We start from the raw sequence: 144,179 nt of genomic DNA on the forward strand, positions 1-144,179 counted from the left end.
CACTACGGATGTTGGTCCTCTTTTTAAAATTATTAAATGAGCCATGGCAGGCCTTAAAACTTCAGCCCCCTCATCACTTGGTTTTGGTTTGTTTTTCAAAAGATCAGCATTGAACACTTTTGCTTTTTCATATACCATGCCTTCTGGTGCATTTTCACCCACTAACAGCTTCTCCTTCACCTAAATTGATAACAGCTTTTCTACTTCCTGGAGCATTTGGGAAGGGCACTTTCTTACTGCTTTATCTCCTTTCACAACATCAGCCTTTTTTATTGCTTCTTTATTCTTAATGACAGTGGAGACCATTGTACTGGGCATATGGTATTCCCAGCAAGATAGTACTGCAAGCACCCCTGTTATATTTACCTATTTCTTTTTTTTTTCCTCAATGATGATGCCAAGCAATTTTCTTTTCTGCTCAAAACTATCACTGTTCATTTCCTTAAGACCCATGATGAGGAGGAAAAAGCAGAAATATACAAACGACCACAGAAGCTAAGATAAGAATTCAATGGGACGTGTATAGGGCAAGAGCTACCGTGTGACTAAGGCGGGACCCTTTGTGTCAGCTTGAAAGAGTAGAAAGTCTCAAGGCAACTGACACCCTCAAGTAGAATACCAAACAAACAACGAGAACCAGAACATAATTTTTGTGTTAAAATGCATTGAGTATACCAGAGTCAATGAGTTTCAAAGCAATCGAGTACCAAGGTGTGATGTACTTTACTAAAGGTCTTCTAGGGCAGATGGTCTTGAAGGTTCCATCTAGTTTGACATTATTTTTAAAATGTAGTTTAAAAATACAAGGACAAACAACACACACACAAGCATAAAGATGAAAATAAAATGTCCCCTCATCCAGGTAGCCAGTGATAATGTGTCTCCTCCGCAACCCCGCACTGCCCTGAGGCCTCTGCCAGGCTCCGCAGGAGTCTGAGAACCCGGGAAAGCAGCCCCGATGTGCCGCCTGCTCTCTCTGCTTTACGCAGCAGAACCTCTTCCCATTCCCAAGTAACTTTCTCTTTCAGGACCCAACAGTGATTTGTGGGGAACTTCCTTGAATTCCAGGATTAACTCTCTTCCTCTTTGAAGCCTATTAGGCCATTGCACTTGCTGCTCCATGGTCTCTAACCCCCAATGTTCCTGGGGACAGATGGAGGAGCTGCATGTGTGCAGACTCAGGTGCCTGCGGGGCCCGTCAGCCAGTGGGGCTGGGCTGGAGGTGCCTGTGACCTTCAGCTTGTCCACTCAAGTTCCAACCCAGCCAGCGTCCATGATCTCAATGACTATTTTCTTTTATTGCTCCCAAGGAAAAGCCTAGCATATCTAAATACATAATTATAAATAAAACTTTTTAATCATCTACCCTGAATGTTGCCCAGACACACAGGGTCCTGGGAGTGGCCTGCAACTGAGCACAGGCACGGGAGCAAGCACAGGCAGAAGCCACCGAGCCCAGATCTGCGGAGTCCCACAGACTCATGAGCTAAATACATATTTGCTGTTGTCTGCCACTGTGGCTTTGAGGTTGTGAAGCAGCATTACCATGACAGCAGTTAACTGGTGAGCAGGCTTGCCCTTGCATGACTTCCTTTGATCTAATACTTCTGGGAAGGAATATTGGACAGGAGTTATTCCTCCATTTTGTGGAGGAGAATGCTGTGACGAGTCTATTCACACAGCTGTTTCTCTGCCCACACTTAAGTCAAGCAGCCTCTCTGAAATACTTAGCCCGCAGCCTTAACCTAGAGGCTGAATATATTCTTCCCTTCAGATCAACGTGGCACTTTTATAGGTTGAACGCACAGAGAGAAAGCAGGTATTTCAGAAGTTCTTGGGCCCTCCAGGCAGAAGCTTTACTAACATTTGGCTTTGCAGGCTCCCTTCCACAGCTTTCATCCTGGAATTCCTCGTGCCTGCCCCAAGTTCCACTCTGCTTTGAAGAGACAGGAAATCCAGTCCGTGTCAGATGTGGGTTTCCATTGCCATCTCTGTAGCTGATTTTGCTCACAGGCATTCTTCAAATGCTTCATGGAAACTCTCCCTGCTAGGAAAACTACTGGGAAACTGATGAAAAATATTTTTCTGACCTTGCAACAACTCATCTTAAAAATTGATCCCAGCTCCCAGTTTTGCCCAAATTAAAGCGAAAACTTATTGACAGATCATTTACCATCTGTATGAACTGAACATTTCTCCTGCTATATCATCATGATCACCACTACCACCACCACCACCACCACCACCACCACCACCACCACCACCACCACCACCACCACCACCATCACTCCTGTCCTGCACTTTCTCTATTTCTGAGTCAGAAATAATGCCCTGCTCTTTCTGGAGCATGCCATGCTCTATTGAACTTTGTCTCTGCTCATACTATTCCCATCCATTCAGAAACTTCTCTTCCCTTTTCTTCACCTAGTAAATGCCTCTTCTTTCCTGTATGATCATATTCCTTTCTTTAAAAACATTATAAAGTCCTATTTACTAGGTTTGTTTATGACTCTGTTTCACCTGCTTGAGGCTTGGAAGTGTCCAAAGGTCCTATGCCAAAACCCTACAGAGTCCACAGAAATACCAGGAAACTGTAGCCTATTTTTGGCTGTGCCCATGTTAAGGAAAACATAGTGGTCTCCAGGGACTTAGGCTTTACTGTTGTAGCATTTGAGAGAGGTTCAATTATTTGCGTATAGAGAGGCCAGGACTCAGGAATGATTTTGAGAAGGAAAAATGGTTTATTGACGGGCCGGCGGGATTTGGGAGCTTCCTATTGCAAACCGCAGCGGGACTAGACTTTTGGAGTTTCTTTTCTACAGAGAGTAAAGGTTAAATGGTCCTTTTGTTTCAGTTCTCAATAGGCTTGAATTAGCATATATATCTTCCACATCTTAGGTAAACTTTTAGGGTGGACTTCAGGCATTATCTAGATAAGCTTTTAGCATATTTTGTTTGCATTTCCCCTGAATACTTAAAGTTTATAGACCTTGCATTGTTAAACTGTTTCCTGGGACTGGGGCCTTGCCTTGGTCACTAAGGGCAGGACTGCAGCCTCTTATCATCCCACACGCACAAGTCACAGATAGTTTAGGTTATCTCTTAAGAGACAAAGAGCCTCCCACCCATAGCTCACATCAGTTGCACCATTTTGCAATCCCACCAGCAATGCATGAAAATCCCACTTTTCCCACATTACCAGTGCTTGTTCATTACATTTAAAATATAATAGTGATCCTAGTGAGTGTATCTTGTTGTGGTTTTCACTGGCATTTCCATAATGATTAATGGTGTTGACATTATTTTCATATGCTTTTTGTCCATTTATAGCTCTTCTTTGTAAAAATGTCTATTTAAATCTTGTGCCCACATTTAAATAGAACTATTTCTACGGAGGTGAGGTGGTGCAAGAGATTGAGTACCTCTCTCTCACCCTGGAAGGTCCCTGGATTGGTTCCCGGTGCTGCCTAAAGAGAGGACAAGCAGACAGAGAAGAACACACAGCGAATGGACACAGAGAGCAGACAGTGAGCGCAAAAACAACGGAGGAGGGGGCATAAATAAAAAAAATAGATCTTGGAGGTGGACTTGGCCCAATGGATAGGGCATCTGCCTACCACATGGGAGGTCCGCGGTTCAAACCCCGGGCCTCCTTGACCCATGTGGAGCTGGCCCATGCGCAGTGCTGATGCGCGCAAGGAGTGCCGTGCCACGCAGGGGTGTCCCCGTGTAGGGGAGCCCCATGCGCAAGAAGTGCGCCCCGTAAGGAGAGCCGCCCAGCATGAAAGAAAGTGCAGCCTGCCCAAGAATGGTGCCACACACACAGAGAGCTGACAAGATGACGCAACAAAAAAAGAAACACAGATTCCCGGTGCCACTGATAAGGATAGAAGTAGTCACAGAAGAACACACAGTGAATGGACACAGAGAGCAGACAATTGGGCGGGGCAGGGGGAGGGAGAGAAATAAATAAAAAATAAATTTTTAAATAAAAAAAAGAATTGTTTCTACTTTTGAAGTTGACTTGTAGAGTGTCTGAATATAATCTTATCAGATATGTGGTTTCCAAATATTTTCACCATTCTATAGGTTGTCTTTGTACTTTCGTGATGAAATCCTGTGATGCACAAAAGTTTTTAATTTTGATGAAGTTCCATTTATCTATTTTTTCATTTGATGCTCAGGCTATTTGTGTAAAGTCTAATAAACCATTCCTAAAACAAAGGTCCAAATGATGTTTCCCCATGTTTTTCTGGAGGAGTTTTACTGTATGGGATCCTATATTTATGTCTCTGAGCCATTTTGAGCAAATTTTTGTATATCGTGAGTAGGGCTGTACTTTCATTCTTCTGCATATGCATATCCCATTTTCTAGCACCGTTGGATGCTATTTTTTTCCCATTGGGTTAACTTGTCAACCTTGCCAAAATTAGCTAGCCATAGTTGTATGTTTGTTTCTGCACTCACAATTCAATCCTATTGTTCTGTGTGTCTCTCCTTATACCTATACCACACTTTTGGGTCACTGTAACTTTGTAGTAACTTTTGATTTTGGAGAGTGTGTGTCCTCCAACTTTTTTTTTTTCCTACACTTAAAATTTTGAAGCAACTAGTGAACTGAATTTCACCATGTCTCCAACAAAGGCTGAGATACAGCTCAATTACAAATTAGATGGATTCAGTACCCATACTCATACAGATTATCTGAAAGAAGAAAGGGTGTACATGATTGACTTAACATTACCTTGTTCTCCTCACAATGTCCAGCAAACAAAAAATATTAAGAGATAAGGAAGAAGAAAATGCCACCCAAAAATGAAAGAAAAATAATAAATACAAGAAGACATAAATGTTTCAAATGTTGGAATTATCAAATAAAACTTTAACTGTGAAAATTGTGCTAAAGGATCTACAGAAAGAAAATGAACAATTGAGGAGTTCAGAAAAGAAACTGAAAGCACAAAAAAGAAACCAGGAGGCGGGGTAAGATGGCATCTGAGTGAGTTCACATCACAGTCTCTCTTGCAAAGCAGCCGAGTAGGGTTGGAGTTTTGCCAGAGTGGGTTGTTTCAGGGGCTTGTAAGGCAGGAAGGGTATGGATCTCGATTTAGAGAGACTGTGACAGAAGCAGTGCTTGGTAAAGGTAGAATTGTGGGTTACAAGCACAGAGGTCAGAAGCTGTGGGGATGTGGGACCCTTCCCCCTAGGGCTGGTGGCCACAGTGTTCCCTGAGAACTGTCGGTTGTGCGGTGGTATTCCAGGGCCCCGTGATTCCCAGATGCATGGTCCCCAGGTCCGTGACCCCTAAGCCCCTGTAGCTTGTGTTCCACAGACCTACATACCCTGAGTCTGCAGTGTCCCGGACTTCCCTTTCCTGAATCCAGTGCTCCCAGAGGTCTGGGATTGCCTCCGGTTTTGGACTGTCTCTGTGAGTGGGGGGGATTTCGTGGGAGGTGCAGCAGAGGGACTGGGTGAGTGCGGGTTCAATTTCTTGGTCCCCTCCCCCCCCCCCCTTTTTGTTTTGCACTTAGAGGAGCATACCAGCTGGCTTGGGGAGAGCCTGAGAAGAAGGGAGTGGCAAATCTGTGGAGAAAGTCCAGTTTACCTAAATACCCTGGGATAGGAAACTTGGTCTGGGAGAAAGTGGAGTCAGAAAATCAACTAGCCCTCCAGGAGCACACCTAAAGGAGAGGGACTGTAGGAGGTGCTTTCCAAGCTTCCGATAGCATACTTGGGGTTCCTGGTGAGGTGTGGGTGCTCTCTCTCTGGAAATTAAGGGTCATTGTTTTCTGTGTGGAGCTGGTTCAACAAGGAACCACTTAAATCTACTACTGGACCTCTCAGGCAGCTTTCCTGCTGTCCTGGGAGAGAGAGAAGTGAGGAAGGGAGAAAGGGGGAATGTCAGATTCCTAAACATTTTACTTAACTGCAAAGAGGATTCCTTGCTTGAAACTTTGTCTGGTATTTTTTTGGTTTGTCTTCTTGTTTTTCCTTCTACTTTATCTCCCCAAGGCCCTATTTTTTCTTCATCTTTTTCTTTTTCTTTTTGCTTGCTTCCCCCTCCCTTCTCTTTCTTTCTTTCTTTCTTTCTTTCTTTCTTTCTTTCTTTCTTTCTTTCTTTCTTTCTTTCTTTCTTTCTTTCTTTCTTTCTTTCTTTCTTTCTTTCTTTCTTTCTTTCTTTCTCTCTTCTTTTTTATTTTTTTATATAAGGTGCTGCAGGGAGCACTTCACATTTGCTGTATTTCCTCATTTTCCATTTCCTCTTTTCTGTGTGTATTGATCTTGGCCACCAACGCTATCCCCTTTCCTCTACATCTTTCTAGCTCCCATCATTTATTGTTTCCCTTACATTACACCTTCTTTGTTTGCCACCTTAGTTTTCTGACTTTTTATTCCTAATACCTTTGGTCTGTTCTGTTTTATATTCACTCTTTATATTATTGTCCTTTCTTTTCACTTTCCCTCTCTCCTGAACACAATGGCCTTTTAATTCACACTATATTCCTCCTCATATTCAGTTTACTGTCTCATTATATATACTCTACTTTTCTTACTGTTATAACACTACATACCTTACATGAGTCTAATAGCCGTTCTCCTAGATCTCACATGGTTCCTCTGTTAATATTTACTATCAATAGTACTATTATTCATTTTCTTTTCTTACTGCTTTTGCTTTCTCTGGCCCTAATATTTTCTTTCAAGTGAACTTAGCCAACAACAGGGAAATAGAATAAAAAGAACAAAGTGACAACAAGAAGACTTAACATGCATGAAAAAACAACAACTAATTAAACCCCAAACTAGACAAAGAAACTAAGTAACTGATTAAATATGTCAAGATAAAATGATGGCCAGACAGTAACTAAAAACTACAAACCAAACCAATAATCAGGAATATATGCCCCAATCCAATGAACAAATTAAAAACCAGGAAGAGGAGCAGAACATCGAACAAGTAGTTAAAGCTCTCAAAACATATATTAGGGACGAATTTGATGAAGTGAAGGAAGAGATTGAGAATATGAAGAAAACACTTGGAGAGAATACAGAAGAAATTGCAATCATACCCAAAAAGATAATGGATATAATGGTGATACACAGCACAATTCAAAAAATCAAAAATACACTCTCTGCAAACAACAGCAGACTCAAAGAGGCAGAGGAAAGAATTAGTGATGTGGAAGACAGTATATCTGAAATCAAACCGATAGTAGAATTAATTGGTAAAAAGATAGAAAAAATCCAGCAGGGACTTAGGAACCTGAATTACAGTGCAAAATGCTCAAACATATGCATTATAGGCATTCCCAGAAGGAGAAGAGAAGCCAAAGGGGACAGAAGGAGTGTTGAGGAAATAATGGCTGAAAACTTCCCAAACCTATTGAGGGAGATGGATGTACATGTCCAGGAAGCACAATGCACCCCAAACACCATAAATCCCAACAGGCCCACCCCAAGACATATACTTGTCAAATTATCCTATGCTAAAGACAAGGAGAAAATTCTAAAAGCAGCAAGAGAAAAGAGAACCATCACATACAAGGGATGCTCCATAAGATTAAATGCTGATTTTTCATCTGAAACCATGGAGGCAAGAAGGCCATGGTATGACATAGTCAAGGTACTAAAAGAAAAAATTTCCAACCAAGAATACTCTATCCAGCAAAGTTAGCATTCAAAAATGATGAGAGCTCAAAAAATTCACAAACAAACAGAAACTAAGAGAGTATACCAACAAGAATCTGCCCTTCACGAAACACTAAAGGGAGTTCTGCAGGAAGAAAGAAAAAAACAAGAGAGACAGAGCAGGAGGAGAGTGTAAGAGCTGCTAAAAAGACAAAAACAGAAAAAAAATCAAACAAAATATGACAAACACAAATCCAAAGAAAATATGGCTAATGTAAGTAATTCCTTGAAAGTAATAACACTGAATGTCAATGGATTAAACTCACCTGTCAAGAAACTCAGACTGGAAGATTGGATAAGAAAATATGACCATCTATATGCTATCTACAAGAAACACATATTAGACCCAGGGATTCAAGGAGGTTGAAAGTGAATGGCTGGAAAACAATCTTACAAGCAAACAATAACCAAAAGAAAAAAGGGCAGGAATAGCTATATTAATATCAGACAAAATAGACTTTAAATGCAAAACAATCATGAGAAACAAAGATGGACCCTGCATATTAGTGAAAGGGATAATCTTTCAAGAAGAAAGAACAATCATGAATATTTATGCTCCTAACAAGGGTGCCTCCAAATACATGAAACAAACACTGGAAAAACTAAGTGAAGGAACAGATGCCTCCACAATTATAGTGACGGACTTCATTACACCACTATCAACTTTGGACAGAACATCTCAAAAGAAAATGAATAAAGAAACAAAGACTTTGAACAATATATTAGAGAAGCTGGACTTAATAGACATATACAGAACATTACACCCAAATACAGCAGGATATACATTCTTCCAAAGTGCACATGGATCATTCTCCAAGATAGACCACATGCAAGGCCACAGAAAAAGTCTCAATGAATTCACAAAGATTGAAATCATACAAAATAATTTCTCTGATCACAGTAGAATGAAGCTGGAAATCTGCAAGGGCCAGAGGGCCAGATTTCACATCAAGATATGGAAATTAAACAGCACACTCTTAGAAAAACAGTGGGTGAAGGAGGAAATCTCAGAAGAAATGAATAACTACCTTGAAACTAATGAAAATGAAAACATAATATATCCAGACTTATAGGATGCAGCAAAAGCAGTACTGAGAGGGAAATTTATAGCCATAAATTCATACATCAAAAAAGAAGAGCTAAAATTGAAGAACTAACTGCACAGTTGGAGGAATTAGTAAAAAAAAAAAAAGAACTAACTAAACCCAAAGGAAGAAGAAAGAAAGAAATAACAAAGATAAGAGCAGAACTAAATGAAATAGAAAATAAGAAAGCACTTGAAAAAATAAACAAAACCAAGAGCCAGTTCTTTGAGAGGAGCAGTAAAATCAACAAACCCTCAGCTAGGCTAACAAAGAAAAAAAGAGAGAAGATGCAAATACACAAAATAAGAATTGAGAACGGAGATATCACCACTGACCCCACAGAAATAAAGACTAAGAGGATTCTTTGAAAAACTATATTCCAACAAGAAGGATAATTTAGGACAAATTCCTAGAAACACATAAGCAGCCTACATTAACAAGGAAGAAATTGAGAATCTCGACAAACAAATCACAAGTAAAGAAATAGAATCAGTCATTAAAAACCTCCCAAATAAGAAGCGCCCTGGGCAAGGCAGCTTCAGAAGTGAATTCTACCAAACATCCCAGAAAGAACTAACACCAATTTTGCTTAAACTCTTCATAAAAATCAAAACAGAAGGAACATTGCCCAACTCATTCTATAATGCCAACATTACTCTAGTACCAAAGCCAAACAAAGACACCACAAGAAAGGAAAATTACAGGCCAATCTCTCTAATGAAACTAGATGCAAAAATTCTCAAAGAAATACTGGCTAATCATATTCAACAGCACATTAAATGAATTATACACCATGACCAAGTGGGATTCATTCCTGGTATGCAAGGATGTTCCAACATAAGAAAATCAATTAATGTAATACACCATGTAAACAGATTGAAGGAAAAAAAATCACATGATCATATCTATAGATGTGGAAAAAGCATTTGACAAAATACAGCACACTTTCTTGATAAAAACAAACACTGCAAAAGATTGAAATACAAGGAAACTTTCTTAACATGATAAAAGTATATATGAAAAACCCACAGCTAACATCATTTATAATGGTGAAATCCTAAAATTTTTCCCTCTAAGATCAGGAACAAGACGCGGATGTTCACTATCACTCCTTCTATTTAACATAGACTTAAAAGTACTTGCTTGAGCACTGAGGCAAGAACCAGACATAAAATGCATCCAAATTGGAAAGGAAGAAGTCAAAATTTCACTCTTTGCAGGTGATATTATCCTATATGTAGAAAATCCCGAGAAGCCTACAACAAAGATTCTAGAACATATAAATGAGTTCAGTAAAGTCTCAGGTTACAAGATCAATTCCCAAAAATCAGTAGCATTTCTGTACACCAATAATGAGCAATCTGGGGAGAAAATCAAGAAACAAATACCATTTACAGTAGTAAATAAAAAAATCAAAAGCCTAGGAATAAATTTACCTAAAGATGCAAAATACTTATACATAGAAAGCTACACAACGCTGTTCAAGGAAATCAAAGATCTAAATAAATGGTAGAATATTCCCATTCATGGATAGGAAGACTAAATATTATTAAGATATCTATCCTATCAAAACTGATCTACAGATTCAATGCAATCCCAATAAAAATCAACCACAGAGTTCTTTAATGAACTAGAGAAACTAACTATGAAATTTATTCGAAAAGGAAAGAGGCCCCAAATAGCCAAAGACATATTGAAAAAGAAAAATGAAACTGGAGGAATCACACTACCTGACTTCAAAACATACTACAAAGCTACAGTAGTGAAAATGGCATGGTATTGGCACAAGGATAGAAACACTGCCCAATGGAACTGAATTGAGAGTTCTGATATAGATCCTCATATATACAGTCATATGATATTTGACAAGGCCACCAAACTCTCTCAACTGGGAGAGAACAGCCTCTTCAACAAATGGTGCCTGGAGAAGTGGGTATCCATATATATAAGAATGAAAGAGAATTACCAACTCACTCCTTATACAAAAATCAACTCAAGATGAATCAAAGAATTAAATATAAGAGCCAAGACCATAAAGACCTTGGAAAGCAATGTAAGGAAACATCTACAGAAACTTGCAATAGGAAATGGCTTCATGAACTACACACCAAAAGCACAAGCAGCAAAAGAATAGGTAAATGGGACTTCCTCGAAAGTTATTCCTTCTGCACCTCAAAGGAGTTTGTCAAGAAAGTGAAAAGAGAGCCTACATGGTGGGAGAAAAAATTTCATAACCATATATCTGATAGGAGACTTATATCCTGCATATATAAAGAACTCGTATATCTTGAAAATAAAAAGACAAACAGCCCATTTAAAAAATGGGAAAAGAATTTGAACAGATACTTCTCCAAAGAAGATACACAAATGGCTAAAAACACATAAAAAATGCTCAAAATCACTAGCTGTTAGGGAAATGCAAATCAAAACAACAATGAGATACCATCTTACTCTGGTAAGAGTGGCAGCTATCAAAGAATCAGAAGACTACAAGTGCTAGAGAGGATGTAGAAGAATGAGAACACTCATCCACTGCTTGTGGGAATGCAGAAGGATCCATCCATTCTGGAGGACAGTTTAGTGGTTTCTCCAAAAACTAGCTGGAGTTTTGCCATATGATGCAGCAATTCCACTGCTGGGTATATACCCAGTAGAACTGAAAACAAGGACACAAACAGATATATGCACACCAATGTTCATAACAGCACTATTCACTTTTGCCAAAAGTTGGAATCAACCCAAATGCTCATCAACAGATGAATGGTTAAATAAAATGTGGTATATACATACAATGGAATACTACTCAGCTATAAGAACAAATACAGTACAAACTCATGTGATAACATGAATGAATCTTGAGAACCTTATGTTGAGTGAAGCAACCCAGGCATTGAAGGACAAATACTACACCACTTCTCTGATATGAAATAACTAAACCAAACTATCTCAGAGAACTAGAGCCTGGATGATAGGCTTAAAGGAAGTTGGGGGATAGAGGAAGTTTGCGAGCTGACACCTACATAGGTGAAATCTATGATAAGCTGGAGGTAAATATTTGTACAGGGAAGGGATAAAATGGGGGCATACAGATACCTTTGGGTGGGGTTTTGTGCAGTTGAGGGGGGTTAGGGATGGGAGGATGGGTCAGATGGCCCAAGAAATTGGGGGGAGGGCGGTAGGAACATTTGAACATAGGAGATTGTCAGGTATGTGGTTGAAATTATAATGTAGAGAAAACTCTTTAGAAAATATAATAAGGAAGGTTACCTGTTTAAGATTTTTAAGGGGGGGTGGCATCTGACACAGGGCAAGCTTCTAGGGAGTGTGTCAGTGCTCATTTTGTCATAGTGGGTTATATCATTGAGTGGAGACCCGTACAATGAAAGTGAAGGTATGCCCACATCCTGGGGAGGACTGATGTTCTCAAACAGAGGGAAGTGTATCTCTCAAGAGAATTGGTGACTCCCCATGGGTTAGGGCAGCCAAGTATGTCAAGCCCTCAACATTGTTGTAAGTATCTCTGAATATGGTCCTTCAAGTAATGAAGCTTAATTGTCATGGTGTGCCTGAAAGGAGGGGGAAAGAGGTATTGAATAGATGGAATCAGTGTGACTGTGGGGCAATGGAAGTGTTCCACAAGATCATGCAATGATGGATATATGACATGTTAAATTACACCAAAAATGTATAAAAGTCTATAGGCTAAAATGTAAAGCATAAGATAACTAAAAATTTAGAAAATTGTATAGCCTAAAATATAAACCATAATGTAAACCCAAATGGAACCATGTTTGAAAGCTACTTTTTCAATATCTGTACATCAGCTGCAGCAAATATAATATGAGTATGTAAAAAGATCATTGTTTGGAAAGGGACAAAGGGTTTGATGTTGGATATGTGGGAGTACTGTATATTGTATATGTGAATTACTGTGATCTAAAACTTATGTGAAAACAAACTTAATAATTAGAAAGAAAGAAAGAAAGAAAGAAAGGATGTAGACACTGAGGAAGAAATGGAAGAAATTGCCTTGCCACTGTACATACAGGGCACCACCTATAGCAGTGATGAAAGGCAAAACGTCAAAAACAAAGCTTTTTCATTTTTTCATTTTTTTGATTACCAATTTATTTTTCCTGCATTTAATTTTTCTAGATTAGGATGTATTCTATATCATACCTTTAAACCCACCACTATATTCCATTTTACTATTAATGGAACCTGGCAATATATTAGGCTTCATTTTTAAAGAAGTTTTGGACTACAGAGAGGTGCAACTATGGCAGGGGAGGAACACTGGTGTGGGGTGCTATTGATAGGGAGCACATGGTTGGGAGGGAGTTCTCCAGGGCAATAGGGTACATAAAAATGTTTGGATATTTTCATAGTGGTTTCAGTTAAAAATGACAACTGAGGGAGTGCTGAGTTCCTAGCCAGGGGAGCTCTATCTCATTCCCCAATGGAACAGCAACAATCCCCCAAGTGTAATGGCAAAGACAAATAAAGACGGATGGTCCAACAATGAGCCCTTGATACCAATGGCTACGATTATGAGCCTGTGTGCCTGAAATATGAACTAGGCCTAGAGCTGCAGGGTGCCTAAGAGTTACCTCCCGAGAGCCTCCTTGTTGCTCAAATGTGGCCACTCTCTAAGCCAAACTCAGCATGTAAATGCATTACCTTCCCCCCAGTGTGGGACATGACACCCGGGGATGAGCCTCCCTGGCACTGAGGGATTACTACAAAGCACCAGCTGATAATGTAACTAGAAATAGGCCTTGAATAAAAGGGTCAACTCAGACCAGCAGAATATCTCAGCCTACGTGTAATATCCAGTGTTAAAAACTGCTTTTTGACTTTGAATAAAAGGGAGAAATGGAAAGGACAAATGAGTTTATATGCCTATGAGTCTCCAAAAAAGAGTCAGGAGGTTATAAGAGGGGTAATGCTTATGCATACCTCAGGAGGGTACCAGAGACAGCCAAAAGTAGGTAGAAACCCAGGTATTGGTTCTTCTCAGGGCTACAGAGACCCACAGGTTCTATGGTCATGGCAGATGACTCTGGAGTTCAGTGCCATGTTAAACTTTGCATTTTGTGATCCTGAGTGTGATGGAGTTGGAGTCAGATATGACCTTTCTACACATCTCTTCTGTTACTGTTACCAGAATTGTGAATGGTGTTGGGGTTGGTATATACTCAGGAGCCCTGAGTCTCTGGACAGTTCATGTGACAGCCAGGCCCTGAGCCTCAGCAGACTTGCAACTCCTACCCTCTGGTTTATTGGACTTACCCTGGCCAGTTAATAGGGAGGTGAAGAAGGTCAACCTCCACATTAGGGAGGCAAGAGTGCCTACAACTGCAAATAGGAGAATTGTATCCATCATCCATTTGGAATCTAAGCCCCCTCTTGATGTAGAGGGGGACTGGACATAACCATCCCAGGGTCCACAGTATGGAGGAATAGAATATGGATTAGAGTGGACTTACTGGTGTTCTGCTGTGGAACTATTGTGATTAGTGATGGAAGAAATTGTAGCATTGATGTGGAGAAAGTGGCCATGGTAACTGCTGAGGATAGGGAGAGGAAAGAAGAGACATTGTGTGGGAGCATTTTCAGGATTTGGAGTTGACCTGGGTTGTGCTGCAGGGATAGAGGCTGGACATTGTGTGTCCTGCCATGGCCTACTGGGTGGACTGGGGGAGAGTGTGGACTACAATGTAGACCACTATCCATATGGTACAGCAGGGCTCCAAACTGTATTCACTAGGTGCAGTGAATGTGCCACAATGATGGAAGAGGTTGTTGATGTGGGAGGAGTGGGCTGAGGGGGTGGGGGTTTATGGGGACCTGATATTTTTTGAATGTAACATTTGAAAGAAAATAAAGAAGGAAAAACAGAGAAATAAAGTTAAAAGAGTTAAAAAAAAATAGTACGTACATGAACTGTACATGTCGAAGTCAGCTTTTTACATATTCACAAACAGCCAGCCATTTAAGGGAGATCTGGAGCGAGGGACATGTGGCTAGCATTAGCCTTACAGGGGACATTAGCCATGAATTAACCTTTTATATTTTCTGTGACTTACACTTTTACATTTGGTCAAAGGCAAACATACCTTAAATGAAGCTTCTCTCTGTAATAAACAGTTATTTCAAATTTCCACTTCATAGAGAAAAAGAAAATTCATTAACTAAGCAAAATTACTTCTGTTAAATGTTAGGTCTTAAGATGATTAAAAATATCATTTATTTAGTACATTAATGTAAGGAAAAAATTTCTTAGTAAATAGGTTATTAAATTATCTTCCAACAATAACAACAAAAAAGAAACCAGTGGAAATATTAGAAATGAAATAAGAAATATGAGGAAATAATATGAGATCAAAGGGCTTGCCAGCATACTGAACACAGCTGAAGACTAGATTAGGAACTCCAAGAAAGGTAAATTTAAATTTCCAAACAGAATCCAAAAGAGAAAAAAAATAATGGAAAACTAAAAGCAAAAACAATGCATCGAAGAACTGTGGATAAAGTCACACTCTAAAATACATGTAATTGATGAGATAGAAGAGAGAATCAGGCAGAAGAAATATCTGAAGAGACAATGACTGATGAAATTCACAAATTGGTGAAATATATGCATCTACATATTCAAAAAGATCAGTCTACTGACAGATACAAATTCAGGTGTAGACACATAATGGTCAAACTGCTGAAAACCAAAGATAAAGAGAAAATCTCAGAAGCAGCCAATGAGTAAAGACATAATACATACAGGGGAAGAATGGTGTTTAAAAACACTTAAACTATGGTTACAAATCAGGTAGAGAATGTTATAATTATTGGAACAAAATAAATGTAATGTAGTACAAAATTAACTGTAATAAGTTGATGGAGAAATTCCCAGAGCATAGGACAACAAACAGGAGGTGAGGGTAGGTTTGTTGAGGCAAAGAGAAAGGCTTCAAGGATGAGGAGGAAGAGGAGAGAGGAAAGGAATAAAATGGATTCATTTCCTCATTTTGCATATGGGAGTATAATATAAGTAAAGCAACCTGCTTTTTATTGAGGTTGAAATGTTGAGGAATACTGGCATGTATGTGTTCAGGTGAATTACAGATTTTAAGGTTAATGCCAATACAATTGAAACAGGTATATACACCTCCCACCCACATACACACAAAGGAAAAAGATCAAAGAAAATATTACTTTATAGAAAATATACAGAAAATAAGCACAAAAGGAAAAGCAAAAAATCAAGGATGATAATTGTATCACTTAGCATTATATACTGTACTCAAAATCCTGACTCAGTTTCCACAATGAGGATATTTATGTTATTTCATAGCAGGAAGTCCTGGGTTGGGACTACTCCAGGACTGACTGATTTAGCTCAAGGACATGGAATTAATCAGAGAAAATAAATGTGATAGACAAGCCAGAGCATTGATGAAAAAAAATACTAATAAGTGGAAACTTGATCTCCCAGGTGTTAGGCAACAGTATTTAAAATAACATGTTATTCTTACTAAGGAAGCTAATGCTCATAAAGCCCTCTACATTGTTACTTAATATTGATGATTTTGTATTTAACTAATTTTTGCATAATTATATTCTAAATGCCTATATCTGCATTTCACTGCATGCTCCAAAGAAGAAAGAGATTTATGTCTCCACCACTGTAGCCCAGTGCCCAACACATAGCTATCACTGAGTATAAATTGAAAATAAATGAATGAGAGCTTGATTGATGGGGCAGAATAATTTCCACAGCAAGACACAAGCAAGTCAAAGAATTTGATGTATGATGAAAACTGGCATTTCAAATCAACAAGGGATGGATTAGTACCTTAGAGTTAACTAAACCTTTTGTGTGTATATGTATGTATTTGTGGGGAGAAGGAAGGGTTAATCATCACTTTAAAACTGTAACAAATTACATGAAAGATGGCTTCAAGAATTAAATATAAAACATGAAGAGTATTCGAAAGTACACCGGATCCATACTGGTAGTTACTTCTGGGAAAGAGACTGAGACTGAAGGGCTATCAATAGAAGTTTTAATTTTAGCCTTCTTGCTTGAAATTTTACAGAGAAAATGGGTAAATCCTTTTTCTAGTTTTGTGTTAAAGAGGGACTTTTCAAACCTGGCACATGAAGCAAAAATCTGATTTACTTTCAAAAAATTAAAAATATGCATATAACTTAAGACATTACATAAAGTTAAAGATTTACTTCATGTCTGTCAGATGTGAAAAGAGATTAAAGGGACTATAACTTCGTGGTTTTGGGCAGAGCTTGGAGAAAGGGTCGTGCTAATATAATCTTGACCAGAATGTAAATTAATTAAATTCTGAGGGCAAATTGCATCTCTGTCAAAAGATTTAAAATGTCTGTACTTTTGACCCAGATATTCTACAGCTATGAATTTACCTTGAGAAATCATCAGGCCACTGAAGAGATATTTATGCATAAATATGTTCATGACAGTCTTCTTAAAAACAGTGAAAAATTGGAAACACTAAACTAGCCATCAAAAGGGGATTAGTCAAATAAATTACGGTATAGTTATACAACGGAACACTAGGAAGCCATTTAAAATGATCATGTGTCCTTATAGTTACTGAGATGAAAGGATATGTATTATAAAAAATAGAGAAAAAAACATTTACCTACATGCACAGTATAAACCCATTTTTTATGTTTTTAAATCTGAAAGCACACATACAAAATGTTAACAGTGCTTATGGGAAAGTTGTGGAATTACAGATGAACTTGCCTTCATAGCTTTCTTTAATTTAAAATTTACAACAAGAATGCTTTACTTTCCTAATCAGAGAAAAATAACAAAGCTGTTTCAATTTTTAAAGTTTTGAAAGAAAAGAAAAATACCTGACTTGCCTACTTCACCAGTATGTTGCAAATGTCAAATAAAATTAAACAAAAGGAAATGCTTTATAAAATAACTGTTCTCTCATATTTTTAACAGAATAGGCTCAAACAGAAAGGGGCTAATCATAAAAGCTCATGACTTTAGACCCACTTCCTTTGTACCCAAATCTCCAAACCTGTTTGGTCCAGACCAGCTAACTTACTTCCCCCCATCCACAGGCTCCTGCTCCTTTCTGGAAGGCCCTCCCTTATCTTGCCTGCTTAACCACTCCTCTCTTCTACTGAAATTACTGCCTCGGTGCTTAGTTTCCTCAGGGAAGCTTCCCTGACTCAGCCAGATTGACACAACTCACTTAACACTTTCTATACCAGTTAGCGTTTAAATATACTTACAAATTGAGAGATGCCATTATAAACAGAGGGAAATGTATTTCAAATGAAATTCACAATACATTTCACAAATAAGTCTGATTCTGTATTCCTGAAATATAAACCTCCTTCAAACTACTGTTCTCTAAAGCAGAGTTCTCATTAATAGAATCTCCATTTAAGCCATTCCATACGTGGACAACTCCAAACAACTTTCATCGACACAAAAGAAATAATATAAACTTTAGAATGGAACAGCTCTGCACATTTACCAGTCGTGTATCTTACTAACAGCATGTTATTCCCCATAGGACTCAATTAGAACAAAACAAAACAAAACAAAAACCCACATATTTTAAAACAAGTTTTGGGCAAGAGCAGCCTATGGAAATAATGGGCTGAACCAAAATAGAATTACATCTCCACTAAGTAAACAAGCATTTTGTAAGAAATGAGTGTACCTGCTTTTAAGATTATGTTGTTTTGAGTTCTAAAGTCAAGGGTATCACTTTCGATAATGAATTTCTTAAGAACAGAGGTTCATTACTTCCTTAAATACTTTATAAGGCTTTGTAACTTGTAAAAGAGAACCCTGTGTTTATTAACTAGGTGAAGGAGGAGGGGAGGACAAAGGGAGGGAGTGGTAAAAAGAAGGTCTTGATTACAGCTTTTGATAACTTATCGTGACTGCTAAGTGCCCTGGGCAAGGAGAGCTCTGCCCAGGGTCTTGAATTCCTGAGAGACTGAAGTTAGAATGTCCTGTGTCCTGGCATCCAGGGGGTTTAAACTGGGCTTCTTCATTCCCCTCACATTTCTCTGAGGAGCTTGGGGGACTATGTGACTCATGGAGGAAAGCAGGGGAAAATCTTAATCGGATACCCAAAGAAATAAAACAGATTTAAAAATTCAACCAGAGCAGCACACTTTTTAAAATTACTTTAAAAAATCTATTTAGACTTCTAATTAAGATCTGTGCACAGTCCTCTGATTTAAAAGGAGGAATGCTGTACTTAACTCTCACCGCTACTCCGTTCCCCATTTAGGGTGAAGGCCAGCCTTTGGGCTCTGCACCCATGGGCCCCTTCATGAAGAAAAACCCTTGAGTCCACATTGTTTTTCAAGTATTATGGCTAATTTTTTTCATACAATAGCACTATGGCATTTTGCCTGCTAAATGCTTAGCAGTGTGTCAACTGATTAGAATGTCTGATCACTTGCCTGGGTACGAAGGAATCTGGGGGTAAAGGCAATTGCTAAAGCAGACATTCCTGCTGCTCTGAGAACCTCAGCTGCAGCGTGCAGGCTAAAGCAGGAAAGGAGAGAAAGCACTCAAGACCCGAATCCCTGGTGTCCTAGATTGACCCTGGCCAAATCACATCTCTGCCAGCAGGTGTCCCGAAAGGTCACTTCTTACTAATTCAAAGAATTCAAGTGCTGAACTGAAGGGTTTTGAGAAAACCCCCAAATGAAAAGAAGGAAAGGAGCGATATTTCTTGCATTTGATCTTTCCCCTCCCTTCCTGCCATCCCCTCACACACTGGGTCTCGCAGGTCACTGGGTGGAGCTGGTTCAGCTTGACGCCTTAGTTAATGACACTTGGAAGCTTAGATTCAAGTCTCTGCGTGACATTGGTCTTCAAATTCAAGAACAAGCTATGGAAGAAAGGCCAAACCTGTTTTCATTTTGTCTGTGGCCCTTCACCCTGTCCCAGGGGCGGCCCCTTTTGTGGAGTTAGAGCAGCTGCTTGACAGACCTGCTCTGCCCAGGTTGGACCAAACCAAAGACAGCATTTGTTCCTCAGCCCTTGAGTATAAGCTGAGTTTCCAAAAATGCAGCAAATGATCTAGTTGGTCTCTGAATCTTCCTTTCTCACTTGTTAATAACCATGAGGTAACGGGTTAGCCTAGATTGTTGGAATTCATAGATTTGTCTCCTCCAAAAGGTCTGACATGGTAGATCCTTCCCCTGACAATCTCTCCACTGGCCTGAGGTTGACAGGATGTTGGTCTGGACTCAGACAAGTCAGATGGAGTCTCATCATCAACCTCCCATTACAACACTTCTCCCAGATGCAAAGATTTCTGCCAGGTCACCATTTAAGGTGATTTTAAGATTATCTTCCAGCTCTAAAAACTCCCAGACTTAAAATCTCTCTTCATACTGCAGTGAAGAAATTGGAAAATAAGAATCTAGGAAGTACAGGACCAAACATGGGGCAGCATTTCCCTCTGGAGATGGATGAGGAAATGGCATAAATTGCTTAAAAGTAGAGAAAATGGCTTAATCCTGCTCCTGGATATTCTTTGTGCTTAGAGAGGAGAAGAAAGTACCCAAGTGGGAAAGGGCCAACTCAGGGCAGAGCTAGTGTCCACCTCCACCCCAGTGCTCCAGATACTGCCCACACTATTATGTTTACTCCTCACAGCCACCATACGAATCTCTGAATCATCAGCTCGATTTTATAGTAGAATTAACTGAGACTTAGGTTTTGTACATGACTTGCCTAAAATAATAGTTTCAGTAAGGGTCCAAATTTCTATCCAAATAAAAAAGTTTTTATACCAAACAAATTTTCTTCTCAAGGACTTTAAGAAGCATACCTTCTCCAGGTAACTAATTAGATATTCATTTTTGTTGTGAACATTTTCTGAGAAAAGAAAGACCCCAGGATATGGTTGTGCAGTGGACAAGGTGGTGTACCAACAGAAGATCCCCATCGAACACTGAAGTCCTCAGTTCCCCACCTGCAGGATGGGTCCATAACTGATGGCTCTCAGCTGGGTTCCTCTGCAGGAATTGCCCTTCCTCCTTGACTGGAGAAAGCCACCTTATCCAAAGTCATGCTCTCTCTCCAGAGGCAGCCTAGATCCAATTACCATTCTTATTGGAGATATGAGGAAAGTTTAAAGTGGGACAATTCCGAAGGGCCTGCCCAAGCCTGGAGCTGTCCATGGTGACAAAACAATGCTCTACTTCTCCCTCAACCAAGTACTTCTTCCTTCATTCCCTCACAGGCATTAATCCCAGGCTTATTCCCCAATAAACCTTCTCCTCTAAAGTTCATGTCAGCGTTTATTACTTAGACAACTTGACCTAAAACCATCAGACCTTTAGAATGGAAGGAAATAGAGAAGTGATGTCTTCCCTACAGGACTCAGAGAATTTGTTATACTCCTCTAGTATTAATAGAACTGAGGGACGAGACAAGGGCAGCCCTGACACACTCCAGGAGGAGCAGAGTGGGATGGGGTAGCAGAGTTGGTGCCTTTAGGCAGTCAGAGGGTGTGCTTCAGCACTGAGATCTTGGAAGTGCCTACAGGAGACTTAGCATGACGTAGCCGATGCATCTAGTAGACCTGACCTTTTCCTAATCACAGGTGGTGAAGAGAGCACTAGAGAGCACCCCCCGCTCTATGAAATGGAGACAAGAGAGAAGGGTTCCAGGAGGCAGGAGGCAAGTAAGGTATTAAACTGGCATTTTCAAGCCTGTTGCACATGACAATCCTCTGGAGTTACTATAAAATAGATTATTGCCAAGAGTAACCTCACTCCACCTTGGGTTCTGATTTGACTGCTCTGGAGTTGGGTTCATGCATAAACATTTTAAACATATCACCAGGTGATTCTAATAGGCCAAGGATGCAGAGGGCCCATGTGCATGTGATAAGACGGGTATTGTGTGCTGAGACCAGCTCAGTAATAGGTCTCCAGGAAGGAAGGCGATGCAAAACTGAAGAAACAAAAGGACAGAAAGAAAGACACAAGAGAGGAAACAAAGATGGGACCAGGAGACTTCACAGCTTCTGAAACTGAGAGCCTCAACCCTAGTTTCCACATTGTATTTATTCAGAAATGAACAATCAGCTGTTTGCTATCAAAACTGCAACATCATCTACAATAACAGTAAGCAACTGCAACATCTACAATAAGGCAGCATTTACAATAAGAGGAAGGAACAAATATGGAACAGGTAAGCCAGTTTCCTTCAACATTGTGTTTAAAAAGTCATGAAACAGTGGCAGCCAGGGCTAGTAAAGGACGAGCCAAAGCACCATTCCCTGGGCTGCTTGTTGAAACTGTTGCTTCTCTGGCCCCCTCCTAGAGTTAATAAATCAGAATTTCTGGGGGATGGCCCAGGAAGTCCCATGCTAAAACAAGCTCCCCAACTGAATCTTTTGCACCAAATTTGAGAACCACTGCTGAGTGCTCACTGCCAGTTGGCTTTCTCTTAGACACCAGTTTGTTTATGTGAAAGCCTGGCTCCTATGAAATAAAGGAAACCTTGTCTAGGCCTACATTTTCTAAAGCACACTAGAGCAGGAATGGTTGCACTTCTGGGTTGACCAGATGAGCATACCATGAGAGGCCTTCAGCAAATACTTCCTAATTAGTCTTCTCCTCCTAGTAGGTATGGTAGACATCACTCATGAATTGTTTCAAACATTTTTTTATTTTGCATTATGCAATTGAATGAGCAGTTTTGCATAATAAAAGATAATACTATGAGCCCAGAAAGAAGTGAATAATGCTTGATTGTTCAGGCAAAGGATTTGCAACATTCCACTTGTGTTTACCTTCAAACCTGGTCCATTGTCCATCTCTCAAGATGTATTATGGCTCTAAAATAGATATAAGTAGCCTGGTGTATAGCACTCCAGAAGTGTCTTCTTTTCAAGAAAGCACAGATATTTATTTGAAAATATATTTTGCTTTTCATAATCATTACTGGAATATCTGGTCTTCTTTGGAGTCTGATCTTTATGAGACATTACTGTGTATTCCTCACACTTGCTAATGTTTGGCAGTTATAATTTCCTCATTGTGACAGTTTGATATTATTGCTGAATTTCAAAAGGAAATATGATTATATAAACTGGTCTGTTCTTCTGGGCATGATACCCTTTGATTGTATTAAATTCAGAGGTTTCACTTTCATTTGATTAAAAGAAGACTAGGACTTTGACTCTTCCATGATAGTAGGACTTTGAGTTCCTGCCACTTCGGTGGGTCAACATTCACACGGAAAACAACAAGGCAGAAGAGAGAGCTGACTTTTTATTATTATTATTATTATTTATTTATTTTAATTTTTTAAATTAATAGATCACAAGGAATGTTAGACTAAAAAACATAAAAAAACAAAATACATAAGGAGTTCCCATATAACCCACTCCCCACAACATCATTTTTGTAAATTGTATTTTTTTGAAGATATATACATCACACAAAAAAATGTTACACTGGAAAATATAAGAGGTTCCTGTGTACCCCCCACCCCTCCATCCCACTCCTCCCACACCAAAAACCTCCCTCATCATTGCGGCACCCTCTTTGCACTCAGTGAACACATTTTGGGGCACTGCTGCACTACAGAGATAATAGTTTACCCTGTAGTTCACACTCTCCCCCAGTACATTCAGTGGGTTATGGCAGGATATATTAAGTCCAGCATCTGACCCTGCAATATCATTAAGGCAACTCAAAATCCCAAAAATGCCCCCACATCACATCTTTTCTACCCTCTCCCTGTCCTCAGCAACTACTGTGGTCACTTTCTCCACCTCGATGCTAAAATTTCTTCTATTACTAGTCACAATAGTTTTATAGTAGAATATCAGTAAGTCCACTCTAGTCCATATTTTATTCCTCCATTCTGTGGATCCTGGGATAGTGATGTCCCCTCCACCTCTAGATCAAGAGGGGGCTTACATTCCACATGGATGATAGATTTTGCAATCCCTTTGCTTACAGTAGTAGGTCCTCCTGATTCCCTGGTGTGGTGATTGACCATCTTCACCTCCCTGTTAGCTGACCCGGGTAACACCAACGAACCAGAGAGTAGGAGTTGCCACTCTGCTGAGGCTCAGGGCCTAGCTGGCACATGGGTAGTCCAGAGATTCAAGTCCTCTGAGTATGGACCATCCCTAGCACCAACCACGGGTTCAGTAAAAGTGACAGAAGAGGCATGTGTAGAAAAGTCACATCTGAGTCCAGCTCTGTCACACTCAGGAGCACAAATTCCAAAGTAGGGCCCTCTGACATGGCACAGAGCTCCAAATCCATCTGTCATGACTATATACCCTGTGGATCTCCATAGCCTTCAGGAAAACCAGTACCTAGGGTTGTATCTATTTTGGCTTTTCCTGGGGTTCTGCTGAGGTGTGCATAAGCGTGACCCCTCTGATGACCTCCCAACTCTTTTTGGAAGACTTTTAGCCATATCAACTCATTTGTGTTTGCCATTTCTCCTTTTTATTCAAGGCCAAAGAGCAGTTTTTAACACTTGATCCAACATGTAGGCTGAGATATTCTGCTGGTCTGAGTTGACCCTTTTATTGTAGGTCTCTTTCTAGTTGCTTCTCCAGTTAGTGATTGGTAGTAATCCCTTGATGCTAGGGAAGCTCATCCCCAGGAGGCATGTCCCACGTTGGGGTGAAGGTAATGCATTTACATACTAAGTTTGGCTTAGAGAGTGGCCACATTTGAGCAACATGGAGGCTCTCAGCAGGTAACTCTTAGGCACCCTACAGGAGAGCTGACTTTTGATGCTGGAGCCACAGGGAGAGAGCCAAGGTATTCACCTGATATTTTACAGGAAGCCATTTGGAGAGAGCACACAGCTAAGCCCAGATAAAGATGAGTCCCTGGGAAGAGAGATGAGCCTTATGCCAGCCTACAGCTGAGATTGGAAGAAGCTAGGGCCATGGAGCCTTAAGAGGAATAAGAAGGCTAAACCCTCACAGAGACTGGCAGCTTTCTTGCATGAATCTGTGGCAACAGACTTTGTTGAGCAAAGTAACTTTCTCTTTATGGCTTTGGGACTGTAAGCCTCTACTCCAAATTAATACCTTTTATTAAGGCCAACAGATTTCTGGTACTTTGTATTAGCACCCCCTTGACTGACTAATGTACTCATCTAATTACTGTGTGAAGACGCCAGCACCCATATTAATGAAATTATGTTGACTATCTTTCATAGATAACATGTTAGTGGGCAGTTAGCAGTCCTGGTAAGGAACCTGCATGGAAGTTCTGCTGGTTCCTGTCCCAAGGTCTCCCCTTCCTCCTTCTGTAGCCCCGCTTCTCTCTCTTTTTCTGGGGAATCACTTATCTACTGTGCAGTAGTTCCTTTTGATGCCCCCAAGACTGGCTATAGATGCAGAAAGTCTCCTTAGAACATCTTTCTTTCTGTCCCCCCAAATGACAGGCTTCATTTAAAAATATGTATCTTGCTCATTACCTGGAGAATACATGGAGCTCCCAGGCACCCCAGCCGAAGCTGCACTATCTAACTAGCTCTCAAGATCCTTTGTTTAGATAGTGCTGGGAGCTCTCTGATTGGGACAGAGAGTCTCATCAGGCAACTGATCTAAAACTAAGCTGTCCTACCATAGTCCTGGATGGACTTAGGTTGGTGCTGTCAGCAGGTCTGTTGGATTCCTAGTCCCTACCAGAACCTGCTTCCCAACCCTTGCCAATCCTGGGCACCTGCCTCTACTTCCCCAGGGTCTGCTCACTCCTAAGGTTGGCCACTTTGACTTTTCTGGGCATGAGAAATATTTCCCCACCTGTTTACCAAAAGTCCTTCTGCTGTCTTCAAGCCATTTTATATCAACTTTGAAGAATGCTTATTTGTGCCTTTTGCTAGCCCACCCCATTTTCACCTTTCAGGAGGAAGGAAGGAGCTAGAGAATAAGAGCAGAGAGTACAGCTTGCTCTAGACTCTAACCCACCCATAAGTGTTCCCTGGACTAAGCCCTCTTCACCCACACTCCTGAGTACTTGCTTACTGGATACACAGTCAAAGAAGGAAGTGCAGTAACAGTCCCATGTCCTGCTCAGACCCCTTCTGTTCCTGGAGCCAGGACAGGAGAGTCTTTGGTCTGGGCATCCTCCCCAGGATGGGTGTGGCAGGCAAAGGGTGCAATCTTGGCCCTGAACTCTGCCTTCTTGGATCTGGGTGACCACACAAGGTATTCTATCTGAGGCATGCTGAAGCCCTGAAATTGGCAGAGAGAATACTAAATGCTTCCTCCTTGACATAGACACGTGCATCTCAAGCTGCTGGCCCCCTGTTCCTGCTTTCAGCACAAGGAGGACTTGTGATTCTCCAGCCACCTCCACCATGGCCTCTACTGTAGAAGGTGGGAAGGGGACTATCTCCTCTCAGTCTGCCCATGACTAAGGTTTCTCCATCAGAAGCAGAGTTCATCTCTCCTTCACCAGCTTCTGTCTTTCCCAGTAGAGCAACATGTGACAACACCAGAAACAAACACAATTTCCAGACTCTTGGTTTCTTGAGACAATACTTATAGGATATGGATGTACTTCTTTTTGAAACAGATCTTTAACCAACAAATAAAAATTACTCCCTTTTCCCTCTCTTGGCTTTCTCTTGGTCAGTTTCAGGCCCTCATTCTTTGACCTGGGATGTCACCTTCATCCTTCTCATAAGTGCCCTTGGTTTCTGTGTTGGAAGCTCCAACTGCTCTCTTCACATAGTTCTCCTAAACTTCCACCAGACAGGTACTCAGTCTGACTTTTCTAAATAATAGCAACCATTTATTGATTACTTATTATGTACCAGGTTCAGTATTGAGCAATTTGTCTGCCTTCACTCTTTTCATTCTAATAACCAGGTGATGAGTTCGATGCTATTATTATCACCATTTTGGCCTTGAGAAAACAGGATTAGAGCTGAGTAACTTGTCCACAATCACACAGTGAATATGGGGATGGGGAGAGAAGAGTTTCATTAGTAAACTTGAGGTTCCATATGGCTCCTTTCAAAGATGATGGTACGTTAATCACCTGAGTGACTGAGTCTAAAGAAATGACTGGTCTTTGCTTCCCAGAGATGACGAGAACCAACACAATGTTTCTCCCACATTGCCTGCCAGGCATCCCCTCAATTCCATAGCAAGGAATAGTCTAGCTCTTCATCACCCAGGTAGTCCAGTTGATTGACCAACTGTACTGGAATCCCACCCAGATTTATAAAGACTACTATGGGCCATGAATGTCCTAGAAGTATCTTCTAGGAGTATCTGCTAGGATTTGGGAATATGGGGGTTGCAGAGTCCATAGCTGTTAAGTGGCTCATAAGTCAGGTGGTGAAATTACCAAATACATGGGTCTAAGTGAAAGGTTGAGAGAGTGTAGGTAAGAGAGAGAGAGGGCAGGGAAGCTATAGGATTAGGGAAATCTCCATGGAGGTAAGGAGCACAGGCTTCCAAGTCAAATAGTGCTGCATTCAAATCTTGATCAACTACAGCTATACAATTTTGGTGATTTATTTTTAAGCCAGGGTCCTTCAATTGTAAAAAGGAGACAATGACACCTCCCTCAAGATCATAAGGGTTAAATTAAACTGTGAATGTTATTAAAAATGTTTATCCAGGGCTTAGACATAAAGCACCATTAAAAAGCAATTAGAGACAATCAGCAGGATGGTGGTGGAGTTAGGAGCCCCTAGAGTCAGCTCCTGCTACAGGGTAGTTTTTAAATACCCAGAGATATCTGGAGCTAGCTGAAGCACCTGTTTGGGGGCTCCAGGAGACCAGAAGAGCATCCTGCAACATTCTTGAAGGAGTGGAAGGCGGAGACTGCCCATCTGCAGAGGAGATTCATAAGTAGAGCCCTCCATTACATAGAGGCTGGTGCCCATCCTCCAGTGGAGGCACAAGCCGCCTTGGGAGTTTTCTGCAATTGGAACTGAAAGCTCAACTTCCCCAAAAAAGGGGAGAAAGAGATGGTTGGGCACCAACTTCAGCTATTGATGAGTAAATTCAGTGGGCTAAAACATAATCCTAAGAATAGCTAAAGTTTGAAACTGTCTAAGTCAGGAGGAGGCTTGTAGTCACCATTTTAACTCCACAACTGGCATGAAAGAAAACAGGGTGGACTAAAAATCCCAGTGCTGGTGGGGACTGGCTTCTTTCCATCTAGATCAGATTGCAGCTCTAGCCTAGGCCCCAGCCCCATCTCTGGCACGGAAAAAGCTGGGGGGACCTGCACCAGGCTGTTTGGAAAATTATTGGTCAAGCTATGGAGGCTGGTGATTATCCTACTTTGGCAGTGCAGGCCACCTCAGGAGATATTCTGTGGCTGGAATTTGAAGCTCCATTTTTCAAAAACAGGGAAGGAGGAGATGGTTGGCCACCAATTTCAGCTACTGTTTAGTAGATTCGGCTGGCTAAGGTATAACCCCCTAGGGTGTGAATCTGTCAAAGTCAGAAGGAGGCCAGTAGCCACCATTTTGACTCTGCCCCCAGCATGAGGGGAAGCTAGGCCACAAACCACAAAACCACAGCGATGGTAGGAACTGGTTTCTTTCACCCAGATTGGCCTGTAGTCATAGATTTGGCTTCAGCCAAACCTCTGGCAGGGAGGAGGTTGGCAGACCCTGCACTAGCCTATCCAGGAAAATACAGGTACTTTAGGCTGGCACAGACTGAATAATTGGAAGTCTACCAGGGCAACTGTGGTCATCATGGACCCGTACTGCATAGATTGCTGCCCATACCCCATACCTGCAGCTCCATCCATGCCCCAGGCAGGGGAGAAAGGGGTATGAAGCTTCATCAGTCTCTCTGGGCAACTATAGTCTAGACCTGCACATGGATTATTTCATATAGCTGTGACTCTGTCCCTACCCTTGGCAAAGGAGAAAGCTGGGAGAAGTTTCATTGGTCCCTGAAGCAATGAGGGCAGCTTGAGCCTCCACAGCTTATAGCACCAACTGCATCCTTGACTTCTATTGCACAACCAGCAAGGGAGAAAGGGTAGGCAGCCCTAAACTAAAGAGAAAAATTGCACCCAGAATATATACTCTAGTAAGCCAGATGCCAAGACACCAACCAAAAATTACAATCCACACCAAGAAACAGGAAGATATGGTCCAGTTAAAGGAACAAGTTAATCCTCCAGATGACAGAAAGGAATTGAGACAACTAATTATAGATATTCAAACAAATCTCCTTAATAAATTCAATGAGATGGCTAAAGAGATTAAGGATATTAAGGAGACATTGGATGAGCACAAAGAAGAATCTCAAAGCATACACAGAAATACAGCAGATCTTATGGGAATGAAAGGCACAATAAATGAAATTTAAAAAAACATCAGAATCATACAATAGCAGATTTGAGGAGGCAGAAGAAAGGATAGGTGGGTTTGTAGAAATGGCCTCTGAAAATGAACATACAAAAAAAAACAGATAAAGAAAAGAATGGAAAAAATTGAACAAGGTCTCAGAGAACTAAATGAGAGCAAAAGACATGCAAATATACATGTCATGGGTGTCCCAGAAGGAGAAGAGAAGGGAAAAGGGGCGGAAGGAATATCTGAGGAAATAATGATAGAAAATTTCCCAATCCTATTGAAAAACATAGATATCCATGTCAAAGAAGCACAATGTAATCCCCCCTCTGAAAAAATTCCAAATAGACAAACTCTGAGACATATAATAATTGGAATGTCAAATGCGGTGCTGGACTTGGCCCAGTGGTTAGGGCGTCCATCTACCACATGGGAGGTCCGCGGTTCAAACCCAGGGCCTCCTTGACCTGTGTGCAGCTGGCCCATGCACAGTGTTGATGTGTGCAAGGAGTGCCCTGCCATGCAGGGGTGTCCCCCACGTAGGGGAGCCCCAAGCATAAGGAATGTGCCCCGTAAGGAGAGCCGCCCAGCACGAAAGAAAGTGCAGCCTGCCCAGGCATGGCACCTCCCACACGGAGAGCTGACACAAGATGAAGCAACAAGAAGTAACACAGATTCCCATGCCGCTGACAACAACAGAAGCAGACAAAGAAGACGCAGCAAATAGACACAAAGAAGAGACATCCGGGGTGGGGGGGCAAGGGGAGAGAAATAAATAAAATAAATAAATCTTTTTAAAAAAAAAAAGAATGTCAAATGCCAAAGACAAAGAGAGAATTCTGAGAACATCAAGAGAAAAGTAATGCATAACATATAAGGGATACCCAACAAGATTAAGTGCTGATTTCTCACCAGAAACAATGGAGGTAAGAAGACACTGGTCTGATCTATTTAAGATACTACAAGAGAAAAATTTCGAGCCAAGAATCTTACATTCAGCAAGACTGTCTTTCAAAAATAAGGGGCAGATTAGAATATTCACAGATAAACAGAAACTGAGAGAATTTCTAAGCAAGAAACCATATCTTCAGGAAATACTAAAGGGTATACTAGAGCCTGAAAAGAAAAGACAGGTGAGAGAGGCCTGAAAGAGAGTATAGAAATGAAGATTATCTCAATAACAGTAAATAAAAGTGTCAAAAGAGTGGTAAGAATACATTCAAGGGACTTATCAGCAGACTGAAGACTGCAGAAGATTAGATTAGGAATTTGAAGACAGGCAAAAATAAATTATCCAAACTGAAACAAAAAGAGGAAAAATATTTGGAAATTAAAAGCAAAAACAATGTATCCAAGATCTTTGAGATAAAGTCACATTCTAACATACATGTAATTAATGAGATGGAAGAGAGAGAATGAGGTAGAAGAAATATTTAAAGAGACAATGACTGAGGAAATTCCCAAATTGGTGAAAGATTTGTGCCCACATATTCAAAAAACTCAGTCTCCTGATACAAAAAAATCCACGTGCAGACACATAATGACCAAACTGTTGAAAACGAAAGATAAAGAGAAACTCTCAGAAGCAGCTAATGAGTAAAGATACAATACACACAGTGGAATAATGGTGTTTAAAAACACTTAAAATATGGTTAAATGTGTGGAGCTGGCCCACGCGCAGTGCTGATGTGCGCAAGGAGTGCCGTGCCACGCAGGGGTGTCCCTCGCATAGGGGAGCCCCACGCGCAAGGAACGCGCCCTGTAAGGAGAGCCAACCAGCGCAAAAGAAAGTGCAGCCTGCCCAGGAATGGTGCCACACACAGAGAGAGCTGACACAACAAGATGACACAACGAAAAGAAACACAGATTCCCATGCCACTAACAACAACAGAAGCGGACAAATAAGAACACGCAGCAAATGGACACACGGACACAGAGAACAAACAACTGGGTGGGGGGGCAGTGGGAAGGGGAGAGAAATAAATAATTCTTTAAAAAATATATGGTTACAAACCAGGTAGAAAATGTTATAACTAGTGGGACAAAACAAATGTAATGCAGTTCAAAATTAACTGTAATAGCTCGGTGCAGAAATTCCCAGAGCATAGGACAATGAACAGGAGGTGTGGGTGCGTTTGTTGAGGCAAAGAGAAACAGAAAGGGCTAATCATAAAAGCTCATGACTTTAGACCCACTTCCTTTGTACCCAAATCTCCAAACCTGTTTGGTCCAGACCAGCTAACTTACTTCCCCCATCCAAAGGCTCTTGCTCCTTTCTGGAAGGCCCTCCCTTATCTTGCCTGCTCAGTCATACCTCTCTTCTGAAATCACTGCCTCTATGCTTGGTTTCTGCAGGGAAGCTTCCCTGACTGAGCCAGATTGACACAACTCACTTAACATTTTCTAAACAAGTTAGCATTTAAATATACTTACAAAAGGAGAGATACCATTGTAAACAGAGGGAAATATATTTCAAACAAAATTCAAAATACATTTCACAAATAAGCCTGATTCTGTATTCCTGAAATACAAACCTCCTTCAAACTACTGTTCTCTAAAGCAGAGTTCTCATTAATAGAATCTTCATTTAAGGCATTGTACATGTAGACAACCCCCATACACCTTCCATCACCACAAAAGATATGATACAAAATTTTAGAACTGGACAGCTCTGCACATTAACCTGTAGTGTTTCTTACCATCAGCATATTTTTCTCCATAGGACTCAATTAGTTTAACACAAACACATGCAAAAACACACACACATTTTAAAATAATTCTCACGTCAAGAGGAGATGACTTTTCAGAAATGGAAAATTGCCCATTAGGATATCTGCATGTTATATTTCTCCCATAATGGGCAGGTTTCTGAGCTGCATCCATATTAAGTTTAGCAAAATTTTCAAATAACATAACATAATATAATATAAGTTTCCTTCAAAAAGGTTTGCATGAATAAGTTACAGCTCTTTGGGTTATCAAGCTTAGACTTATTTCTCTTTAAAAAAAAATCCTACATGTCACATCATCTAGAAACTCTATGCTTACACAGACATTTGAAACCAAGAGAAAGAGCCTTCTCCATCCCTTAGCCCACACACAACTTTATCTCAGGAACAAGCAACAATTAATTTATGCCTCTTCCTGGAGGGTAAAGATGAAACTTGTCTGCAAATCCCTCTGCAATAATGTGAATCTCAGGTGGGAGCCTATTCAAAAGACAGGCTGAACTAAAAGAGAATTACATCTCCACTAACTAAACAGGTATTTAACAGGAACAGAGTATAGGTGCTTGTAAGATTATGTTGTTTGAGTTCAAAAGTCAAGAATGTCACTTTTGATAATGAATATCTAAGAATATGGGTTCGTTATTTCTTTTAATTCTTTATAAGGCTTAATAATTTTCGAAAAGATTATACTGTATTTGTTGATTAGTGAAGCGGGAGGGGAGGACAAAAGGACAGAGTTAAAAAAAGAAGGTCTTGGTTATAGCTTTTGATAACAGTATCCAAGATGGTTAAGTGCCCTGGGCCAGGAGAGCTCTGCTAAGGGTCTTCAGTTCCTGAGAGACCAAAGTTAGAATGAACTTCTGTATTGTGGAGTCCAGGTGTTTCTAAACTGGACTTGCTTGTATCTTCAGATTCTTTGGAGATGCTGGTGGGGCTATGTGACTGGTAGAGCAGAAGAAGGGAAAAATCTTAATCAGAAGTCCAAAAAATATAAAACATTAAAAAATTCAACCAGGGCAGCTCACTTTTTAAAATTATTTTTAAAAATCTATTTAGACTTCTAATTAAGTTTTGCACACAGTCCACTGATTCAAAAAGGAGGAATGCCATAGTTATATTCCACCAGTACTCCATCCCCCATTTTGCAGGTTAGGGCCAGCCTTTCACCTCTGTACCCAGGTACCCCTTCATGGAAAAACCCTTGAGTTCACTTTACTTTTCATTCATGAGAGTTCAATTTTTCCCACTGGACAGTGATATGGCATTTTGCCAGCTAAATACTTAGCAGTGTATCAACAGATTAGAATGTCAGACCACTTGGCTGGGTACAAAGGTATCTGGGGGTAAAGGCAATTGCTAATGAGGAGGTTCTTACAGCTTTGTGAACCGCAGCTGCAGCGTGCAAGCTAAAGCAGGAAAGGAGAGAAAGTGCACGCGACGCTAATCCCTGGTGTCCAAGATTGGCGCTGGCCAGATAGCATCTCTGCCAGCAGGTGTCCCAAAAGGTCACTTCTTACTAATTCAAAGAACTCAAGTGCTGAACTGAAGGGTTTTGAGGAAAACCCCAACCGAAAAAAGGGAAAGGAACGGTATTTCTTTCATTTGATCCTTCCCCTCCCTTCCTGCCATCCCCTCACGCACTGGGTCTACCAGGTCACTGGGTGGAACCTGTTCAGCTTGACGTCTTAGCTAATGACACTTGGAAACTTAGATTCAGGTCTCTGAGTGACACTGGTCTTGAAATTCAAGAAGAAGCTATGAAAGAAAGGCCAGTCCTTTTTCCATTTCCATGCCTTTCGTCTGAGCTCTTCACCCTCTTCCAGGGGTGGCCCCTTTTGTGAAGTTAGAGCAGCAGCTTGACAGACCTGCTCTGGAGTTATTTGGAAAAAAGAAGCATTTGGCTCCTCAGGTCCTTGAGTATAATCTGAGTTTCCAAAAATGCTGCAAATGATCTAGTTGATCTATGAGCCTTCCATTCTCATTTGTTAATAATCATGAGGTCACGGTTTGATCTAGATTGTTGGAATTCATAGATTTGTCTCCTCCAATAGTGCTGTCATGGTAAATCCTTCCCCTGACAATCCCTCTACCAGCCTGAGGTTGACAGGACTTCGGTCTCTATTCAGACAGGGCACATGGAGGCTCATCACTAACCTCACTGGTACTCAAGCTACCCACCCCATCATTCCCTACCCTGTAACATAAGGACAAGGTTTAAACATTTCTCTTCCTCTTCATCAGACTGTATCAGGTAGATATCCATCTTCTATGGGCCTGACTCTCTACTGAAAAATTTCAATATTAGGCTAAATTTCAGAAAAACACTTGAAACCAGTGAAATGTCACCTGTTCCCTGAAGGTTCCAAGGCAAGTCTTCTAGGAATTGAAGGGCAGTGGTCCATCGCTGGTGGAGTAGCAAAAAGCTTTTTGGTTTAGCATGCTGGAAGCGGGGGCCTAGGCCTTCAGACAGTAAGACTGTATACAAGTCTTTCCTAGATAACTGCATTTACAATCCTGATTTACAAGTTCCATATTTAGGTAGGTCCTCAAATGGGGCAAAAAGTACCAGAAATCTGTTGGCTTTTGTATTTATTTGGAGCAGAAGCTTACAGTCAGAAGACCATAAACAGTAAGTTACTTCCCTCACCAAAGTCTGTTGTCACATGTTAGAGCAAGATGCTGACAGTGTCTGTGAGAATTCAGGCTTCTCCTTCCTCTAAGGCTCCATGTTTCCAGCTTCTTCTGATCTCAGCTGTAGGCTGGCATAAGGCTCATCTCTCTTCCTAGGGACTCATCTCTTTCTGGGCTTAGGTGCTGAGCTCTCTCCACAAGACCAGCCATAAATTACCAGGTAAATGACTCAGTTCACTCCCCAGGGCTTCGGCATCAAAGCTTAGTGCTCTCCTCTGCTGTGTTGTTTTCTGTGTGAGTATCTGCCCAACAAGGTGCAGGGAACCAATGCGTTACTAATGTGGCCGAATCAAAGCCCAAATCTTAATTTAATCAAGTAAAGGTGAAACCTTTGAATTTAATAAAATCCAAGGATATCATGCCCAGAGGAATAGACCAGTTTACAAACATAATCAATATATCTTTTTGGAGTTCATCAATAACATCAAACTGCCACAATAAGTAAATTATAACTGCCAGATATTATCATGTATCTGGAATGCACAGAAATACCTCAAAATAATCAGACTCAAAACATGCTCAGATATTCCAGTTATGATTTTAAAAAGTCAAATGAGTGGTCAAATACTGATGGTTGATGAAGGTGGAACCAAGAACAAAGATATTGAGCAACCTGTGGAAATAGTGGGTCCCCAAGAGACAACCAACATCTTGAGAATGACTCTCAGACTTTCAAATCTAATGAAATATCTCCTACAGGTTTATAGAACTGTAGGGAACAAAAGACTCATCTTTCCCTCCTGATTTCTCCTTATGGTAATGCAAGTGTTTATCCTTTGTCTGTCCCTTTGTATATTGGAAGCAGATAAATTGTTTTGTAAGTTTTCAGAGGTCTACAGCCAGAAGGGAGTTTGCCCCAAGACAAACCATATTTCTATAAACTCATTGTGATGTGATTTTGTAATTAGCATTGCTACTGAAATAAAGTTTTTTGAATACTCTATACTTTTTTTGGAATTCAGACGGTGGAGTGTGGCAGTTTGATATTATGGATGAATTCCAAAAAGAAATGTTGATTGTATTGATGAAGTGGTCTCTTCCTTGGGGCGTGATGCCCTTTGATTGTTTTAAATTTGGAGGTTTCACTTTTACTTGATTAAATGAGAATTTAGGCTTTGATTCTGCCATGTCAGTAAGACATTGAGTCCCTGCCCCCTTGGTGGGTAGACACTGATACAGAAAATGACATGGAAGTGGAGAGAACTGAATTTTGATGCTGGAGCCCCGGGGACAGAGTTGACCATTTTTCTGATACATTACAGTGAGCTTTGTGGAGAGAGCACAGGAGCTAAGCCCAGAAAGAGACAAGTCCCCAGGAATAGTCATGCCTTATGGCAGCCTACAGCTGAAAATGGAAGAAGCTGAGACCATGGAGCTATAAGAAGAGGAAGGCTGAAACCTCTGAGGGATCAGCAGCTATCTTGCTCCAACTTGTGGCAACAGACTTTGGTGAGGAAAATAACTTACTCTTTACGGCCTTGTGACTATAAGCTGCAACCCTAAATAAATATACTTTATTAAAGCCAAAATATTTCTGGTACTTTACATCAGCACCCTTTTTGCTGACAAATACACTCATATAATTAGTATGTGCAGATGCCAGCACCCATATTAATGAAATTATTTTGATTATCTGTTATAGATAACATATCTGTGGTCAGTTAGCAGTCCTGCTAAGGGCCCTGAGTAGAAACTCTTCTGGTTCCTGTCTCAGGCTTTCCACTTCCTCCTTCTCTTGCCCTGCCTGCTCTCTTCTTTTCTGAGGAATTGTTTATCTACTCTTAGGTAGTTTCTTGTGATAAACCCAAGAATGGCTATAGATGGAGATAGTCTTATCAGAACATTCCTTTCTTTCCATCCCCACAGAGGCGCACAGGCATCCTTTTAACATCTTTTCCTTGTTCATTACCTGATGAACAGATCGGGGCTCCCAGGCACCCTTGAAGAAGTGGTACTACCCAGCTAACTCTCAAGATGCCTTGCTTAGATGGTGCTTGGGAGCTCCATGGGGACGGAGAGCCTCTCTCCAGGCAACTGATCCAAAACTAAACTGTCCTACCATACCCCCAGATGGATTTAGGTTGGTGCTGCCAGCAGGTCTAGTTGAATCCCAGTCCCTGCCAGAATCTGCTTACCAACCCTTTCCAATGCTGGGCACCTGCCTCTTCTTTCTCACAGTCTACTCACTCCCAAAGCTGGCCACTTTGACTTTTCTGGGCAAGAGAAATATTTCCCCACTTGCTTTTGAAATGTCCTTTTGCTGTCTTCAAGCCATTTTATATCAACTTTGAAGACTCTGTATCTGTGCCTTCCTCTACCCAACCCATTTGAAACAAAGCCATTTTCCAGACTCTTGGTTTCTTGAGGCAATAGCTATGGTATAGGGATGTGTTTGTTTTTGAAACAGGTCTTTATCCAACCAAAAAAATGACTCCATTATCCCTCTCTTGGTTTTCTCTTGGTCAGATTCAGGCCCTCTTTCCTTGGCCCGGGATATCTCCTTCCCATAAGTGCCCTTGGTTTCTGCCTTAGAAGTTCCAACCTCTCTCTTCACATAGTTCTCCTAAACTTCCACCAGACAGGTATTCGTCTGATTTTACTAAATAATAGCAACCATTTACTGAATACTTCCTATGTACCAGTCCCAGTATTGAGCAATTTACCTGCCTTCACTTCATTCTCATAACAAGTTATGAATTAGATGCTATTATTGTCACTGTTTTGGGCTTGAGAAAACAGGGTTATAGGGCTTGTAACTTGTTCACAAGCCCATAGTGGATATTGTGGTGGGGCCAGAAGAGTTTGATCAGTAAACTTGAACTTTCATACTGCTTCTTTTGAAGCATGTCACAACAGTGTGTCACAGATGTCCAGCAGGTGAGCTCCAGGAAAGCATGTGACAGATCTGAGGGTATACCACACTTCCTTCAGATGGGAGGAACTCACGCTAGAAAAATATTATTCAGTGTTCTCTGGTTTATAGACTTAGACTAAAGGGTTCTGAAAAACACTTTAAAAACCCAAGATTTGGCTTCCAGAGAGCACATAGGAATGGGAAGGAGTGCTTCAAAGAGCCAGTGATGCTGTAGGGAAACCAGCCCCTTGGATTTGTGAGAGGATCTTCCTTACAGGGACCCTCACTTGGGCTATTCCTCTGGCACAACTATCACCTGAAGCTACTTGTCTCCTGGCACCAAGAACATTCTCTTGCGAGTTCCTTTTCTAACTGAATACTCCAAAGACTGCTCTGGGGACTGCAGCTCCTGTTCTTAGAGGAAAACATGTATCTTATGAGGTGGGAGAAGACAAAACCATCATCAGCAAGCAGAAAAGCTAGTTGTTTTCCTTTAAGCACTCTTTCAAGATATGATGCTTAGGCAGGCTGCGCTATGTAAAGCATTTCCACACCATTTTTTTTTTCCGAAACTGTAACCTTCAAACGTTATTGATTGGATACCTTATGAGTAAATTTAGCTTGAGCATGTGCCACAAATACATGCATACTTACTTATTTGCACTTCCCTGGATAGAGAAGGAGAGAAGAGGGGGCTTCATCCCTGAATCTTTTCTCGGCTCTACCTCTGTGCACTTGGAAAGGTTTTGTAGAAACATCAGGGCCCCAAAGCAGGGTAATGATGAAAAAAGTGAAATTTCTGGAAACAATGAAAACTGCAATCAGGGCATACACCCTGGGACTTTAGGTGGGATCAGATGGAGATGGGCTTGGGATAGAGTGACCGGAAGATGCTACTTTTAAAATATAGATACCCTCTTTCCATGAGGTTCCAGGGCCCGTTGCTGGAGTCACTGTTTAACTAGGGTGGAGCAGTACCAAGTGTGCCCATATAAGGAGCCTGGGTGGGGGGAAGCAAACAACAGCCAGCACTGCCAGCCTGGCTGTTCCTCCAAGGAGACGGCCGTCCTCCTCCCTCGGGTGAAACATCCCTTCTGCCAGCAAAGGAGCCTGCAGAACAGCTGAGCTACCCCGTGCTACCTTGGCTACCTGCTGGGTACTGCCATGATTCTCAAGCAGGTGCACCTGCCAAGGAAACAGGTAGGGTGTCTGGTGAACTCCCAGGGCTTTGGACCAAGGTCATCATTCCAAATTCACGAGCTTGTAAATTTCCCTGGGCAGCTTATTAATCAGAAAGATTCTGAGTCCCCACTCCCAGGGACGTGTATTCAGTGGCTCTGAAAAACAGACATTTCTGATGCAAAGGGTCAGAGGATAAGTTTTAAGAAAAACTAGGACAAAGGATTAGTTGGCTCTTTAAGAATAGATAGCCTGAACTTTGCACAGCTCATACAGTGAGAGGATCATTGCACACATTTGCTTCTTGCTCGTTCAAGATAGCAGCTTAGAGAGGTATGTTGACCTTCTGGGATCCCGAGAGCAGGAATCATGGCAGGAATTGTGTCTTCTTTGTTTACCTATGTACAATTTTCTGACACATAGTAGATGTTTAATAAGTTTTTGCTGAATGGAAGAATGAGGTTCAGATCTTTTGCTTTCTAATGATCTACCTTCACAACTATATGAATGAAGCTGAAAAATCTGGATGAATCACAAAAGATGGATCTCTACCACTTCAGTTTCAGATGGTTCCTCTCCCCGTCCAGCTGCTTCCTAGTCACAAAGTGCATGGCTATGCCACTGCTAAAGGTGTTTCATCGGTGAGACAGAGTTCCAGCTAAATAGCTTGGGTTGATTTAGAACAAATGCAGGTATTTTCCCTATGCAGTGCTACATGGGTCATGACCCACAAGTGCCCCATGTGTCCTGGGTTCAAAACAGAACTTTTTTTTATCCCCAGGTGGCATCAATGGTATCTTCAGATAGTGTATCCTCTCAGATTGTTCTGCCTTGACCCAGCTTGACCTAACCATTGTTTTTGCAGATAATAGCTACGGGCAGGTTTACTTACTGACCCATTGGTTGATGAAATATAATAATCTATTAATTGTGTAATAGGAAAGAATTATGTGGTGCATGATCTCATTATTCCCAATTTGTGGATGGGAAGAGTGAGGAACCTGGTGAGCAACTTGCTGCTAAGATGCCAGATGCCAATGACAGAATATGAGTTCTGCCTTGCCTTGTTTCCTAGTTACTTGGTCATATTCAGTGACCTCCCAGAAAGAGCTCCTTAGAAGAAAGATGCTATTGAGAAATGCACAATCCACAATTCATCTGCAGGCACGGAGTGCTCACTCTGTGTCTAATACTGTGCTTGAAGGTCCCACATGTGCTGTGTGATTTCTTGCACATTACTTAACCTCCCTGGCTCCAGTTTCCTCATCACTAAAAGTTGGTAAAAAGACTATCTGCCTCATAAGATTTCTGTGTGGTTTCAATGAGATCATATTTGTAAAGTGTTTAGCAATGTCTGGCAGATAGTTCTTAAACATTATAGTTATTGTTCTTGCTCTCATCTGTGTTCTCTACAAAGCTAAGGGTGAGGTAAAGCTTGAGGGTTAATGCTTTATTCAGTGGTGCAATCCCGGGGCAGGGAGAGTGAGGGAAACGGGAAGTGGGACATAAGTGGGAAGGGATGAGAAGCAAGGTGGGCTGATGTGCTCCCCACTTGACTTATCTGCACGAGAAGAAATAGTTTGCCAAGTGTCCAGGGTGGGACATCTCTGGACTAGCTTTCCAGAAACACTAGGGGGTGGGTGGAGAGGAAATTCATATGCTGGCTGCCTTCTGGCCCAATCTTTCATTGTTCAAAGTTTAACCCATGACGAGTAAACTCTCCTGTACTTCTGGGTTGTGTATCTGGCCACTTGGGCAGCCAATGGAAAATCCAGATCCTATTCCTTGAGACTTGGCACCTCATCTTTGTCCAAAAGTGCTCAGATGAGCCACTTCCCTGACTGGAGCAGAAAAGGGGGCCAAGAGTCCCCGAGACAGGTGAGGCCAAGAGAACCCAACGCAGCACTTAAGATGAAGTCCAATACAGGGCAAACCCCCCTGGCTGAGAACTGCTGGACCTGTGCAATGCACAGGAGCTCCCTGCTCTCAGGAAGTCATGACTTTCTGCCATGCAAAAGCCACAAAGGGACCCTCAGAGCAGCTGGCCCATCCCACCTCTCCTCAATGTTTGGAAGGGGTCAGACTTGGGGCTTCCTTAACTCTCTAAAACTTTATATGGCAGCGTATGAGATTGCTAGAGAGTAAGAGGCCCAAGGGCATGCAAAGACCTCAGCAGAATCAGGATTTTCTCCACCCCTGGGATTCAGTCCTTTGAACAAATATTTCTTGATGCACAGCATACAGAACATTAATTTTGGGGGGGCTTCCTGGGAGCTCCTTGATCAAAAGTTTCCATGATGTGAAAGTTGCCTCCTACTCTCCCCTCACTGGGGAGTCTTGATTCTGATTTGCATATTATGTAAGAGAAGACCAAAGATGCGGTGGACGCAGCGTGCCAGTGCTTCCCTCACGGGACCTCCTTGGCCATCCCTGCCCTAGAACTTGGACCCGGAATTCTCAGGGGACTCCCCTGCCATGCGCTCCTGGTCTCTTTACACAGTGTCCTTTCTCTTCAAAACTTTTAAATAAAAACTTAGAAATACAAGGCAGGGGAGGGGGAAGCATTTGGAGTCCTCAAGCCTTCAGCTTCTCATTTTAATAATTTAGGTAGTTGAAGAAGCCCATCCCTAAAGCGTCTGCCAGCCCTATATTTCCATAGCCTGTGGCGTGCATGGTGAAAGGCCGCTGTTGGACATCTTGCCTCGCTCTGTTTTGCCTGGAGGCTATTTTGAAGAGCAATAGTGGGAGGCAGTGGTGAAGGCTGGCTCCTCTGCAGTCCCTGCTGGAGGTGGAAGATGAGGGAGTGGCTGGAAGCTGGGAGCTCTCAGTACTTGGATTTGGCACAGCACGGTGGCTCTGGGGCTAACATCCTTACTCTGCAAAATAGCTCCAGGGGCCTCTAAAACCAAGAGTGGTCAGGACCTCTGCCGGGTTTCTCTCTGATGGGCTCTGCCCCTGGGCGCCGTCTGGGGCAGCGCTAAGAATCTGCCCCCGTGGCTGTGGCTCAGGCCAGACAGGCCTCTCCTGGGCTCTGAGAGTTGAGCCATTGCCCTGAGGGGCCTGGTCTCCCTCATAACTGCCCAGAGCCAAGGAACTGCTACCAGGGACCAGGCCTGGCCCAGTGGGTTCTCAATGACCTGAGGCAGGAGTGGTTAGAGGATCAGAGTTCAGAGGAACCTTCTCCCCAGTTCTCTAGGGCAAACATTCTGCCTTCTCCCCAGTCTAATCCTTTACCGGAAGCAGCTGCAAACCAGCTGAACCGCCTCATTAGGCTCCAGCTCCAGAAATCCCCTGCCTTCCTCCAGGGACTAAAGTTAAGAAACTTTCAGGTGGCACTGCCTGGGGAGAAGTTCAGGCCGAGGCCTGCACAGTGGGCAGCTCCCGGGACTCGGGCCAGCAGGCCCCTCAGGCACGCTCCGTCCATTCAGAGGCTGTCCTCAGCCAGGGGCACCCCCACCCCGCACCCTCAACCAGGGCACCTTCCCCAAACGGCCGCAGGGCTGGCCCATGGCTCCCTGCATGCCTCACCGGTCTGGAAGGTACCCCAGGTGGGAGGCACAGGTTTCCTGCGGCAGCTTCTCCATCCCTTCTCAGGCAGGGGCCACCAGGGCCTCAGTGCCCCTGTCCCTCCCTGGCCTGTTCTTGTCTTCCTGACTCCACCCAAAGAGGCTTTTTGGCCATTTCTCCTCCTCTCTCCCTCTGCTTTCAAGTTCCATGGCCGTGGGGTGTTGCTGGGGAGGCCTGGGAAGGTGGGAAGGAAGGCACGTCAGAACTCAGAGGCTTAAGCTCCCCACCCCCGCTGCCTTTTCCTGCTCCACTCACCCACTCATGCACACGTGCGCACACTCACCTGTTCTACAAAGGTCATTCTCTCTCAGCTCATCTTTGACAGGTTTTAATATGGAACATTTTCCTGCTCTTGCTTTCAAAAGCTTCTCCCCTCCATTCTGCACCCACCTGACCCCTCCTTCCAGGCACCGCTGCAGGGCGGGATGGCAGCTTGCTGTCGCAGGAAGGTTGCCCTGATCTTCTCGAGAGCCATCAGGTGTTTCTGAGCTCCTGGCCAGAAAAGGGGGTGACTCACTAAGCCAGTGAACACGGGGACAGCTTCCACTAGTTCCCCTCCAGGACCTGCAACCCCCCTGGGTGGAGAAGGGGCACTGGCAGAGCCCGGACAGCCTTCAGGGAGGACCTGCCTGCTCCCTCTGCTGCCAGGAGGCACCAGGAGCGGCCAGGCATGGGACAGCCTGGGGGGCAAGGGGTGTCCTTGCCCTGGAAACCCAGCTGCTGGTGTCTGGCTCATTTTCTCTGCCCCCACCCCAACCCCCACCCCAGGAGGCCCAGAATCTGGCTCGAGCTCCTGTCACAGCACTTGCATGTCAAGGCCTTGCTTGAGCTTTACAGGTGAGGGAGAAGTGAATCCTATTCACTACACTCAGTACTGTTTGCTATGCTGCACTACACTGGACGACTGTCCTACACAACCCTACAACATACAATCTACGCAGTTTATTCTGGTTTCACCATCTTGTACACAAGGGAATAAAGGGAGATTTTACCAAATAATTTTTAAGAATCAAGATAAGTTATACCTAGCCTTCTCCATTTCCTCCAAACTAGAAGCTATTTCAGGAGGGAAAAAATAGAAAAGGAGGTAAAATGAAATACTTGGCTTTAGTAAGGCTCCTAGACATAGCATTATTGCCTAGGGCCCAAGGTTCTCTTTCAAGTCATTTCACAATTTTACTATGAGTATCAACTTCTTCAAACATTATCATGGAGCCATAATTTAAAAAACAAAACAAAACATTGTGGTTGGGGAATGACTGTATTAATTACAAAGAATTTCCATTTCACGAAGCAAATCAGTCACAAAGTTTCTTACACTGAATTCCTATAAGAATTAACATTTGAATCAATTTACAAGAATTTAACATAAGCAAATGATCATATTATCCTTATATTTGTATGTGAAGAGCATCTGTGTTCAACAAAAGGAAGAATAAAGGAAGTAAGAAAATAAGCCACAAACTGTGAGAAGATAGTTGTAACACAAATGACCAAGTAAGGATCATAACCAGAGAATGTAAAGAATATCTACAATAGAAATGGCACATATTCCAATAGACAAATGGGCAGAAGATAGGAACGGGCATTTCATAGGAGAGGAAAACTTAATGGTGAATAAACACGCTGAAATATGTTCATCCTTATTAGTAACCAGGGAAATATAAATTAAGAGCACAAGGAGTTTTCATTTTATTCCCACTAAACGGTTAAAAATAAGAAGCCTACCAATATCAAGTGTTAGAAAGGTGATGTAGCAATGGGAACTCTTTATGTTGCCAGTGAGATTGAGGATGTGCATTCTCTAAACCCAGAAATTCCACTCCTAGGAATATAATCTGTAAAACCCCATTCACATGTTTATCAGGATGTGGCACGGAATGTTTGTAGCATACTGTTCATAAAACAAGGAGGGGAGAACCTTTCATATTCATTGACTGTAGGTGCATAAATATATTATGGAATAGTCACACAATAGAATATTATGCAGCAGTGAAAATGAATGAAATCCAGCCACTTTTTTTTTTTTTTAAAAGAAAGTTGTTGAAGACTGTAGTGGCCATATACAGTATTTAATTTTTAGACAAATTTAAAGATGCATAATTGACATTCAAAAACTACACATATTTAAAGTATAAAAATTGATGAGTTTTGGCACGTGTATGTATAATTATATTAAATCATCACTATACACAAAATAAAAATATTTCCATGACTTCCCTAAATTTTCTCATAATCTTTGCAATCCATTCTTCCATTCACCATTCAGCACTTTTCCTGAACAACTACTGATCTGTTTTCTGTCACTCTACATTAATTTGCATTTCTAAAATTTTGTACAATTGGAGTCATACAGTATATATTCTGTTTTTTCTGGCTTCTTTCATTCAGCATAATTAATATTATATCAATAACTAATTCTTTTCATTGCTGAAGTATTCCATTTTATGAATATGCCACCATTTGTTTATCCATTCACTTTGTAATGGATTAAAGAAACTTCCTTTAGCATTTTTTATGGTGCATTTGTTTTGGTGGTAAATGTTCATAGTTTTCCCTCATCTGAAAATGTGTTTATTTCACCTTTATTCATAAAAGATATTTTCACTGGATATAGAATTCTGTTTTGATATTTTCATGGTTTCATCACTTTAAAGTTGTTCCACTATCTTCTGGCTTACACAGTCTCTGGTGACTAATTTTCAGTCATTTGAATCATCATTCCCTTCTATGTACTGTGTCATTTTTCTCTAGCTTCTCTCAAGATTTTCTCATTATCTTTAGTTTTCAACAGTTTATGATGTATCTTTTAATGGTAATCTTAAATCCATAAATTTATGTCTGTAACCAAATTTTGGGACTTTTGGCCATTATTTCCTCAAATATGTTTCTTCCCCAATATCTTTATCCTGTTTCTGGGACTTGAATTACATACAAGTCAGAACTTTTGATATTGTCCCACATGTCTCTGATGTTTTAGTCTTCTTTTCTCCTTTTCGATCTTTCAATCTTTTTCTCAGTCTACTCTTGAGATTGAATACTATCTATTGATCTATCATCAAATTCCTGTACTCTTTCTTCTGTCATCTCCATTCTGCTCTTAAGCCTATCCAGTGAATTTATTTCAGATCTTATAATTTTCAATTCTAAAATTTCCAGTTTGTTCTTTTCTGGAGCTTACATTTCTCTGCTGTTATTGCATCTTATTTTTAACTCATTTCAAGTGTGTCTTTCTTGATCTCATAGAACATGGCTATAACCACAGCATTATCATCTTTGACAGTTTCTACATCTAGATCATTTCATAGTTGGCTCATGTCGATTATGTTTTCCTTTGAGAATGGGTCATATTTTCTTAGTTCTTTGTATTTTGACTAGTTAGGGATCCTATCTTGGACAATGTGAATGTTATATTGAGTCCACTGGATTCTGTTTTAATACACTGAGAATACTGATTTTTTTTTTAAAGTAGACTCAACCCCATTCAAAATGAAGTTCAGACACTTCATTGTATCTCACCTTCTGTAGGAGTGATTCAAATCTAAATTTATTTCCTTAAGCTTTTGCTCTTTTGTTTTGTATCCTTTCTGAACATTCAATGTGAAGATGGGAAGGAAACCTCTGTGCAAGATGATACACAGAATCAGGGTGTGCTATTCTATGGCTCTCTCCTTTCCCAGAGTCTTCCTCCTTTCAATTTTTGGGAGCTCCTTTGCTTGATTCCCCTGGCCATAAAGATAGCAAAGTTTCATAAAAGTTTTAAACAACATCTGTACTAAGTCACATCTTGACTAGGGTCCACCCTTGTGGCAAAGGTATAAGAAAGAAGAATCAGAAATCTGGTAATTCACTCTCATACTAGCTTCTCCTTGTTTTGACTCCCGTATAATCTTCATGCCTTTGTTTACCTTTCAGAGTCCTCAGATAGCTGTTTAATTTTTTTAAGAGGTTATATTTAAAAACCATAGGAGGATGGGCTATACAGGGAAATTGCATAGAAATTCCTACATAAGTTTCACAGCTAAATACAAGCAAACCAACAGAATGCAACATGGAAATACATTAACATATGGTCAAATTATTTTTGATAAGTATAAGAGAATGATAAACACATCCCTCAGGCTGGTGGTTGCTTCAGGGGAGGTAAGGGAATGACATCAGTGATGCTAGCACAGGTGGCTTTGTCAGTATTGGTAAGTTCATAAGCTGGGTGGTAGTTTCATAGGTGTTCTTATGCTTATAATAGTGCATAAACTATATAACTTATGTAGTCTTCTACTTGTATCAAATTACCCAATTTAACAGTTACATAATTGTAATAGGTAATACAGTTTAAAGACGTTCTTCCTATTGCCAAACATTCCCAAGAACGTTCATACCAACTGACAGATCCATTGAAAAATAATTTCTGCTCTCCTTTAAAATATTTAGATCTCACTTGTCTCCAAAGAATGATTGAGACCCATTCAATAAAAGAGTCTCAGGAAAATTCATAGAGAAATTTTTAATACCTACAAAAGTTGTTTTTAAGAGCCAACTGTATACATTCTATCATTGGTTTTCTCCATTCCCAAAGATAACCCAGTCTGCAAATTTCCTGCATAAGTCCAACACATGTTGCTGGAGGGAGAAACTGGGAAAATAAACACCCTTATCCTGTGTCCAAGATGTAGTGGAGAGAATCCACCTAGGTTCTCTTACAACTTGATTTCTGAGGGAGGAAAAACTAAGGAGTAGTTAGAAGTTTTAGGAAAGGCCAAGATTAGGGTCAGAGAAAGAAATAACATAATATCTTTGTATAATACCTTTGTATAATGCTTCATGATTTAATCATCTTCCTATATGTTTTTTCATTTGATTTTTTTCAACAATGTTATCATTTTTCCTGTTTGACTGAAGAGGGAATTGAAGTGCTAAGAACTTAGAAAACACCCTCAGGATCATACGGCTAATAAGGGACAAAATGAGGACTTGAGTCAGGACTTTCTCAAGTCATTTAATTTCTGTGCTATTTTTGTCTCTAACATCTTATACATGAGATGTTAGGAGTTCTGCAGTGAAAGGACTTCCTGGGATATATTTGTGAAACACTCGTTCATTACTGGAGGATTTGGGGCCTTTTATGAATCTTTATAAAGACTAGTAAAGGTGAAATATTTTCCAAAATAACTTGACTACATAATTTATTATTTTTGGTGCATTCATGAGGCTCCTGCTCCACCAAACATACTTGAGAAAGTTCAATCTGTGACAATCAATAAACTTCCACAGGAATTTTCTTGAATACCTACCACACACCAGGAGTAGCTCTAGGTACTGACAAGTCAAAGATGCTAGTAAGACACAATTTTTGCCATCAAGGAACCCTCATCATTTTTCCATTAACCCAAATAATGCTTAGATGCTCAGTCTTGCTAGATGCATCTCTGCCATTTTGCCCCCGTGTTCTTTAGCATCCTTCTCATATACCCAAGGTCCGTATTTGCATGACCCCAATTTCTCTTTCATCTGTACCCTCCCTGAAATACGCATCCAGGGCCAGTGGAATTGTTGGGATCTCGGTAGAGGGCACCAGGAAGGCCTGAGTCAAATTCCTTTTCTAGAGGAGAAAACATGGATGGGGAGCAGCATAAGATGTTCCACGGTCCCCAGCTGCACCCCTCACCCGCTTCCCATTCTACTCCCAAAATGTGAATCTTTAGCACACATTGTTTCCCACATTAAGAACTTAAACCTACTCATTTGGCCATTTTTCTAGCTCCTCCTGTGCCATTTTTGTTGTTATACCAAAGAACCATTCTAGCAGCAAAGTAGATTTCAACCTGAATATCAAGGGGGCCTTCCAGCTCTCTCTTTCTCTTTTTTTAATTAAGGCAGATGAGGTGTCTTCTGACTGTGTATCTTGCAGAGTGAGGCAAGGAGGAGAGAGAAAAGAGATAAGAAGCAAAAAAGCCATTCCCAAAGTGACAAACGGGAAAAAAAAATTGATTGGACTTTGCTACTGTACATAAAAGTGAAAGCTTGAGGTGCTCTAGAGGCTGCCCGAGCTGCTGGGTCTACTGACTGCCAGGAGCCAGGAGAGCAGGAGCATGAAACTGGTAGGGGTCTACCTTCTTCCCGTCTCCTTCCTTCTCCTCCCCAGTGAGCTTCTCTCCTTCAAGGAGTCCCCTCCTCCAGCAGCAGGCATGCTGGGCCTGCCTCCTGTCCTCCAGAGCCCTCTCTGTACCTTCTGGGTCTGGGCAGCTCATTTTGTGGATGCATAGCAGTAACAGAGCTGAGGGCCTGGATCAGCACTTCCTCTCCTGCCCTTTCCCCTCACTGCCCTGCTGAGCCTAGCCTGTCAATCAGCAATACCAAGTTCTTGCCTTAGAGGATGGCAGGCTTCTTTTTGCACAGATTTTTCACGCTCAAAATAAGGCAAATAATGAGAACAACTATCATTTATTGACCACTTCCTAGTTACCAATCACTGAGCTAACTAATCTACACCCATTGTTTCATCTGAGGTTCATAACTGCTTTATGACATACTGAATAGTATTTTCTCCAATGTACTGAGGAAACAGTGATCCCTGAAGTCTGGCCAGTCCACTACCCAAGAGCTGCTAGAGAGGGGTCTCCATATAGCCTGGGACTGATTCCAAATGTAAGGGTTTTGATTCTTATGTAGAAAATAAGCAAAATTCTTTAGATGTGCATTTTTACAACCAATTAAGGGCTGATCACCAGTGTTCCCTAACTGAATTATTAAGGATACCCACAATTTTGTCTTCATATAGTAAAATTAGCTGATTATTGGAGTTTATTGAGCACTATATTCAACTTTCCACTGAAAAGGAGGGAACTTGTACAGATTCTACTGTCCCTGAGTATGTGTGGTGAATTGGAAGACACAATTTTCAACTCTTCTTAGTTGTTGCATGTCATTTACCTTTGTCTTGAGTCAATAAACAATTACTTTTCTTTTCTTTTTTCTATCTGGTTGCATCATCAACTTTTTTTTATTTTTTATTTTTTTTTTGGTGCATCGCTTCACCACGCAGGGGCCTTACCTCACCAGGCTGGCAGGTCTGGGATGGCTTTTTTCTTTTTCTTTTTTGCCAGGAGCTCCCAGGGGTTGAAACTGGGTCTTGCATATGGTAAAGGGGAGCTCAATTACTTGAACCACTGCCGCTCCCTGGTAATCAATTACTATTACCGTTTTCTTTCTCTTTAATGTATTTTGTTATTCAACTTTGGCACCATTGTTCTAATTTGTTGTGTGCTCTTTGGTTAACCACTAGCCTGGCTTGTGGTATACTGGCATAAAATAGCCTGTTATTCTCCAAAAACTAGACTGAAGAAATGTGTATAACATATGAAATTAAACCAAATGAAACTATCTATACTGAACTCTATATTTTACCATAGGTAAAACTATATGAAACTGACTTGACCTACAAAAATCGCAATTTCCAGTTCGATTTAATAGTTAAATATAAATTACTCATACCTTGTTTGCTAGACAATTGTTTTGTAATTTCCTCCAAATACACTTTTACAGTGATACTACTTTGGTAATAATCTGCCTTTGAATATGTACAATCTAATTAATTATCAACATACTGTCATAAGGTAACTATAAAAAAATAACAGAGTTATTTTAAGGTTACACATTTTTCTGATTCCAAATCTTGATTGTAAACTTATCTTCTTCCCTTACCTTACAAGTTGTTCATTTATATTCCTCTATTAGTTTTTATCACATGATTTCTTTTCCACTGTGAAGTGAGGATGGGGGAATATGTAGCTTTTATGCCATCTAAACAGGTGGTGGTTGAAGGAGCTTGGAAAGTACCACTTTAAAGGTCAAGGAGGTTTTTCAATGCCAGAGCTAGGCATTCAGATCCTGACTCACCTGTGGATGACCGGAGGGCAGGTTTTGGAAACCATCCTTATGGTAGCCTGAACAAGAAACTTCAGGATTCGTTTGAAGGAAATTGGGATGCTAGCACTTATTGAATGCCTAATTAATGCCAGCCACTCTGCTCAGTCCATTAGGTCAATGCTCATTTAGTACCTACCACAAAACTCAATGAGGTTGGTGTCATCATGCCGTATGGTTGGAGAAACAGATTCACACAGGCTGAATATTAGCTCACTATGGCAGAGCTGGTAGGTAGGTAGTGAAAGCAGAAGGTAAACACCAAAACCCGTTTGACTACCTTTTCTTCTTCTGCCCCTGCTCCCCCTCCATTTATTCAATTCCTCATCTAGTTCTGTTGACTCTCCCAATAAAACGTCTCTAGAATCTGTCTCCCCTCCTCCATGTTCTCCACCAGGACTCTCCCACCATCTCTCACGTGGACAAATGAAGCAGCTTCCTGGCTGCCCCTGCCCCCACGGCTCCCCATCTACTGTACCATCCCATACACACACCTAACCATGCCCCACCTCTTCGGTGGTCTAGAAGTGGTTGTAGGGTGTAAAACATTCCAGAATCCGGCTCTCCTGCCTACCTTTCTGACCATCTCTGCCAATACTCATCCTCAGGCCCCACCCTGACCCTAACCCCTCCAGCGGCCTCTTCTTCCTTCCAGAATTTACCACATTTCCAATCCAACTCCCAGGCCTTGTGCACTTGTAGCTCAGGGCACCTAGGGGGTTGGAGTTACGTTTTTGTTTTCGTACTTGGAGGAAATTTTTTTAAGCCTTCCACTGACACCCCACCTACCAAGTTCCTCTTCTTCATGGTTGAATACAAATGTCAATGTCTCCGGGAGAAGCATCCCAAACTCTCCTTGGGAGTTCCTAGCCGCTCCTTTAACAACCTTGGACGTTGATACATTTCCCATTGAAGGGATTCTATTGAATAATAGTCAGTTGTTGAAATGTCCTATCTATCTTTCCCACTTGGTTATGAGCCTGTGGGGAATAAAAATCCTGGTATATTTATCTTTGGATTGCTGGCATTCAGAAGAGTGCCTAGCACAGGGTCAGTACTCAATAAATGCTTGTTAAATGTGCAAATACACTGTGTTCTCTTGTGCACATGAGAGTATACTGAGCAACTGTACAGTGCAGAGGGCTGAAAGCTGAACTGGGCTTGCAATGCCAGAATTCTGGTCTAGGTTGGCTGCCAACTGGCTGTCACATCTGATGATGATAAGGACTTGATGGCTCATTCCTAAAATATCCCTTTTTCCTGCCAGGAGGAAAAGACTTCAGACATCTTCCAAGGGGGACATGGCTCGTTACCAAAAGCATCCAGCAGAAACCCCCATCATAAAATTCAAGGACCAGGACTTTTACTCCTTGCGGGATCAGTGCCTGAGCAAGGGCCAACTATTTGAGGATGAGACCTTCCCTGCCATGGCGTCCTCCATAGGCCCGAAGCTGCTCAATGAAATAGACCTCCTCCACCTGCAGTGGAAGCGGCCAAAGGTGAGCAAAACCCCCGGGAATACTCTCAGCTCTCAGGGCCTCTGAGCTGCCTGCCATAGCACCTCCCAATGACAGGAAGACGGGTACAATACCTGTCTCATGGATCCCCCAACACCCACTGGAAAGAGAATGAAGTCCTTCTGGTCCCTGTGCTACAGTGCTGTAAGCTCTCAGTGGATGGAAACACCCTGTATCTGAGCCTGGAGCCCTGGGTTCTCTGCCCAGTTCTAACTCTGAGTGAATCAGTAGGCTGTAAAGGCTACAGTTTTCTCACCTGAGAAAAAGGGAACCATGGGAATAAAGATTGTAGTAGTTAGACTCTAAGGTCTTTTTTCACCTCTATAACTGAGCCAATATATCAGTTCTCCTTGCCGTTCATCTCTTCAAGTGTCACTGTCTTACCATATTTCTTAGCTCCTTCCCAGTTAGAATTTACTCAAAACTAAAATATCATGTCAGTAATTTATACCATGGGATGGATTGAAATAATTGTCTCACCTCTCTCATTTAGTTTTTTAGTGTGTGCTGATTTTTTTTTATCCCCCCCGCCCCGTTACCCCCGTTGTCTGCTCTCTGTGTGCATTTGCTGTGCGTTCTTCTGTTTCTCTTGTATTCTCATTAGATGGCTCTGGGAACCCATCCTGGGACCTTCTGGATTGGGAGAGAGGCAATCACTCTCTTGCATCACCTCAGCTCCCTAGTTCATTGCATCTCATATTGTCTCTTTTCGGTGTCTCTTTTTGTTGTATCACCTTGCCGATCAGTTCTCCATGTAGACAATACCACTCCTGGGGAACTTGACTCCTGCATGGGGCAGCACTCCTTTGCATAGGGGGCACTCCTAGCACGGGGGCACCTCTGTGCATGGCAGCACTCTCTGCCCATGGCAGCACTCCGTTGGGTCAGCCCCCACACAGGCCAGGAGGCCCAGGTATTGAAGCCTGAACCTCCTATATGGTAGGTGGATGCTCTAGCCATAGAGCCATATTCACTTCCCTCTCTCATTTATTTTTACATTCTCAGTCTTGTAATGGTTTATTTATCTATGAAAGAATTTCAGACCGCAACTGTAAAATTAGTGAGATATCACAAGGGAACATTGAATCGCACTGACTCCTCCATCCGAGCAGAAGGCCACTAAATTTACCTGCCATGATGAGCTCAGCAAGGCTCTGATTTTTCTAGAACAATCTCAATTTTATGGCATGAAGCTCCAAGGGAAATTCCTCAACAGACACAACCTTCTCATAATCTCATCGGAGTTACTGGGTGATGCAGGCACCCAGGTAAGGTGCCCACACTTCCTCATCATGCTCCCCCAAACCACCTGCAGTACCTAGAACAATAGAAAGCAATTTAATGCCTAGTAAGCTAATGATAATAGCACCAGCAACTGTTACTGAGCACCAGTCAAATACCAAGCACTTTCAATAAAGTTATGTTAGTGAGAGAGAAAAGGAATTTTCTGGTGAGGCCTGTTAAGAGGTTAGGAGACTCCTTTTAAGAAGCACCTGCCTGGTCTGGGGATATCTAACTCCGTTCCACTGTGGGAAGGAGTACCCAGACATCATGCTCTGGAGATGACAGTTCTTGCCCTAACTAGCGACAGATTTGTAGCTTTGGGGAAGAGAAGGGTACGTGAGAACAGATGGGGATTGGGATGCAGCTGAAAGAGAGATGGGGTGTTGTGGCCTTGCGGGCACGATCTTATCAGTCAGAGGCCATGAGTCCCTGGCAGTGGCTCTTTTCTTCTGTCTGTCACTTCCTAAGGAGAGCTGAGACAGAGCTCTATTTAAAGAAGTTCCAAAGGGTCAAATGTTTTCTTTGTTATTTTCAGAAACTATGATTCTTTTAGAAAGTTCTGTTTTTTTCTCACAAGGTGCTGTGCAATAGATGTGAGACCGTATTTATGGTGTTGATTTTATAATATTTCCACATAGAAATGGTTGAGTTTTTATTATCTAATCCCAGGAATGACTCAACTTGTGATGTCTTTTGGGGACAAGGAGAAACTTGAGGCAAACAGAAGTGAAATGACTCAGAATTATGACAAATCCCAAAATAAATCAGCAGTCAGGGGCCAGATTTGTTGTACTCTCATTTTTCTCATCATCCAAAAGCTTACCTGTACTCTATCAGGGGATCATTTTCCATTCCAGCATTTCTTTAAAAATGTGTACTCGGACATGTCATTTTTCTTGGTGTCCCTTATCACAACGGGCATTGCTTATATCTTTAATACTTTTTGGAATTTACAAAGTGACTTCTCTCACTTTATCTGCTCTGTCCTCACCAATTTTACAGGAAAATAAACTGAGGGCATGATGAGGTAACACAGTTGATGAGGGAAGGATTTGGGATTTAGGCTAAGCTGCCTGACTTTTTCTCACATGGGCTCCTATACCTTAGGGACTTGGTGACGATTGGGATGCCTGAATGAATGAGTCAATGGGTGAATGAATGATTATTTGCAGGTGCCTGGGCTGGGTTTCAAACTCCTTGTGTGCAATGGAGAATCCTTGGGTTGACTGTTTTCTGAGGAGGAGGGGAGAGGAGAGAGCCAACGGACTCACCCCTTCGACATGGTGAAGGCCCCGACAAGGCTGTGACTGCCGCAGGTCCCAATTGGGACCTCAGAGAGCCTTGGAGGAGACGCCTCAGGCAGCCTGGCTCAACCTAAGAGGAATGGCCAGCACTCCCGGTATGTTACAGTTTTAGGCCTGGCTTTAGGAAATCCGACTCATTAAATCCCCCCAATGCCTCTCTCAGGAGGTTCTATTATTATCCACATTTTAAGGATGAGAAGCAGAAACAGAGGGGGAAACAATGGGCCCAAACTCACACAGCTCAATGGTGGCAGACCTGGGTCCAAACCCTGGCAGTCTGGCCCCAAGGACTGTGCTCTGAACACCAGGCTCTGCTGCCTTGCCCAAGGTCTCCTCAGAAACCAGTGTTGTGTTCTAGGCCACTGTTCGTTCTGGGCAATACTTTAAGAACAATAGGCTCACTCCCTCATCTGGGTTACCAAGGATGCGCCTCTCTCTAAAGAGGGCCTCTCTGTGATGCTGAAGCCTTCTTTCTTTTTTTTAGGTGGAAAAAAATGGGGATAAAAATGGTACCTTGAGCTCATGAGATTATTTTAATAAATAAATGGGTGCAGTACTTAGAGCAGTGTCTTGCCCATTGTCAGCAGGTACTGAATGCTAGCAGTTACCCTGATGACTCATTTGGGAGGAATATTAAGGGTGGAAGGTCCGGGCTCTGTGCCTTGGGAATCTCAGGCTTCCGCAGCCCAGTCCCCTCAGTGTCAGCTCTAGCCAATTTCAGCTAAAACTTTCAGGGAAAACATGTTGGTCAGAGGAAACTACCTGTGGGGCAGAGCAATGCTGTAAGAACTATGAAAGTGCCTTTCTTTCAGGTTCTGATTTCTATCACTACTTCCAGAAAGATGCATCCTAATCTGGAGCTTGCTAGGTGCCTGTCCAGAGGTGTGATCAGAGATTCTGAAATTGTTTATTGGCTCAGGCAGCACCTGTGGGTGCGTAGGCCATCACCACTTCCTGGACTTTTATAGACAGCTCCATACTACTTGCAATTGCTAGACCCCATCACGGACATTATTCTCTCTTCAGTTTACATCCAGGCTTGCTGGGTTCAATAGCAACCCCAGGATACTGGACTTATCACTCAAAGTGTGGTGTCGACATGTTTCATGAGCCACAGTGTTCTCTCATGTGCTTCTTCTCTCTCTCTCCCCCTATTCCTTCCCTCCTCTTGTCCTCCCTCCCTCAGCAATTAACCCAATCCACCAAACTTTGGGCAGAGTAGACGCCCCTTCAGTTCCCTTTTTTCTTTTTTTTTCCCCTCCCACCTTGCGGCTTCCTTGCTCTCTTCTCTCTGTGTCCATTCGCTGCATGCTCTTCTGTGTTTTTGCTTGTCTCCCTTTCTTGTTCTTGTTGTGTCACCTTGCTGAGTCAGCTCTCCGCAGCATGCGGGCTAGCTTGCCTTCACAAGGAGGTCCCGGGACGTGAACCCAGGGCCTCCCATATGATAGATGGGAGCCCAAATGATTGAGCCAGAACCACTTCCCTTCAGTTCCTTTTTAGGGAATACTCACCCCCACCCCACTGGGTTCCTCAACAACCTGTGACTAGGCCCTGAGTCAATGCCCCTGAGAGACCCCAGCTCCTTGTCAGCCTTCACGCTGGCTGCACCCCCACTATCTGCAGGAGGCAACACTGAGCCATCCCCTTCCTGAGGAGCGACTCTGTGATAGTTTCCTGAACTATATTTGTACTGAGGGTGGCTTCCTTTCAGGAGGCTTTTTACTTCATGGATGATAATAAATCCCATTTATCAAGTGTGTACATGTGCTAAATCCTGAGGCTGCCTCTGGCTGACCTTCTAATTCAAAGTAGTGGGAGGTGGGACCCAGCAGTTTCCAGGTCTGCAAAGCCCACAGGTGATCCTGAGTCACAACTGGGTGAAGACTCTGCCTGATTTAGATGCTCAGCCTCAATCTGACCTTGAGTCTTATCACAACAACTCCACCACTGCCTCTCATGGCCAACTGCCCGGGTAACTGGTGGCCTGTCCAGAGCCAGAACATTTCTTTCCATCTTCCCTGCCCTCGTTAGTTATTTTCTTTGTGGGCCTTGTCTCAGAAGTGCATCTGGCAGACTGAAACGCTGCTGAGTATAATTTCCCTCTCTTTCTACTTTTACCCTTTTGGGATTGTCCAGCGCCCCTCTAAAAGCCCAGAGTAGAGAAGAAACAGGCAGCATTCTGTGAAAAGAAAATATTCTTAGAGCACAGGAGACAGAAGTGCTGGTGTTTCTTTTGTTCCCAACTTGATGGAAACCATTCCAGTGTCTCCTCATAAACTCGATGTTGATTATTGATTTGAGATTTGAAATAATTAACATTTAATAGTCATCACATTAGAGTATATTTCTGTTCCTAATTAGCTAAAAGTTTTATTTTTAATTTTAATTTTTATTATTTTGGTAAATCAGAAAAGGTTGTTGTGTCTTTATCAAATGCCTTTACAGCTATAATGAAATGCTATAATCCTTTCTCCTTTGGCCCAGTTAAGTGCTATTTTATATTATCAGTTGTCACTTATATGAAACCATCCTTGCATTCTGCCTTTTTCTTTTGGAAAGAGATAATGACAGTAGATTAGTCTTACATTGTTGATTCACCTGCTGCATTTTTTATTTAGAATGTTATTATCTTTTCTGAAGTGAAATCAATTGTAATATATGTGTGCATCTTTGTGTGTGTTTACTTTCTCTCAGGTTAGGCTTGAAGATTATGCTGGATTCTTTAAATAAATGGTGGCAGGAATCTTCTTTTAAAAACACTGAAACTGTAAATAGCACAGGAGTTGTCTCTTCTCCGAAAGTTTGAGGGAACTTGGCAGGAAAATCATGTATACCTAGGAGCCTTTAAGGATGTGGAAAAGGTATTCTTTGAGAATTTGGAAATACTTTTCCAAGGTTATTGGGCTTTTCAGATTATTTATGTTCTTGAGTCATTTTATGCCATATTAATTTTTCTCAGAAAATCATCAACATTTTTTATTGATTAGCATAGAATTATACATCACGTTTTCATATTGCCAATGCCCTATTTTTATTTCTAATTTTGCTTATTTGGGCTTCCTTACTGTATTTGCCAAAGGTTGGAGCTACACACACTCAAACCCAAACTGAACAACTTATTTGCTTTATCAATCCTATTGCTTTTCCATTTTGTTTTATAGGTCTAATTGTTTTCCGTGTCATTCTAACTCATATTTTTGTGAGGCTAGTTTTATGTTTTTCTTTCTAATATCAAAGAGAGGACGGCTTAATTCACATGTTCTTAGTCTACCTTGCTTAATAAGGAATGCATTTGAAACTATGGATTTGTCTATGAGTATGGCCTTTGTAATTTTGCACATTTTACAGAAGAAGGAAATCAATATTTACTGAACATGTACTCTGTTGATGCTGTGCTATTTCACATCCTTCCTCACTAGGAAAATGGAAGGAATTTGATTCTCCCAACCATCTTTCCTTTGATGTCATTGTTCTGTTTTACATATGAGGAAACCGAGGCTCAGTGAGAGAAAGGACTTGCACGAGGTCCCGCAGGTGGCGTGGTCAGAGCAGGATTCCACACCACGTCTGTCTGAACTGGCTCAGGGCACACTCCACCCTCCTCTGCGGAGCCCTGGTGGTCAAGCCAGCAGGACAACAGCAAAGAGCTGTGGCTGTGGGGCAAGAATCTGAGCAAAGTTGTTTTTGGCCCCCTCCCTCAAAGAAAAAACAAACCCCGACGCCCTCCACCCTCTTCTTTAATCCCAGAGAGTGCTGATCTGGAGCTTCCCCTCTCAGTGGGCCCTTTTCAGACCTTAGTTCCTTCTCCAGCAGTAGGAAGGGACCACCAGCCACCACTGGAGCTCTCCCAGGAGCTTTCAACCAGGAATGCGCCCCCTGCAGGGCCCTGCTCGCCACAGCGCCAGCCCCTCGGGGCCTTCTTCCCAGCCTGCTTGTGCAGGGAGAGACCCCACGTCCAGCCTAGCCTTGGCCAGACCCTGCCGGGTGGGTCAGTTCTTCATAAACGCAGCAGCAAACACTCATTGGGGTCTGGGTATTTGCAGAATGCACAGCTTTGCCCATCAGTCTGCTTAGGCGTTTATTGCCTGACTTGCCAGCTACCAATTTACCCATTTGGCACCTGCCTTCTCCCACTAGCAGTAAAATCTGAAGAGTGAGGGAAGCTGAGGTTTCAAGCCCTGTTTAATAATTAACCTCTCTGCCTCAAAAGACAAAATGAATGGTACCTGGGATCATACAAGGACAAGAGGTACAGTAAAAGATGCTCATGGCCTTTCTTTCTCTTTCCTAAGGATAAGGAGTTATCGAATGGATTCCCTCACTTTATCCTGGAAGGTGCAAGCAGATTTGACATCCAACAGGGAGGAGCAGGTGAGAACTCCACAGCTTGCCTTCCAGCCCCGGATCAGGGCAGGCGCCCAAAGTCAGGCTGGGGTGGGGGACGGGACCCCCGACTCACATGGTTCTGCTTCAGCTGAGGAGATGTGCAGGGCGAGGCCTCCTCCTGCCCAGGCTGCTCACTGGCCCTGCTGGGGGGCAGGGGCAGGAGGTGGAGGGGAATTTAGGGAGCAATTGTGTTGAAGAAATGGGGAAAGGGCCCCAGGGTTCAGTCTAAGCACTGGGCAGGGGGAGCCCCAGCTGCTGGGAGATGGGGAAGGAAAGGAGCATGGAAAGGGGAGTAGACATGAGTTTCTGCAGTGGCTGTGCTGGACTCTGGGCACGTGTCCCCGTACTCCTGGGCTCTTGGCTATATCTCATCTGACACACGTGGAAACTAAGAATGTTCATGTCCTCTGACTGCTGTAACCAGGACACACCCTGGGTGGCTCAAAAAATTAGGAATGGCTTGTCCCGAGGTCTGGAGGCCAGAGGTCTAAAGTCGAGGTGTCCGGCGGGCCGTGCTGCTTTTAAGGCTTGAGGGGTGGGGTCTGCCTTCCCCTCCAGTTTCCTGTAGCAGCCTCAGCCACAGGTGACCATCTTCTCCCCTTGTTCTCTCTCCCTGTGCCCAAATTTCCCTCTTCACAGAAGGACGCCAGTCATGTGGGATTTAGGGCTCACCCGAATCCAGTGGGACCTCATTTAACTCAACTAATTATGACTACAAAGACCTGTTTCCAAATAAAGTCACATCCACATGCCCTGGGGTTAGGACTTGAACAAATCTTTTTGGGAAACATAACTCAGCTGTAACACTCAGGGTCCAAGAGATGAAATAGTTGACTTAGTGCCATAAAATCAGGAAGTGATAGAGCAGGATTAGAACCCAGGGCTGACCACCCAAGCCCAGCCCACCAGGCAGCCAGAGCAGCAGCATGTCTGGCATGAAATGGCACCCCAGTAATTGTGCTGAAGGTGGAGGAGGGCGGACTCAGGGAAAGGGGAGGAGCAGACTCAAAAGGGCCCCTCAGGACACCACGGAGGGAAACTATAGGCCATGCACCCTGCATCCTTTAGTGGGGGAGGAGAGAAGCAGCCCTGTGCCCGTAGGAGAGGCCCTAGGAGTGGTAGAGCAAATTGAGAAAACTCAAATCTGTTTTCTGTAATTCTCAAGAGCACCTCAACTCAGAGGAATTGCATCCATCATCCACGTGGAATCTAATCCCCCTCTTGATCTAGAGGTGCAGAGGATATCATCCCAGGGTCCACAGGATGGAGAAATAAAATATGGACTAGAGAGGACTTACTGATATTCTACTATAAAACTATTGTGACAAGTAATAGAAGAAATTTTAGCATTGAGATGGAGAAAGTGGCCATGGGAGTTGCTGAGGGCAGGGAGAGGAAAGAAGAGATGTGATGTGGGGACATTTCTGGGATGTTGAGTTGTCCTTAATGATATGGCAGGGTCAGATGCTGGACTTTATATATCCTGCCATAACCCACTGAATGTACTGGGGGAGAGTGTGAACTACAGGGTAAACTATTATCTGTGTAGTGCAGCAGTGCCCCAAAATGTATTCACCGAGTGCGATGAGTGTGCCACAATGATGAGGAAGGCTGCTGGTATGGGAGGAGAGGGGTGGGGGGTGGGGGTATACAGGAACCTCTTATATTATTTAGTGTAACATTTTTTTTGTGATATATATATCTTCAAATATATATAATTTACAAAAATGATGTGGTGGAGGTGGGGAGTGGGTTATACGGGAACCTCTTATGTTTTCTGTTTTTTTTTTGTTTTTTAATGTAACATTCCTTGTGATCTATTAACTTTAATTAAAAAAAAAAACCATTAAAAAAAAAAGAGCACCTCTGCTACCTGTGCCAGCACCAAAATTAGCTGTCACCTGAGCAATGGGCACGTCTGGCAAAAATGAGAAACCAGAGGTCTGCCCACCAATCCTCAGAGGCTGGGGCCTCTGACCCTCCTCCCATGCTGTCTCCCTCCACCTCTCCCGGCCCTTCCCCAGCTGGCTCAGAACTGGCCTGGCCCAGGAAATCCTTCCCCCAGTTCTCCTCCCTCAGGTGGGGGGACAAAGCAGGATTCAGAAAGGGGTGCGTGGCCACTGGGGCAGGACCTGTGACACGGTGACCTTTGGAGGGATCACAGGCCGCTCACGGCCCCTTCCCTCCAGGAGACTGCTGGGTGCTGGCTGCGCTGGGCTCCTTGACCCAGAACCCGAGGTGTCTGGAGAGGATCATGCCCAAGGACCAAAGCTTTTCACGCAACTACGCTGGGATTTTCCATTTCCAGGTACGTGGGCCTCTGGGAGCTCCTACGGGCTTCTCAGGGGCAGCGGGAGGCAAGTGCTTTCATCCCAAGGGGCCTGGCAGCCGAGCTGGAGGCACCTGGTGTTACTCGGCCACCGCCAAAAAAGCCAAAGGGTTTAGGTGGGCTTATGGTCCAGTAGTTAAATGTTTTAAGGTGATCAGAAGACCTGGCAGAGCAATTAGAAAAAGAAAGAAGAATTGTATAGAGGGCCTGTGACTGTGGCTGAGCATCGTCTCCTCTGTTTCTGCACCAGGCCATGCGCTTTTGGTTTCAGGAGCTCTGTAGTAGCCCCAGCATCTGGTAGGCTGAGTTTTCCTTCATTAGTCTTATTCCTTTGTCAAATATATCTTGCTAATTCCTGTGTATTTAATCTTCCCTGAGAATTTTTAAATCATTTTTTGTACTGTTAAAAAAAAAGCCACTTTGATGTGGAGTGGAGCACCATTCAGTGTGTATATTAATTTGGGAAAATTATATTTTTGTTATTGCAATTATTCCTTTCCAGAAACATGGTTTATTTTTCCATTTATCAAGAACTAGCTTTGTGTCCTTCAAGAAAATGTTATAGTTATATTTTTCATATTGGTAAATGTATTCTCAAATATTTTAGTTTTGTGAAATTTTGCAAAATTTTGAAAGCCATTGTGAGTGAGATTCTTTTCTTCATTTCCAATTACATATTGCTGGAAAAGAGAAAAACTATTCTTTCTTACATATTAAACTTATAACTAACCTCTGTAACAGATTTTTTTATTCATTTAATTGATTTTTCAATTGAGTCTTTGGGTTTCTGGCTACCTAATAATCTGCAAATGAAGATCATTTTGTCTTTCTTCTTTTAATGTTTATAGAACTTATTTTTTCTTTTTCCCTTACTGCATCAGTTAGAATCTTAACAGCACTTTTTACTAATCGTAGTGAAAGCAAAATCCTGCCTTCTGCTGATTTATGTACTGTACATTCCTAGTTTGCTGTCCTTTTACTACACTGCGGGGTAAAATTTTATAAAAATTTTTATTAAAATTTTTGCATCTAAATCATAAGTGAAATTTGTTTCTCATCTTTTAATGTTATTTATCTCGTGGTTGAGTTAGGCTAGTTTTCAAAATGAACTAATAGAGCCTTGGTGTGAAATAATTTGAAAAATGGCTGCTAATCCTTGGTGACCTTTTCTTTGAATGATAGTCATTAAGTAAATCATCTGGGCCTGTGTCCTTTTAAATGTGATTTCCTTAACTTTTCCAATTTATTCAAGCTATTACTTTGGTTGGCACTCATTTCTTTGGGTTGAAATGTATATTTTATTTTTTTATCAGAAAAATCAACTCTTCTTTATTTCCAAATTTATTGTCATACAGATGCTCATCTGGCAATTGATTTCATCTTTTCCATATCTACAGTCAATCTACATTTTGTTTTCCCTTTCTTTCTTAATCCAGCTTGGCAGAGGGGTTATCTGCTGTATTGGTTTTGGTAAGATTCACAACTTTTGATTTTTGTTATCCTTTCTATTCTTTTTCTTTTGTGGTTTTTGTCTCCTATATAATCGCAGTCTTATCTTTATCAATTTCCTTCTATTTTTCTTGCTTAATGTTCTAGTACTTTTTAAATTTTCTGAATCTGCACTCAACATTTGCAGTCTTTTTTTAAATAATAAAGCTTTAAAGACTTTAGATTTTCCTCTGAGATCATATCTATATATATACGTTGGATTTAGGATTCTTGGATCACATTCCTTTTTCTCAAACTCTGTAAACATTGGTCCATTATCTTGTAGCTTCCAACATAGGAGAAGAAAACTCCAGTGATGAACATTCAGATAATTCTATATCAACGTGTTCTTTCAAATTGCAAGTTTATAAGAGGCGTTCTCTCTCCTTGCAGTGTAGAAATTTCATTAAAATATGTCCAGATGTGTCCTTTAAAGAGGAATCCTGCATAAGTTCAGGGAGCCCTTCCAGTCTGAAGACTTGCTTCCTTTCTTTCTGGGGCATGTGTCCCTCATTTATTTCTGGTGACTTTTACCTTCCTCCTCTCCTCCCAGCAACCCAACTCTCACAGGTCAGGTCTCTGATGAGCCCCGGGTGATGCTGGAGCTGCCGGTCCAGGGACCACACAAGGAGGGAAATGGGTGGCCCAGGACTTTCCTCCAAGTGTGGGTGGAGATAAGAGGTCAGGGCGTCCCCATCCCAGGCAGGGCACCTCCTGCCCTTGTGGGTTGTGAAGAAGGTCACACAGCTCCCGAGCAGCAGCAGTGGTGGCCTCTGTGCAGCCTCTTCCCATCTCCGTCCCCGTGAGCGTGGACACTACTCTCTGGAAGGTCCCAGATGCTCTGTCCACAGCACTTCCTGTTTATCCTGGCCAGACATTGGGTGGACGCAAACCAGTGCCAGCGTACTGCTTGCAGCGTGCAGACACTATCCAGATGCCCGCCCTCCTCACCTGGACAGGGGACCAAAACATGGGGGACGGTGGCCATCTCATCCTCTCTGGGAATCTCCTTCTGTTCTGTTCCCTATGAATAGGGAGCACAAAGTTTAGGGGGCATTGCTGGGAATGGGGCCTGGGTGAGCCTTCCAAGGCCCCCAGCAGAGGAGCCCACTGAAGGCTGTACATACTGTCTCCATGACCTGAGTGGCAGGTGCCATCCTAAAGGCTGCAGAAAAACAGTTCTTGCTCTCAGAGCTGAGCTCCTGCTTTCACCATCTCATCAGATCCCAAGGTGAGCACAAGGAGGCAGGTTATCCTTCTGCCACACCTGACAGGTGAGGAGCAGAGCCCGGCCATCCTGCTGTTCTCATCTGGCCCAGGCTGCCTGCCCCGCCTGTCACTCATGTTTGGGGTCTGCCTCCTAACAACAGCCTTGCAGCCTCTCAGCCTCAGGGGTCAAAGTCCGGCTCCCCCCCTGCCACTCCCTGCAGTCCACACACAGGGGCACGGCTGTGCCAGCACCAAGCAGGGCACTGGCTTGTTAATGACCATGAGAACATCTTCTTTGCTTTGTCTCCTCGGACATGTCCGTTCAATCTCTTGTCTGCTCTGAGGGTGTCCCCACTTGAGTCCCACAGCCCACCATCTGGGACCCTGGCTGAGGAAAGGGCCATGTGGACAGCGCTGTCGCTGTGAGCAGGTGACAGATCACATCCACCCACTTTACTCTGAGCCCATCTGTGGGAGGTGCCTTGTCATCGAGGCCTGAGGCCTGAACCCTGCTACTACCAGCACGGGGACACCAGGAGGGACATGCCAGCAGGCTGCCTTCTCCATGGAGGGTCCTTAAGTGGCCCTGTCCTGGGTATACCATTTAGAGTTGGATGCTAAGAATTCAACCAGTCTGATTTGGAGAGGAACACCTGGTTCCTTTGCGCTCTTCTCAGCAGCACCAGCCAGTTTCCCTTCTGTCGTCTGATGGCAGGGCCAGCAAGGTGGGAGGAGAGGAGAGGGTACACGGCCAGAACCCAGGGTGTCCCCAGCCAGCTGGGTCCTTCTGCCCCCAGCCTTCACTCATGCTGGCCGCTGTGTCAGCCTGCCTTCCCTCTCTCCTTGCTGTTAGTTCAAATCCTCCTCCTCCCTCCAGCCCCAGCCCAGGCTAGGCTCTCCTCCACCCAGCAACACCATTTGGTATTTAGTACATGCTCCCTCCTGCCGTTTTGTGTACAAGATGAACCTGGAGAGACTCGGGACAAATTTCCATGGTGGTGTCTGGGAAGATCACAAAGGAATCAAGACTTGTCAAACCACAACACAGGTAGTAGCAAAATCGAACTAGAACCTCCGAATACTGCTGATTTTTCTTTGACTCCCTTGATCTGGGACTCATTGTCCCACATGCCAGTGGGGTTGCTGCAGGACCCGCTCTTGCCCCACTTTACTAAGGCATGTGCTCATCTCTCTTCCAGTTCTGGCAGTGCGGCCGGTGGGTGGACGTGGTGGTGGACGACCGCCTGCCTCTTAAGCCCAAGAATGGTGGCCTGGAGCCCGTCTTTGTGCATCCTCACAGACACACCCAGGAGTTCTGGCCCTGCCTGCTGGAGAAAGCCTATGCCAAGTAAGGATGGACCCGCCCCTCTGTCCCGGCTGGCCCTGCCCCCCTCAGCAGCCTGGGGGCTTCCAGCAGTTCTGGGGAACACAAGCAATGGCTCTCAAGCACCGGGCCCTTTGCATTTGGGCTGGGCATCCTCAGGAGCAATCACTGTGTGCTTGGTTCAACCTTGAGAACATCAGCAGGTCCAGAGGCACAGAGCAGGAGTGGGCAGGGCAGGGGCAGCAGAGCTATGCTCTAATGATGACACCATTGCAAGGATGGGGATGAGGGTGCAAATGAAATATCATGATCAAAGTCTGACAAGAGAGCAAACAATCCTGACTTTCTGATTCACAGAAAACCAAGCCAAGGCTTCATGGAGGAGGTGACCTTTGAGTGAGTCCTTGAATGATGGGTAGAATTTCAGCAAGGGCAGAGTGGATATGGGGGAGCATCCCCAACTGTGGGAATGGTTCAAGCAAAGGCCTCGGGGTGGACAGTCCAAGCTGGGGCCAAGCAGTGGGGGCTGGCATGGCTGCTGTGAGATTGCATGTATGTGGGCACAGGGGAAGGATTTGCTCAAAATTATCTGCTGACAGCACCATGATTTAGGGACTGCCTTTGGTTTTGATAAGCTCAGATTTTATAAACACCCAGTTCACAGGTTTTACTTAGATCATCTGGTTGCTTTTATCCAGCAGACACTTATTGAGCACTTAAACGTACACCAGGCACTGCACTTGGCAGGGGACAGGGGCTCTCAGACTGGCCGATGTGGGCGTGTGCAGGGGTACGTGTGCAGGGGTACGTGTGCCCACTGTGTGCCTGTGTGTGGACACGGCGCTGTCCTTTAGGCCCACACAGGCTGTAAAGGGAAGCCCAGATCCTCACAATCAGAGAAAGGCAAATAAAAAGGGCAATGACACATCCCTTACTCCTATCAGAGTGTCAGCACTAGAAAGCTGGGCAAAGCCAGGCATTGTCAGGATGTGGGACCCAGGGGTCCTGACCCGTGCCGTGCTGTTCAGGAAGGATGAGAGCCAGTGCAGTGATGTAGGGACTCACCCGCTGCAAGGACACTCCTGGGGTCAATCCAAAGACGTCCTCCCCCGGGGCCCTGGGGGGCACGTCTGAAGATGATCATTTCAGCTTGAGGCAGGGGCATGGAGGGTGCATCCGTGGGGTGGGCAGGTAGGAAGTGGGGGTGCCCTCTGCGGAGAACTCACAGCAGTCAGCATGCACACATGATGCTGTGGGGTAGGTTGCTGAGCGAAAGGAGCAAAAACGCTGAAAACTAACTCTCAAGATTGGTTACATTGGTGGAAACTCCATGTACTGCAATGTGCATTTTACAAGAACACATGCAAACAGAAAAGGGCCCCCGTTCGACACCCTGAAGCGGTTGGCTGTGGATGCAGGGGAAAGGCCATGGGGATAGAGGGAAATAAATACATAGATAAATTTAATAAAGGGAATGGGGAGAAAATCATAAACAGCACCTTGTAATGATGATATTGCAGGAAGCGGGAAAAGGTGCACGTAGGAAACGAGCACATGGAATCAGGTCAAAATCCAAGAGTGGGAAGCCAGACCTCAGCGAGAGGGAAGCTGGAGAAGGTGTTTTCTCTTTTCTTTTCTTTTTTTTTTCCTTGTCCCTGCTGAGGCTGGGCTGTCCTCTGTGTGTCAGTTTTTCTGTGTGGCCGTTGGCTTTGCCCCTGCCCCCAGGTAGCCTGGCCTGGCCTGCATCTCTCTCTGAGTCCCCTCACTTCAGAACTCTGGCTTCCTCTTCCCCTCATCATGCCACCTCACCCTCCAGCTGCTCTCCACACACGCCTCCACCCTGAGCTTCTGCTGCCTTCAGCCCCATCCTCTACTCATCATCTGATTCAAATTCCAGTTCCTGATCACACTTTCTGGCTCTGACATAGCCCCCTCATTGGCCAGTAGACGGGCATGTCCCAAAAATGAGGTGAATGAAGCAGAGGGATGAGGCAAGGCCCACTCAGAATTCCTGGTTGGATGACAGAGGAACGAGTGTGGCCATCACAGTTCTCTTCTTTCCTTTCTATTGCCTGTCAGCAAAGGGGGCTAAGAAACTTCAGCATGTGAGCCCTGGTTTGGAAAGCAGACAGGTAGCTTCTTGGCACAACAGGCAGCTGCTGCAGGGCAGCTTAGTGGGTGTTAAAGATAAACAGAGAGAGGCTGTGGAGTACACTGAGTGGGACCGCTGACCACGTGTGGCCCTGAGTCCTCCCAGGTGTGCCTGTGGCTCTGTGAGCACCGCAGAGTGGCGTGAGATCCCACACATCAGACAGGTCGGTGGGCTCTGCCCAGCGCCTGGACGGCAGGAAGGAGCCCCACAGCTGCAGCTCGGGAGGCTCTGGAAGCCCTGGGGGACGCCAGGGAGGGCCTCGGCATGGCGCCAGGAAGGGGCTGCTGGCGTGAGCGGGAGGGCGCCCTGGCGGCCTCTGCAGTGGGTTCCTGTGAACTCCCGGTACCCTCAGCAAAGCCCTTTTAATTTAGGACAGGGATGCCCGGCGTCCCCTTCTCTGAGCACAGGGTGAAGAGGTCACCTGAGATTTTAAAAACGGGGTTTGGAGATTGAATCATGGTGTCCCCCACAAAAGGTGTGTTCAGTTCCAAATGTCTGCTCCTGTGGGTGTGAAGCCATTGGGAAACAGGACTTTGAAGAAGGTGCTTGTTGAGGGCCCAATCGGGGTGAGGGTGGGCCTTCATCCAATATGGGTGAAGTCCTTATACACAGAGGAAAGTGGACAAGAAGAAAAGCCACAGGAGCAGCCAGAAGCTGGAGGTCAATGAACCTGGAGGAGAAAGGAGAAGCTGCTGTGTGCACTGCCATGTGACAGACAGTCGAGGCCAAAGGATTGGCAGCAGCCTGTCCCCAAAGCCATAGTCTTCTGGGAGCAAGACCGCCTTGCTGACACCTCAATTTTGACTTCTCTTTGCCTCCAAACTATGAGGCAATATATTCCCTTGTTTAAGCCATGCCCTTGTATGGTATTGTTTTAGTGGCTGAGAAACTAAAACATGAGCTTGTGGAAAATCAAGCGAGTCAAGTATTCAGGCCCACGTGGACATAACTGTGCTCGAAGGCGGGCTTTGCGGTTGACTAAGGAAGGCTCCAGGGATGAGGGTCGAGTGCCAGCCACAACCCTCATTCAGACTCGGGGAGCCCCAGGAGGACAAGTCTTAGAACCAGCTCCACGTCCACGCTGAGGTAGACCAGTCACCTGGTGGTTTCTGTGGAATTGCCGCTTGGCTTTTGCCAAAAAAAAAAAAAAAAGACTTTCTAAGCCAGCTATGGCTTAAAAAGATCTTTTTAAGGATCACGTGTCCTGGTGGCACAGGGCTGTTGTGCAGGGGCAGGCAAGTTTGGAGAGGTGGGACAGGATTGACTTCAAACTGCTGCATCTAAGAATGACAAGAGCGAGTACTCACCCCGCTGCGATGAGACAGACCCGTTCTTAAGTGCATCCCAAGCATGAGCTCCTAACCGGCCGAATGGCCCAGGGAGACAGGTACCACTAAGTCCCTGTTTCACAGAGGAGGAAAGGAAGCCCAGAAAAACTCATTTTCCTGCCGAGGATTGAGAGTCATGAGAGGGGAGCCAAAGGGTGCACCGTGCAGATTGGCTCTTGACTCTGGGGTCTGTCTGCCTCCCAGCTGGTGACAAGGGGAGAATCAGAGGAAGGGGAGGTGGGGCAGGAAGACCAGGCCTTTCTCAGGGTTAGCACAGAGGCAGAAGCTCCAGGGGAGGGTAGGCAAGAGGGGGCTTTGGAGAACAGGAGTGAGGGTTTTAAGTGGTTTGCACCTAGGGTTTCCTTATGTAAGACTCTTCTTTACCTAAGTTACCTTCCCTAACATCCACATAGCTGCCTGGTGATTTGGGGGTAAGTGGATGAATTCTGGGCATTGAGCACGTTCTAAATCCTGGAGCGAGCTTTGCAGAGAGTGAGAACAGAGACTGGTGAGGCCTCAGCCTGGCAGTTGGAGGCTGAATGGGGTCTTGCTCATCTTTGATCATTCAAGGCCTGGCATGAGGTGAGTGTTTAAAACTATTGTTAGACTGAGAAGCAATTATAAAACCATCATAATAATGTCTAATATTAATCAGGGGCTTTCATGGGCCAGGCACCACCCTAGGAGGTAAAGTAAGCCATGCAAGATCAAGTAGCCACATGGTAAGGTTGAGATTCCACCCCAGCCTCTGGACATAGCCACTACCCAGCACTGCCACTGCCACTGCCACTGCCACTCGTGGGGCTGTTCAGGTCGGGAGACAGGGCAGGGGAGGGGGTGAGACAGCATCAGTCCCCTGAACTGGTAACATCTAATGAGAATCTCCACCCATGTCAGTAGTCAGGCCATCTTCTACCTGGGAAATATACAGAGACACAGGCCTCGTCCTTCCAGAAGATTCTCTAAAAGCACCCTAGGAGCTAATCCGAATCCCCCGCCACTCCCTCCAGACTGCATGGATCCTACTCCCACCTGCATTTCGGCTACATCTCTGATGCTCTGGTGGACCTCACGGGAGGCGTGGTCACCCACGTGGAACAGAACACATACCCTTCCAACCTGGTGATGGTGATCAAAATGGCAGCCAGCGCAGGCTCCCTGATGGCGTGTGGCTCTCGGCCGGGGGTGAGTGTTAAGGCCCTGCCCAGGAGAAGACAAGGAATGGCCTGGCCCTCAGACAGGCTTGGCCAGTTGCCTGTCTTGCAATTGAGGCTTAAGGCATAGAGGCCAAGACCGAGCAGTCAGAAGAGGACCTGGGCTCAGCGAGACATAGTGAAATGCCTGGGACCTCAAGTGAGAGGCAGAGCAGGGGTTCAGATGTCACCATCTGACTCCAGCATGACCAGGTCTTTACCTTCTGGCTGGAGAAGGCAGCTGCGGCTCCCACTGTGGGTCATTCCCCTGCCCTTACCTTAAGTTAACAACGAGCCCTCCAGGTCCTCTGATTCTCACTGGCTCTAATTGCAACACCCAAGGGGCAGCAGTGTCACGTTTCAGAAAACTTGGGTGTTCTTCCAAATTGTTTGAGACTGGCTCCTTATCCAAGGGAACATTTCCTTTCCTCACTAAACCCATGGACTTTGAGTCCCACCTCCCTAATGTAAAATGACCTAGGAAACAGATGCACTTTAAACCCCAATTTCTCACAGCACTGTGAGAGTTGGGCATTGGTGGCTCCTGCCGAAAACCCAACAAACGCACTTCTTGCTGTGTCTCAGTGATGACAAGTGGTAAGGAGCAAGCAGCCCAGATCGACCAGTAATGGGGGTTTCCTCAGGCATGACATATCTGGCCTCAACCTCCCAGTTGGCCACCAAGCTCTGGCTCTCTAGAAGAGTTTCAGGGACATGGGCCATTCCAAAGTGAGCCAGTGGGACAAATTTCATCCAGACCCCAGTCAGCTCCTAATTGACCTGTATTATTCCTTGTCCCTGAAGAACATGCAGAAGTTCAATGCTTGGTCTGCTTTTCTCCTTTGAAGCAAACAGATGGGGACCAGGAGCTGGAGAATGGACTGGTGTCTCGCCACGCCTACACAGTGACTGGAGCTGAGCAGGTAAGGTCCCTGGGTCTGGCCGTCTCTCCCGTGATCTGACCAGGAGTTCTTGACCACTAAGCGGGACCGAATCAAATGCCTCCAGAAGCCTACAAAGCCGAAGCGAGCACTTGTCACCCGTCCCCCACCTTGGTTTCCGTATCCTTCTTCCCCAGGCACCCACCAAAGAGCTTGCTCAAATGGGATGGAAAGAGTGAGCTAGACTGAGGGATTACCTGAAAAGGAGGGCAAAATGAGCAGTCTTTTGACTCAGGGTGAAGTTTCACCCTGAAGGGATTTATTCTTTAGGTCCAAACTAAACCCCTGTAACTGTGACACTCCAAGGTATAGAGGCTTCCCCAGATAAAGTTCATTTCCCGCTCATGTCGGCAGGTGATGCAGGGCTGCTGGTGGCTCTGCCATCCTCCACCTGGGGCTTTCCTACGACAGCTGCTCTAGGTGCCCTCAAGCCCAGCAGGAAAAGGGAAGAAATCAGGGGAGCACTGTGCATCCCAGAGAAGGTCAGATCACTTCCTCTCACACTCCATGATTAAGAACATAGTCACAGGGCCACTGAGGCACAAGGGAGGCTGGAAATATACTGCCGAGTGGGGCCCCCATGTGCCCAGTGGAACACTAGTCCTCGGAAAAGGGGGAGGACAGCTACTGGAGGAAAGACAGTGATCTTCCCCCTTGAGGCGAAAACTGACCTGGGGAGGACAGAAAGGCAGGTAATTACTGCCTGCCATCTATTTGGTGTGGGAAACACTGCTAGAGTCCTCGCTCCTCCATTCATAAGTGAAGAAGGGGGGCCTGGAGAGGCAGGGTCTTCCTCGGGGTACACAGCAGCTCAGTGCCTTGGCTGGGCCTGGACACACGTCTCCTCAGCTCCCATCTGCTTCTCGTGTAGCTATGCCATGACAGCACTTCCCGGTCCTGGGATGATTTCCCACAAATGCTCCGTCTCCACTTTCCCACAATGCTTGAGGCCTAATAACACCTTCTAAGCGCTGAGAGACAGGTTCCACACTCCAGGGTACTAGTTTCACGGGTATTTCTGGGCCAAGGATTGGAGTGTCAGGCTCCATTTCTGTCAAACGTTCTCTCTCGCTGACTCATACTTGTCCTCTCTCTACCAAGCATCCCTCCTGTCCCTTGACCCAAGGCCAACTGCACCATTATTTTGTGTTTTGAGTGAGTGTCCCAATCCACAGTGGGGACAATATCTCCTGTCTCCTGCCTTCCTTTTTAAGGCAGACAGCAGCAAAATGTTTCCTCTGCACAGGACATGGGTTACATTAGTCACCTAATAAATGTTTGTTGGGTCAGGGGGTGAGCACACTTGCATGAGGGAATGAATGGGTGTCCCTTGACCTATTAAGACACCATCACAGATGCTCATCAATGAAGACATGTGAAATCTCTAAAGACCTTTCCCGTGAGCAAGAAAGAGGTTTTCCAGAGAAACCCATGCCAGGGCGGTCCCCACTCCCTGGCTCTGAATTGTGCTGTGTCCACTCTGCCCACCCCACCAAGCCCTTCCCTGGATTCTCAGTGGGGACAGCCAGTGCGGCCATATCTGGACATGCTGCTCCTCACAGCTCTCCTGACCTAGATGTGGACAAACCTCTCTTATGTGTCCACTCTGATCGGTTGGCAAGGCTGCAGCATTGCTGTGTTGACAAGACTCTGAGGGCCATTGCATCTGGATTTGGGGAAAAGAGAGCTGTGCTCAGTTAGCAATATCTGTGCTGTGCATGGAATGAGGGAGCCGAGGGACCTGCGCTGTGGATCTGCCAGGCCTGGACAAGACCTTCTGGTATGTGGAGGGTTCGACGGCCTTTTTTCTCCTGTGAATGCAGGGAGAAGGGACTTCTACGGTGATCCCAAATGCCAGGAGGTGCCCAGCATAATATTCTGTAGCCTCTGACTTCACCCAGCTTGTGTTCTAAGGAGCACTAGCCTGGCAAGATCCTGTGTCTGAACAGGTTTGCAGATATATTTTGGAAGTTCTCTTCTAGGAGAGTCACAATGCACAATTATCTTTTAAAGGCTCTGAGGAAACCTTTATTAAATATACAAGTGCAACTTGGCTTTAATCTCACATTGGCCACAGAAGCAATTTTCTAGGACTCGGTGTTAATGGTATATAGAGCAAGCATTCGAGGAAATACATCTGAAGAAATTCTGTTCTAGGGCAGATCACCTGCGCCTCCTCTTGCTGAAAGGTATCCTTTCTAAGAAAGCCGACCTGGGTCTTAGATACAGTCCATATGTAGGGCAGTGAAGCACATGTGCCACTGATTCTTGGATGTGGCTGTGACCTTGGTTTCAAATGTAACCCCTCAGTTTGGAAAACTTGGGAACTGAACTTGGGAAAGTGAAGTAATTTTCTCAAGGCCACAAAACAAGTAGCAGAATTCTGAGCCTAGTTTCTGTCAGTTGACAATGTGCATGCTCTTAATTGTGGATTTGGGTGCATTGAAGAGCCCAACCCATTCTAGGATGAGGCTGTGACCTTGGCCTTAATGTAACTCATGTGATTACCAGTGGGGCATACAGCACAGTCATATGAGAGCCAAAGAGCTGGACCTCGATGAAGATTCTTCCTCCAGAGAGAAGAGGTTAAAACTCTGAGCCACAAGTGCTACGATGAAAGCAGTCCATAAATGTGTGTGTTTTTAACCTGCTCCTCCTCACTCCAGACAAGACACAGACAGGAAGAGAAATGCAATTGGCATTTTTTGCTATGCACCTAGCTCTGCTGTCAGTGCTCCCCGGGTGAGTGTTTCTTACATGCCTCACTTAGCCTTGCTGTCTGCTCCGTTGACTCAGGGCTGCTCATCTGGTACCCAAAGGAGCCACGGACCAACCCTTCAGCTCTGGGGTGTCTCATTAAGCAACTTGGGCCACTGGGAGCCCATTTCTCACATCCCTGCTCATGGTCCATCAGCTGTCGCTGTCATGAGCACCTGCAGGCAAGGCCTGGAGTGGGCTGGGGTGGGGAGGAGCCTGGGAAATCTGGGTTGGTGTCAGGAGCCTCCAGGCAGCGCTGAAAGCCAGAACACCTCCCACCGCAGCACTGCCACAGAGCTGCGGACGAGGAAAGCAGGGACAGAACTGCAGCAAGCCCACCTCTTCAGCCTCGTGTGCGCCACCCCATACGGCAGTGCCTGTTGGGTTATATTCAAGGCCAAGGTCATGGCCTCACCCTAGGATGGGCTGGGCCTCAGAGCACCGCGACCCTTTATCTGTGCCCAGTTCCAAAATTAAGAGCATGCACTTTGCCAGCTGACAGTGGGTGGGCTCCGATTTCTGCCTCTGATGCTTGTTGTGTGGCCTTGGGAAAGTTGCTTAGCCTCTCTGATGCTCAGTTTTCTCATGCTCAGTTTTCTCCCCAGCAAAGCAAGGATTGTGTAAAGATCTACCTCAGAGGATTGAATCCTGTTACAAACATAAAGCACTGAGCCAGTGCCTGGCTCTGAGCCCTGCCCCAGGGGTTTCTTCTCTGTGGGGTGAGCTCCCTTCAGGGCTTTCTGAGGAGTCATCAGACAAGGTCGGCTCTTCCCTCCCCCTCCCGGCCTCGGTCTAGGCAGACAGCCTCAGCCCTGATCAGTATCACGACAACAGCTCCCTCCAGCGGACTTGCATTCCTCTCACAGGCTGAGGGCTCCTAGTTCCGGGAACACAGGCTAGAGGGGTTGTTGTTCACCTTGGAACCATCCTGCCCTCTGACCCACGCAATGGTCAGGAACCAAAGTGCCGCCCACATAGCAGGGACTGAGTGAGGATGAGCTCCCAGGGAGGGAAGGAACACTCCGGGGTCAGGGTGTCCCTGCTTGTTCTGGGGCCTGGTGCAGAGCCAGGATGCACTGTGAGGGCTAGCCTCGGGTATCTGGACTCCAGGTGTGGATCTAGGTCAAATCAGCCTCATCCGCCTCCTGATCAGGACAGTGGTCGGGACTGCAGCACAGCCTGCCCCCCCATGTGGGTGGCGGGAAACAGGCAATGTCTGTGGAAGGGAGGTGCCGGCTGTGACAGGGCCTGGGGGAGGCTGGGGCCATGGAGAGCTCTGGCCTGCATCCCCGCAGCACCCCGCCATTTATCTGCTGTTAAATCTCACCTGGGTCCTAGGAGGCCAGGTGTCCTGAATGATGAAGTTGCACCTGCCCTGAGAGAAGCTGAGCAAAAAAGGGCCATTTTCTCCTCTTCTCATTTCAACCCCTCACCTCCTATAGTACGATATTGATTTTTTTTCCCCTCTAGATGTTTTTGTTTTTTTGTTTTTGGCTGCAGCCAAATAAGGTCAGAAGTTAAATTAGTCCTTGGGGGTCAAAAGCGCCCTAAGTCATATTCCTCCTTTCTGCTGGCTTTTGCTGGGAGCACTGACAGTTTCCTTTTTTTGTTATTCTTTCAGATCCAGTACAGGAGGGGCTGGGAAGACATTATCCGCCTCTGGAACCCCTGGGGCCACACGGAATGGAAAGGGCGCTGGAGTGACAGGTATGGCATCTGAAAATGTCTCCTGCATCCTCCACCGGAGGGCCCTGGGTTCAGGGGACCCCCCCCAGGGCTGCCCTGCCTGCTGGGGATCTCACTATGGGCTGGTCCAGGGCCTGCCTGAGGGGCTGGAGGTCCCTCTCACCCTCACACGATGCCATGCGCCAAGCCTCTTTTAGACACCTGCTGTGTAAACTCTACTAAGTGCACTGAGCCAGGCACTGAGGGGCCCACGCAGGTGACAGGGCCAGTGTCTGCCCTTCAGAAGGTCACAGTCTAGAACTGTGACCCCAGGAACCCAGAAAGAGTGAAAGGGGAGAAGCAGGGCAGGAGCCGATGGGGAGGACCCCCTGGCAGAGAGGGGGCTGGGAAGGAGCCTCCTCCCACAAAGGGCCTCCATGGCCCCTGCCCTGAGGATGTGGCACCAGGCTGGAAAAGGCCCCATTCCGGGGCCCTGGGCCATCATCTGGACGACCTTTAGCCTTGCTCCTCTGCCGTCGGGGCTCCCCCTGCACCTGCTCCCTGGACAGGGCCCTGCTCCCTTCAGGAACTAGGGGCTCCAAGCATCTCAGAAGCCCCTGGAGGCATGTCACAGAGGCCTGCTATCCCCAGGGAGCTGGGAGGGCATTTTCTAGCTGCCAGGTGGACAGAGGACAGACTCTGGTCCCCACCTCTTGCCCAGGGTGAATGGCCTGGAGATGGCAACCCTGAGAGGGATGGAGAGGCAGCGACTGCTACTGCTGATCCGAGCATCCAGCATGTCCCGTTGTCAGCATGGTCCTCAGAGGGCCTGTGTGGATGGGTGGAAAGTGATAGCCGCCCCAGCAGTGCCCGGGGACAGGGGCGGAGGTAGGGGAGACATGCTGGAAAGAAATGCAGTGCTTTCAGACAGACAGGAGGACAGGACCAAGCAGCAGGGAGAATCCTACAGTGAGGAGGGTGAGCTCTGCCAGGTGAGCACAGCCAGGACCCACAGACGCCCCAGCTGGGCTGTTGGGGGACAGCTTCTGACCCTCGGGGAGCCCCTGCTGCTGGTGTGTGTGTGCACAAGTGGGCACTTGGCAAGCGTGAGATGAATGCGTGATTGGGGCATGTTAGGAAAGGGAGGGAAGACGGAGGAGGGAGGAATTTCTACTTCATGGTTTCCCAGGGCAAAAGAGTATTCACAGCAGAGAACATATAAGGTACCAAGTGTCAGGATTGCCCAGATGCTTCTATCAACAACCAACCAAATCTAACAGATGGGCCACTTTGAGAAAGGCCCACAAATTATGGTGGGAAGGGGACTTAAGTTTTAACAGCTACTACGGTCTAGGTACATAACCTAGAATTTTATTTAATCCTCTTATCTTTTGAGGCAGGAATCACTACCATTGAAGCTTAGCATGATTAAGGTACTCATCCAAGGTGACCCAGCTAGTAAAGGTGGAGATCGAATTCCATTTTATTGCACTTACTCTCCAGGTTGACTGTTCACCCTCCTGCCAGGGGAAACCCTCTCTCTACCTTACCCCTGCCAGAGGGGCATGCAGCCCCCGGGGGTGTGGTGGTCTCCGTGCCAGAGGTGGCCGAGCCCACTGCTGCGAGCACCCGCCTAAGGCCTTCTTAGGGCTCCTCTCACCACACCCACGGGCTTTTTCTAGCCTGGACGGTCTTACCTTCTTCCACCTGACAGCCCCACATTAGAGCCACTCCCACAGCTGGCCCGGCCCCCACTGCTGAGCAGGGCTGACTTCTGACCATTTCACAGGCAGCGCCAGCTCCAGACCTCTCGCCAACCTCATCTCCCACTTTCAGGCTCTGCTTTCACTCGATTTTAAACCCTCAGCACTGGGTGCACCCTATTAACACCCCTCAGTTATGGGGCCTTGGCCAGTGACCATCTCCAGGTGACCACAGTGACTCGAAGGGAAGGAATTCTCCCCTGAAAAGAGCTAGAATTCTCAGGGATTTTGTCCCACGCCTGTTGCACACGGATCCCTCCAGAGCATCTGCTCCTTCCAGGAGTGAAAGGTTTTTTGAGCTGAGTGGTATTCAACCTAACCAGTCACTGCCAGGCTCGAGGGAAAATCAGTGGATAGTGGTGGGTTGTGAGGTGGGGTTGTCTATATAATGGCTATACAAAATGATTTACTAACATTGATTTATTTAACAAACATATGGATTGAACTTCTAGTATTGGAAACACTGTGGTAGATCCTGCAGATACAGCAACTAATTAATTGAGCAAAAAATTATTGCATGTCTCCTATGTGCCAAGGCATTGTGCTAATACCAGGAATGTTCTGGTGAGCAAGACTCATTGATCTCCTGGAACTTGGAGTCTAGGGAGGGATATCAACAAATAAATAAGCCATTGTAACCCAGTGGAAAGTGCTGAGGTGGGGTGGTTCAGGGTACTATAGGAGCTCAAACGAGGGGTTTCTACTCAGGTGGAGGGGTGGGTGGTAGGGGCACAAGAAGGATTCCCAGGGTAGTGCCTTTTAGAAGGAAAGATGAGTAAGAGTTTGCAGGTTTCAGGACCTAGAGGGGGAAGAGTTCCAGGGGAGGCGCATTACAGGGAAGGCTGAGTGGGCCAAGCAGGTGGTTGTAGGGAGAAATCAAAGAGCCATTGTTGCCAGAGTAGAACATTCAAGGGCGGGAGTGTGGGCAAATGGGAACGGGAGGGAGTCTGAACTTCATCCTGAGAGCAAAAGGGCACCATGGATGTGTTTTAGGCCAGGGGATGAAATAATCAGATTTTCATTTGAGAAAGATCATTTGGAAGGCAGTGTGGAGAAAGGACAGGATAGGTCAAGGACACCAGGTGGAAGTCCAAGGTGGTGACCTGAACCAGGAAGAGAGCAGTAGGGATGGAAATATCAAATGGCTTTTAAAGGAGTGCATGAGGAAGAATCAATAATTGGTGATGGTTGGGAGGTGGGAGGTGCAGGAGGGAGAGCGAGCAGTCTCAGTGACTCCTCCCATTCTCACTTGGACAGGAGGAGGAGGAAGAAGTTGATTCTGAGGTCACTCTGGGACCCTGGTGGAAAGGACTAGAGCTCAGGAAAGGGTGTTGGGCTGGCAATGGAGGTTGGAATTCATTGGTGTTTATGGAAGGTTGGAATCCTACCCCTAGGTGGAGTGACACTCTCCACTTGCGCTCCAGGTGATAAAGGGGATTGTGCTAAGGTGGACTCGGGTGGATAAGATGAAAGGATCTGGACAACCTCACCTTATGGTCTGTCTCTCCATGCTCAGGTCTCAGGAGTGGGAGGAAACCCACGACCCGCGGAAAAGCCAGCTCTATGAGAACAAGGAAGATGGCGAATTTTGGTATTGAGTCCTTTGTTAAAATTATGATTTAAATCTTTAACTATTTCAAGACCCTCAATCTCTACCCCATCTCCTAAAAATTTTGAGGATGATGATTGGCTCCAAAGAAACCTGTTTCAAAAGAAAGTATTTTCTCTACAAAAACATAAACATTTGGAATAGGAAATTATTATTTTGTTCCCTGTTTATGTGAAAAATATTTCAGTTCTGAAATATTAAAATTTCCAAGGCATTTTAATTGTCTAAGGGAATTTTGGGACCAAAGCTTTGAAATTGACAGCTTCTAGGACACTAGGCTGCACGGTTTTTGTACCTGTATTTTCAATATCATCTGGTTGGGACCCTGGGCTCCACAGCCTCCCCTGGCAGGAAGCTCCACAGCATAGGTCCTCGGCCCTGACTCGGTGGTTCTGGGTGGGACAACTGCCATCACTGGCAGTAATACACGAAGAGATGTCTTAAAAACACAGTCTTGGCTGTACATATCCATCTTAGGGGATAAGGTGGACAGTCCTCTGAGGAGTTATCTGCTTTACTTAGGGTCTTATTTAAATGAAATTTGGCAGAAGTGAAACGGAGCCTGGGTCTAAGTAATTAAGAATCAGTCGGGACACATGTAAATTAGAAGAATGTCTCAAACACCTTTCATTCCAGTAGGAGGTGGGATAATAGGTATTGAATCCATTTTATTCTGCTAGAGACCCCAGTGATGACTTTGGCAAAGGGCCATACAGGAAGGTGATTCTCCCAGCAGCATGTAGGACCCGCAGCCGTGAGAGATGGGTGGTTGTCCTGAGCGCTGGCAATTTGGTCCCCGGGTCTGAGAGAGACACTACTTGATGATAAACTCCATGTCAGGTGATGTGCAGAACCCAGATTTGATTCTGTTCTTGTCCTCCCAGTCACTGGAGGGTGTCATCAGGAAATAGAAGGCACTTGATGGTGAATGATCTAGAATGAGGCTTTGGTCTTCTGGTAGGACAATGAGGAGTTAATGAATACTTCAGTTGAAAGACATGTAATGGGAAGATAATTCCCCTACTCCAGCCCTAGAGTGAAACCAAAGGTCATTTAGTGATGTGTGTTTCTTTTTAAAAGGATGTCATGTCAAGATTTCTGGAAGAACTTCTCCCATCTATATATATGTAACCAAATTCCAATCAGCCTGGACCACGGAACAACACTCCATGAAAGATGGACTCAGTGGATGATGTTTAAGAATCAAGGTATTCTGGGAAATACTGCAGGTGGTAGTGACCTGGGAGTTATTCTGCCAGCCTGAGTCCTGCCACAGCTTCAGTTCCCACTGGCTCCATGATTCTGGACTACTAGCCTGAAGATGAAAGGAAGGGAATTGTCAGTTGAAAGGGGCAGCTACTGCTTCTCCAAGGAAAAGATGGCTGGGAAGGGAGGAGGTGGAGGGGACAGGGAGGAGAATCTAAAATGTGTCTCCAGTGACCCTTTATAGTCCACCATTGTCCTTCTATTAACCTCCACCCACCTCCCAGAAGTAGAGCAGGCTCACCTGCCTTCGGGGAGTGTCCAGGATGGTGGTGGATGTGTGGGGAAAGCACTGGAAAAAAAGTCGACTCTAAGCCCTTGTCTTTGCATGCACAGCTCGGGGACTCTGGGATCTTGCTAGTCTCTCTGTCCTCAGCCTTCCCAACTGTGAGCACTGGAATCCATGACCCTGTCAGCCCCCTGAGACCACAGAGCCCGTCCAGGCAGCAGGAAGAATGTCCCCACCCTACCTGGTGGGTGGGACCTGCAGCAGCACGCTGCGACCCCAAGGCAGGCATGCTTCACAGCCTGTCTTTGGACTCCCTGTGATGAATCATGTTGATTGTGCCCTTGGGAGAGTCCCATACACCCCCTGCACTTTACACACTTGTGACATTGACCAATGAAGCAGCTCCCTATGAAGACTAATCCAAATGTGTTTACACAGTCCTGAAAATAGAGACTGAGTAAACAGCACATGGGCCAGTGTGTATGTGTGTGTGTGTGTGCATGCATGTGTTTGTACCCAGACATTTACATGCACCCTCCAGGGCACCCACCTTCTCAAAGGACCCCATACCTCAGAGTGTCATCTTCTTGTCAAGTCCAGGCTGCTATGGGCAGGCTCTGAGGATCTATGTCCCTCCACTCCCCCTCAGAGCTTCCCAGTTGTGACCTGAGCCTTTGGTTTGTGTTCATTCACCCCTAGCTTGACTTGTCTTCATTCTTCCATATATTTGGTTTCCACATCAGTTCTTGGCTTGCTCGGCCTCAGCATCATGCTTGGGCAGAAGAGCTATGAATTAGCATCATTGCCTATTCTTCTCCATCTCTTTTGTTGCTTGGGGGGTGGACGTACATTTTAAAGCTCTGAGGGCTACTGTTAAGGCATAAGCTCATACTAACAGGAGGACTCTGAAAGGTCACCTGTCATAAAAGTAGCCCTTGACTCTGCAGTTTAAGAAACACTCTGACCAAAGAGAGAGAACTTGCTTCCTTCCCATTGTGATAAGGAGGAGACTGAGGCTCAGAACTAAAGAGGCTTAGACTACCAGTAGTGAATGTGGGAATCGAACCCAGGCCTCAGGTGTCCGTGCTGGAGTGTCGTCCACCTCCCACGGGCTCTCTGACCTGGACATGGCCCTGGGGGAGTCAGGGCTGCTGAGCTCTAGGATCTGCTCTCTCTCTGCAGAAGGCCCTTGGAGGGACCGTCCACAGTTCTCAGTGCCAGAGGGCACGGAAGGCATCAATGCTGTCGTGTCTGTCACCATGAGGCCACAGAGTCTGAGGCCAGAAGAGGAGGAGCTTCCACTGACCTTCCACGTCGAGGTAACGACTCCTGCTGTGGCTCGCCCTGTGGTGATGTCTGTGGCCACCTGGGGCCGGGAGGGCAGCCAGCGAGATAAAAACCCCAAAGGGCTGAGCGTTCATCTGGCCCCACTGTGTAAATGTGCAGTAAACCTGAGGCCCAGTTTTCAGGAGATTAAGAGTTGACAATGGGACACACATGCCCTGTTCATTTGTCAGCATGTCCTGGTCAGCTGCAGGCTCTACATTGTTGGGGCCAAGACTGGCTGTCTCAAGAGTGCAGATTCCTGGGCCCGACCCTGACATTCTGAATCAGAATTTCTAAGGACAGAGCCTGAAAATCTGCATTTATAACAACTCGGTAATGCTTATGCACATTGAGTACACATTGGCTAAATTTTGGAGTAATTTAAGAAAAATTGGTTTTCTCCTCTCTTTGACTGAAGTGCAGTCTCAGCTTGGCGCCTGGCTTGCCAGCATCTTCCCAGCCATTTGAAGCCACTTTCCATGGCAGCCTATTCTGTCCTGGTCCCATGTAGCACCCGCAATTGACTTCTCCCCTCTCAAGGCCCTTCCCCTTCCTCACCTGAGCACCTCAACTAGAGCTAATGGGGGGCATTCGTTTGATTTTGTTTTTGTTTATTTTTCATATAATGTGGAAACAAAAAATTAGAGAAAATTGGACACTTCTTCTCCCTCCTCTTCCCCCAAACAATTGATGGCATCCTAGGACTAAAGTAAATGGTTCTTAAATCACATAGCCTGGAAGTTCCTCTACACTAGCATGGACAGTGAGGAACATGCGACCAGCAAATGCCAGGACACCCCTCTCCTCAGGCTCCAGGCCCAGGGAGGTGAAGTGACATGGGCAGAGTTGATGACTGGGCCAGGACTGGGTGCCAATCATCCCCCCAGCCTGCAGTCACACCCCTCTGTGAGCACCGAGGTCAGCAGAGCTCTATTGACACATTGTGCTTTGATGGTCGCATCTCTAGAGTAGCTTCCTACAATTGTGCTCACTGGCGCCAAGCAAAATCCACAGCCAGGGGTCCAGCTCCTCTCTGCACAGGCAGGGCTCCTGCGTAGCCCACGCTGGAGGGAGGGTCCTGGCACTGGCTGTGGTCGGCTCTCATGAGAAGGCTTCCAGCCCTGAGCACTTCACAGGCACCAGCACACCCACAGACATCACTGCCCACATTCTTCATCAGCCCCCAAAGCCACCACGAAAGGGAGCCTGCTGAGTAAATGCAGCTCCAAGACACCTCCTCCAGCTCCTCTTACACCAAATTGCCTCCCCTCCTAAACAGAGCTTCTGCATCCCTACTGCTGAGAGGTGAGTTAAGAATGTGAGTAAGGATGGAGAGGAACAGAGGGACCTAGAGACCCTGACCGCACAGGCACTCAGACCCCTTAAATGGATGTGGGCTCAACAGCCCCTTTGCTGCCAAGGGAAGGGCCATCTGCCTGGGGGGTGGCGGAGCAGGATGTGGTGACTGGTCTGGCCTGGAGGGTCCAGGGAAGCGCTAACAGGCAGCCAGAGGCCAGGGCAGGGGTCTCTGAGCAAGGGATACTCAAAAGCCAGCCTGAAAAGAAACAAGGAGAGCCCTGCCTGTGACAGCGACCAGCCATGGAGACATGGGACTCCTGGAAGGGCTTTGAGGGAAGTGCCCAGGCACAGGGGACCGAATAGTGTTGTGCTTTCCAGAGCCGGAGAACAGGGTGCTGGCTTGGTCTCAGGATAAGGCACGAGCCCATCCCTAGAACGACGGGGCTAGGCCTGCATGGGACCCCTGCGTTAATCTGATGCTGGGTCCTCTGGATCTGGACCAAGACCCCTGTCCCTCTCCCACACCAGCCTTCTCTCACCATCGAGCCAGAGCCAGTCTGTCCTGAAGGATTAGGGGCGTGGACAGAGCGGCACAGGGCAAGTGGAGGGAGGAGGGCTAGAGAGTACAAGCACGGAGTCCTGTCCTTCTAGAAGGCAGGGTGTCAGTCATCCACACACCTCTGTATACACACTGCCCCCCAGGCACATGTTCAAGTGCACACACTTATACGCTCACACATTCTTACACACTTACACCCACGTATGAACACTCACACACCCAGAGCTTCAGGACAGTTGGGACCCTCTGGTAGCTCAGCCCTACTCCCACCCCTGAAAAGAAAGTCTCCCATTTCCCTGTTTCCTAACAAGGCAGAGCTCATGAATAATCATTTCACGCTGTGCAACTGTTCTAAATGGAAGCCTTATGCTCACCTGTATTGAGGAAAATTTGTTTAGTAAGGGGTTTTTATTATGTAACAGCTAGGTGATATCTGGTAATAGGAACTGCACTATATTTATTGTTTTATCGCTAAGAAAATATTGAAGTAAAAAGAATACGATCAGGGCCTATTATTCTCCAAAGAGAAGGAATTTCAGGGAACTGCTGGAAAGAAGAAAGAGAAGAACTGATAGGAACACCAGCCTGGGATGCTTTGCTGACCAGCAAGTGCTTTGCAAGAGATTCAGTAGAAAAGTGGTTTTAGGGGCTCTGAAAGTTTTCAGTGTTGGCACGATGTCACTAGTTTTCACAAAACTCTTCTTTACATATAAGCAGAGAGCTAAAACCCTAGGCAGAAGCCCAGGATGCTAGTAGACTTCATGAGATAAAACCCTTTGTCTTATTTCTTTGCATTCATTTCAGACTCTAGATACCTCACATGTAAACTCTGCCACTTGCGGAGAGTTCAGGCAAGCACTGCTCTCCTCTGGGGGCCTGCACTGCTGCTCTGGTGCATAGAAGGGGGTCGGCCTGCTCTGCTTGTGGGGCACGTGCATGGAGGAGGCTCTCACCATCATCTGGTTCCCTCTAGCCCCAGCACTTCCAGGAGAGGCTGCTGCCGACATCTTCATCCCATTCCAGCTATGCTGTCCAGGGCACTAACTTAAAAAAACTCGTGTGCAACCGCATTTGCGGGTTCCAGCTGAGCCCTGGGTCCTATGACTTGGTCCCTTTGATGAGCAGAGAAGATGCTCAGTTCTTGCTCCAAATCTTCCTGAAATTGCCAGATGTTGACAGGTACAGAAATTCCAGTACTCTAAATGTTTCATTTTACTCAATTACATTTTAAAAATGGATTGCATCATTACATGCATTTCCTATGCCAAGTTCAGTAAGGGAGAGAGCAGGGGCATTGCTCATGAGGGGCTTACCATAAGAGGGGACAAGGAAGTCTATGAACCAAAAACTGACCACAAACAGTATGGGCCATTCCTCCTGCAGTGCATTTGAGGGACACACGGGCCAGGCGGAGAGGAAGGCTTCTTAGAGAAAATTACATTTGACCTGGTCCTTTAAGGAAAAGCATAATTTAGATCTGTAGGCATGGGAAACTAGGGAAGGCAATGCATATGGAAGGAGAAATATGGCCAGTGGCTGGGAAGAGGATGTGCTCAGGGCTTGTTGGGGAATAAGTGATATCAGCCACATGGACAGGAAGATGGTCATGGCATACATGACAAATTATCTGAAAGGTGGCCAGAGCATGGGGTACACTGAGGAGAAAGTCAAAGATGGGCCTAAAAAATGGAGTCTGATGATGGAAAGTCTAGAATGCCAAGTTGGTGGTCAAGTTGAGCCGAGGCAGGCCTCCCTATAACTGGGTATGGGCAGTACAGCATGCCAGGCAGCACACTGCCAACTAGAGACCGATGAAAAGACTAAGCCCATTGGCCATCCTAGCAATGGAAGTCACTGTTCAGGTGTATCTGGTAATAAAAAGTTTGAAGACCATGCCACTTCTATCCCAAAAGATGGGCTCATTCCCATGGTGCCACAGATGCCTGCTTTATGTAATCAGCCCTGCACAGTCTCCACTCAGATCTTGGACAAGTGTCTGATGACTCCTAGGTGCCCTCCAAAGGTCACTTTGGAATGGTGGGCCAGCCATCATTCTCACTTTTTGTCCCTGATTTTCTAGGAACCTGAAGAGCAACGTCAACCTCGGAGAACTGAAGGCAGGTATGTGCATTTCTATGTTTCTATCTCCTTCCTTGCCTCATCACTGATCACTGAAAGCAGAGACACCATTAAGAGCCAGTTATGGCTTGAAAGCTAAGGCTGGGGGCAGGAGACCAGGCCTCCAGGGCCAGGCTGGACCCAACCACCTTCCTCCCTTGAACTTCAGGTTTTCCATTTCCCTGGAGGTTCTCTGCCACTGCCAGGTGAAGCCTCTAGCTCAGATCCCTGTGCCCTCGCCTCACTAGAAAAGTGGCCTCTTACCAGAAGTTTAATCTTGTCTATTTTCCCTTTGATCCCAGCAAGTCCTCCTGAATATGGTTCCCAAAAAAACATTTTCCACAGATATTCTCAACAGGTACAGTACCTAGAACCAAGGGAGTCTACCAGGGACAGGTGCTGGAGAGGCCAGAGGGAGGACAACAAGGTCATTATAGGAATACAGAGAGGAGAAATGACTCAATGGATCATTCTATGGCCTCTCTCCCTGGATCATCTCCAGAACTGAACTGTCTGCCAGCCCCAGTAGAAAAGCGACATCCTCACCTTCTGGTGATATAGGGAATGTAGAGTTTAGAAAGGAGGGATTATGCATGTGCTTTTAAATCTTTAAACAAGCACTTTGCATCATTCTGGGTCACCTCCCACCAACCTTGGCACTGTGACCCCAGGAGCGGGCCAGCTTCAGAAAGCGCCAACCATGTCCTCCTGTCCAGCCACCTTTGTGCACAGGTTTTCTTAATGATTTTCTAGAGAACTCCTTGACTGATAAACACGGCTGCCAAGTGTTCTGCACCTTGGGCCTTTCACTTAACAGTCTTGTTGGTATGGAAAGGGGAAGGTGATAGAGATTTTCATCTGCCAGCCACAGCCAAGCAGAGGACTAATAGGGCAGTGGTGACAACAGTGTAGCCCAAAGGGAAAGGGTTCAAGCCCAGAGGAAAACACAAGGGTAATGAATTAAGTGGCTGGCATGAGGATACATTCACCAGCAGCAGTTGAGCATGGGTGACCTTGAAATAGACACCAACCCAGGAGTTAGGCCCACTGACATGGCTGAGGTGGAAGCAGGTCACTTGATGTAAGACAAAGCCTGCTGAGATGACTGTCTGAGCTCCTGAAGGCAGGGGTGACATAATTTCATTCCTTGTCCTCAAAATCTATCCTTGATACAGAAAAGGTGCTCCATCAATATCATTGAATGTAATTGGGACAGAGCAGCATCTTCTGAGCAGATATCCAAGCTAAGGTTAGCCATTGCTACATGATGAGCAGGGCCTGAGGAGGATGCCTGAGACCAAATCTCTTTCAGGGGCAGGTGCTAAATTCTCACACATGGTCCACGCACCTGCACATCTAAAATTAAAAATGCAATGTGTTGTATGATATAATGGTACAGACTCCATAATCAGGACTTTTCCAAACAAGGAAAAAGTACCTCCTGACAAAAGGTGACCATTAACCTTTATGGGGCCTTGTTGTATTAGAATAAGGCACAGACGCAGCTCAGGGCCAAGGGGCCTGGCTGGTAAGTGGAACCTAAGCTGGATTGCAACCCCTTGTCACACCTTGGCCAGGCGCCCCTGAGCAGGGCCACATGGTAACATTCTGTAGAATCTGCAAACCATCCTCGGAGGTTGCATCCTCAAAAAGTTTAAAGCAATGTGCATTCATTGAGGCCTCCCTCTTCTTTACTTTTGTTGATTTGACTAGACTAAAACCAAGACCATGGCAGGCTGCTGCCACCACCACCATGAGTTGCCTTCACCAGCAGTAGAGGTGGTGCAGGTACTGGAACCTAGGGTTTGCCTGGGGATGGAAGGACACACTCAGACTCTGGGACAGGCCAGGTCCATCCAATTGTCATTTATTCAATTGACAAGTATTTATGGAGCTTCTAAGCCACTCCAAGAACTAAGTTAGGCTTTGGAATACAAAAGTGTCAGTTCTTACACATCCTGTGCTGTGGTGGGGTGGCATGCGTGCAGTTCTCTGGGGAATCATCATCCCCATTCCTCTCCTCCTGGCCTCTAGCATTTTCAGTTGGGCAGTGAATGCAGGGTCTAGATCAGGGTCTGTCTCAGGGTGGGGGATATGGAGAAGGAAGACAACATGGCTGTGCCCCCAATGCAGCTAATAACCTAGTTGGTGATTCCAGAGAGAAGTTCCTCATCTCCCCCTAAACTGACATTCAAAGTGAGGTATCATGATTCTTTTGAGGAGAAAACTCAGTAACTCAGGTGATGGTGGGTGCCCAGCTCTGACATTCCTGACATCACCCAACCAATGAGATGCTGGGGAATGTCCTAGGACTGACTGCAGACACTGGCAGGATGTTTCCTCAGCGGCATCAGAAAGGGCCAGCCTTTGAGCTAAAGGATCCCATGGGGCTCTGTAGGGCTTCTTTGCTTTCAGTTCAGGGTACGGAGGCCAATGCTGGGAGAATGGACAGACCCTGAGTGTCTGTCCTCTCATGAGAACACGGCTTGGTCCTCAGAGGAACCCAAGGAGGCTCATGCTCTGCTAACCCACACAGCCTGCCAGGCACCTGCTGAGGCCCTATGCCAGCTCCCAGTGGAAGAGCTTCTGCCTGGGAGGATCCATGTGGCCATGAAGAGAGCAGCTCCACCTCTGCACAAATGTCAAGCAGACACTGCCAGAAAGTTGCTCAGAGTTCCCAGTATGAAAACCTAACACAGTTCACACCTATAAAAATTCCATGCCAGGAGAAGACAAAGAAAGCCAAAACCAAAAGAAGATGTTCTCAATTTTTGCTTCAGTAGCTGGGAAGATGAATGCTAAGTTGCAACCAATTATCCAGCCTCGATTTTTAGTACTTTTATCTCACTTTACCCCAAATACACAAACACACACACACACACATGCACACACCCAGAGTAGATCTATTTTCTCTTTATCTCTTTCTGGAAGCAGAATGGAACACACCTAAGATCTGAATTGATACTTTCAACAACACATATCCTGAGAGGCTCCCATGGACCAGGTGTAGTGGGGAGCAAGCAGACACTGTTCAGTCCAATCATGAATCAAGACATAATAGTGGGACGATCCACACCAGGTGTCAAAGGTCAGATGTCAGGGGCAAGAGTTGGTGCCATGGCCCAGAAATGTCAGGTAAGGCTTCCTAGAGGAGGCAGGCCCTGAGCCCACCTGCTGTGGGAAACTGTGAGTGCTTTTCAGAGAGGCAGGCAGGCAGGTGCAACCCCACAGGTCCCAAGCTGACACTTACCTGCTTTTCTCCCTTGTCTTGGGCAGTTGTCGGACCTTGGTGCTCCCCAGCAGCAAAGCCTGCTCAACCAGGAATTCCTGAGAGGTAAGTCATCCCTGAGGCCTGGTGGCCCAGCCGCACTCCATGGCCGAGCCAGTCCAGTGTCACCCTTCCACCATGCAGTCCTGCCTGCTCCCCACTCCCAGGGTCTCCAGGGGACACATTCTCCTTGGACGCGTGCCGGGGCCTCGTGGCTCTGATGGGTGTAACCTTCACAGTCCCCCACCCCCCCAGTGCAATGCGAGGAGCCACTGCTCTGTGGGCTGCCCAGCTTCTCCCTCATGATAGCTTCTTTTCGTCCTTGGCTCTAAGGCTCATAAAGAGCCTGGAATCCCGGGATTCTCCGCAAACTCACTCACTCTCCAGCTCAACCATGGCACTGTGACAACAGTCACCCATTGTGCACTGAGACTTGTCTGGTGAACAAATACTGGTTTCCTTGTCATTCCTGTACAACCCCTGTGATATAGGAACAATTATCACATGATATAGAAGAAACAAGGGTTCAGAGATGTTAAGTAATTGCCCAGAACACACAGCTAGGCAGTATTTGTGCCCAAATTTGAAGTTGGGGTTTTCAGCTGCTGAAGTCTTGTAAGCAAATTACAGAGAAAAATAGAAGGAAACAACAGAAGAAAGATTGTGGGAGAGGAATTTAGGACAGGAGGGAGGAAGCAGATGGCCACTTTTACATACACATCTTATACTACCATTAGAATTTTTACATTATGTGAACCCTATGGATTTTTTTTTTTTTATTAAAAAATTGATAAGCCAACTACACATAGTCTGAAAACCAAAAGTATAGGACTCAAGACAGGAGTAGGAGACAGGGAAGAAGGGCTGTGACTTCTATTGCCACATGGGCAGGGCAATTGTCTGCTTATAGATGCAGGAAAAAGATGTTGATGCAAGGGGTCATTTTAAGCCAAGCTCCCTGTGCTGGAGCAAAGCAGATTGGGGCTTGGACAATACAGAGGACAGAGAGGTTGTTACTGTACCATTCCCGACCTCAGCCCTTCTCAGCCTGCTGAGGGGTGGGAGGGACATCCTCTCCCCACTTCTCTGCCATGTTCAGGAGCTAAAATGAGCAGCAGTTTGGCCCCAACCTGCAGGCAGGGCAGGGCAGTACAGGCGTCCTCTGAGGAATTGTGGAGAGTGGGGTGGGGTCGTTCCACCCCTGCTTTCCCTGACATGGGGCCACAGGGTGATGGAGACCGTCCAGGCTGTCAGTAGGTGGCACCTGTCCTCCTCTGCTCTTGGTGGCCTGGGCAGCAGTGTCTGTAGGAGGGGGTCTCTGAGGAGGGGGTCTCTGTGGTCACTCGAAGGAAGGAAACTCTCCTTTATTCTCCCTGGGCCTTTGTCACATGAACATCTGTGTCTTTCTCTAGGAGAAGCCCCCAGTGATGGCTCAAGAATCTATCTGTCCTTACAAGAAGCTGTCCTGCCCTCCACCCCTGCCACCACTGCCAACAGCATCTTGGAATCAGAATGAGCCAACTGACCCCATGCCATGTGTAGGTGCCGTGGGTGAGTTCCGCCAGGCACCATGTAGAATGACCACGCTTTCCATGTCTGGGTCCTTATTATTTCACAGTCAAAGCTCAAAATAAAAAATGTTTCCCACCAAGTTGTCTCACTCAGCACTTTCTCTTAAAGTAGATGAGATCAAGGAAGGAGAATGTTCCACGTTCTTCTCAGTTATTACAAATTTCCACGCACTTTATCGATGTATTAGCTCGTGATTGTTTGAACACCAATAGAAATGTACTATTAAAGCAGGGTAAAATATTTTAATTACATCCATGTGCAAGGACTTAAAACTCTTTAAATTCTCACATCTTACTTCCTACAATATAGCTAAAAGTGCAGTGCAGATTCCAGCATCAATTACTGATATCAATTTTCAGAACCTAGTAAGAAATATCAACATGATATCTTGGAGTTAGATGAAAATTAAGATTTAATGGTGATATGGATTGCAACAAAACATCCTCCTAAGCTGCCTTAAAAGGCATCATTTCATGGAGACTCAGACTCCCTGTTTCCTTGGTTTACTCTCATTGGTCCTTGTTCACTTAGAGTTAGTCATCACTTTCCTCCAGTTAGTCCCCAATCTCCTCTACTTACTTCTGGTTTGCCTCTAGTTAGTCCTCGTTTACTGAGTGTGGTTACTGCTCAGAGGGACTTGCGCTCATTCCAGGGCCCTAGTAGATTTTCCCCCCGATGATACCAAGATGTTTTATTGTCAGACACAAAAATACAGAGTGGTGCCAGGTCTCCAGCCCCACTGAGCAAGAAGAGTGGGGTCTGCACTTGAGCTGCCTAGGAACGTCAAGGGCATAGATCCAGAGAGAAAAAGATTAAGGAATTTCTCCCTGACCCCATCTGTCTCCGTGCCATCCTATATACTCCCTCCTCTTATAACCCCTCAAAGCAGGCTGGACATGGCTTGTATTTTCATTTTACAGGTGAGAACACTGAAACCCTGCCCAGGGTCACACAGCAGGGAAACTGTGGGCCCAATCCCATAACTCAGACCTCTGCTAAGACCATGCCCCACCGTATTTCAAAATCATTTCAATCAAATGCAGAGCACTGGTCCTGAGAAGACAGACCATTTGCCAGGCAACTGTTGCTAACAGGATTTTGGAGAAGGGACAGACACTTTGTGGAGAAGCATGGCAGGGCCTGCAGCATAGTAGGACAGCACACATGGAAAGGAGAGTGGTGACCACCCAGCAGGCTGGACCAAGATGAACAAAGCTTTAAAGGGGGAAGATCAGAGCCCACTAAAGTCTAGATGAGATTCCAGAGACTGCCCAGGCAGGACCCCACACAGGAGATGGTGTGGTTTGGGAGCTCATTACTGAAAGCCACTCCCCAGTGGGAGGATCCTTGCAAATGTGTGTCAAAAGGACAGGAAGGTAGGACCTTCCTGGGCAGACACCATGAGGCAGTGGGATGTGGTCCAGGCATCATCTTGCAGACACCCTCCCTCAGGAGCAGGCAGGGTTCAGAGTGAGCCACTCCTGTGTGCACAAGACAAGCACACACAGCTGGGGCTGCTGCCAGTAGGAGAGCATCTGCCTAAGGAGGGAAGTTCCTCCCACCCCTGCTACCAAAGGGCCAAGGCTCAGGCACACAGCAAAGCTGGGACCAGGTCATTGTCCTGCTGGTTCCCTGCTTGGTTGGCCAGGATGGATGGTCAGACATGGTTGAACATGGTCTTTTGAGTTAGAGTTAACACCTGAAAATCCTGAGCCCTGAGCAGTCAGGCTGTTTGGATACATAAGACTTTTTTCAAACATGTGACAGGTCAACATGTCAACACAGGCTTTGAAAACGGAAATGTCCAGAAGGAAGACTGAGCCATTTACTGTAGAACCCAAGGATGACTTTCACCTGACCACCCAGGTAGAGAGTCCAGCAGATCTACACGGTTTGCTGTCTCAATCACGTCACCCTTAGCTCCTTCTGACCCTAATGGGCCCTGGGCGACAAACAGGGACAAAATGATTGTATAGGCTAAGGGGCAGCAATGAGCAGCCCATGCGTGGGCCAGCCCCCTCTGAGAAGACTGGGTGGGATTCCACAGGACACAGAGCAATTTGCTCCCACATGGGGCTGGGCTGAGGATCCATTTTAATTTCCTCTTTATACTAACAGGATGTCAGGAGAGAGGTTCCTCCATGGATTCATTGAAAAGCTGACTCTCCCAACTGACCCAGGGCTCTAGAAGGCTCAGAGAGGCCCTGAGTGGCCAAGGCAGAGGAAACTTGGCTCCCATGACTGGAACCTGGAGGCGACTTTATCCAATTCTCCCCGGGGAGGGGAGGGCCTTGCTCCTTGGTGCTGGAACAGGGCCACCGGCCAGCTTGCCCTCAGGCTGCCCCTCCTCAGGGTCCCCACATCCTACAGCAAGGTCAAAGCAGGGTTGACTTGAGAGCCTGAGGACCTTGGTCAACCCCTGGCCCCGCCAGCTTCTACTCTGTGGATCCTTGAGCAGGTGGCTCCACCCCTGTAAGCTGAGGGGACAGGAGAGAGCCAGTGCCCAGAGGAGAGAGCCACAGAACCTCACAAGCAAACCTCACCTTATCAGAGCTCCATCAGCAACAGCCAGCCCAGGAGGCAGGTGCCAGGCTCTTCCTGCCTGTTTTAGAGATGAGATCCCTGAGACCCTGGAAGTGGGGGCTGGGGTTGGCTCCATTAGTTGTGACAGACACAAGACTGTACCCCAGCCCCTGCAGTCAGTTCCTGGGCCCTCTCAGCAACTGAGCGTGTCCTTTCCTGGGTGGAGGACAGGAAATGATCGTGTTACGGGGTGAATGTGCCCTCCCAAAAGACAAGGTCATGCCCGATGCCCTGGACTGGTGAATGTGGCCTTATTTGGAAATAGGGTCATTTCAGAGGGAATTAGTTGGGTTCAGATGAGGTCATACTGGAGTCAGGGGTCCCTTATGCAATATGAGTGGTGTATTTAGATGAGGACATTTGAAGCACAGAGAGACACAGGGGAGCAGGCCATGTGAGGACGGGGCAGAGGCATCAAAAGCCAAGGACCGCCAGGGCTTGCCCGTCATCCCCTGACACCAGGAGAGAGGCTCCAGGCAGCTTCTTCCCTGGAGACGTCAGAAGGAGCAGGGCCCTGCTGCCGCTGGTTTTGACTTCCAGCCTCCAGAAGTGAGCGCCAGTGCACTTCTGTGGTTGAAGCCATGTAGTTTGAGATACTTGGTTACAGCAGCCTTGGGAAGCTATGGCAGGCAGGGCCTCTTCCCCAGGGCTGGGGATTGCCATGTGTAGGCCTGCTGGGACTCTCAAACTTTACTGTGCCTAAGAATCAGATGGAGGGAGTTTAACAGACTTAGACTCATTTACAGGTTCTCTACACCTGGCTCTTCTGCCTCTTTTATTTGAACCCATCATTAGCACCATACTTGATAAATGTATGTCCCAGAGACTTAAATCTTTAATCATACATGTACTAGTTGAGCCCTGAATCTCAGCAGAGTTTCAACACCTGCTCTCCAGTTCATCGGAGTCACTGAGGACAACTAACAAGGAGATGATGATGGACAACACCCATGCCAAGGAATAGAGTATGTGTAACAGCAAGCAAGATAGTTTCATCCATCTGCCCCATGGGAGCTAAGCTCCCTCTCAATTTGAGGTGGTATGGTCATTGACATCCCAATATCCTCAAGAATGAACAATGGGCTAAAGTAGACAATATTATTCTACTATTGACTTATTATTATTCTAGCAATGGAGGAACTCTTACCATTGATATGAAGGCAGTGGCCACCATAGGTTTTAGGGGATGGAGATGGAAGAATGTGTGTAATATGGGGGCATTTTCAGGATCTTGGTGTCCCGAATGGGATTGCCTGACAGATACAAGCCATTGTATATTTCATCATAAGCTACAAAATTGTGCAGAACAGGGTGTAAAGTATAATGTAAACAGTAATCCATAGTTACAATCAATGCTTCAATATATGTTCATCAATTCTGACAAATGTACCACAATAATGAGGAATGGTATCAGTAGAGAAGAGTGAGGGAGGGGGAGGGTGGAGAGTATACAGGAATCCTTGAAAATTTTTATGAAACATTTATGTAATCTAAAGCTTCTTTAAAAAATTAGTTTAAAAAATGAATCCATTTTTAAGAATAAACTGAACTAAGCGCATGAAAGACATATTCAGAAAATTACAAAACATTGCTAAAAGAAACCTAAGTAAATGGAAGGATGTTCCATCTTCAGGGATTGGAGAACTAAATATCATCAAAATGTCAACTCTGCCCTAACTGATCCATGGCTTTAACACAATAAAATAAATTTCAACATGGTTCTTTGTAGAAAACAAAAAGAATCACCAGAATAACTTTTTAGAAAATCTTCAGAGACCCTGATCCAGGAGTTGGGGCTGGAACTGGGAATCTGCATTTTAAAAGGCTCCCTGGTGATTCCCAGGTCCTTGGGGGACACCTCAGGCATCACTGCTTTGGCAGCTCCACTGAACTGTGGCAAGTCTCTGGTTGCTACAGCCAAGGCAGCTATGAAAAGCCCAGTGAATTCAAGCTAAAGGCCCGCTCCTGCCAGGGGCCCTGTTCATTTCCTCACCTCCTTTTTCCCTCATGCCAGCCCCACCCCAGACCATCCCCAGGAAGTAAACAGTGGTGTCACTCTGAAACCCCTGAAGAAGAAAGGCATTCATTCAGCTTGGGGATACAAATTCTACAGATGCCATGTTCTGGAGGTGTGTGGAAATTGTCCTTTGCTGTAAACGATGTGCGTAAAAGTACTGTTTGGTGGTGGAGGGAAGGCGAACCTCCTGTTTTGGAGCTCCTCCTATGTATCAGTCACGGTCTAGTCAGGAAACCAAAATTTGATAGGAAATTTCAATGTTAAGAATTATTTACTTGTAGAAGGTGGTTATTTTCTAAAACGGGTGAAAGAGGACTCTGAGGAATGCAGGACGTAGCTACTGCCTCTGGGGCTGAGGAGAGGAAGCAAAGAAGGACCTAAGAGCGCAGGTAGATTCAGACCTCACTGAGGAGAGGCTGCGCCCCTCGGATGGTGGAGAAGGTCACTGGGTGCAGGGCCTGGGGCTGGAACACAGGCGCCCCCTGCTGGCCGCCAGGGGAACTCCTGGGACAGAGCCACTCTGGGCTCCCACTGTCCCTGGAGTCACACTGTAGGGGGAGAAAATGCACCCTGGGCCAGGAGGAGGAGGCTGGCAGTGTGGCTCCAGCACCTCTGCTGACAAAGCCGAGCACCGCACCCCCTGGCAGAGGAGAAACTTTAACAAGGTCCAGCTTCCCAACCACAAAGTAGGGCAAAGGAGGGCAGGCTTGGAATTGAGGGGCAAGAAAGCGGCAGCAGGACACCTGTGCCCGCCAGGTCTCAGGACACACCCAGCCTCGGGAATCTCATCATCTCATCCTTAGCTCTTTCACGTAGGTATTAGCACCCATTTCACTGCTGGGGAAACACTAAGGGCCAGGAGAGGTTAGAACCTGCGGAGGCTGTGAGCCAACAAGTGGCTGAGCTGGTGCCTAAACCGGGGTGTGTGTGACTCTAGAGAAAGCCTTGTAACATTCTTTGTTCCACAGACTCCTTTGCCAGTCAGGTGAAAACCATGGACCTCTTACTAGGTCCACATTATACTGTGGATTTTTTAATCAATAGATCACAGCGGCACCAACACATCCCGAAGAATAATGTTTTTTTGAATTACAATTCGAGCTCAAGGACCCCTTGTTAGGATCCCCTGCTCTAGAGTCTGTGTTTAAGGTCAAGATAGCAATGTCCCTTCCTCAGAGGATAAAGGACAGTGAGAGATTATTCTCTGCCTCCCCCATCCTCTCCTCCTCTCCTGGTCAAAAAACCTTCCCAGCACTGGCTCTAGGACTACTCTTCTCGGAGAGAGAGAGTGAGGCAGATCCTGTGGTTGCTCTAAGGCAGCTATTCCCAAACGAGAATCACTGGCAGTTCCTGGGGCTACGCCAAGGATTCTGATTTAGTAGTTTGGGGGAGGGTTTTTTCCCCTGGAATCCTCATTTAACAAATTCCTTAGAAGTCTCTGATATACCCCAGGAGAAGAGAATCTGTCTCCCCTGGGCTAAAAGTAGGAGGAGAGCTTCCCAGCCTCTGACGGGAGAGGAAGTTCTTCACCTTACCCAGCATCTCTCAGCCCAGCACCCCACAGAAAGCTCAGCTTCAACACCTGGTTTCCAAATGAAAATCAGAGAGGGCACCTGGGTCAGCTTTATGGGTGATGAAGTTGTAAGGGCTCTAACAGGAAAATCCATTCCCATTTGTCAGGCAGGGAAAGTGGAGGACTGGGCTATTGGACACCTTAGCCTCTTGCCTGGCAGACCCTGTAGGCATATTCTTCTGGACAGGATGTATTTATGTATTTCAGAGCCAGAGCAGCCCACAGGTAACCACATCTGGTTCAGAATTTAGAGCCACCAGTATGAGGGCATCTGCCATGAACCAAGAACTGGTCCTCATGGTCTTTAAACCTTAAACCTCTTACAAGTGTGAGCACCCCCACCTGCCAGATGAAGGATGTGGGTGTTCCAAGGCCATACAGCTGCAAGGGGCCAAGTTACATCCAGGCTCACGTGGGCCTTGCTCCAAGTCCTGCTCTTCCCACTGCCCCATGTGGCCTTGGGGGAGGAAAACAGCTCCTGGCTCAGGGCCCTGCCCAGGGAGAGCCAGGCCAGCCCGAGAGGGGCTGAGAATTTGTCGCCCCAGGGGGGTGGTCAGGTCAGGGCAGAGCTGCTTCCACACAGTCTGCAGGAGGGCCGAATTCAGGCCAGGCCCCACAAGTGCCCCAGAGGGGACAGGGGGCTGCTAAGTCCAAGCCAGTTCCCCAGCCACCTGCAGAGGAGAGTGCGGGAGATGCGGGAAGACTGCCATCATGCCTTCAAGGAGCAGTGATCTAGGCCACCAGAGGTCGTGCTCAGTCAATGTTGCCACATCGGGTCAATTTCCGTGAGTCACTGGAGCTATTTCCACCTGCAAAATCACCTCCAGCAAGGGGGAAATTCAGAAATGCCCCAGCTGCCAGCCCACCTACTGCTATGCAGGGAGGAGAACGACTTCAAGTGCCCCGTGTCACACTGTCAACCAGGACACCAGTCCTGCGAGCTCCAGGCACACACTGGCTCAGACACACCTGTGCCCTGCCTGGGAACTCCGCGGAGGCAACAGCTTTGTGTCACCCACTCCCAGGGGCCAGCGTGTGCCTGTTGTGAGGTGTTCCCTGGGTAGGAAACCGTGGGGCCGGTGTGGTCAGCAGAGCTTCTGGCTGGGTGGCCTTGCCCTGACCCTCTGGGCCAGCTGCCCCTCTGCTGTCGGAGGGCTAAGGAGGATCCTGCTGGTGAAGCGGGGCCTCACCTCGTGAGCAGGGCGCAGACCAGGAGAGCCGGCAGCGCCCGAGTGTGCTGCTCTTCACCACAGGAGGTGGGTCAGGGGTAAGGACTGAGGACCCCGGGGCCAAGTGGCCTCACTAAAAAATCAGAAGGCAGGACAGCAAATGCCTCCAGGGCTGGCAGCAACAACAGACCTGCCGAGGATTGTAAGACAGCCATGCTCTCCCTCCTCCAGCCAAACCTCCTCTCAGCTGGCAGAAGGTCCTGAAGGGACTTGGCTATTTAGCAAAAGCCCAGGTCTGGCTGGTCACTCCTCTGCTCAAAAGTCCTCATTTGCTCCCTAGTTCCTCTCCCTGCCCACAAAGTCCTCTCTCCTTTCATGACCCTCCATGCACTCTGGAAGCTGTTCAGTGACCAGAGATTTAGAACCAACCCTTTAGCTGGCTGTGTGACCTTGGGAAAATCTCACCACCTCTCAGTGCCCCCATTGTCCTAGACCTGATGTCCTTGTCCCCTCTTTTATTAATCACAGTGGTACCACATTAATCATCATTAATTGGTTGCAGCAACATGACAAATACCAAAGATGATGAGTATCAAACAAATGTTTCCAATAGGGAATAATGTAAATAAATTTAATGCATTTCCAAACCAAAGACAATGCACATTTTTAAGGCAAAATGTAAAAGCTACGGTTGTATAACATTACTTTACATGAGAAATACACCTAAAAATAAATAAATACTTAGATTAAATAAAATAAAAACTTCACTTTACCTGTACTGAGAAGAGCCCATGGCCTTGGGCTGGTGGGGGGAGAGTGGGGTGGAGGGAGGTGACAGGAGAGCTGCTTGGAAGGAGAGGCCCCTCCAACGGAACATTAGGCACTTACACTTCAGCTTTTCTATCTTTTTTCTGCCCTTTTCAACTTGCACCACAGCCTCTGACGCACCCTTTGTCACCTTCACTAGAAACTTACTCAATGAGGACTGTATCTGTCTTTTCAGAATTCCCTGGAAGTGTGAAATTGTTTGGTCATTCAATAAATACACATTTCTGCTTGTCAGAGCTTCCTCCAGATTGTACTTCCCCCAAAGTTTTGAACTTCTGCCCATTTTGCACACCTGTCTTTTATCAAAGAACTGGGCACATCCTCCCTGACCTCCTCCTCACCAGAAGAAACCTCTTCAGCTCCTCTTGCTGCTGCTCCTTCTGTCGTTCACGCCGCTCCTCAGTGCTGAGCTCTTGACGATGTGCCTCCACTGACTACTCCACTTCAGCAGTGTCGACCTGGAGACCCATGGACTGGCCCAAAGGTACAACATCCTGCACCACTGGACCCTCCGCCTGCAGGCTGGGGGTCGCCCCACACCCTCCAAAGTTCCTCTGAGTCACAGCTTCTGCACACTCTTCCATGCCGAATTAATTGTCCTATAAGAGACTTCGTTGCAGGCCTTATCAACAAAGTGAAAGCAGTGCAGGATTTTGAAATGTTCCTTCCAGAATTCTGCGAGGGTCAACTGCATGTCAGAGGTGATCTCAAAGCACCCATAGAAAAGCACCTTAGGGCATAACTTTTTGAAGTTTGAAATGACCTGCTGGTCCGTGGACTGGATGAGACAAGTAGTGTTGGGGGCAGGAACCTTACAGTATGAAGCTGAGCTCCTCCAGTGAGTCATCCTCCAAGCCTGGAGGGCAGGCAGGCACATTGTCCAAAAGTAGGAGAGCTTTCAGAGGCAAATCTTTCTCCAGCAAATAGTTTTTCACTGGGGACAAATACTTCATTTATCCACTCAGTGAAAAATTGACTCATGACACGAGCTTTACTTCTTGCCCTCTAGATCACATGGAGTTTGCTTTTCCTTACATCATGCTTCTTGAAAACTTGCAGGGTTTCACTCTGATAGATTAGTAGAGGCTTGAGTTTTAAGTCCCCACTAGCATTTCCACACAACAATGGACTGAGCCTATCCTTCATTGGTTTGTGGCCTGGTAATGCCATCTCCTCTTGTGATGTTGGTTCTTGGCACTTTTTTTCCCAAATAACTCTAGTCTTATCACAGTTACAAACTTGGTGGGAAATAAAACCCTCAGCCTCTACACAGTCTTGAAATTCACTGATGAATTCTTCAGCAGCTTTTTTATTAGCACTCACTGCCTCACCTTGCCTCACGACACTATGGATGCTGGTCCTCTTTCTAAAATTGTCGAAAGAGCCATGGCTTGCCTTAAAAACTTCAACATGCTCTCACTCGGTTCCAGTTTGTTTTTCAAAAGATGGACATTCAGTGCTTTCACTTTTTCACATATCACGGCTTCCTGTACACTGTCCCCCATTAACTGCTTCTCCTTTACCGAAATTAATAGCTTTTCAACTTCCTCGAGTGTTTGGGAATGCCTCTTTGTCACTGCTTTAACTCTTTATGTAACATCAGCCTTTTTTATTGCTTCTTTATTCTTAATGACAGCAGAGACCATTGTTCTAGGCACACCAAATTTCCAGCAAGATCAGTAATGAGAATACCCCTCTCACATTTACTCCTTTTTTTTTTTTCTTTTTTTTTTTTGCTCAATGAGATGGTGCCAAGCAATTTTCTTTTCTAATCAGTCCTATCACTGCTCATTTCCTTAGCACCCAAAATGAGAAAAAAATAAATAAAAATACACAAAATGACCACAGAAGCTATGATAACAATGCAATGGGACGGGCACAGGACAAGGGCTACTACTGCGTGACTAACACATGACCCTTCATTTTGACTAGAAAGGGTAGAAAGTCACGAGGCAACTGACACCAACAAGTTCTAGCTTGTATGTCGAATACCAAACAAACAATGAGAACTGGGACAAAATTTTTGTGTCAAAATTCGTTGAGTACCAGAGTTGAGTTTCAAAGAGATTGAGTACCAAGGTTTGACCGTACTTTACTGAAGGTCTTCAGGGGACTGGATGGTCTCAAAGTTTCCATCTACCTTTGATATTATTTTTTAAATATAGTTTAAAAATACAGGGACAAATAACACATACACAAGCTTAAAGAAGAAATTAAAATGCCCCCTTCATTGTTGTACCCAGAGATAAGTGTTTGCTTCTTAGCTTCGATTTCTGAAATTACGCTTCTCTAGAGTCCGTGAATGTGGATGCTTGTTCGGAAAGGGCATTGGTATTTTGGAGAATGCAGAGCTGGGACCTGTGTGCAAAGTATGTTTCCAAAACTGATCAATCTCCACTCTCCTTGAAGCATGAAGAAGGAACAAAAGTGGGTACTCCCTGGACTGTAACTCTTGATTTCCCTTACATCACACCACCACGTTACACCTGCTCTCCTCACCTACTCCCACTCTGGACAAGAGCCTTTGAGAGGCTCCAGAGCTTCTTGGGGGGAAACTCGTAATGTGGAACATGATTTTGAGTTCCCATTCTAGCTCTGCCCATTGCTTGTTGTGTTACCTTAGGAGGATACTTAACAACCCTGACACTTGTCCTCTATTTAGTGGAGAGAATACATCTGTACCTGACAGAGCTGGTGTAAGGATTAAGTACAGGACACAAGTGGAGTGTCTTGTCAACACAGAACCTCATAAATAGCTGTGCCATGGCCTTCAATAATCCATGTAAAGCGTCAGGATACACCTCTAATGGCCATTACCAATGTCTTCTTTTTTTTAAAGAATGTTACATTAAAAAAATATATGGTCCCCATACACCCACCCCCCTCACCCCACTCTTCCCATATCAACAACCTCTTTCATCACTGTGGGAAATTCATTGCATTTGGTGAATACATATTGAATCACTGCTGCACCACGTGGATAATAGTTTACATTGTAGTTTACACTCTCCCCCAGTCCACCCAGTGGGCCGTGGAAGGACATACAATGTCCAGCATCTGACCCTGCAGAACCACCCAGGACAACTCCAAGTCCTAAGAATGCCCACCCATCATATTTCTTCTTCCCTTTCTCTACCCTCAGTAGCTACTGTGGCCACTTTCTCTAAATCAATGCTACAATTTCTTCCACTACTAATCACAATATTTCCATAGTAGAATATCAGTAAGTCCACTCTAATCCATACTCTATTCCTCCATCCTGTGGACCTTGGGATGGTTATGTCCACTCTACCTCTATATTGAGAGGGGACTTAGATTCCACATGGATGATGGATGCAATTCTCCTGCTTGCAGTTATAGGCAAGCAGGGAACCAATGTCTTCTTTTTTTTTTTTTTAATCTTTTTACATGTTCATACTATATTTACTGAAAATGATGTACAGATATTGAGACAATAGCTTTCAAACAAGGTAACATTTGGGTTTACATTGTGGTTAATATTTTAGACTATACAATTTTCTAAAGTATTACTTATCTTATGTTTTACATTATGATTTACATTTTAGCCTATCGGCCCCTATACATTTTTGGTGTAATTTAACAAGTCTTATATCCATCCTTGCGTAATCCTGTGAACACTTCTATTGCCCACACAGTTACATTGATTCCATCTATTCAATACCTCTTTCCCCTTCCCCTCAGGGCCCACAGTGACAGTCAATCTTCATTACTTGAAGGACCATGTTCAGAGATACTTGCAACAGTGCTGAGGGCTTGATATGCTCAACTGCCCTAATGCATTGGGAGCCACCATTTCTCTTAAGAGGTACAATTCCTTCTATTTGAGAACATCAGTCCTAATTTTCATCATCTTCGATCATTTTCATTTCCTTCTCTGTGACTCCACATGGCAGCATGGAGCCATGGACCAGAGCTCTCTTCCACTGGGACCATGTCACCTCACAGCTGTTGGGTGGTAATAATCACCCAGCTACTTGTTGAGCTTTTACATGCGAGGTGTGTGGGTGGCACTCAACACTCAACACCATCACCTCAAGGGATTCCTTACTAGGGCCTTGGAGGGAGGTGTGGTCATCCCCTGAGTGTACAAGGGCCTTACAAGTGGGGGTTGCTCGTCCCCTGAGTGTACAAGGGCCTTACGAGGAGGTGCTCATCCTCTGAGTGTGCAAGGGCCTTACGAGGAGGTGCTCGTCCTCTGAGTGTGCAAGGGCCTTACAAGGAGGTGCTCGTCCTCTATCTATAGGGAGGAAAGGGGATCCTGACAGGGGAGCAGCCTTTGTGAGGGCCCTGGCCATGGGCAGAGGCAGGAATCAAGGGCCTGAGAGCTCACCCCCGAGCCCAGCGGCCTCCTGGCTGCCCCGTCCTCACAGGCATGGTGAGCAGGAGCCTGCGGCCCTAGGAGGGAAGGGACTGGAACCCAGGGCCCCTCCCCACAGAGCCCAGCCTGGGGGCAGCCTTGCTCAGGACCCCCCACTGCCCTGAGGCCTCCGCCGGGCTCCGCAGGAGTCTGAGAACCCAGGAAAGCAGCCCCGATGTGCCTCCTGCTCTCTCTGCCTTACGCAGCAGAACCTCTTCCCATTCCAAGTAACCTTCCCTGTCAGGACCCAAAAGGGATTTGTGGGGAACTTCCTGGAATTCCTGGATTAATCCTCCTCTTCCCTGAACCCCGTTAGGCCACCACACTTGCTGCTCCATGGTCTCTAATCCCAAGTATTCCCGGGGACAGAACCAGGAACTGCATGTGTGCAGACTCAGGTGCCTGCGGGGCCTGTCAGCCAGTGGGGCTGGGCTGGAGCCCCCTGGGACCTTATCTTGTCCCACTCAACTTCCAGCCCAGCCAGCGTCCATGATCTAAATGACTATTTCATTGCTCCCAAGAAAAAGCCTAGTATATATGAACACCTAATTGTAAATAACAACGTATTAATCAACTACCCTGTACCTAACCCAGACTGCAGGGTCCCTGCAGTGGCTGCAGCTGACCCCCGGTATGGGAGCAAGACAGGCAGAAGCAGCCGAGCCCAGAATTGCGGAGCCCCACAGACTCACGAGCTAAATACACATTTGCTGTTGTCTGCCACTGTGGCTTTGAGGTTGTGAAGCAGCATTATTATGACAACAGTTAACTAATGAAGGGGCTTTCCCTTTCGTGACTTCCTTTGATCCTTCCAATACTCCTGGGAAGGAATATTGGACAGGATTTATTCCCCCATTTTATGGAGGAGAACACTGTGGTTCATAAAGGTTATGTGAAGAACCTTTCTGCCCATACTTAAGTCACGAAGCCTCTGAAATACTTAGTCAGCAGCCTTAACCTAGAAGCTGAATCTGTTTTTTCCCTTTAGATCAAAGAGGCACTGTTATAGCTTGAAAGCTCAGAGGTGGAGCAGACATTTCAGAAGTTCAGAAGGCAGGAGCTTTACTAACACTTGGCTTTGCAGGCTCCCTTCCACTGCTTTCACCCTGGGAAACCTCACTCCTGCCCCGGATTCCACTCTGCTTGAAGAGATAGGAAAGCCAGACCATGTCAGATGTGGGTTTCCATTACCATCTCTGTGTAGCTGATTTGGCTCACAGGCATTCTTCAAATGCTTCATGGAAACCCTGTCTGCTAGGAAGACCACTGGGAAGCTATGATGGAAAATATCATCATCTCAAAAATCAGCCCCAGCTACCAATTTGCCCAAATTAAAATGAAAACTCATTGTAAGATCCTTTACAATCTGTATGAACTGAACGTTTCAGCAGCTGCATCACCATCACACCAAAACCACCACCACCACCACCTCCACCATCACCATCACCACCAGCAACACCACCCCCAACACCATCAGTATCAACACCAACACCAGAATCACCACCACCACCACCACCACAACCCACCACCATGACAACCACCCCCACTGCTGTCCTCTCTTTCTCAGTTTCTGAGTCTGGAATGATGCCCTGCTCTTTCTGTAGCAATCCATCCTCTTTTGAACTTTTGTCTGTGTTCCTACTGATCCATCCCTTTAGAGACCTCTTCTCTTCCCTTTTCTTCACCTGGTGAACTCCTCTTCTTTCCTGTATGATCACACTCCTTTCTTTAAAAACACTCTAAAGTCCCAGTCACTGTGTTTGCTTATGCCTCTATTTCACCTGCTTGGAGCTTGGAAGTGCCCAAAGGCACTGCTGCTCAAGTCTCACAGAGTCCACAGAAAACCCAGAAATAGAACCCTTTGTACTGGTAGTGTGTGGGAGTGTGAGCCACCGTTGCTAAGCCGACCCGGCAACAGGCGTGTGCACAGCCTGAAGCCGCAGTTCAGGGTGGCTGGAACGGGTGATCACGCCCTCAGCCTGGTACGGGTGAAGCGCCCTCAGCCTACCCGGGCAAGCAGGGTGGCTGAAATGGGCGACCACGCCCTCAGCCTGGTACGGGCGAAGCGCCCTCAGCAAGATACATCAATAACGGTCGCCTCCCGCTATCTCCCGCCTAGCCTAACATCTGGTCGGCTCTCACTTCCCCTTTCCCCTCCCCCATTCCTAATCTCTCCGCCTGCCCTCTGCCTAGCAACTGCTTACAACCACCTATCAGGAAGCAGTACCCGCCTGCACCTATCAAATCTCTCCATGCAGTCCCCAACCAATCCCCGTCCCTATAGATAGCAGAGCTAACCTGATATCTGCCCCCGTCCCTAGTAACTGCTTATGGCAACCAACCACAAGTCGCCTTTAGCTTAAGCCAATCAGAACCCTCTACGCCACCCTAAGCCCTATAAAAGTGTGTACCCTTCCGGAATAAACCAGACTTGTGCCATCAGCCTGTCTCCGCGAGTTTCTTTCCGGAATCTCGCGCGCCCTCCACGCCTCGGAGCCACCAAGAGAAGTCGCAGAGGCCTCCAGCGGCTCCTCTCCACCCGCCGGCAGTAGTGCCCAAGTTAAGGGAAACATGATGGGCTCCAGGGAAGTATGCTTTACTAGTTCTGAAGAAGGGACAGGCTTACTCCCTTTTAGAAAAAGTAAGTCTGAATAGACCTATTCACTTTAAGTGTGTGTTAAATACCAGTTCCCTAGGAGCCTTCACAGGCACTCCCAGAAGCCAATCCCCATTCTGTTAACCATTGTTTTATTAACTGATCTACGTTCCCTACTTGCTGTGAGCTCCTCCAAGGCAGATGACCTGTTTGTTTGTCTTTGTATTTCCATATCTACACTGTAACCTTCTTATCCCCCCTTACAAGCACATATTTTCAATAATTGGTTGCAGAATAAGTGAAAACTAAAAATGCTATTGGGTATTAGGCTCCCATGATTCCTTGGAGAAATAAAGGCACCTCCTCTGAGACTTTGGTGAACTGTCCCAAAAAGCAGGGGATGCAACAGAAAGAGTATGTAATCCACACTCAGATGACCCTAGGAATATCAATGACCTCACTGGCCCTCTCAATTTCCTGATTTGTCTAACCCACATACTATGCAGTGCCAACCTAACACGAACATTTTAAAACAGTTCATTTTGCCAAAATCCATAGCAAATGGCAGGCTAGAGAGACTATGACAAGCTCCCCCCATACTCTACTAATCCACCCCAACATAAGACTCTTGGTCCTAGGCCTCAAAAAAAGAGTTGGGTTGAGAGGAGGAGTACATGGAGCTCTGCGTGAACTCAGAAGCCCTAGACAGAAAAAAAAAAAACAAACAAAAAAAAAACACAGGTGACTTCTAGAGGAAGAATGAAAACAAAGCATGTAGAATACATGATAGAGTGAGAAAAAGGCCACCACTGGGTCCCCTTATGTCCATAAAGACCAGGAAAAGACATTATCTTGTGTTCCTTATTGACCCTGTCTGTTTCTCTGGGGTTCCATAGTTCAAATTCATAGAGAACATCCAAAGTATGCCAGAGCTTGCTCAGGCAATGGCTGTGGCAGAGGCAACGTGGAGGAGGAGCTCAGCAGTTGCTTTTATTTGCCGTGGCCTCATGGGAAAACGAGAATGAAAATGGAGAAATGAGTTAAATCAGCAGAGCAGGAAACCAGCAGGCCTGTCACCCAGCTACAAGAGCAAAGGTAACTGGGGGCACTATTGTCAGAAAATACTGGGTGAGGTGTTCCCGTAGGACCTTTGATTGAGACCCTGCTTTCAGTTCCTTGGGGTATATACCTATGAGTGGAATTGTCTGGTCATATAGTAATTGAATGTTTAACTTTTTGAGGAACTACAAACTTGTTTTCCATAAGGTTGCACGATTTCGCATTCCCACCAGCAGTGAGTGAGAGTCCCACTTTCTTCACAACCTTACAAATCCTTGCTCTTTACCTTTTAAAAATAATAGTGATCCTAGTGAGTGTACCTCATGGTGTTCATTTGTTTTCCCATAAGGACTAACAGTGTATCTTTTCATATGATTTTTGTACATTTCTATATCTTCTTTGGAGAAATGTCTATTTAAGACTCATTCCCATTTTTAAATCAGATTGTTTTTCTTTTTGCTGTTGAGTTGTAGAATTTCTTACTATATTCTTACCAGATATGTCATTTCCAAATATTTTCTCCCGTTCTGTAGGTTGTCTTTGTACTTTCATAATGAAGTTCTTGCTGAACAAAAGTTTTTAATTTCAATGAAGTTCCATTTATCTATTTTACCTTTTGATGCTCATGCTTTTGGTGCAAAGTCTTAGAAACCATTGCCTAACACAGAGGTCTTGAAGATATTTCCCAACGTCTTTTCCTAGGGGTTTTATAGTTTGGCTTCCTATGTTCAGACCTCTGAGCCATTTTGAGTTAATTTTTGTATATGGTAGCAGGAAGGGATCCACCCTCCTTCTTCTGCATATGCATATCCCATTTTCCCAGCACCAATGGATGAAGAGACTTTTCTTTTCCCATTGGGTGAACTTGTCACCCTCACTGAAAACCAGCTAGCTATAGGTTGTATGTTTGTTTTTGCACTCACAATTCAATACAATTGTTCCATTTGTCCTTATGGCAATACCACACTATTGGATCACTGTAGAGTAGTATGTGTTGAAATTGGAGAGTGTGTGTCCTCCAATTTTATTCTTTTTTTTTACACTAAAAATTTTTAAGTGAGTGGTGGACTGAATTTCACTGAGTGTGCAAGAAAGGCTGAGATACAGCTCAATTCCAAAAAAGATGGATCAGCATTCTCCCGATACAGATGGTCTGAAAGAAGATAGGGTAAACATGACTGACTTAAGGTTATCCTGTTCTGTTACACAATAACCAGCAAACATAAAATATTAAGATAATGAGGAAGAAAGAAGAAAATGTGAGAATCGAAAGAAAAACAGTAAATATAAAGAGACATAAATGTTTCAAATGTTGGAATTATCAGATAAAGACTTAAAATAAACTATGAAAATTTTGCTACAGGGAAAGAAAATGAACAGTTGGGGAGTTCAGGAAAGAAAATGAAACCACAAAAGAAGAGACAAATGGAAATATTATAAATGAAATGTGTGCTATCAGAAGATAAGAATTCATTCACAGGACTTACCAGCAGACTGAAGATAGCAGAGGACTAGATTAGGAACTTGAAAGAGGTAACAAAAATTATCCAAACTGAAACAAAATGAGGAAAGATAATGGAAAAATAAAAGCAAAAACAGTGCATCCAAGATTTGTGGGATAAGTCACATTCTAAAATAAATGTAATTGATGAGAAGGAAGAGAGACAATCAGGCAGAAGAAATATTTTAAAAGATAATGGCTGAATAAATTCCCAAATCAGTAAAAGATATGTATCCACATATTGAAAAAGCTCAGTCTACTGATAGATACAAAGAAATCCATATGTAGACACAAAATGGTCAACCTACTGAAAACCAAAGATGAAGAGAAAATCTCAGAAGTAGCCAATGAGAAAAGATACAATATACAAAAGGGATTAATGGTGTAGAAAACAGTGAAAATATGGCTACAAATCAGGTAGAAAATCTTATAATTTTCAGAACAAAATAAATGTAATGCCATAGAAATATAACTGCAATAGGTTGGTGCAGAAATTCCCAGAGCATAGGACAACAATGAACAGGAGGTGTGTGTGGATTTAGTGAGGCAAAGAGAAAGGATTCACACAGCAGAAGGTAGAGGATAGAGGAAAGGAATAAAAATAGATTTATTTCTTCATTTTGTATATGGGAGCATAATATAAGTGACACAACCTGCTTCTTATTGAGGTTGAAAGGTTGAGGAATACTGGTGTGTGTATGGGTGGATTAAAGCTTTTGAGGTAAACACCGATAGAAACGAAACCAGTACATACACCTCCTTACCCCTCCAAAAAAAGGAGAAAGATCAAAGAAAATACTAACTTGATAGAAAATATATAGAAAACAAACTCCCAAAAAGCAAAAACTTAAGGATGATAATTGTACCACTTAACATCATATATTGTACCAAAAATCCTGGCTCTGTTTCCACAAGTCAGACATTTATGTTATTTCACAACAGGAAGTCCTGTGTTGATTGATTTAGTTCAAGGACATCGAATTAATCGGATTAAATAAATGTGATATACAAGCCAGAACATTGGTGAAAAAAATACTAATAAGGGAGAACTTGATCTCCCAGGTGTTAAGCTACAGTACTTGAAATAACATGTGATTTTTACTAAGGAAGCTAATGTTCATAACACACTCCACATTGCTCCTTAGTATTGATGACTTTGTATTTAACTAATTGTTTGCACACTTATATTCTAAATGTCTCTATCTGTATTCCATTGTGAGTTCCAAAGAAGAAAGAGATGTATGTCTCCACCACAGTAGCTCTGTGCCCAACACATAGGTGTCACTCAGTATAAACTGAAAATAAATGAATGAGCGCCTGATTAATGGAGAATAATTTCCAGAGCAAGACACAAGTAAATGAAAGAAATTGGTATTTAATGAAGACTTGCATTTCAAATCAATAAGGGATGGATTAGTACCTTAGAGTTACATACATATATGGAGATGGGGGGTGGAGAAGGGAAGGCTAATCACCTAATTTAAAACTATAACAAATTACTTTAAAGATGGTGTATTAGTCAGCCAAAGGGGTGCTGATGCAAAATACCAGAAATTGGTTGGTTTTCATAAATGGTACTTATTTAGGGTAGGAGCTTACAGATACCAGGCCATAAAGTATAAGTTACTTCCCTCACCAAAGACTATTTTCACATGTTGGAGCCAGATGGCTGCCAACGTCTGCAAGGGTTCAGGCTTCCTGGGTTCCTCTGGGCTCAGCTCCTCTGTTTTCTCCACACGGTCAGCTGTAGACTATGAGGTGAATGTCTCTGTCTCTCTCCGGGTTCCAGGTGAAGACTTCAGCATCAACCTCCAACATCAAAACTCCAACATTAAAAGCCCTCAACTCTGTCCTTTGCCATGCCTTTTATCTGTGAGTCCCCACCCATCAAGGAGTGGGGACTGAATGCCCTGACATGGCCCAATGAAAGCCTTAATCATAACTTAATCATGCCCAGGTTCAGATCAATTTACAAATATTCAAGTATCCATTTTTTGAATTCATAACCATATCAAACTGCTACAAATGTCATGAAGATTTAAATATAGAACATGAAGACTGTTCCAAAGGACACCAAATCCATAATGGTAGTTACTTCTGGGAAATAGACAGAGACTAAACAGCTATCAACGCAAGTTTTAATTTTAGCGTTCTTTCTTGAATTATTTTTAATTAAAGTTAATAGATCACAAGGAATGTTACATTAAAAAACAAAAAACATAAGAGGTTCCCATATATCCCATTCCCCACCCTCTACAACATCATTTTTGTAAATTGAAGATATATACATCAAAGAAAAAAAGTTACACTAAAAAACATAAGAGGTTCCTGTATACCTCCCACCCCCCCACCCCACTCCTCCCACACCAACAACCTACTTCATCATTGTGGTGCACTCATTGCACTCAGTGAACACATTTTGGGGCACTGCTGCATTACACAGATAATAATTTACCCTATAGCTCGCTCTCTCCTCCAGTACATTCAGTGGGTTATGGCAGGATGTATAAAGTCCATTTTACAGAGAAATAGGTAAATACTTTTTCCCTAAATTTGTGTTAAAGAGGGATGTTTCAAACCTGGCACCTAAAGCAAAGACCTGTTTTACTTTTATAAAAATTAAAAATATGAATAAAAAACCATTACATAGAGAACCAGCAAGATGGTGATGGAGTAGGGAGCTCCTAGAGGTAGCTCCTGCTACAGGGCAGTTAGCAAACACCCAGAGTTCTCTAGAGCTAGCTGAAGCACCTGTCTGGGGGGCTTCAGGAGGCCAGGAGAGCATCCTGCAACATCCTTGGGGGAGTGGAAGGAGGAGACTGCTCATCTGCTGAGAAGACTCGTAAGTAGAGCAACCCATGCCATGGAGGCCAGTGCCCATCCTCCAGTGAAGGCACAAGCCACCTCAGGAGCTGTTCTGCAGCTGGAATTGAAAGCTCCACTTCCCCAAAACAGGAGAGGAAGAGACCGTTGGGCACCAATTTCAGCTATGATGAGGAAATTCAGTGGACTACAGTATAATCCTGAGAACAGCTGAAGTTTGAGCCTGTCCAAGTCAGAAAGAGGCCAGGAGCTGCCATCTTAATGCTGCGCATGGAATGAGGGGAAGAGGGGTGGACTGAAAATCCCAGTGCTAGTGAGGAGTGGCTTCTTCCCATCCAGATCATATTGAGGTCTAGCATAGTCCCCAGTGCCTCCTCCAGCAGAGAGGAAGCTGTGGGGACCTGCACCAGCATCTCTGGGAAATTACTGGCCAAGCTGCGGAGGCCAGTGATCATCCTACTCTGGCGGCACAAGCAGCCCCAGGAGCTGTTCTATGATGGGAATTGGAAGCTCCATTTCCCAGAAACAGGGGAGGAGGAAATGGTTGGCTGCCAATTTCAGCCACTGAATGGGAGAGTTGACTGGCTAAGATATAACCCTGGGAACATCTGGGGTGAGAACAAGCCCAAGTCAGAAAGAGCCTAGTAGCTACCATTCTGACTCTGCCTCCAGCCTGAGGGGAACCCAGGCTGACTGAAACTCTCAGTGTGGACAGGAACCAGTTTCTTTCATGCAGATCAGCCTGCAGCCCACCTAGGCTTCAGCCCCGCCTCTGGCAGGGAGGAGGCTAAGGAGCCCTGCACCAGCCTATATAGGTAACTGTAGGTAACTTTGGCTGGCATAGACTGAAAATGAGAAGTCTACCAGGACAACTGTGGTCATCTTGGACCCGCACTGCATAGATTGCTGCCCACTCCTGCAGCTCCATCCCTGCCCCAGGCAAAGGAGAAAAGAATGTGATGCTTCATCAGCCTCTCTGGGCAACTATGGTCTAGGCCTGCACATGGATTATTCCACGTAGCTGTGACTCTGTCTCTACCCCTGGCAAAGGAGAAAGTTGGAAGAAGCTTCATTAGTCTCTGGTGCAATGAGGGCAGCTTGAGCCTCCAAAGCTTACAGCACCAACTATATGCTTGGCTCCCACTGCATAGCCAGCAAGGGAGAAACAATAGGAAGCCCTAAACTAAAGAGAAAAACTGCACCCAGAATAAATACTCTAGTAAGCCAGATGTGAAGACATCAACAAAAAATTACAATCCACACCAAGAAACAGGAAGCTGTGGTCCAGTTAAAGGAACAAGATAAGCCTCCAGATGACATAAAGAGTGGAGACAACTAATTATAGATGTTCAAACAAATCTCCTTAATAAATTAAATGAGATGGCTAAAGAGAGTAAGGATATTAAGAAGATATTGGATGAGCACAAAGAAGAATTTGTGCGGCGGCTTGCTCGGTCGGTAGAGGTGGGGTCTGGCTGCGGACGAGGGGTCGGTCCAGCTCTGGACGAGGGGTTGGTCCCGCTTGGGACGAGGGGTCGGTCCCACTTGGGACGAGGGGTCAGTCCGGCAGCAGACGAGGGATCGGTCTCACAAGGGGTTGCGCGGTTCGGCTGACGGGGTCGCCCGGCGAAGCCGGCGACGAAGGGGCCGCCCGGCGAAGCCGGCGACGAAGGGGTCGCCCGGCGAAGCCGGCGACGAAGGGGTCGCCCGGAGAAGCAGGCGACGAACTGGGGACAAGGGAGGCCAGGCCCTTGTCGGGGGCTCTCAGGACTGGAGGGCGCACGGCAGAAGAACTACCGCGGAGACAAGGTAAACACGCAAGTCCACTTTACTGAGGGAGAGGCAACAGTTTTATAGGGGCTGGGGAAGGCTGATTGGTCGAAGCCACGCCCTGTTCTGATTGGTTGCCGGCGAAAGGTCAGTGGGCGGTACTGGACGGGGGAGGGGTGGTGGTTAGGGATTGGCTGTCGCTGTTGCTGGGGGAAGGGGCAGGGTTTAGGGATTGGTGGCTGCTGTTGCTGGGGTGGAGGGCAGACTTGAGTTTCCCGCCCACGCCTGGCTGTTGCTGCTGTCGGGGGAGGGGAAAAGGGCGGGCTGGATTTTTCCGCCCACACCTGGCTGTTGCTGCTGTCGGGGGAGGGGAAAAGGGCGGGCTGGATTTTTCCGCCCACACCTGGCTGTTGCTGCTGTCGGGGGAGGGGAAAAGGGCAGACTGGAATTTTCTGCCCTGCGCCTGCGCAGGGAGAAGGAAGAAGAAGGGTGCCGCCCCACAAGGCATCGGGTGGCGCCATCTGGGAGGAGGGGTGGCCGCGGAAGCATGGCTGCCGAGAAGGGGAGACCCGAGGGCACTCTGCGCCCATGCCGAGCTTCCTTCAGGGGTGGCGGTGGGCCCGACCAACCACCCTATTATGGGGGCAGCGGAATTAGGCCTACCGCGGCCGCTCCCCTGCCAGGCCAGCAAACCACACTTCAGCCCGAGGGGTGACCGCAAATTTGAAAGCATACATAGAAAAATAGGAGATCTTATGGGAATGAAAGGTGCAGTCAATGAAATTAAAAAAAAAACAATAGCAGATTTGAGGAGGTAGAAGAAAGGATTGGTGAGCTTGAAGACATGGCCTCTGAAAGTGAACATACAAAAGAACAGATGAAGAAAAGAATGGAAAAAATTGAACAAGGTCTCAGGGAACAAAATGCCAGCAAAAGCATGCAAACATACATGTCATGGGTGTCCCAGAAGGAGAGAGAAGGGAAAAGGGGCAGAAGGAATATTTAAAGAAATAATGGTAGAAAATTTCCCAACCCTATTGAGGGACATAGATATCCCTGTCCAAGAAGCACAATGTACTCCCATCCGAAAAAATCCAAATCCAACTCCAAAGACCAACTCCAAGATACATACTCATCAGAATGTCAAAGACCAAATACAAAGAGAGAATTCTGAGATAAAGACAAAGAGAAAACCAATGCATAACATATAAGGGATACCCAATAAGATTAAGTGCTGATATCTCACCAGAAACCATGGAGGCAAGAAGCTAGTGGTCTGATATATTTAAGATACTACAAGAGAAAAACTTCCAGCCAAGAATCTTATATCCAGCAAGACTGTCTTTCAAAAGTGAGGGCAAAATTAGAATATTCACAGATAAACAGAAATGGAGAGAATTTCTAAGCAAGAGACCAGAATTTCAGAAAATACTAAAGGGTACACTAGAACCTGAAAAGAAAAGACAGGAGAGAGGGGCCCAGAAGAGAGTCTAGAAATGAAGATTATATCAATACAAGGAACTGAAAGTGTCAAAAGAGTGGTGAAAATAAAATATGACAGATAAAACTCAAATAGGAATAAACTTAACCAATGATGTAAAGCACTTGTATTTAAAAAACTGCAACTCAATATTAAAACAAATCAGAAAAGCCCTAAATAACTGGAAGAACATTCCATGCTCATGGATTGGAAGACTAAATATCATTAAGATGTCAATTCTACTCAAATTGATATACAGATTTAATGCAATCTTGATAAAAATTCCACCAGCATTAAAGAAAAAATTGAAAACATGATCATTAAGTTTATTTGGAAGGGTAAGGAGTCCTGAATAACCAGAAACATCATAAAAAGGAAAAATGAACCCTCATCTCCAGACTTTAAATCATAATACCTACCTATAGTGGTAAAAGCAGCATGGTACTAGCCTAAAGACAGACACAATAGACCAATGGAACCAAATTTATGGTTCAGAAACAGACCTTCACCTGTAAGGTTTAGTGAGCTTTGACTAGCCTGTCAAAGTCACACAGCTCGGGCAGAACAATACATTCACAAAGGTGCTAAAAGAATTGGACATCCATACCTGAAAGAAGGAAAGAGGACCCCTATCTCACACCTTATCCAAAAATTAACTCAAAATGGTTCAAAAAACTAAAAATAAAAGCAAGAACCATAAACCTTCCAGAAGAAATTATTGGAAAGTATCTTCAAGACCTGGTGGTAGGTGGTGGATTCTTAAAGGAGATAAGAGAGGGGCTGAGTGGACTACTGATGTTTAATGTATGTAGAAGTTTAATTAGCTTTACTGTAAAATTTTGGAAATTTTTAGAGTGGATGTTAACACACAGTGAGTAACAGCAAGTTTATAAATGGGGATGTGACTGAAAATGGTAGTCTAGTTAAATATATGCCAATTGAGAGAATGCTTGAGAATAATCTAGGAACTGGATGGTGAACCAAGAGGTGGGTGAGAATTGTGGTTGATGATATGGATGCAAGAGTGTCCTTTGTTAGCTAGAACAAATGTATATCACTGCTGCAGGGTGTTGGGAATGTGAAGAAGCATGGGAAAAATACAGCTGGAGTGACCTATGGACTGTGGTTAGTAGTAATGATATAATATTCTTGCATCTATGCAAAAGATGTACTGTGCTGATACTGAGTCAGTATGGAAAATATGATCCAAATGTACACTATGGACATGGTAATAATCAGATGATATTGTTTTATCTGTAGCAAGTGACACACTAAATAGCAGTGTGTTGACCGAGGGGTGTTGTTTGGGAATACTGCACATGTGCATGATTGTTTTATAAGGTTACAACTTATGTCATAAAAAGTATATTTAAAAAATAATAATAGGGTGTGTTGGGGGGAAAACACACCAATGTAAGATAAGAACTATGATTAGTAGTAAGATTTTCACAGTGTTCTTTCAGTGTTTGTAACAAACGTCTCACGACAATGCAAGGTATTGGTGGAGGGTTGATGTATGGGACCCCTGTATGATGTTACGCATGTTTGCTTTGTAAGTTCACAACTTCTACTATACACTTAATTGTTTATGTATGTTCATATATAAATGGTATAAAGATAATAATAATCGGATGGTTGGGCGAAAAATACTTTCTTCAGTAGTAATATTTTGACAATGCTCTTTAATCATTAGTTAAAAAGGTTTAAAAACAATGCAAGTTATTGGTGGTAAGGTGAGATGTTATATATGTTTGTTTGATGTTATGTTTGTTTTGTAAGTTCACAACTATTATACACTTGTTGTTTATGTATGTTTATGTATGAGTGATATATTTCAATAAATTAAAAAAAAACAAGCATTACAGAAAGTTAAAAGATTTATCTTTTAAACCCTCTCAGATTTGCAAAAAGATTAAAGAGAATATAACTGCATGATGTTGGCCAGAGTTTGGAGAAAGAGGCATGCTCATAAAATGTTGGCAAGAATGTAAATTAATTAATATTTTCTGAAGGGAAATTTTCATCTCTGTCAAAATCCTTAAAATGTATGTACATTTGATGCAAGAATTCTACAGCTATGAATTTTCCTTAATAAATTACCAGGGCAGTGAATAAATATTTATGCATAATATGTTCTTGACAGTCTTCTTAAAAAGATTGAAGAACTGGAAATGACCTAAATTGCCATCAATAGGGGATTAATTTAATAAATTATGGTATAGCCATATAATGGATCCCTAGGGAGCCATTAAAAATGATCATGTGTTTTTATGTTTACTGACATGAAAAAATGTGTATCATATAACAATGAGAGGAAAAAGAACATTTACACACAGCTTGAACAGTATAAATATATATATATACTTTTTACAATACTGAAAATCTGGATGCACATGTATAAAATGTTAACAGTGGTTATGTGAATGTTGTGGAATTACAGATGAACTTGGCTTCATAGCTTTTTGTATTTTCTGGGCAAAAATTTTACAACAGGCATGTTTTACTTTTCTAATCAGAGAAAAACAATAAAGCTGTTTCAATTTTTAAATTTTTAAAAGAAAAGAAAATGAAAATAAAGATCTCTCTCTTTCCTACTTCATCAGTTTGATGCAAATATCAAATAAAATAAAACATAAGGAAATGCTTTGTAAAATAACTCTTCTCTTACATTTTTAACAGACTAGGCTAAAACAGAAAAGGGCTGATCATTAGGGCTCATGAATTTACACCCACTTCCTTTGCACCCAAACCTTGAAATATGTTTGGAGCTTTGTTTCCTCAGGGAAGTTTCTCTGACTAAGCCAGACATACAGAGCTCACTTAAACACTTTCTAATCCAATTAGCGTTTAAATATGCTTAGAAATGGAGAGATACCATTGTAAACAGAGGGAAATGTATTTCAAACAATTTTCACAATAGATTTCAGACATAATGCTGATTCTACATTCCTGAAATACAAACTGCCTTCAAATTAGTGTTCTCTAAAGCAAAGTTTGCATTAATGGAATCTCCATTTAATCATTAGACATGTGGACAAACCCCAAACACCTTCCCATAGCTAGTATTCAACTTTATCTCAGGAACAAGCAGGAATTAAATTATCCCTGCCCCTGGAGGGTAAAGATCAAACTTGTCTGTGAATCCTGCTGCAATCTGAATCTGAGGTGGGAACCTATCCAAATGACGGGCTGACCTGAAAGAGAATTACATCTCCACTAACTAAACAAGAATTTCTCAGGAAAGGAGTGTACATGCTTGTAAGATTATGTTGAGTTCTAAAGTCAAGGGTGTCACTTTCAATAATGAATTTCCTAAGAACAGAGTTTCATTATTTCTTTATAATTCTTTATATGGCTTTGTAACTTGGTGAAAGATAGCCTTGTTTATTGACTGGTGAAGGAGGAGGAGAGGTCAAAAGGAGGGAATGGAAAAAAGTAGGTCATGATTACAGTCGTGAGAACTTACCATAAGGGAAAGCTCTGCCCAGGGTCTTGAATTCCTGAGAGAACAAAGTTAGAATTGAACTTTCAGATCCTGGAGTCCAGTGGTTTCTAAACTGGACTTCCTCATTCCCTTTAGATTCCTTGGAGGTGCTTGTGGGTCTACGAGACGGGTAGAAGAGAAGCAGGGCAAAATCTTAACTGAAAGCCCAAAAAATGAAGCAGATTTAAAAATTCAGCCAGAGCAGCTCACTTTTTAAAATTATTTTAAAAACTCTCTTTACACTTCTAATTAAGATTTGCACACAGTCCACTGATTTAAAAAGGAGGAGTGCCATACTTAAATTCCACACTACTCCAAACCCACTTACGGCCATAGCCAGCCTTTGGGCTCTGCACCAGGTGCCCCTTCATGGAGAAAAACACTTGAGTTTACATTGTTTTTCAAGCATTACAGTTAATTTTTTTCACACAACAGCGATATGGCATTTTGCCTGCTAAATGCTTAGCAGTGTGTCAACAGATTAGAATGTTGGACTGCTTGCCTGAGTACGAAGGTACCTGGGCTAAAGGCGAATGCTAAAGCAAAGGTTCCTGCTGCTCTGTGAACTGCAGCTGCAGTGTGCAAGCTAAAGCAAGAAAGGAGAGAAAGCATATGTGACCCAAGTCCCTGGTGTCCAAGATTGGCCCTGGCCAGATAGCCTCTCTGACAGCAGGTGTCCCGATGGGTCACTTCTTTTTTTTTTTTTTTTTTTTTAAATTAATTTTTTTTTATTGACTTTGTAATAATGTTACATTAAAAATATATATGTGAGGTCCCATTCATCCCCACCCCCCCACCCCCCCTCTCCCCCCCCAACAACACTCGTTTCCATCATCATGACACATCCATTGGATTTGGTAAGTACATCTTTGGGCACCTCTGCACCTTATAGACAATGGTCCACATCATGGCCCCCACTCTCCTCCATTCCATCCAGTGGGCCCTATGAGGATTTACAATGTCCGGTGATTACCTCTGAGGCACCATCCAGGGCAGCTCCATGTCCCAAAGACGCCTCCATCTCTCATCTCCTCCTGCCCTTCCCCATACCCATCGTCCACCATGTCCACTTTTCCCAATTCCATGCCACCTCTTCTATGTGGACATTGGATTGGTTGTGTCCATTGCACCTCTATGTCAAGAGGAGGCTCAGATTCCACATGGATGCTGGATGCAGTCCTCCCATTTTCAGTTGTAATCACTCTAGGCTCCACGGTGTGGTGATTGTCCTTCTTCAACTCCATCTTAGCTGAGTGTGGTAAGTCCAATAAATCAGATTGTAGGTGCTGGAGTCTGTTGAGGCTCAGGACCTGGCTATCACATTGTCGGTCCAGAGATTCAAATCCCCTAAATATATCTTAAACCCCAACGTTAACTGCACCTCCGGCACATTAGCATGAAAGACTTATGAAGGGAGATCCCATCTGAGTCCAGATTCATCACACATACACACCATTTCCAAAGAGGGGCCATCTGCCCTGATAGTTAACCCCATCGGCCATGACCATAACTCTCATGGGTCTCTTTAGCCTTCAAAGGAACCATTATCTGGGGGTTGTATCTGCTTTATCTGTCTCTCTGACTCTGCTCAGTTGTGCATGAGGGCAATCCTTCTGCCAGCCTCCAGACTCTTTTTTAGAAACTCGTAGCCATATAAACTCATTTCTCCTTTCCATTTCCCCCTTACTTTAGGTCAAACAGCATTTTAAAGTCATGGTATTTTATGTAGACATGGATATTCTGCTGATCCGCATTGAACCTTCCGTATAAGGTCCTTTTCCAGTTGCATCATCAGTTGGTATTTGATAGTGGTCCCTCGTTGCCAGGGAGGCTCATCCCCGGGTGTCATGTCCCACGCTGGAGGGAAGGCATTGCATTTACATGCTGAGTTTGGCTTCGAGACTGGCCACATTTGAGTAACATGAAGGCTGACAGGAGGAAATTCCCAGGCACAATGTTGCTCTAGGCCTTGTTCTTATTTTAGGTTTATCAGCTCACAAGCATAGTCATTAGCATCAGGGGCTCACCGTTGAACCCTCACTCCCTCCCGGTCCCCGCCGCTGTACCTGGGAGACTGTCGCTGCTCCCCTAGGGACCACGACAGAGCACCACTGGCCAGGAACCCAGTACCCCCCCTGCTGTGGTTTCCAATTGTTGCCACCATGAGTATATCCAATCATTACCATGCACCCTGGACATATGTTCTGTATAGCTCCCTGTCAGCCATATATCACCTGTCATTGGTATCCCATACCAGTATTCCTCCTTTGCCATTGTTGAAACACTCTGTGATCCAGAACTCCCCGAAATTTGAGGCCCAATATAATGTCATGGTCCCTTACTAGGGAATGGCATATAGCGATGGGTTTAAAGGATAGATAAAGAACTTGGATAAAGTTAAATAAAGAACTTAGATAAAGAATGTTGACTTGAAAAAATTTCCACATCCTATCCTTTTTTTTTTTTCCCCCCCCCTAATTATTCAGCATTTCTTCATAGGAGTCCTAGACCACAGCAATGCATATATACAATATACAGCACTCCCATACATCCATCACAAAACCTTTTCCCTTCCACAGCGATACTCTTACACCCTATTCACATCATATTTACTTAAAGTGATGTACAGAGTCTGAGACATTAGCTTTCTAACAAGGTAATATCTGTGCTTACATTATGGTGCATACTTTAGGATACACAGTTCTTTACATTTTTAGTTATCCTATGTTTTACATTATGGTTTACATTATCAGTCTATCATCTCCTATATGTTTTGGTGTAATATTACATGTTTTATATCCATCCTTGTGTACTCTCAAGAAACTCCTCTCTTGCCCCCCATTTACTTTGGTTCCACACATTTAGCGTCCATTTTCCCTTCCACCTTGGTGCCCACAGTGACAGCCAACCTCTGTTTCCTGAGGAGCCACTTCCAGAGATAGATGGAATAGTGTTCAGGGCCTAACCTGCTCAACTGCCCCAATGCCCTGGGGGCCACCCTTTCTCTCGAGGGATAGAGTTCCCTCTATTTGGTGGCATCAGTCCTCCCCAGGATGTGGGTCCACCCCCACTCTCACTACTTGGGATTCTACCCCATGGTGTCACCCACTCTGGCAGAATGAGCATTTAGACATTCCCCAGGAGCCCGTCCTGCTTCAGACCCTCCCCTCCGAGCATTCTAAACAGGTAACCCTCTTTATTATATTTTGTTATGATTTTCTCGGCATTTTACTCTCCACCACCTCCTGTCCCTCTCCTGTGTTCGTATGCTACCCCTCCCTCCCCCCACTTTTGGGCACCGTTACCCAACCGTCCCTCCCCAGCCACCCTCAAACCCATAAAGCCCCAACAAAAGGTAACCCCTTGCCCCCATTTTATCTCTTCTTTGTGTTCATACTTACCACCCTCTCGTCTTAAATTGCACCCCTGCAGACATCGGCTCATATCCTTCCTCCACCCTCCGATTTCCTGTAAGCCTATCGTTCAGTCTCTTGCTATCTAGGGCAGCTTGGTTATTTCATATCATTGAGGTCATGTAGTATTTGTCCTTCAATGTCTGGGTTGCTTCACTCAACATAAGGTTCTCAAGATTCATCCATGTTATCACATGTGTTTGTAGTGTGTTTGTTCTTACAGCCGAGTAGTATTCCATTGTGTGTATATACCACATTTTATTGATCCACTCATCTGTTGATGGGCATTTGGGTTGATTCCAACTTTTGGCAATAGTGAACAATGCTGCTATGAACATTGGTGTACATATATCGGTTTGTGTCCTTGTTTTCAGTTCTGCTGGGTATATACCCAGTAGTGGTATTGCTGGGTCATATGGCAAATCTATGGCTAGTTTTTTGAGAAACCGCCATACTGTCCTCCAGAATGGTTGGATCCTTCTGCATTCCCACCAGCAGTGGATGAGTGTTCCCCTTCCTTCACATCCTCTCCAGCACTTGTATTCTTCTGTTTTTTTCATAGCTGCCAATCTTATGGGTGTAAGATGGTATCTCATTGTAGTTTTGATTTGCATTTCCCTGATAGCTAGAGATTTGGAACATTTTTTCATGTGCTTTCTTGCCATTTGTATTTCTTCTTCGGAGAAGTGTCTGTTTAAGTCTTTTTCCCATTTTTTAAATGGGTTGTTTATCTTTTTATTTTCAAGATATAGGAGTTCTTTATATATGCAAGTTATAAGTTTCTTATCAGATATATGATTGCCAAATATTTTCTCCCACTGTGTGGGCTCCCTTTTTACTTTCTTGACAAACTCCTTTGAGGTGCAGAAGGCTTTAATTTTGAGGAAGTCCCATTTATCTATTAGTTCTTTTGCTGCTCGTGCTTTTGGTGAGATATTCATAAATCCATTTCCTATTACTAGGTCCTGTAGATGTTTCCCTACACTGCTTTCTAAGGTTTTTATGGTCTTGGCTCTTATATTTAGGTCTTTGATCCATCTTGAGTTGATCTTTGTATAAGGTGTGAGATGGTAATCCTCTTTCATTCTTCTACATATGGCTATCCAGTTCTCCAGACACCATTTGTTGAATAGGCCACTCTCTCCCAATTGAGAGGTTTTGGTGGGTTTATCGAATATTATGTGGCTGTATATGTGAGGTTCTATATCAGAGGTTTCAATTCGATTCCATTGGTCTATGTGTCTCTCTTTATGCCAATACCATGCTGTTTTCACCACCGTAGCTTTATAGTATGTTTTGAAGTCAGGTAGTGTGATTCCTCCAATTTCGTTTTTCTTTTTCAGTATGTCTTTGGCTATTCGGGGTCTCTTTCCTTTCCAAATAAATTTCATAGTTAGTTTTTCTAGTTCCTTAAAGAATGCTGCGTTGATTTTTATTGGGATTGCATTGAATGTGTAGATCAGTTTTAGTAGGATAGACATCTTAATAATGTTCAGTCTTCCTATCCATGAACAAGGAATAGTCTTCCATTTATTTAGGTCTTCTTTGATTTCCTTGAACAATCTTGTATAATTCTCGTTGTATAAGTTCTTTACCTCTTTAGTTAAATTTATTCCTAAGTATTTGATTTTTTTATTTACTATTGTGAATGGTATTTGTTTCTTGATTTCCTCCTGATCTTGCTCATTATTGGTGTACAGAAATGCTACTGATTTTTGCGCAATGATCTTATAACCTGCGACTTTACTAAACTCATTTATGAGTTCTAGAATCTTCGTTGTAGATCTCTCAGGGTTTTCTATGTATAGGATCATGTCATCTGCAAATAATGAAATTTTGACTTCTTCCTTTCCAATCTGAATGCCTTTTATTTCTGGTTCTTGCCTCAGTGCTCGTGCAAGTACTTCTAAGACAATGTTAAATAGGAGCGGAGACAGTGGGCATCCTTGTCTTGTTCCTGAGTTTAGAGGGAAGGAGTCTAGGATTTCTCCATTGTAAACAATATTGGCTTTAGGTTTTTCATATATACTCTTTATCATGTTCAAAAAATTTCCTTGTATTCCAATCTTTTGGAGTGTTTTTATCAAGAAAGGGTGCTGTATTTTGTCAAATGCTTTTTCTGCATCAATAGATATAATCATGTGATTTTTTTCCTTCAATCTGTTTATATGGTGTATTACGTTGATTGATTTTCTTATGTTGAACCATCCTTGCATACCTGGGATGAATCCCACTTGGTCGTGGTGTATAATACGTTTAATGTGTTGTTGAATACGATTAGCAAGTATTTTGTTGAGTATTTTTGCGTCTAGGTTCATTAGAGAAATTGGTCTGTAATTTTCCTTTCTTGTGATGTCTTTGTTTGGCTTTGGTACTAGGGTAATGTTGGCATCATAGAAGGAGTTGGGTAATGTTCTTTCCGTTTCGATGTTTTGGAATAGTTTCAGCAGGATTGGTGTCAGTTCTTTCCGGAATGTTTTGTAGAATTCACCTGTGAAACCATCTGGCCCTGGGCTCTTCTTAGTTGGGAGATTTTTGATAACTGATTCTATCTCTCTGCTTGTGATTGGTTTGTTAAGATCATCAATTTCTTCTTTCGTCAATATGGGCTGCTTATGTGTTTCTAGGAATTTGTCCATTTCCTCTAGATTGTCATTTTTGTTGGAATATAGTTTTTCAAAATATCCTCTTATGATAGTCTTTATTTCTGTGGGGTCAGTGGTGATATCGCCTTTCTCATTGCTTATTTTGTGTATTTGCATCTTCTCTCTTTTTTTCTTTGTTAGTGTTGCTAAAGGTTTGTCAATTTTGTTAATCTTCTCAAAAAACCAGCTCTTGGTTTTGTTTATCTGTTCAAGTGCTTTCTTATTTTCTATTTCATTTAGTTCTGCTCTTATCTTTGTTATTTCCTTCCTTCTTCTTCCTGTTGGGTTACTTTGTTGTTGTTTTTCTAGTTCCTTCAAATGTGCAGTTAGTTCTTCAATTTTTGCTCTTTCTTCTTTTTTGATATATGAATTTATGGTTATAAACTTCCCTCTCAGTACTGCTTTTGCTGCATCCCATAAATTTTGGTATGTTGTGTTGTCATTATCATTTGTTTCAAGGTAGTCATTGATTTCTTTTGAGATTTCCTCTTTGACCCACTGTTTTTCTAAGAGTGTGCTGTTTAATTTCCAAATCGTGGGGTGAAATCTGGGCTTCTGTCCCTTGCAAATCTCCAGCTTGACTCCACTGTGGTCAGAGATAATGTTTTGTGTGATTTCAATCTTTCTGAATTCGTTCAGCCTTTCTTTGTGGCCTAGCATATGATCTATCTTGGAGAATGATCCATGTGCGCTTGAGAAAAATGTATATCCTGCTGTGTTTGGGTGTAGCGATCTATATATGTCTATTAGATCGAGCTCCTCTAATATACTATTCAGATGTTTTGTTTCTTTGGTGATTCTCTTTTGAGATGTTCTGTCCAGATTTGATAGTGGTGTATTGAAATCCCCCACTATAATTGTAGATGTATCTATACTTTCACTTAGTTTTTCCAGCGTTTGCCTGACGTATTTAGAGGCACCCTTGTTAGGGGCATAGATATTTATGATTGTTCGATCTTCTTGACAGATTTTCCCTTTCACTAAAATGTAGTATCCTTCTTTGTCTCTCACAATTGTTTCACATTTAAAGTCTATTTTGTCTGATATTAATATAGCTACTCCTGCCTTTTTTTGGTTATTGTTAGCTTGTATGATTGTTTTCCAGCCATTCACTTTCAGTCTCCATGCGTCTCTGGGTCTAAGATGTGTCTCTTGTAGACAGCATATGGATGGGTCATATTTCCTTATCCAATGTCCCAGTCTGAATCTTTTGATAGGTGAGTTTAATCCGTTGACATTCAGTGTTATTACTATCAAGGAATTATTTGTGTTAGCCATATTTTGATTGGATTTGTGTTTGTCATATTTTGTTTGTATATATTTTTTTGTCTTTTTTGTTGTTGTTGTTGGTATTATACTCTCCTCCAACTTTGCCTTTCCTGTTTTTTCCTTTCTTCCTGCAGAACTCCCTTTAGAATTTCTTGAAGGGGAGGTTTCTTGTTGGTATACTCTTTCAGTTTCTGTTTGTCTGTGAATATTTTGAACTCTCCATCATGTTTGAATGCTAGTTTAGCTGGATAGAGTATTCTTGGTTGGAAGTTCTTTTCCTTTAGTACCTTGACTATATCATACCACTGTCTTCTTGCCTCCATGGTTTCAGAAGAGAAATCAGCACTTAATCTAATTGAGCTTCCCTTGTATGTGATGGTTTTCTTTTCTCTTGCTGCTTTTAGGATTTTCTCTTTGTCTTGAGCCTTGGATAATTTGATAAGTATATGTCTTGGGGTGGGCCTGTTGGGGTTTATGACTTGTGGAGTGCGCTGTGCTTCTTGGATATGGACATCTGTCTCTTTCAGTAGATTTGGGAAGTTTTCAGCCATTATTTCCTGCAACACTCCTTCTGACCCCTTTCCCTTCTCTTCACCTTCTGGAATGCCTATAATACGTATGTTTGAGCGTTTTGCATTGTCATTCAGGTCCCTAAATCCTAATTGTATTTTTTCTATCTTCTTATTGACCCCTTCTACTATCTGTTTGATTTCTGATGTACTGTCTTCCACATCACTAATTCTCTGCTCTGTCTCTTCTAGCCTGCTGATATTTGCTGCAAGTGTATTTTTGATTTCTTGAACTGTGGTGTTCATTCCCATCATATCTGTTATGTTTTTGCGTATGTCTGCAATTTCCCCTCCAAGTGATGTCTTCATGTTGTTAACCTCTTTCATTACTGCATCAAATTTGTCGGTGATAAATGTTCTGAGTTCTTTCATTGCTTGTGCCAAGTTTTGCTCCCCTTCGTGATTATTGGTTTGTTGATTGGATTCAGTCATGTTTTCCTGATTATTGGTTTGGTTTGTAGATTTTTGTTGCTTTCTGGTCATCTCTTTATTTTGTCGAATTTAATCAGTTCCTTAGCTTCTTTGTCTACTTTTGGAGGTTAATTAGTTGTTATTTTTGCATAGGTGTTATATCTCCTCTTTGTCACTTTTTTCTTCTTATTCAAGTTACTTGTTGTTGGTTAAGTTCACTTTAGAAGAAAGTATTAGTGTTGGGGAAAGGCAATTGTGTCAGCAAGGGAAAAGTGTAAAGTAGTATTAGTAATGTATGTTAACAAAGCAAGAATATGAGATCTGGGAGGATGGAGGTTAGATTCATGTAGATTGTATAGAGTTATAGCTGTAGGTAGAGTACCTTTTATGAAGTAGATGACTGAATATAGGCAGAATATGGTATGAACTACAAAGCTATTGTTTTCATGAGAGAGGGAAAAAGAAAAGAAAGGTAATAGTTTCAAGAGTGGATAACAGACAGAAAACAGGACAAAGGTATTAGAAATTAAGAGTTAGACAGTTTGTGGGTCAAAGAATGGGAGGTGGGGGGTGGAATATAGGAGAGACAGTAGATGATAGTGGATATGAAGATGCAGGGGAAGGGGGATAGTGTAGGTAGCCTAAATCAGTTCACACAGAAATAAGGTAGTGGAGGATGGGAAAACCCAGTAAATATGAGGTGTTCCCTGTAGCACCTATTGTGTACTTGAATTAAAATAAAATAAGTGGAAAATGAGGGACAAGAGGGAAAGAGAAAACCGGAAAAAAAAACACTAATTATAATAAAGAAAAAAAAGAAAGACAAGAAGAAAGAAAGAAAGAAAAAGAGGATAGGCACACGGTGGGGAACAGATAGGGCGAAGAGAGATTCAGGTATACACGTGTCACAATTACAACACTATCTAAAACAACAAGCAAAGAAACCCCTAAATAACTGTATATATATATATAAAAAAAAAGGACTTTGGGGGGCACGCTAGGAGAAAAGACTAGAGGATAATGCAATATTAGCAATCAGGGCGTCAAAAAGAGTAGAAAATAAGATAAAGTGAAAATAAAAACAAAACAATATGAACCAATAAAGATAAAACACCAACGTTAAGGTCCAGAGCACTCAAGGACCCCAGGTAGACCCCAGGGCGTGATGGATTCGGGGGTGGAAAGTCTGAGACACTGAAGACTCAAGAGGTGTGAGTCTGGGGTGTGGACCGCCAGAGTCCAGGGGACCCAGACCTGGCAACCTCAAATCTGGTCCACAGAAAGCTTAGGAGCCCCGCAGTGCAACACAGCCCTCAGGGATCCCCGTAGCTGGGTGCCAGCCCCGTGGGGGAAGCCAGATCGGCGAATTCTATATTGAATGTCTGATCTCTGAAATTCACCTAACTCCTCAGGGTATCAGCCTTTGGACAGCTCCCTCCCTGTGCTCACACGCAACGGCCACTTGAGGGCGCCTCTACACCACGGCCAGTTCAATGACCCAGATCCCAAGCCCCGCCGGGTGGGGTGGGCTTCAGCTGGAAACGCCGAAAACAGACTCTAAGATCCTAAATCCCAAACTTCGCAAAATATTCCCCAATCTGCTTCCAGACGTGTCCTCCTCCCTCACTGCACCCTACAACAGTCTCCCAATTGTGTCCCCTTATTGTCCAAAATCCAATTCCGTTGCAGATCGGCAGCCGGACCTGTGGGGATGGGGCTCCAGGCGGAAGCCCCCCTGTCCGGAGGCTAAAACGTCTCCCGCTTCACAGGGAAACACCGTCTGTCTCCGCAAATCAATCTGCAAAGGAGTCTTGTCCCAACAATCCCTCACCAGCCAGCCCAGTATCCGCGAATTTTTCAGCACCACAAAGCCTCTAGAATAAGGAAAAAAAAAACAAAAACCCTGGCCGCCGCGGCTCCGGAGCTGCCGGAGCGCCCGCTACCGCGGCTCCGCCCACCCAAGGAGGGAACTTCCCGCGCCCAGCTGGGACCTCCGTTTATATATTATAGACGTATCCTCTCTGTTACCTTCCCACCGAATTGACGTCCAGACACCTTCCAACCAGCAAAAATCCCCGAAACAGCGCGGTCCCAAAGAGCCTTCAACGCTGCCCAGCCGCCCCCTGCAGAGACACTACCAGGCAAGCTCACGCTGCCACCATCTTGCCCGTTTTTTTTGCCACTTCTTAATAATTAAAGAACTCTGATGATGAATGGAAGGATTTTGAGGAAAACCCCAACCGAAAAGAGGAAAAGGAGCAATATTTCTTGCATTCATCCTTCCCTCCCTTCCTGCCATCCCCCTCACACACTGAACCTGTTCAGCTTGACGCCGTAGTTAATGACACTTGGAAGCTTAGATTCAGGTCTCTGAATGACACTGGTCTTGAAATTCAAGAAGCTGTGGAAGAAAGGCCAAACCTGTTTCTCTTTTGCCCATGGCCTGAGCTCTTCCCACTGGCCCAGGGGAGGCCCTTTTTGTGGAGTTAGAGCAACAGCTTGACAGACCTGCTCTGCCCGGGTCAGACCAAACCAAAGGCATCATTTAGCTTCTCAGCCTTTGAGTATAAGTTGAGTTCCCAATAATCCTGCAAATGATCTAGCTGGTTTATGAGTCTTCCATTCTCATTTGTTAGTAATCATGAGGTAAAGGGATGGCCTAGATTGTTGGAATACATAGATATGTCTCCTGCATAAGGGCTGACATGGTAAATCCTTCCCCTGACAACCTCTCAACCAGCCTGAGGTTGACAGGATGTTGGTCTGGATTCAGACAGGGCAGATGGAGGCTCATCATCAACTGCCCTGGTACTCATGCCACCCACCCCCATCATCCTCCATTCTGTAGCATAAGGACAAGGTTTAAAATTTTTTCTTTCTCTTCTTCAGAATTTATGGGGTAGATATCCATCCCCTATGAGCCTGGTCCACTACTGAGGAGTCTCAATATTGGGCTAAACTTTTGAAAACCTTGAAACCAGTGAAATGACACCTACTACCTGAGGTTCCAAGGCAAGGCTTATAGGCATTGAAGGGCAGTGTTCCATCACTGGTTGTAGCAATTTGATATTATTGATGGATTGCAAAAAAAAAATATTGGATTATGATTGTAAACTGGTCTTTTCCTCTGGGCATATTAGAATGTAATGGATTCAGAGGTTTTACTTTTACTTGATTAAGTAGTGATTAAGGCTTTGATTGGGCAACATCACTAGGACATTGAGTCCCCACACCTTTGTGGAGAGGGACTCAAATAGAAACTGCACCTCAGAGAAGGGAGGATGGAATCTTGAGCAGGGACCCAGGAAGTAAGTACACAGAGGAGCCCGGTTGTGAGGGATGAGAGCAAGCCCTGGGAAGAGAGGAACCCTGGGCCCCAAGAAAAGCAAGCCTAGGAGGGGAGGAACCCTGAGGCCAGGGAGAAGCAAGTCTCAGGAAGAAAGGAACTCAGGAAGCCTGAACCCTGGCAGGCGTCGGCAGCCATCTTGCTCCAACACAGGGCAAAAGACTTTGGTGAGGGAAGTAACTTAGGCTTTATGGCCTGGTAACTATAAGCTTCTACCCCAAATAAATACCCTTTATAAAAACCAACTGGTTTCTGGTATTTTGCATCAGCACCCCTTTGGCTGACTAATACCAAGGTGGAGTATGTTTTGAAGTCAGAGGGATTTACCAGGACCCATCAAATGCTTCTTCTCAGCCACCATGGGCCTCTGTGTCACCTTCTGGGCTATTTACAGCTCTGCTCCCCTGAGCCACCTCCATTGACAGCCTCCTAAGCCCTCCCGCCTCAGCCCCGATGCCTGAGCCAGTCTCCTGTTTTTATCTCACCAAGAGAGCTGCTCAGGCAAAAGCATGAGTGTTCTCCTTGGTGTTAAAATTATCTCATGAAGGCTGGGATATCTGCCCCATGCAGCGGGCAGTCCTCTGCTGACAATAAGGCTTCAGGAAAACACTCAGCAGCCAAGGTCAAACAGTTATTAGCACAAGTGTTTTTTCTCTTACATGGCCTCACATAGACATTTTAACCCATGGTTTAGGGAGATAGACACTCAGGTTTGTGTGCCCCCTTCTGGCTCATCATCCTCCAAGGGAGAAACTTAGAGGAGAAAGCTGGCATGTGCTTTATACTGGTGTGATCACATTTTCCTTTTTCTTTTCCTTTTCTTACCCCATACTGTGTTCCTTGCAGAAATATCTTATAGAAACGTGTAAAGAATGCATGAAAAAAATAAACTACAATCTTACCCTACAGAGGCAGTTATTGTGATATATTGCTATTTTTGCTTTCAGAATTTTTTAAAACTATTTTGTAACAGAATTGAAATCACATTGAATGTATTATTTTGAGTCTTACTCTTTTTTCCCTTTGATATAATCATAGCACTTTTTTGAGGATCATCCATAATGAGTATTATTTGGAAGCTTGGCAACCCTCTTGCTGGGGCAGAAATCCAGTTGAGTCAAATTTTTGCTTCACTGGTAGTTGCCCTCCAATGCTACTTTGGGACACAGTAGGGGGTCTCATTTACCATTATGACACTTCCCTCAAGATGCAAAGCTTTCTGCCAGGCCACCACTTAAGGTGATCTTAAGATTGTCATCCAGCTCTAAATATTACAAGACTTACAAATATCTCTTCATACTGCAGTGAGAAAAGTATAAAAATGGGAATCCTGGAATCCAGGACAAAGATGGGGTAGCATTACCTTCTGGAGATGGATGAGGAAAAGGCATAAATTGCAGAGAAGTGGAGTAAATGGTGGTTCAGCCATGCTCCTGGGTGTTCTGTGGAGTCAGAGAAGAGAAGAAAGTACCCAAGTGGGAAAGGGCCAGTTCTGGGCAGTGCCAGTGTCCACCTCCACCCCAGTGCTCCAGACACTGCCCACACTATTACATTTAATCCTCACAGCCACCATACAAGTTTCTGAATCATCAGCCCCATTTTAAAGAAGAATTAACTGACACTTTAGCATTGTAAGGTACTTGCTTAATATAATACTAATAAGTTCAGTAAGGCACCAAATTCCAATCCAAATCCAAAAGTTTTTACACCACAACGAATTTGCGTCTCAAGGTCTTTGAGAAGGTTACTCCTCCAGGTGACTACCTAGATATTCATTTATGTTGCAAAAATGTTCTCAAAAAAGAAAGACCCCAGGGAATGCTCGTGCAGTAGACAAGGTGGTGTGCCCATAGAAGACCCCATCTGCCCCTGAAGCCCTCAGTTCCCCACCTGTTGGATGTGTCTCTACCTGATGGCTCTCAGCTGAGTCCTCTACAAGTATCGCCCATCCTTGCCCTTGAATGGAGAGTGCCACCTTGGCCAACATCATGCTCTCTCTCCAGAGGCAGCCTAGATCCAATTACCAATTGAAGTGGGGATATAAGGGACCTTGTTCCTTGCCTCAACGTGGGACAGTTCTGAAGGGCCTTCCCAAGCCTGGAGCTATCTATGGTGACAGGAACAATGCTCAACTTCTCCCTGAATCAAACACTTCTTCCTTCATTGCCACACAGGCTCTGATCCCAAGAATATTTGCACATAAACCGTCTCCACCTAAAGCTCATGTCCACATGTATTTCTCAGGGAACTTGACCTAAAACCATCAGACTTTTAGACCACTAGTCATTTACACACTGCGAATGGAAGGAGGTAGAGAAGTGCATGTCTTCCCTCCAGGACGCAGAGAATTCATTATATTCCCCTAGTATGATAGCACTGAGGGAGGAAACAGGGGCAGCCATGGCCCACTCCAGAAGGAGAGGGCTGGGATGGGGTGGCAGAGTCGGTGTTTTTAGGCAGCCGGAGGGTGTGGTTCAGCACTGAATTCCTGGAAGTGCCACAGGAGACCTACCATCAGGTCGCTGAAGCACCTGGAACACCTAACCTTCCCCTAGTAACAGGTGGTAATGAGAGCACTAGAGAGCACACCTGCCCTTTGAGATGTAGACAAGAGGGAAGACATCCAGGACGCAACCAGTGGGTTGCAGGCCTGCTGCACATGAGATTCTACTGAGGATCTTTTAAAATACATTATTGCCAGGAGTACCATCTTCTCCCAGGATTCTGATTTGACTGATCTGGTTTAGGGTCCATAATCATTTTAAAAATCTCCCTCAGATGGTTTTAATGTGCCAATGTAACATTAGGGCCCATGTACCTGTGATGAAGGGGTTACATTTCCTAAGTCTCGAACCAGCGTCAGCCAGTGCTTGACAAAATGCCATTCCTGGGGATGCTTGTTTAAACTGTGGCTTATCTGGACCCCTCTCAGAACTATTAAATCAGAATCACTGGGGGGAATCCCAGGAAGCCCCATTTTAAAACAAGTTCCCCAAGTGAATCGTGTGTGACAATATTTGAGAACCACTGCTGAGTGCTCACAGCCAGGTGGCTTTCTCTTAGGCACCAGTTTGCTAATGTGAAAGCCTGGCTGCTCTGGAGCAAAGGAAACCTTGTCTAGGCCTACACTTTCTAAAGCACACTAGAGCAGGAATGGTGGCACTACCAGGGTGACCAGACAGGCACAGCAGGAGCAGCCTCTTCAGGAAACGCTTCCCAGTTAGTCTTCTTGTATGTGTGGTAAACATGACTCACCATTTTTATCAAACATTTTTTATTTTGCATTGTACTATCGAATGGGCAGTTCTGCATGATAAAATGTTAATAATATAAGCCCAAAAAGGAATGAATAAATCTTGATTGTTCAGACATAGGATTTGCAATTTCCACATAAACTTATCTTCACACCTGGTCCATTGTCTAATGATTGTTCTCTCAAGATGTGTTATAGCTCTAAAGCAGATTTTAATAGACTGGTGGTTATCACTCCAGAAACATTTCCTTATCCAGGAAGCACAGATATTTATTTGACTACACATTCAGCTTTTCTTAATCATAACTGGCATATCTGAGCTACTTTGGAGTCTGATCTTTGGGAGGCCTTTCTGTGTATTCCTCATACATGGTAATATTTGGCATTTATAATTTCCTCGTTGTGCAGTTTCATGTTATTGATGAATTCCAAAAAGAAATACTAATTATGTGTGTGAACTGGTCTGTTCCTCAGGGTATGATATCACTTGATTGTATTAAATTCAGAAATTTCACTCTTTAAAAAAAGATTTGGGCTTTAATTCTGCTTCTTCAGTAGGACATTTAGTCCCTGGCCCATTGGTACATGGACACTCATGCAGAAAATGACAAGGCAGAGGACAGAGCTGAGTTTTGATCCTGGAACCCCGACAGACAGCCAAACCATTCGCCTGATAATTTACAACTGGCCTTGTGCAGAGAATAAAGCAGCTAAGCCCAAAAAGAGATGAGCCCTGGAAAGAGAGATGACCATTATGCAGCCTACAGCAGAGATCAGATGAAGCTGGGCCATGGAGCCTTAAGAGGAAGAGGAAGACTGAAAACTTTCGTAGATCACCTGCCATCTTGCATTAACATTTGGAAACAGACTTTGGGTGAGAAAATACCTCTTACAGTGTCTTGAGTTGTTCTCTTTATGGCTTCATGACTATAAGCTTCTACCCCAAATAAATACCCTTTGGAAAAGCCAACAGATTTCTGGTACTTTGCATCAGCACCCCTTTGGATGACTAATACAGAATTTGGTACCAGAGAATGGGATAGTGCATTTGCAATTACCAAAATGATGGAATGGTTTATAATGGGTAAGAGGTATAATTTGAAGGAATTCTGAGATGCTTGATAGAAAAGGCTTATATTATTTTGAGGAGAACATTGATAGGAATATGGATGCCAAAAGAGACTTTTGATTAGGCTTTAGAAGGAAATGATGAAACTATTATTGGAAACTGGAGGAAAGCAAATCCATGTTTTAAAGTTGCAAAGAACTTAACAAGATTAACCCCTGATGTTTCATGGAAGGCAGAATTTGAAAATGGTAAAACTGGGCATTTAGATGAAGAACTTTCCAAAGTAATCTCAGAGAATGTAGCTTGGCCTCTCCTTGCAGCTTATAGTAAAATGCTAGACAAGAGAGATAAGCTGAGAATCGAATTGTTCAGTACAAAGAAAACAGAAATTCATTCCAGAAATTCCAATCCTCTGGAAATCAAGGCCCCCAGATGGGACATCTCTATTTGAGGACTTACCCAATCTTGGAACTTGTAAATCAGGATTGAAATGCAGTTATCTAGGAAAGCCTTGTGGAAAATCTTTATGCCTGATGGATTGGACCTCTGTTTCATGCGTGCTAAACCAAAATGGCTTTTGTGAGAGCTGTGTGAACAAAACCACTGTCAGTCTGGACTAAAAAGGAGATGCAGGCGAGGTATGGAAGGGAAAATGGCTTTAAGAAGAAAACCATGGAAACTGAGGTCTGGAATTAATACATCTCCTTGGGCCAAGAGAGGTACCCCACCCAGGTGTACACAGAGGGTGGGTTTGCCCAAGCATTTGAAGAGGGTGGGTGTCCCAGCCCTCTCTTCAGGGAGAGTTTTGCCACCTCAGGCTATGAGAGAGTGGAGCAAATTCCCCAACGTTTGGGGAGAGTAAGGTCAGCACTCCACAGGTCTGAGCGGGATGGGCTTGTCCCCCATAGATTAGGGAAGGCCAGGTGTCCAGTTCAGGGCTCCGAGAGTGCTGGGCACGTAGGCCAGAGATTAAGGAGAATATTGCCTCCCCCTCCCTGTACAAAGGCAATTGAGACTCTACCCCAACTACTGGGTAAATTGTGGCCATCACCCCACCCTCTTGGAGGGTGAGGTCTGAGGCTTGGTCACCACCCAGATGCTTGGTGAGAATGGAATCAAGAAAATGGCCATTGGGTAAGATTGTGGAAATGCTGGGTCCCCATGTGGCCCCAGAGAGAAGAAATCATCATTTAGAATGACTCTGAGACTTTGAAATCTAATGAAGTATGCCCTGTAGTTTTATAGAACTGTAGGACACATGTGACTTGCCTTTCCCTCCCAATTTCTCCTTATGGTAATGCAAATGTTTATCCTTTCTCTGATCCTTTGTATATTGGAAGCAGACAAATTATTTTGTAAGTTTCAGAGGTCTAGAGCCAGACAGGAATTTTCACCAAGATAAACTATTTCTATAAACTGATTGTGATGTGATTTTGAACTCACCATTGCTACTTAAAAAAGGTTTTTGAATATTGTATAGTCTCTTTGGAATTTAGAGGGTGGGATGTGACAATTTGATATTACTGATGAATTTCAAAAAGAGATATTGATTGTGTTTGTAAATTGGTCTGTTCCTCTGGACATGATACCCTTTGATTGCAATAAGTTCAAAGGTTCCACTTCTACTTGATTAAATTAAGATTAGGGCTTTGATTCTGCCACATCAGAAGGATGTCAAGTCCCTGCCCCCTTGCTTGGCAGACTCTTAGAGAGAAAATGACACAGCAGGGGAGAAAGGTGTGTTTTGATGCTGGAGACTCAGACAGATAGCCAAGCTGTCCACCTGATAGTTTACAGCTGGCTTTGGGGTGCAAGCATAGCAGCTAAGCTGGGAAAGAGATTAGTCCCTGAGAAGGGAGAAAAGCCTTACACCAGCCTACAGTTGAGATCAGAAGAAGTTGAACCTTGGAACCTTAAGAGGAAAAGGAAGGCTGAACCCTCTCAGAGATCAACAGCCATCTTTCTCCAACATGAGGCAACAGACTTTGTTGACCAAAATAATTTACTCTTTATGTCCTAGTGACTGTAAGCGTCTACCCTAAATAAACACCCTTTATTACAGCCAACAGATTTCTGGTATTTTGCATGTGCACCCCTTTGACAAATGCACTCATCTAATTACTTTGTGAGATTGCCAGCACCTATATTAATAAATTATTTTGATTATCTTGCATAGAAAACATGCCAGTGGGCCATTAGCAGTCCTGCTAAGGGCCCTGCATGGAAGCTCTGCTTGTTCCTGTCTCAGGGTCCACGCTTCCTCCTTCTCTATCCCTGCCTGTTCTCTTCTTTTCTGAGGAATCATTTCTCTAATCTGTAGTAATTCCTTTTGATACCCACAAGACTGACTACAGATGAAGATAGTCTCCTCAGAACATAGCTTTCTTTCCCTCTCCCCAAATGAGCACAGGCATCCTTTTAAAATTTTTTCCTTGCTTATTACATGGAGAACACATGGGGCTCCCAGGGACCCTGAATAAGCTGCACTGCCTAACTAGCTCTCAAGATCCTTTGCTTAGATGGTGCTTGGTAGCTTGGTGATTGGGAGGTAGAGCCTCACTTCAGGCAACTGATCTATAACTAATTTGTCCTACCATAGTTCAAATGGATTCAGGTTGGTGCTGTCAGAAGGTCTGGTGGATTCCCAGTCCCTGCCAGAACCTGCTTCAAAATCCTTCCCAGTCCTAGGCAACTGCATCTCCTCCCCACAGTCTGCTCACTCCCAAGATTGGCCAGTTTGAAATTCAGGGGCAAGAGAAACATTTCCCCACCTGTTTATGAAATGGCCTTCTGCTGTCTTCAAGCCATTTTACATAAACTTTGAAGAATCCTTATCTAGCCTTCCTCTACCGCACCCCATTGGCACCCTTCAGGAGGAAGGAAGGAGCTGGAGAATGAGAGCAGAGGGTACAGCTTGTTCTAGACTCTAACCAACCCAAAAGTGTTGACTGCCCTAAGCCCTCTTGACCCACAGTCCTGAGCACTTGCTTACTGGAAACACAGTCAAAGAAGGAAGTGCAATAACTGCCCCATGTCTTCCTCAGCCTTCACCTGTTTTTTGGTGTCAGGACAGGAGGGGCTTTGATATGGGCAACCCCTCAGGATAGGTTTGGCAGGCTAAGGTGGCAATGATGGCGACCACCCTTGGACTCTTCCTTCCTGGATCTGGATGACCATCCAAGGTGATCACACTGAGGGATGCTGAAGCACTGAAATTGGTAGAGGGAGCACCTGGTGGTTCCTCCTTGATGTAGACACATGCATCTTGAACTGCCAGCCCCCTGCTCCCTTTCTCAACACAGGCAGTGCTGTGTGTCTCCAGGCACCTCCATCATGGCCTCTACTGCAGAAGGTGGGGATGGGGCCATTTCCTTTCAGTGTGCCCATGACTAAGGTTTCAAAGTCAGAAGCAGAGGTCATCTCTCATTGGCCAAACAGTTTCTGTCTTTTCCAGGAGAGCAACATGTGACAACACCAGAAACAAACACATTTCCAGACTTTTGGTTTCTTCAGCCAATACTTATGGGAGATGAATGTAATTGTTTTTGAAACAGATCTTTAAGCAACAAATAACAATGACTCCCTTTGCTCTCTCTGGGCTTTCTCTTGGTCAGTTTCAGGCCTTCTTTCTTTGGCCTGTGATATCTCCTACGTCCTTCCCATGAATTCCCTTGGTTTCTGCCTTATCAGTCCCAGACACTCACCTCACATAGTTCTCCTAAACTTACCTGTACTCACTCAGATTTTACTAAACAATAGCAAACACTTATTAAATCCTTCCTACGTACCAGGCTCGGTGTTGGGCGTTTTACCTGGCTTTCCTCTTTTCATTCTCATATCCACCTGCTGAGTTAGATGCTATCATTGTCACCATTTTGGGCTTACAAAATAGACTTAGAGCTGTGTCCTTGCCCACAGTTCCACAGTGAATGTAGGTGTGGGGCCAAAGGAGTTTGATTAGTAAACTTGAGCTTCTATATTGCTTCTTTCGAAGATAATGGTAGATTAGTCACCTGTTGTTCTGAGTCTAATGAAATGACTGGATCTTTGCTTTCCAGAAGCCATGAGAACCAATGCAATATTTTTCCCACATTGCCTCTTGGGCATCCCCTCAGTTCCAGAGCAAGGATAAGTCTATCTCTTTGACACTCAAGTAAACAGTTGATTGATGAACTGTACTAGAATCCTACCCAGATTTATTGAGACAATTATGGGTCATGTATCTGCTAGGAGGTGGGGTTATGGGGGTTTCAGTGTTCATAGCCTTTAAGTGACTCATAAGTTAGTTGATGAAATGGCCACATATATGGGTCTGTATTAGTCAGGGTTCTCTAGGGAAACAGAATCAATAAGGGATATCTGTCAATAGTAAGAGATTTATCAGTCTCTCAAGCAGCTGTGGGGATGCACATGTCCAGGGTCTGCAGGAAGGCTGCAACCAGGAGCTCTGGTGAAAGCCCAATGAATATTCTCAATGTGTTTTGGGAGATGTTGGCTGTCCAAAGGTGAGCTGGGAAATTCTCTCTCAATGCAGGAATCACTTCCCCTTTTAAGGGAGTCAACTGACTGGGTTGAACATCACTCATTGCTGATGGCAATCTCCCTGATTAATGTAATTATAACCAGCTGTTTAGGATTTACCACTGCAGTAAAATCAATGGTAACTAAAGTCCATAAATGCCCTTGTATTACAGTTAGCCCCATGCTTGCTTGACCAAACAACTTGTCTCAATTACCTGGCCGAGTTGACACAATGGCCTAACCATCACAGGGTCTTAGTGATAGGGTGAGAGATTGTAAGTAGAAGAGAGAGAAGCTGGAGGATTAGGTTAAGCTCCATGGTGGTTAGGAGCACAGGTTTCCAAGTCAAATTGTGCTGCATTCAATTCTTGGTCACCTGCAAGTTATACAATCTTGTGCAATTTATTTAACGCTTCCAGGTCATGGTCTTTTGGCTCTAAAATGGAGATAATGGCACCTCCCTTTAGGATTAGAAGGGTTCTATTAAATTCAGAACGTTGATTTAAAATGTTTACCCAGGGCCTAGACATAAAGGACCATTAAAAAGTAATCAGAGTAGTGGTCATTGCTAATATTTACCAAAAATTACGTAAGCATAAATAACACTGATAAGTAGTTGATAGAGCAGTTCTATTTGAACTAGGACTTGAAAGGTGAGTTAGGGCTTCATTAGGCAGAGGAAAGGTGGTGAGAAATAGTAGAAAAAGGAATTGTATAATTGAGATCCTGGGAGCAGGAAGTGCACAGTGTGTCCAGGAATTCTCAAACATCCTGGGGCTTGGGCATGGGCACAGGGTGTGGGGGGAAGAAGAAGAGGCTTGAAGGAGAGGGGATTTCTGGCTGGTGGGTCTCAAGGGTTTGCATTTCACTTCTCGATTCTCAGGTGTCCCACTGTATGCCCGAGGAGGTGAAGCTATTTTGTAATGTAAAAATACTCTGTGGATGGAGAAATGGCTCTCCTATGCTACTGGAGGATTTGTAAGTTGGGCTGACCTTCTGGAAGAACATCTTAGTTATAGGAATCAAAATCCTTTACTACAGTGACCTGGTAATTTCATGTCTAAGAATTTACCTTAAGAAAATAATTGGAAGCATTTAGAATGTTTCTTGTACAAGGATTTATAATGACCAAGAGTTAGAAATAATACAAATGTACAAAAATACAGGATTGATTATTATACAATATCATGTTCAAAAATAGAACACTGTGCAGTTATTAGGAATGTTTTTGAAGACTATGATACTACATGGAAAATGTCCATGAGCTAATTTTCAGTGAAAAGACAGGAAATGAAACAATAAGTAGGGGTGATCTCAATTTTGTAGAGAAAAGGAATATGTGTATGTTGGTGTACACATCTGCATATGAGAGAGAGAGAAAAGAAGAATAGGGTGAACCTATCTGAGAGGAGATTTCAATTAGAAACACGAGACTCCTAACACTTCCTTTCCTAGGCATCTGTTTGTAGGAATGATTTTCAGTGGACAGAGGCTGAGACTAGCAAGTTGGAAGAACTAAGACTAGTTCTTAGTTGGAAGAACTAAGAACTAAGAGGCAAGAGAGATGGACAATCAAGAGACCAGCACCCTGGGCCAGACATAAAGTCCCCAAAGAAGTCATCAGGGCCTCTAGAGGCCATGGCCATGTACCCAGTAGGAGCCCAAGTACCCATGGACCAGGCCATGACCTGGCAGAAGATTGCTACAGCAAGAAGGCACCTACTTGACTATGAACTCCCAGAAGATACTTCCCAGGGCTTCCCAACCTTACTGAGGGATGCACTCCAAGCCCATGCATTAGGGATATAAGTGGTAGAACACCCTTTCCTTTTCATATCTGCAGATTATAATGCCTGGAAAGGCTGAGTTACATGTGGGTGTGCCTAGAAAAAAACACAAAATAAAATAGGAGTTATCTCTGGATATAGGCTGATGGTTTTTGTCATTTAACTTTTTAAACAATTTTTTCAAATGTTTCTGTTGTGAGTACTTAATTATCAGAAACATCCATTATTTTCTCCTTGATCCATTAACTGGGGATGGTGCACAGAGCCTCCCTGGGTCAACAGCAAGTGTTAATATGTTCTGCAACTCGTTTGTAGCAAGAAGATGCTTTCCCTGGTACACAGAGCACTGGTTTACTTTGAGAGGCTACTCTTGACGCTGCTGACATCGCGACTGCATTTCCCTGGATTGAGAAGGAGAAATGAGGCAGGTTGCATCCCTGATTTTTTTTCAGCTCTACCTCTGTGCCCTTAAAGACATTTTGTAGAAACATTAGTTCCCCAAAACAGGATAATAATGGAGAAATAGAAACTTCTGGAACAGATGGAGATGGGCTTGCAGTGGAGTGACTGGAAAATGTTGCTTTTAAGACCCAGATACACTTTTTCTATGAGGTTCTATGTAAAAGACCATGCCCAGACATCCAAAATCCCATCAAATACTACTCAGTGTTTCTGGGAACCATACAATACTAGAACCCAGAACTAGTGTTCTACTTTGTTCTAAGAAATAGTTAAAAGTTGACTCAGGGACTTTCCAGGTGCTCATAATTGAATGGCACGTATCAAAGAACTTGAGAGGGGAGAGGAGGATCCTTTCATATAAAAACACGTTGCAATTTTTCTGTGTTTGCAAATAATAACCCTAAGCTTAATTGAAAAGAATAAAACATTCAGTGGGTTCCCATTTTATTGTATGTCAAACAAAATCACCAAAGATCCCACATTCCCAACTCCAAAAACACAACGTTAATAGCTCAAAAGGCATTAAAAGAGTAAGTCCAACCTTCTCTGTGTTCCCAATATGGGAACCGGTGCATGGCTCGCCAACTTCAGTGGAGATCCTACAGCTAGAACCGTGGACCCTTCTCATCCTTACCCCACAGGCTCTCCTGGGAACCCCTGAAGATGGTATGTCTACAGAGAGTGGAGAATGGGGCTGCCCTGCCTCATCCAAATCCTTTTGGCCTTGACCCAAATCCTTTTTACCTTGTTGCCTCACTTAAATCTGAAGTCCGGTTAAGCATACAAAATATTTTCAAAATGAAATGTAGTCAAGGCAAACCTCACTCACAACTTACTTACACAGGTAGCTTCTACATATAAAGGCATGTGTTTTTCCTTGAGAATGGGTCATATTTTCTTAGTTCTTTGTAATTTGACTAGTTTGAGATTTTATCTTGAACAATGCGAAAGTTACGTCATGTAGACTTTGGATTCTGTTATAATACTCTGGAGAATGTTGGTTTTTTTATTGAAGCAGAAAATCAACCCTATTAAGTTCAGACAATTCATTTTATCTCAGCTTCTATAAGGAGTGATTCAAATCTCCATTTACTTCTTTAAGTTTAGGCTCTTTTTGTTTGTATCCATCCTACACATCCATAGTGAAGAGGGGTTAGCTTGAGTTTTGTGCAAGTTCATACACAGAATTAGGGGATCCTATTTTCTGGCTCTCTCCTTTCTCCTCCCAGTCTCTCCTCCCCATCTATATGAACTCCTTTGTTTGATTCCTCTGGCCAGAAAGATCACAAAGTTTCATAAAGCTTTTAAACAACATCTGTACCAAGCCACATCATGACTAGGGCTCACCCTCTTGGCAAAGGAGTGAGAGAGAACTAGGAACCTGGAAATTCACCCTCATGCTAGGTTCTTCTCCATGTTTTGACTTCTTTCTACAATTTTCACACCTTTGTTTACTTTTCAGAGTCCTCAGGTAGCTGTTTATTTTTTTCCACAGGCTATACTTAAAACCAGCAGAGGGATGGGCTATATTGAGGGCTTACATTGAAATTCTGTGTATTTTTTTCACTTTATTTTGCACATTTAATTATTGGAAACAAACAGTTAAATGTCCTGGATACATACAATTTTTTAAAATCATACAAACCGTTTCACAGTAAGTTTCACAATGTATTTGGTTCTTAGTAATGCAATCATACAGTATTTGTCCTTTTGTGTCTGGCTTGCTTTCCTCAACATAAGGTCCTCCAGGTTCATCCATGTTGTCATATGCTTTATGACTTCATTTCTTACCACTGCATAATATTCCATCATGTGAATACACCACAGTTACTTCATCCATTCACTGCTGATGGACACCTGGGTTGTTTTCAACTTTTGGCAATCATGAATAATGCCACTATGCACTTCAGTATGCAGATGTCTGTTCATGTCACTGCTCTCAGTTTCTGGGTAAGAATCCAGTAGTGGTATTGCAGGGTCTCTTAGCAAGTCTATATTCAAATTCTTTTGGAACTGCCAAATAATCCTCCAGAGTGGCTGAACTATTCTGCACTCCCACCAATAGGGAATAAGTGTTCCTATCACTCCACATCCTCTCCAACATTGTATTTGTCTGTCTTTTTAATAGTGGCCATTCTGATAGGTGTGTAATGGTATCTCATTGAAGTTTTGATTTGCATTTCCCTAATCATTAGTGATATTGAGCATTTTTTCATGTGTTTTTTTTTTTTGCCACTTGTATTTCTTCTGTGGACAAAAGTTTGCTCAAGTCTTTTGCCCATTTTTTAATTGGGTCATTAATCTTTTTATTGTTGAATCATAACATCTCTTTTTATATCCTGAATATTAAACCTTTATCAGAAATGTGATTTCCAAATATTTTCTCCCATTGAGTTGGCTGCCTTTTCACACTTTTGACAAAGTCCTGTGAGGTGCAAAAGTATAATCATGAGGCGGTCCCATTAATCTATTTTTCCTCTTGTTGCATCACTTTGGGTGTAAGGTCCAGGAAACCACCACCTATTACAAGGTCATAAAGATGTTTCCCTACATTTTCTTCTAGTAGTTTTATGGTCCTTGCTTTTATATTTCTATTATTTATCAATTTTGAGTTCATTCTTGCTTAGGGAGTGAGATAGAGGTCCTCTTTTGTTCTTGTGGTTATGGATATCCAGTTTTCCCAGCACCATTTGTTGAAGAGACTGTTTTATCCCATTAACATGGACTTGGTAGATTTGTCAAAAACCAGTTGGTCATAGAGATGAGGGTTGATTTCTGGACTCTCAATTCTATTCCACTGATCAGTGTGTCTATTTCTTTCTTCTATACTCTCATGCTGTTTTGGTTACTGTAGCTTTGCAATGTGGTTCAATGTTGGGCAGAAAAATTTCTCCCACATCGCTCTTTCTTTTTAGAATGCTTTTGGCTATTCAGGTGCACTTTCCCTTCCAAATGAATTTGGTAATTGTCTTTTCTAATTCTCTAAAGTAGGCTGTTGGAATTTTGATTGGTATTACATTTCAACTATAAATCAGTTTGGGTAAGAAGGACATCTTCATGATATTTATTCTCCCAGTCCCTGAACACTGAATGTTTTTCCATTTGTTGGGGTCTCTTTTATACTTCTCTTAGCATTTTTTTTTTTTTTTTGCAGTTTTTACACATAGGCCCTGTACTTCTTTAGTTAAATTAATTCCTAGATATTTTAATCTTTTTGTTGCTAGTGAAAGTGGAGTTTTCCCCCTGATTTCCTCCTCAGATTGTTCAGTACTGCTGTACAAAAATATTACTGATTTTTGCATGTTGATCTTATATCCTGCCACTTTGCTGAATTCATTTATTAGCTCAAGTAGCTTTGTCGCGGATACTTCAGAATTTTATAAACACAAGATCATGTTATCCACAAACAGTGAGAGCTTTACTTTCTCTTTTCTTACTTGGATGCCTTTAATGTTTTTTTCTTGTCTAACTGCATAGCTAGAACTCCTAGTACCATATTGAATAACAATGGTGACAGTAGGCATCCTTGTCTTGTTCCAGATCTTAGAGGGAAAGCTTTCAAACTTTCCCCATTAACTATGATGGTGGCTGTGGATTTTGCATATATGCCTTTTATCAGATTGAGGGATGTTCACTCCATTCGTATCTTTTGAAAAGTTTTTATCAAAAAAGGATGCTGGATTTTGTCGAATGCCTTTCTGTGTTGATTGATATGATTGTGTGTTTTTTTTCATTCAATTTGTTAATGTGGTATATTATGTTGATTGATTTTCTTATGTTGACCTAGCCTTGTTTACTAGGAATAAATCCCACTTAGTTATGATGTATAAGTCTTTTGATATGGTGTTGAATTTGATTTGCAAGTATATTATTGAGAATGTTTACATCTATGTTCATTAGAGAGATTAGTCTGTAATTTCTTTACTTTCTCCTTCCATGTCGGGGGCTTATACCGACCCACTATGATTAAGAGGCGCCAATAAAACTCTCAGGAGCGCGTGCCTGAGCACCCCCACCCCTGCCTTCACCTCTGCCTCCTTCCCTCCGTGCTTGCTCCCCTTTGCCTTGCTCCACTGCTCGTCGTCCCGCCCTCCCCTCGTCGGGGCCTTCTCTTGGCCCGCGACCACCGTCAGAGCCCCACCGGCTCCGACCCCTCGTCTCACCGCGCACCTCGGCTCCCATCGCCATGCTCTCAAGGTAAGGGCCCC

General features: G+C 44.3%; 1 protein-coding gene across 2 annotated transcripts; it reads left to right on the forward strand.

Annotated features, from left to right (window-relative positions):
• The first annotated feature begins 38,447 nt into the window (after positions 1-38,447).
• Positions 38,448-90,038, forward strand: LOC101427514 (calpain-13-like). Of its 2 annotated transcripts, none has more exons than XM_004451071.2 (15): positions 38,448-38,613; positions 51,350-51,581; positions 58,480-58,558; positions 60,763-60,881; positions 64,799-64,947; positions 69,414-69,588; positions 70,445-70,519; positions 74,916-75,001; positions 78,239-78,313; positions 79,412-79,539; positions 81,006-81,142; positions 83,981-84,186; positions 85,088-85,128; positions 88,402-88,459; positions 89,806-90,038. In XM_004451071.2, exons 2-15 carry the CDS (start codon positions 51,384-51,386, stop codon positions 89,819-89,821), a joined length of 1,542 nt encoding a protein of 513 aa, XP_004451128.2. In that variant the 5' UTR covers positions 38,448-38,613; positions 51,350-51,383; the 3' UTR covers positions 89,822-90,038. The 2 variants fall into 2 exon arrangements, with proteins under 2 accessions (XP_004451128.2, XP_004451129.2); XM_004451072.2 differs by lacking the exon at positions 38,448-38,613 and adding an exon at positions 48,203-48,257.
• The last annotated feature ends 54,141 nt before the right edge of the window (positions 90,039-144,179 follow it).

This window comes from Dasypus novemcinctus, chromosome 17 (assembly GCF_030445035.2).
Source record: "Dasypus novemcinctus isolate mDasNov1 chromosome 17, mDasNov1.1.hap2, whole genome shotgun sequence".
Lineage (NCBI taxonomy): Eukaryota > Metazoa > Chordata > Mammalia > Cingulata > Dasypodidae > Dasypus > Dasypus novemcinctus.

What these genes read in the sequence shown, in the direction of transcription:
- LOC101427514 (XM_004451071.2), top strand. Translation starts at nt 51,384, where the DNA reads ATGGCTCGTTACCAAAAGCATCCAGCAGAAACCCCCATCATAAAATTC. An exon ending in CTGGAGAAAGCCTATGCCAA is followed by an intron (nt 64,948 to 69,413) that starts GTAAGGATGGAC and finishes CACTCCCTCCAG; the next exon opens with ACTGCATGGATCCTACTCCC. An exon ending in CCTCGGAGAACTGAAGGCAG is followed by an intron (nt 85,129 to 88,401) that starts GTATGTGCATTT and finishes TGTCTTGGGCAG; the next exon opens with TTGTCGGACCTTGGTGCTCC.